This window comes from Loxodonta africana, chromosome 14, assembly GCF_030014295.1.
Source record: "Loxodonta africana isolate mLoxAfr1 chromosome 14, mLoxAfr1.hap2, whole genome shotgun sequence".
Taxonomy (NCBI): domain Eukaryota; kingdom Metazoa; phylum Chordata; class Mammalia; order Proboscidea; family Elephantidae; genus Loxodonta; species Loxodonta africana.
The window spans coordinates 7,386,093-7,530,271 of NC_087355.1; the positions used below are offsets into that span (position 1 = coordinate 7,386,093).

At 40.2% G+C, this 144,179-nt stretch overlaps 2 protein-coding genes and 2 long non-coding RNA genes across 14 annotated transcripts in view; 3 read left to right on the forward strand and 1 right to left on the reverse strand.

The window, feature by feature from the left end:
• LOC135227609 (uncharacterized) overlaps positions 1-18 on the forward strand; it is a 3,402-nt gene extending 3,384 nt beyond the window's left edge. Inside the window, exon 2 of the long non-coding RNA XR_010317762.1 lies at positions 1-18. This exon is cut by the window's left edge and continues 25 nt beyond it. This is a non-coding gene — a long non-coding RNA (uncharacterized LOC135227609).
• An 11,178-nt stretch (positions 19-11,196) lies between these two features.
• On the forward strand, positions 11,197-17,384 carry LOC135227608 (uncharacterized). The gene is made up of 2 exons (XR_010317761.1): positions 11,197-17,242; positions 17,321-17,384. It is a non-coding gene; the product is annotated as an uncharacterized LOC135227608 (long non-coding RNA).
• Positions 17,385-17,960: 576 nt separating this feature from the next.
• SDCBP (syndecan binding protein) lies at positions 17,961-44,730 on the forward strand. Of its 2 annotated transcripts, none has more exons than XM_064267721.1 (9): positions 17,961-18,074; positions 29,677-29,742; positions 32,349-32,427; positions 33,928-34,037; positions 36,487-36,645; positions 39,463-39,638; positions 41,363-41,534; positions 42,273-42,364; positions 43,566-44,730. In XM_064267721.1, the coding sequence occupies exons 2-9, from the start codon at positions 29,692-29,694 to the stop codon at positions 43,618-43,620; spliced, it is 894 nt and encodes a 297-aa protein (XP_064123791.1). In that variant the 5' UTR covers positions 17,961-18,074; positions 29,677-29,691; the 3' UTR covers positions 43,621-44,730. The 2 variants fall into 2 exon arrangements, with proteins under 2 accessions (XP_064123791.1, XP_064123790.1); XM_064267720.1 differs by having other exon boundaries at positions 17,962-18,074; positions 36,484-36,645.
• Positions 44,543-116,982, reverse strand: NSMAF (neutral sphingomyelinase activation associated factor). Of its 10 annotated transcripts, none has more exons than XM_064267712.1 (32): positions 116,754-116,981; positions 114,463-114,626; positions 100,426-100,515; positions 97,226-97,304; positions 97,066-97,133; positions 96,949-96,985; positions 89,782-89,832; positions 87,429-87,500; positions 87,088-87,135; positions 86,935-86,987; positions 72,098-72,227; positions 69,645-69,716; positions 68,040-68,148; positions 67,030-67,056; positions 65,649-65,825; positions 64,324-64,403; positions 62,591-62,681; positions 62,434-62,497; positions 61,461-61,512; positions 61,233-61,353; positions 60,703-60,834; positions 59,849-59,891; positions 59,374-59,537; positions 57,846-57,954; positions 55,903-55,961; positions 52,697-52,764; positions 50,403-50,470; positions 49,852-49,975; positions 48,174-48,257; positions 47,798-47,948; positions 47,276-47,378; positions 44,543-47,166 (listed from the first exon to the last, which is right to left on the reverse strand). In XM_064267712.1, exons 2-32 carry the CDS (start codon positions 114,501-114,503, stop codon positions 46,836-46,838), a joined length of 2,898 nt encoding a protein of 965 aa, XP_064123782.1. In that variant the 5' UTR covers positions 114,504-114,626; positions 116,754-116,981; the 3' UTR covers positions 44,543-46,835. The 10 variants fall into 10 exon arrangements, with proteins under 10 accessions (XP_064123782.1, XP_064123787.1, XP_064123781.1 ...); XM_064267717.1 differs by lacking the exon at positions 114,463-114,626 and having other exon boundaries at positions 44,543-46,058; positions 47,057-47,166; positions 116,754-116,977; XM_064267711.1 differs by lacking the exon at positions 114,463-114,626.
• Between the last annotated feature and the right edge of the window lie 27,197 nt (positions 116,983-144,179).

A 144,179-nucleotide genomic window follows, 5' to 3' on the forward strand; every position in this document is an offset into this window, starting at 1 on the left:
ACTAGGAAAAAAAAAGAGCCAAAATGGACTAAGAAGCACAGTGGGACCAGATGCCAGTTGAGAATTGCTCCCAGACTTATAAGGTTGTATGCACAACCCATCCCATTTGACACTGGGTTGGGGACAGAGAATACAAACAGGAACCACCCATCGAGAGGAGCTGGAGTGAGAAGAAAGAAGAAATTTGACCCTATCTGCTTGTCTCAGTACAGACCACCAAGGTGAGACCCATCTCTTGGAGCGGAGAAATTTGAATTGACGAAGTAAAAGAAAATAGCTGTTGTCCGACTCAACTACAAGATATAGTTAGTAAAACAAGGACAAAGAGAAGCGTCACACATGGGTGGCTTTACCAGCTGCTTGGAGATTACCCTGTGGTTAGGTTTGCTTAATGACTAACTCCAGAGCCTCTCTCTATTGCACTGACTTTTTATGTGGTGTTGGATAACATTGCTTTATTTTAGCTTTAAGGTGATAAAGATGATCTAAATTATAAGCCAGCGGATCCAATGATGCTATCTCAGTCCCTGTTAAGTTTTGATCCAAACATCACATTCTCCTTTTGAGGAACTCTGAAAGTTCTGTAGGTGGTGCAAATGGTTTGCCCTCAACTGCTAAAAGGTTAGCAGTTCTAACCCACCCCCTGGTACCGTGGAAGGAAGTCCTGGTGATCTGCTTCTGTAAAGGCCACAGCCTTGAAAACCCTGTGGAGCAGTTCTACTGTGTACAAGTAGGGTTGCCACGAGTCGGAATCCACTTGACGGCAATCAGCGACAACATTTTTCTTCAGGAGTCCCTGGGTGGTGCAAATGGTTAACCCTCTCACTGCTAACTGAAAGTTAGAGGTTCAAGTCCTCTCAGAGGAGCCTCGGAAGAAAAGCTTGGCAATCTGCTTCCAAAAGGTCACAGCCTTGAAAACCTTATGGAGCCCAGTTCTACTGTGATACACGTGTGGTCGCCGCGAGTCAAAGTTGACTTGATGGCAACTGGTTTTTATTTTCCTTTAACCAGTGAGGAGATGCTTTCCACAGCCTTCACTGCAGTATTGATAACGGCATTAATCGATCACATTAACTTGACATTCATTGTTCTTCGAACCAATGCGAGAACTGCCTGGTATTTCCCCTTGAAGTAGTGGTATGATCTGGCCCCCACTGTCCCTTAGGCTTAGAACAAAGGCAGGTATGTTTCAGAAGCTGCAGTGAACACAGTGCCAGAGCTTCCAAACTGAGCAGGTAAAACCTCTTATAGGACTAACCCAGCGCCCAGTGCTGTCGAGTCGATTCCGACTCATAGCAACCCTATAGGACCACGTAGAGCTGCCCCATAGAGCTTCCAAGGAGCTCCTGGCGGATTCAAACTGCCGACCCTTTGGTTAGCAGCTGTAGCACTTAACCACTACACCACCTTATAGGACTAGTGGTTAAAAATTAAATACATCTGGTTGGAAGGAAAATGGAGAACTGATACTTCTGTGGGTCATTTTGGATGTAAAAACTTCCTGGACAGATTGCACATCTCTATACACAACATGGGACTCTAACATCATCCCCTACAAATGAAGATACATGGTGGTCTCTTATTAATTATCTTGCTTTTATCAATTCTGTTTGCTCCATGGCATGTATATGGCATACCACAACTCATTATGAAACATTGCTTTTCAGTTTTCTAAGGCTGCAAAGCATCTCATTATTCTGGTGGTTGTCTGTACCTGATCTGCACCTTGTACTGCTTGGACACAGGTGGTATGCTGGATATCCTAACCCGTAACAACAGCTAAGTGTTGACAGCACTAGTACACTGCATTGTGAGCTACGCCCAGCTACAGCAGGACCCAGTGATTTCCACAATCACCACACCACCCCTGCTGTCCCCAGCCCTACTGCCCCACTCCCAGCCCTTTCCTCCACCCTCCCTTTATCCTGTAGTCTTCCCTGCCCGGCACCCATTGCCACGGCCAGGTCAGAGTTGATTGTTTTCTACACCTTCTGTTCCAGTGTTCTATGTTTCTCTGGTCCTCAGAATGTTTAAGGATTGTTTGACTTCAATGAAATGTCTCCACATGGAATTCCTATTGTGTTGTGTTGTTGTTGTTGTCGCTGGCTCATGGCGACCCCTCGCACAATGGAACCAAATGTTGCTCAGTCATGCACCATCCCCACAATTGGTTGTGGATTGGACCACTGTGATCCATAAGGTTTTCACTGGCTGATTTTCGGTAGTAGATTGCCAGGCCTTTCTTCCACATTCCTATCATATATAGCACAAATATGGAATTAGAAAAGAAGACCTGCTTTAAGAACTCCTCACTTGGAGCATCAGCAAACACTCTTGTAGTGAATACTTGGCCTTGCTGAGAGGCGTGTTAATCTATCCTCAAATGTTTCCGGTTGTGTTCTGTGTCCTTTTTTACTCTGTCCACACACCAGTCAGCTAGGCATTGTTTTAAAGTCTAACGGGTAGACACCAGTTATCACTGTATCAATACAGCAATCACCCTTATCAATTGCGTCAAAGAGTTTGATCCCTCCTAACTTTTTTTTTTTTTTTTTTATAGTTGGATTGGAAACCCTGGTGGCATAGTGGCTAAGTGCTACAGATGATAACCAAAAGGTCAGCAGTTTAAATCCACCAGGTGCTCCTTGGAAACTGTATGGGAGCAGTTCTACTCTGTCCTATAGGGTCGCTATGTGTCGGAATTGACTTGATGGCAACGGGTTTGGTTTGGTTTGGTTTATAGTTGGATTTGCTCCTGTACCCCTCAGCCTCTTCCCACAGATCCCTCCCAAACATACTACTTGGTTATTTTAATAATTGGAGTTCTTGGCTGGTTCTCCACCTACCGGCCACCCTATAAGTCATGCCACTTATCCGCAGAAGGGAGAGCCTTTCATTTTAAGTACTGTACGTGGACCTCCAGCAAGGATGAGCAGCTCCGGGCATCAAGAGTAATGGAATTAGGAAAAACATGCTGGGAAAGAAAAATTAAATCAAAGGTCTCAACTTTAAATGATTGCAGGATCTTAAATTATATTTACGACATATCCTTTCAGTTATATGTTCAGTATTACTCAGCCACTAATTCAGTAAGAAGTTGATTCTAAACCTTAGAATAGTTAATAGTTAATTTAGAGCCCTTATTTCTATTTCCTCTTTTACCCAAGAGTTATTTAAAAGAGTGATTATAAGTTTTCAAATGCAGGGGGTCTGTTTTGTTTTGATTTTTTATCCTTTTGTCATGAATGTCTATATTTATTGCATTATGGTCAGAGAATGTGTCTTTTGTGAATTCTGCTCTTTCGACTGGTTTTGAGACTTTTGAATGTGGTTTAATATAGCATCGGTTTTGGGGAGTGTTCTATGTGGCTTTCAAAAGGAAGTATATTTTTCTGTTTGTTAGGTATAGGGTTCTATATCTTTTTATTGTATCAAAATGATTAATTGTGTTTGTTTAAATTTTCCATTTTCTCACTATTCTCAGCTTGATATTTGATTTCTGAGTTGTAATAAACTTCTCCACTGTGGCTGGGGATTTATCAGTTTCTCCTTGGCCTTCCCTGAATCTCTGCTCCTGTGTTTTTAAACTGTGTGGACAGGTGCGTGCAGGCTCATGACTGCGGACTGTTTCCTGGTGGGGTGGAAGCCCTGCCAGCAGCTGTGGCCACTACCTAAGTGCTTCTGAGTGTCTTCTGGGGAGGAGCCTGTGTAACTGGCACCTATCTCAGTGTGGTAATAGCAGCAGAGGGGAACTGCCTGCCATTAAGCAGGATGTGGCTTTGATGAGCTGTATCCGAAGTAGAGGAGGTAAACAGTTTCTTGTTTTCATAGTGACTGTCTTAGTCATCTAGTGCTCCTGTAACAGAAATACCACAAGTGGATGGCTTCAACAAAGACAAATTTATTCTCTCACAGTTTACAAGGCTAGAAGTTCAAGTTCACGGTGCCAGCTCCAGAGGAAGGCTTTCACTCTCTGTTGGCTCTGGGGGAAGACCCTTGTCATCAATCTTCCCCTCTCCTAGCAGCTTCTCAGCACAGGGACCTCAGGTTCCAAGGATGTGCTCCCTTCCTGGCTCTTGTTTCCTGGTGGTATAAGGTCCCCCTGTCTCTCTGATTGCTCTTTTATGTCTCAAAAGAGATGGACTTAAAACACAATCTAATCTTACAGATTGAGTCCTGCCTCATTAATATAACTGCTGCTAATCCCACCTCATTAACATCTTAGAGGTAGGATTTACAATGCCTAGGAAAATCACATCAGATGTCAAAATGGTAGACAGTCACACAGTACTGGGAATCATGGCCTAGCCAAATTGATACACATTTTGAGGGGATGCAATTCAATCCATAACAGTGACCATATTTGCTAGGGTGGTGTGGTCAACAGAATAATGCCTTCTCAAAGATGTCTGTGTACTAACCCCAAAACCTGTGAAAATCCTTCCTTACATGGCAAAAAGGCACTTGGCAGATTTAATTAAGGATTTTGAGATGGGAAGATTATCCTGGATTATCTGGCTGGCCCCAATGTAATCACAAGGGTACTTCCAAGAGGGAGACAAAAGGGTCAAAGTCAAAAAGGAGATGTGATGATGGAACTAGAGGATGGAGTGACGAACCTTGAAGATGGATGAAGGGGGCCATGAGCCAAGGAATGCAGGTGAACTCTGGAAGCTGGAAAAGGCAAGGAAATAGATTCTCCCCAGAGCCTCCAGAAGGAATGCAGCCCTGCCTACACCTTGATTTTAGCCTGTAAAACTCATTTCAGACTTCTGGCCCCGAGGACTATAAGCCAATAAATTCATATTGTCTTTAAGTCACTAAATTCATGGTAATTTGTTGCAACAACAATAGGAAACTAATACAGGTGAAATCTTTCTCTGGCAATAGTGGTTCTTTCAGGGTGGTATCCATTCTTCATGTTTTCTTCAATGAAGAGCACTTCCAGCCATCCCTTCAGCCAAAGCTCTCAGGTAAGCCTCAGTTTCCTCACTCCCTGACCCAGAGTCAAGAGGGTACGCAGGAGTTGAGGTAAGCCACCTCCAGGGGGTGAATCGGGGAGGTTTGCACTTCAGTGGAACATGCTGTTGGCTCTTGAAGGGCAACAGGACTGCAACTGAGAGTGGTGAAGGAGGAAATACTCCTCGTGAATTTGGGGTAAAAGAAGCAAGTCATAGAGATGAAGAGATGCCTGCCCTGGTGAGACTGTCCCTGAGCGTTGGGTCCACGGCATGGTAACACTGGCTACGCCCTCTTCTCTGGCTGCCACCCCAGGATAGACTAGATACCCTTTGCTGTAACTCCACCAGGGAAGGCAACCTCCCAGGATTATATCTTTATAATCCTAAAACCCAATTTTCACATCTAGAAGGAGTCTGCTCATTCAGCCTTCCTAAGGCACAAGCTGCCTTCTGGAGGTGGGTCACGTTCAGTCCCAGGATGCAACCTCGTAACACCCAGATGCACTATCCCTTTACTTCCTCTGTCTCTGACTCAATGTCAGAACTGGCTTCCCTTCTAGCTTTTCAGTAACTCTATTTCAGTGGCTCCATTTCCCATGCCTAGTACTGAAATTTTGTCTGGGTCATCTTGATTGATTCTGGAAGACCTCCCCAACTTCAAATCTTAGAGAACAAAGATTAAGGCATAGATTCTTTTCCTCCAAGAAGTCTTTGAGTTCTTCAAAACAAATGCGTTCTTGGTCCTTTCCTCATAAGAAAAATCAGCTTCAAGGTGATATTTTTGCCCCTGAATATACTGTGACACAACTGGTAATCTCTCTCAATTAAGGGAAAATTAAACAAGTTTAATTTTTGGTGGTGCACTTTGGGTAAGTCACCCTGCCAAGACACTTGGGCTTGAATCCTTGCTCTTGACTTACTGTAAATTCATATAATTAGCACATCATGTTGAAATGTATCTTTAGTAGGGGAAACCAAGTTGTATTTTTCTTTGATTTTCCCATCACATAACATAGTTTCTGGAGCCCTGGTGGCACAGTGGTTAAGACCTTGGCTACTCAAAAAAAGTCTGGCAGTTTGAATCCAGCAGCAGCTCCTTGGAAACCCTCTGTGGCAGTTCTACTCTGTCCTATAGGGTCGCTATGAGTCGGAATCAACATGACAGCAACATATTTGGTTAGTTGATTTTGGTTTAACATAGTTTCTGGTATATTACAAATGCTCGATAAATATTAAATATTATTTGAAATAACACCATGGCTGAGAATGTATGTTGCCTCACAATATCTACTCTCACCTTCTTCCTCAATAACCAATAAAAGAAAAACCACACCCATTGCCATTGAGTTGATTCCAACTCATAGTGACCCTACAGGACAGAGTAGGACTGCCCCATGGAGTTTCCAAGGAGCGCCTGCTGGGTTTGAACTGCCGACCTCTTGGCTAGCAGCTGTAGCTCTTAACCACTACACCACCGGCGTTTCTTCCTCAGTAACAGACCCTGGGAAATGTGGTTGGCTAAAAGATTTTATTTTTTAGACCCTCTTTCAGCTAGATATGGCCAAGGAGCTATAATTCTAAATGTGCAGTGAATCCCCTGGAAGATTTCATAAAAGGAAGGGGCTTGTGCCTTTTGGGCCATCTTCTCTTCTTTCCTGCTACCTGGAATGCGGGTGTGATGGCTGGTGCCTGCAGGAATTTTGAATCATTAGACAATCTTACTTCTGGATTTCTTTTATGTGAGAAAAATCAGTGTCTATCTTGTTTAAGTTACTTTATTTTGGGTTTCTGTATGTAGCTGAACATGATTCTAACTAAATAAACATGTTTTCCCCTGGCTTATATAGGATCGCTGAGTTGGAATTGAATCCACAGCAGTGGGTTTGGTTTTGTAGAGAAAAGAAACACGGAGACAGGATTGAGGAAAGAAGCAAAAAATGCAGACCAGAAATGGTTTTAGGATTCTAGAGGTGCTGTATTTCCCAGAGTCTTTCGGAGAAGAAAATATTCAGGCTGTGCCTGCTACACGTGGTGTGAATTAGCTGACATATAGTTGGTAGACGGGGGAGTGATACCAGGGTAATGATCCAGAAGTTGCTTTGGTTTGTTCGCCATTTTTTGCCGTATGTGATTTCCCAGAAATCAGGGACACGCTTTCTCCACAATTCAATACAGGAACACTGTAAGAAAAAAGCTGAAAATCTCACAGAGCAGGCTTCCTTTAGAGCAAGAAGGGGCTGCCTGAGTGGTTTCAAGAACTGCTATGCAGTCCACACTATTAGGCTATCTGGTGAAGCTGTGACCGCAGATAAAGCAGCTGCAAAAATATTTCCCTCTGTGTTTAAAAAAGCAGTAAAGGCCCCCGAATCAGATTTTTAATCTTGTAAAACTTGTCTCTTAGAAGCAAATGCCCCACATCTCGAAGGAGAAAGTGCAAGCCCCTGATTTCAAAGGCTGCAAAGCATAGCACACTAGTGGATTTATGAGCCAGCATTTTTTTGTTGTTGTTTTTAATTTAGTATTGATTGTTTTTGTTAGTTTTCCTGTTACAAAGTTGGATAGGTATGGTCTGGCCCTAACTCTTTTTATCTCACATGCCCTATTATTTTTGATGCATGATTTTACAGAATGCAAGATTTTACATGAATGCATGTATCATTTTATAGGAATAAAATGACTGTACAAAGCATTACAAATAGATTCAGAGCAAATTATAGCTGATAAAACACTTCTCTTTCACATCTTCACACCAGTTTTCCAGTTAAGAGACATGTGGCTTTCCAACCTACCATATTTTTAATTTATCACCTAGAATAAAAATGCAAAGGCGTAAACATTTTATGTTTAAACACCTCACCTTTTGCACACCCTTTCTCAGGAAGCTGCTAAGGATGTACTAGCCAGAGTGAATGAGCAAATGAGGGGTGTAGGACAGGGGCTTCACCCAGCAGCATGGTGGAGGAGCCATCGAGGGTGATGGCCCCTGGAACTTCCAGGAAAACAGCTGAGCATTAGACTACAGAGCAAAGTGCTTAGACTGAGCTCTGGGGGGGGCGGGGGGGGGAGGAGATTTCTGGGGAGATGGAACTGAGGCAGTATCTGATATGTTTGCACATATGGGAAAGTAACATCAAATGTGTTTTACAGATCTTTTAGAGACACCAGGAAGAATTCGCTATGATACATGGAGAGCCAGTTTTAACTTGGCTTGAGAAACTCAGACATATGACAATCCTTGCACCCCCATTATGTAGAGTGCATCATCCATGATACATACAGTTGCTTCTGGAATCCTCTTACTTTCCAAGAGTCCCAGTAACAACCCTGTGCTTTTAATAGGAGACCTTCTTGTGCTAAGCACATGGAATATTCTTCTGCTTTGGGGCAACGGCATACCTCAGAGGGTTGCACAGCCTCCCAAAACCCTGGTGAGAAAGCTCCACTTCTACTCTCTGTGGCTATCTTGCAGGTGTAAAACACAGTAACAGCGTTACGATTCTGATAGACCTTAGCACTCCTTCTGAGTGAGAATCCTTACCTTATTCACACTTATTTCACCCAATTCCCTATCACCAGCCCAGGTTGTGCTCCTGAAAGACTCTTCTGCTGATTTACATGCCTCTCGAGCAGCCATTTATGGTGAGGTGGCCTCCCTTGTAGAGGGTGTTCCTTCGTAGAGTCCATCGCTGGAGAAAGGTTAATCTTCAGACTCAGAAGTAGAACCTGTGGAGTAAGAAAGGGAAATTCTGCTTCCTTCTGGCCTCATTTTAGTGCCCTTAATTTGTGGCTTGAGTAAACCTCATTGTGAAATCTTTTTGCAGGCATTTTCAGTAACAATAAGGAATCCACATTTACATAAAAATTTAACAGTGTGGAGTGCTCTGGATGCAAATACCACCACCGAAGTGGCGCTCTGCTGAAGGGGTACCATTTCCAGCTGAAGGTCACATAGGAGCAGGCAAGGAACATCGACTCAACTGACCCCTTGGCCTGGCGGCTGAGGTTTTCTTTTGCATTGATTATATTAGATATATCTTGGAAAACCTGGTGGCGTAGTGGTTGAGTGCTATGGCTGCTAACCAAAGGGTCGGCAGTTTGAATCCGCCAGGCGCTGCTTGGAAACTCTATGGGGCAGTTCTACTCTGTCCTATAGGGTCGCTATGAGTTGGAATCGACTCGACGGCACTGGGCTTGGTTTTTTTTTTTTTTGGTATTAGATATATCTTAAGTTCTGAAGTGTTAAAACAAGAAAAATGTGGGTCTTAGAAACAAGGAATCAAATTTCTATTCCTCAAGCATTGTGCTGCCAGGCATCAAAGACCTTTAAAATGTATGATCCAGCCCTCAAGAACTTTCCAATAAAATAAATAATGATTAATACTCAAGAAACAATAGGGAAGAAATTTTTTTAAAAGACTCCTTCTGATGATATCTAAAGTTGTGTGGTAAGTACTGCAACAAGAGCAAGAATGAGGGTGTGAAATGTGGCACATCTAACTTCAAGGGGAGAGATGACAATCAAGACCAGCATTGGCCCAAACCTATGAGCTAGAAGTCCCACATTCCTCCACTCTACAAACTTTTTTCTTTTTTAACCAATTCTGACACCAGCCATCCCTGACACGGCACTCTCTACTTCTCTGCTGGGTTCAATAATTCACTGCAGTGGTCACACAGAGCTCACAGACCATACTCACAATTACAGGATTTATTAAGGAAATAACAGGTCACAATTCTGGATCGGGATCAGCTTGAAAGTAACAGAACAACTCAGTTACAGTTCTCTGATCAGGACAGCTTCTTCTCAGCCACACCCACAGGTAGGCTTCTGCCTCTGAGCCCTGTTTGGGCTTACTGCTGCCGGGCCCTGTTCAGGCCTGTCCACTGCCCTGCTCAGGCAAGTGTTACAGCTCTTTAGCTCTGCTGATAAGCGCCCAGAGGCACCCCACTCCACCAGGAAGCCTCCTGCCTGAAGGCACTCGGCTCTCTCACTCTGTGGGTGGGTCAGCGAGCCTACTGCACCTGGCTGCTGACCTTGTGCCATTGCTGATCCCATGCCTCTGCTGTCTCCTGCTGCTGCCATCGCTCATGATTTCTCATTGTCTCCAGTGTTTCAGCTCTCACTGCCTCCTGGGTCTAGGAGGTTCTCAGCACAGGGACCCGTGGTCCAAAGGACATGTTCTGCTCTTGTTTCTTCTTGATAGTAGTGAGGTCACCCTTCAACCTCTAAGATTGGCTCTTTTAAGCCTAGCGGGATGGCAAAACTGACCAATCCCCTTGGTAGGTCATAGGCACCTTATTTGCATAGTCACTGTCCAAGCCCTGGCAAAAGTTTTACACATCTTATTTGCATAGTTCCAGCCAATCATTTTGTGGGAGTTAAGAGACCATAGCAAGAAAGGCCATATAAAAAGGGAAACTCATTGCCCTTCAGAATGAAACAAAAGATCAAATTAACACTATGCCCCAATTACCCACACACAAGAATCTGAGCGATAGAAACTGTAATAATTTGCCATATAAATACAGTTCAGAACCGGTGTGTTCTCTGGACCGTGTACGTACAACTCGTTTGTTTGATTCAGAATATCTGGAACAACTTTGGCCATGGGCAACTTGTAACAGAGCATATGACATCCTGCTTAAAGGTGTGTGTATTCACATCCCATATTAAATCCCACAGTTAAAAGCAAAAAGCAATTTTTAATATACTGAGAAAGTACTGTCCTGTGTGGCCAAAAAGTTCATCCAATGCATGATGGAATGTGGAGTACACATGCATTTAGCGACTTGAATAATTTTACTGCCTTAACAGCACAGATACTCTTAATAGTCCAGACATTATTAAAAATCAAACTGAGTATAAGTGGCCACAAAACGTTGAAGTTAATGTTCCTATAAACATTGTTTTGGACATTGATGTTTTACCAATACGGTAATCCGCAGTGGATTCCTTGGTGTTATCAACTACTTTTTGTATTTTCTGTTATATAAAAAAAATCCTGAATCAAGTGGGCTAATATATCTTTAAATTTCTTCCCACCTAAGTATTAGTCATGATGGCCAGTCTAAGAAGGTAGAAAGTAGAACCTTGAGACAAAGCAAATGACCCAATTGATAAATGAAAATATATATATATATATATACTTTTTTTTTTTTAGTCAAGTCCTTTTACCTTCAAAATTTTTGGTTGCTCCAGAATATGTGATTTTTCTTATTCAGGGAAGAATTTTTAAATATGCTAAAATTTGCTTTAATTTTTGGAAAAGGAAAATCAACACATACCTTTGAAAAGGAAACCAAGTGTTCCATAACTGAATTTAACTTATATTTTTAAGTTATATTTAACTTGATATGTCAACCAACGATAATTTGTATTACCTAGGGCTCATAACGGAGCCCTGGTACAGCAGTGGTTATGTGCTCAGCTGCTACCAAAAGGTTGGCAGTTCAAATCCATCAGCCCCTTCTTGGAACCCTATGGGGCAGTTCTGCTCTGTTCTATGGAGTCGCCATGAGTCGGAATCAACACAAACAGCAATGGGTTCGGTTTGGGTTAGGGCTCATAACAGTGATTGAATCTTTAGTACAGATGATCACTTCACTATGGTAAAATAATCTATGATGGAAGAACTTCAAAAATATCTTTGTAAGGTGGAAACAACTGAAACATCTATCAACAGATGAATGGATGAATAAAATGCGGTAACCTACATACAAATGGAATATTATTCTACCATAAAGAGAAACGAAGTCATGATCCATGCAGCAACGTGGAAGAACCTTGAAAACATTACGCTGAATGAAATTAGTCAATCACAAAAGGACAGATATTGTATGATTTCATTAATATGAAGTATCTAGAATAGGCAAAAATACAGAGATTAGAGTTTAATAGTAACTACTATTTTTGCCTATCCTAGATATTCCATAGTAATGAAGGGTGGAGAGAAGGGAATGAATCACTGTTTAGGTAACATAGAGATTTTGTTTACCGGGATGGTTAATTTGGCGATGGATATTGGTGCTGGTTGCACATGATTGATGTAATTGGTTTTATTGAATTATGCCCATGAAAGTTAAATTGTTACCTATATTTTTATGACAACAAAAATTTTAAAAAAGAAAAAAAAATAGCTTTGTAAAATAGTAAGTACCTGGGAAAATGAGTAGAACTGCCCCATAGGGCTTCCAAAGAGCAGCTGGTAGATTTGAACTGCTGACCTTTTGGTTAGCAGCCAAGCTCTTAACCACTGCACCACCAGGGCTCCATAATTTAGTGCCAGAAAAAAAGACCAATATTATTTGCACGAGAATGTTCTGTTATAAAATAAGCAACTATACTAAACCTAAGGAACCCTGATGACAGCGTGGTTAAAGCGCTTGGCTGCTAACTGAAAAGTCGGTGGTTTGAATTCACTAGCTATTCTTCAGGAGAAGGATGTGGCAGTCTGCTTCCATAAGGATTACAGCCTTGGAAATCCTATGGGGTAGTTCTACTTGTTCCCTTAGGGTCATTATCGGTTGAAATCGACTTGATGGCAACAGATTTGGTTTAGTTTTTTATACTAAACCTTAGAAGAGGGTATTAAGAAATGCTTATTCACCTTTCACTAGTGTCCCCCGCCCCAGAACAAACAAACAAACAAAAAAACCAGCTGCTGTCAAGTCAATGCCAACTCATAGTGACCCTATAGGATAGAGTAGAACTGCCACCATAATTTCCAAGGAGCAGCCGGTGGATTTGAACTGCCGACCTTTGGGTTAGTAGCCATAGCTCTTAACCACTGTGCCACCAGGGCTCACTAGTGACTTATTTCTGTGTTCTTCATAACTAAGGAGCAACCCTTGTGCATTTAGAAGGTGACTGACAAAAATACGACTTTCTTTTCAGGAACTTACTTTCTGTTAAGTGAAATTCACCAAAATGTGCATAAACAAATTTGTTCCATGAAAGTCAGCTGAGGAGTGTTTTGAATTGTGGTTTTACTGCTAAACAAAACATTGTTCGTAATCTTGCTGATATAACATAAAACCCTGAGGGGGAAATGTGTTCTGAAATACAGACATCACAAGGATTGTAGGGTAGGCTGGATTGTCACGTGGCTGAGGTTACAAAAGAAAGAAAAAGTTACAAAATTCAATACAGCAAATGATTTGCAAATAACCAACTCCTCTTGGTGCGTTATGATGAAATAAAGTCTTTAGAAACAACAATGCTGACTGTGATAGTATTATAATGTTAATATTTTGGGTACCTTAAAAAGATGACATTCTCAACTCTGAAAATTGAATAAAAATTTACAGTAATTACTCTCATCTTTACTCGTACCCATAAGTCATATTTTAAACCTGGAAGGATCTAAGAGGGTTTCTTGTGAAGGTGGCAGAAATGGTGAAGCACTGGCTACTAACCAAAAGACCTGAAATTTGAATCCACGGAGATGCACCTCAGAAGAAAGGCTTGGCGATCTACTTCAAAAAATCGGCCATTGAAAACCCTGTGGAGGGAGCACAGTTCTACTGTGACACACATGGGTCGTCATGCACTGGAGTCAACTCCACCACTGGAGGGCAACTGTTTTGATTTTGTTTTTGTTTTGTTGTTTTCCTTTGTACTTCGAGGGTAACGTGGAACATTAGACTTTTACGTGCAGTAAGTTCTTTGGTTAGTTGTATCCTGCTGTGGTAATTGTTAACCAGTAAACCAGTTGCCATCCAGTTAATTCCAACTCATGGCAACCCCATGTATGTCAGAGTAGAACTGTGCTCCACAGATTTTTCAATGGCTGATTTTTCAGCAGTAGATCGCCAGGCCTGTCTTCCAAGGTGCCTCTGGGTAGATTCAAACCTTCAACCTTTCAGTTAGCAGCTGAGTGTGCTACCCATTTGCACCACCCAGGGGATCCATGGGAATTGTTAGATAGGTTATATTCTTATTTGTGGATATAGTTTTGTACCAGACCACTGAAAGTCCTGAGGAAAGTAACATGTTCTGAGAAATAACTACATTAGTGTTAGTAGCTAACCTATGATCATAGGGCTTAAACTGGTATTATGTTTATCTTATTACATCTATGCAAATATTATTCAAAGGTGAACCATAGAGTTCTATGATTACAATCTCCCTTGTTTTTTCCCCAGTGCTGTGTACTCTAAGTTCTTATCATTAATTCATCCCCCACTCTACCAGTGCGTGAATTCCTCACTTTGCTCTTCTTGGAGCGGCTCCTCCTAGAACATCCGTCATCCAGTTCCAGTTCCAGTCAGTATGGTTGCTTGTTAAGCTTCTTGTGTGGTGGTCATCGTGGGATCGCCTTTTAACATCATCCTCTCTCTCCTTTTGCCTCCTCTTGCACTGAAGTCCCTGTGTTGTGAGAACCTGCCCTCCTCCCCATTTTCCTTTTTCTTGTATTCTTATTTTGGTGGAGCAAATGCTCCATTAAGTTCCTGAGCAATAGCTCATGAGAGGTTGTTTTTGTTTCCTAGTGCTGCAACAGAAATACCACAAGTAGGTGGCTTTAAAGAACAGAAATTAATTTTCTTACAGTTCTGGGGGCTAGAAGTCTTGGCTGTGTGGATGCCTTCCTTGTAGGGGGGACCAGGCAATCCTTGGTCCCTTGACTTGTAGACAATTCTCATATGGTTTCTGTCTCCACCAAGACACCCTCCCGCACGTGCATATCTCTTTGCTCTTTTTATAAGTCATAAGTGATAAGATTCAGGACCCATCCAGTTTGGGTATGACCTAATTAACATAAAAAAGAAAACCATATTTCCAAACAGGATTATACCCACAGGTACATGGGTTAGGATTCCAGCACATATTTTAGAGGGGATACAATTTAATCCATAACACATTTAGGGGGACACAATTTAATCCGAAATAGAGGTAAATTTTTAATCCTTCATATATATGAAAATGCCTTCATTCTATCCTTACACTTTGATGATATACTTTGGATCAGTATAGACTTTTAGGTTAGAAATCATTTTTCCCTTTACTTTTGAAGGCATTGCTCATTGTCTTCTAGCTTCAGGTATTTCTGTTGAGAAATTGCATGCCATTCGGAACTCCGGTCCTGAGTATATGACTTTTTTTTTTTTTGAACCTTATTAACTATAAGGACCTATTCTTTATCTCTAATGTTCTAAAATTTCACAGTGATGTACTTTTGTGTGAGTCTTTTTAAAAATTAATTGTTTTAGGAACTCAGTGCATGCTGTCAGTCAGGAGGCACCTGTCCTCCAGTCCTGGTGACAGTCTTGCATTACTTGTTTATTTTTTCTTTAGTTTCTCTTCTGCATTTTGGATGTTGCACCTCCTGGACTGATCCTTGATCTTGATATTTCTCTTCTATTTCCCGTCTCCTTGATTTTGGTTTATAAAAGATTTCACTGACTTTATCTTCCAAACTTTCTATGAATTTTTTATACTTTCCTGTAAAATATAGACATTTAAACATAAGGTTTTGAATGTTCCTTGAAAATATCATCGTGTTCCTCTTTCATGCATGTACTATTTTGTTTATCTCTGAAAATACTGATAGATTTTTTTATATTGTTTTTTTTATCTGTTTCATCCCATTTCCTTTTTTTTTCTATTTGTTTTGATTTCTATATTTCATGCTAGAAGCTTCCTTTAAGTTTCTACTCTTCTTAGCTCCTATATCTGCTCATTTCAGTGTGCCTCACCTCAGCAAACGTGCCAGCACATTTAATCCACATTCCATCAACCACCAAGTCTTACTGTGTCTTTGTCCTAGTATTTCTTGAGGTTTTCTGCTTTTCTCCATTTGCACCGTAATGGTTGTATCTACATCACTGCAGTAGTCTCCTACAGGACCTTCCCACGTCCAGGGCTTGTCCTCACATCCGGTCCATCCTCTAAGCAGCCCAGAGTGATCTTTTTCATTAGCTCCTGTAAGGTCCTGCCTACTTGTCCAGCTTCATCTGATGCCATTCCTTCTCTTACCCTGTGTTGCCACAAGGGCCTTTCAGCTCCCGGAAGGAATCAAGTTTCATTTCAACTTCCCTTTGCAAGTGCTATTCCCTTTACCTCGAACACTTTCCTCCATTTGTCACTTGGCTAATTTTTATTCGTCAGCTTAAAAGCCACATCTTCAAGGGAGCTTTCCTTGAACTCCTAGACTAATGTTGGTTTCCTTGCAATATCTTTCATAGTCCCCTGAACTTCTTCAAACACCCACCACGACTCTATTTTGTAATTATTTTTTAATGTCTGTTTTATCAGCTGGAAACCCTGATGGCATAGTGGTTAAGTATGATGGCTGCTAGCCAGAAGGTCGGCAGTTCTCATCCCCCAGGCGCTCCTTGGAATCTCTATGGGGCAGTTCTACTCTGTCCTATAGGGTTGATATGAGTTGGAATCGACTTGATGGCAATGGGTTTGGGGTTTATTTTATCAGCTATACCATAGCTCCCTGAGGACTAAATTTTCCACCTTGTCATTTATTATTATCCTGATTTTTATCAGTTTTAATACAGTGGCATGAAATAATTTAACTAGAAGAACTGCTTGTCAAGAATTCATATTGGAGTAGAGTACATCTACGGTAACTATGATTAGATGCTCGCAGATAACCTGTGCCTCAGTTGTCTCCTCCTTAAAAGAGGTATGTTCCTGTCTACCTCATAGATTGATGTTAAGGACCCTAGGGGAGGGGGAAACAACAAACCCATTGCTGAGAGCCGGTTCTAACTCAAAGTTAATGCTATACGGTTTCCAAGGTTATAAATCTCTAGGGAAGCAGACTGCCGTATCTTTGGTGCTTTCAAACCGCTGATCTTTCTGTTAGCAGTGGACTGCTTTAACCCTGCGCTGAAATGTTACCACGTGGAAACCCCAGGCTCTGTTTGGCATGAGTTGAATTTGCCGATAAATGAGAGATCGAGGTGGGAGAGCAAGAAGGCAAACTTTATTTCCTTGCGCCAGGAAAAGGAGTCAGTCGGAGCTGCTGCCACTAAGACTCTTCTCTGAAGCCGAGGGGAGAAGTTACTTTTAAGGGGTTTAAAAGTAGGGAGTTCATACAAATTAAGTCGGCAACATTCTTAATCACACTACGCAGGCGCAATTGGGTTTACATACAACTTCTAAGCAAAGAAGGATTTTAACGCAAAGTCGTGGGGGCGGAAGGCAAGCGAATGAAACAAGGATTTTAATGCAACACTGGGGGAAGAAGCCAAGCAAAGAAAAAGCTTATCCTGATGCATAACTGTTTGGGGTTTTGTCTTAACCGGGACTCCACGTTAAGGACCAAGTAAGACCATATACATGAAGTTCTTATAACGGTGCCTGGCGTATAATAAGCATTGTTTTCATTCTGTTTTCGTGTTAGGATACAGTTATGACTTTTGCGCGGTACCACACATGCCCGCATCAGCCAGCGGACGTTAGCTCAGGTGAGCCAAGAGTAACAAATGCCACAGCGAGCAGCGCAGCAGTGGGGACGCGGGAGTGAGAGGACCGCTTCCGAGCCTGCGGGCGGAGCGACGCGGCGGGGAGAGAGGGCTGGGCGGCGGCGAGGAGGGCGTGGGCTGGCCGGGAAATGGGGGACGCGTGGGGCCGCCAAGCCTCTTTCTATTGGAGGCGACGGGAACCAAGGGAGCGGAGAGAAGCGCAGTAGCGAGGGGGCGGCATCTGTCCCTTGACGCAAGGGCCTTGGGCATCAACAGCAAACGGGGGGAAAGAGGAGGGGCGCAGAACCGCCGGCGGCCGGCGGACCTTGTGGGGATCAGCAGGCCGCCGCGAGGCCCCGCCCCCGGCCTCCCACCGCCCCTGCATCGCCCCGCCCCCGGTCTCCCACCGCCCCTGCATCGCCCCCCCCGGCCTCCCACCGCCCCTGCATCGCCCCGCCCCCGCGACGCCCGGCCCCCGGCCTCCCACCGCCCCTGCATCGCCCGGCCGTCGGCCCGTTACCAAGGGGACCGGTCACCTGACGGCGGCGCCGCGCCTGCGCGGGCGGAAGGCGGGGGCGGGCCGTGACGGGCTTGTGGGCGGCTCCTCGGGTGTTCGCGGTGCGGCTCGTCTGGGGTCCTGGAAGTCTGTTCCTGGAGCCGAGGAAGCGGCAGGCGGCGGATCCCTGGGCCTAGGTGAGCGGCTCTGGGGGCGGGGCGAGTCCGTCGCGCGGTCCGGGCGCGGGGACGAGGCGCGGCGGCGCCGGGCACCTAGCGGAGAGCGTCCGGGGCCCCGGTTCCGGGAGGTGAAACCCTTAGCCCACCCCTTAGCGCCCTTCCGCGCCCCGGGCCCGGGCGAAGTTGGCGGGCGCGGCGCCTTCGGGGTCGGCCAGGTCCTCCTCGACCCTTTTTGTTCCTCCCGGTGAGGTCTCCAGGGACCAGTGAAGAGCGAGCCGCTGCTCGTGACCCGTCGCGGGCTTCGGTTCCTGGCTCGAACATAATCTGCCCTTGGCGGAGTCGGCAAGCCCGGGGTTTGGAGGAGGAAGGAGGTGTTTGTTTAGTGGGCGAAGCCTGGCTGTCGGGAAGGGATGGGGGAGAGGCTGTGCGCTGATTTCTGGAGAAGTTGGACGAAAGGAAGCCGCAGCCGGTAGGGTGTGTTCACAAGGAAATAGCCCTTGAGATCTGGTGACTCACAGCTTTCCTTTCAGGATTTCACTGTAATAATAAAAAAGTGAAACGTACGGATTTGGAAAGTTTTCTTGTTCACCAAAGTGGAATTACTGAATCATGGGGTCTTACAATGTGCCGATTTTTGAGGGAAATTTTTAGGTCTGTGTAGTCTGTATATATTACCTGCGCGCAAATTTACTGTTATTTTCTCCGTTATAAAAGTAATTACTTAGAAAGTACCCTTAGCTTGTCACACTCTTTAACATCCACTGCTTCCAAGGAGACAGTTGATTGGAAAGGAAAATTACATCGAAAAACAGCTGCAGTCTTTGTAAGTTAGATTTACCTCAGATCTATGTAAGTGATTGGTTAAAACTTAAATTTGTCCAATCTTTTCATTTTTCTATTTGAGATTAAGAACAAACAGCCCAAAATGTGAGTGCCTCATTTTCTCTGTTTCCAAATTAGTTCTGTAAGCTTTTGTGCTTTGAAGGGTAGGTAAATATTAGAGGTCAAGTGGTTTGTGCCACAGAATAAAAATAAGAAAGCAAACAACTTTTAAAAGCTTCAGGAAGTAATTATTCAATTGTGATCCCAGCTTAACTTTGGCAGCATTAATTTTTTGTTCTATTTTGGGCGTTATGAGAGAGGATATAAAAATCATTGACCAAAAGCGGCTGAATTTAGCAAGAGTTGGCACTTAAATGTACTGTTCAGTAAAATAGTTCCTCAAAATGAGCGAGACTCAACTTTTTTTTCCCCCAAAATTAGGCACATTTTGGGGGGGAGTAAATGCCCAGAGTTTCTAAAAAGAGGCTACGCCATACAACTTTAAAATGTTTTTTACATCTCTTCGTTGCCGTGGAGTCGATTCTGACTCGTAGTGACCGCATAGGACAGGGTAGAGCTGCCACACAGGGTTTCCAGGGAGCCACTGGTGGACTCGAATTGCTGACCTTTTGGTTAGCAGCTGAACTCTTAACCACTGCAACCAGCAGGGCTCCTTCAGTTGCCTTCACAATGACTCTGACTCATGGCGGCCTCGTGAGTGTTAGAGTAGAGCTGTGCTCCATAGGATTTTCAATGGCTGATTTTACTGAAATCGATCGCCAGGGCTTTCTTTTAAGGTGCCTCTAGGTGGACTTCACCGGACAGCCTTTTGGTTAGAAGCTGTGTATGTTAATCTTTTGCACTACCCAGGGACTCCCTAGTTATATTAAGCCAAAAAAACCAAACCCATTGCTGTCCAGTTGATTCTGACTTATAGCGACCCTATGGGACAGAGTAGAACTGCCCCCATAGAGTTCCCAAGGAGCGCCTGGTGGATTTGAGCTGCTGACCTTTTGATTAGCATCTGTAGCACTTAACCACTACGCCACCAGGGTACTAGCATTTATTAATTTATTTATAAGTGTTGCCAACTTTTTTTGTGTGTAGGTTTATTTACTTTTTTGAGAAAGAAATGCAGTCACTTGGTTCAAAATTTAACTAAAAAAGGTATGAAGTCTTCGTCCATCTGTGTCCCCTTGCCAACCATTTTCCCGTCTTGTAGGCAACCAACTTTTAAAAGTTTCTTAGGTATCCATCCAGGTATAGTTCATACCTCTGTAAGAAAGCGTGTTTAAGTATACTTTCCCCTTCCTTTCAGTACCAATGTTAGCATACTATATACATTGCTCTACACTGTGCTTCTCTTTTTCTAGTGTCTTCATGCTCAAGTGTGTTGTAGACTGAAAACCTGAATGGATATTGCTGGGTGGAGCATATCGGCATTTATAGTTTTGATGGATACTGACAGAGGCTGTACTAGTTTACACTTCCACTAGTAATGTTTGAGAGTGTTTCTCCCTTACTGTCAGTGTATTGTCAAACTCTGAATTTTTGCCAGTCCAAACCATATGGGTAAGAAGAAATTATTGTACTCAGAGTAGACTTCAGTGTGGCCGTAATTTCTCAGCAGTTAATCATCAGAATCTCCCTGGATATTTATTAAAAAGACAAGTTCCTACGTCCTTCCATGAAGTTTTTCATTTACTAAATCTGTGTCAGCCTGGGAGACTGTTTTTAACTAGTGCCCCAGGTAATTCTGATGATTAGCCAAGTTTGAGAAACATTGCCCTGGCAGGCTGTAAAGGACTTTATCAGAGTGTGTTCCTTGACACCTCTTAGTTACCTAGTTCTGCTATGACAGAAATGCCACAAGTAGATGGCTTTAACAAACAATTTTTTTTTCTCACGGTTTAGAAGGCTGGAAGTCTGAATTCAGGGTGCCAGCTCTAGGGGAAGGCTTTCTCTCTCTTGTCAGCTCTGGAGAAGGGTCTTTGTCTCTTCAGCTTCTTTTCTTTCGAGATCTTTGTGTGGCTTGGCATTTCTCTTCCCCCATCTCCTCTATTAGCTTTTTTAATTTGTTTTATATCTCAAAAGAGATGGATTCAAGGTACACCCCACACTAATTCTACCTCATTAACGTAACAAAGACAACCATTCCTGAATGGGATTATAACCACAGGCAGGATTTACTAATTCAATCTATAACATTCTACCCTTTGCGCCCCCCCCAAATTTATGTCCTTTCCACATGCAAAAGACATTCACCCCATTACATCATCCCAAAAGTCTTAAATCAACTCCCAGACCCAAAATCTCATCTTTTGAATCATCTAAGTCAAATATGGGTGAGACTTTAGGTATATTCCATCCTGGGGCAGAATCCTTCATCTGTGAACTTGTGAAATCTAGATTACAGGTATCTGTTTCCGAAGTACAATGGTAGAATAGGCACAAGGTAGACATTTCCATTACCAATGGGAGAAATCGGAAGGAAAGAAGGGATAACAGCCACCAAACAAGTGTAGAACCCTGCAGAAGGCATTGTATTAGCTCTCAAGGCTTGAAAATAATCCTCTGTTCTGTGAGACCATCTAGGCAATGGCCCTCCAGACAGGGCCACGCTTTCTGGATTCTGGGTGGAGGCCCCTTGGCCCTGGGCTCTAGCTCCACCTTCCTGGTCCACTGGGATGACAACTCTGCTCCCTAAGCTTTGGGTAGCTCCATTCTCACGGTCCATTTGTATGGCAACAAGGTACACCCTACACTAGTCTTGCCTCATGCACTTAACAGAGACAACTCATTCCCAAATGGGGTTATAAGCACAGGCATAGAGGTTAACCTCCCCCCCAAAAAAGTTGCCATCGAGTTGATTCCAATTGATAGTTGATTCCTAAAAACCCTATAGGACGGAGTAAAACTACCCCACAGAATTTCCAAGGAGCACCTGGTGAATTCAAACTGCCAGCCTTTTGGTTAGCAGCCATAGTACTTAACCACTGCGCCACCAGGGTTTCTGGCATAGAAGTTAAAAAAGGTAGGCATAATTCAGTCTATAAGAACACCTTGATAATGAACCATCTGGGATTCTTATCTACCCTTTGTATACTGAGAAACATCATTATTACCATTTACTCTGTGGGTCTGATGGACACTTTTTAAAAGAATATTTTTAAGTAATTTTAAAAGTAATTTTCAGTAATGAAAATAAAGGGATAATGAAGAACAGCTTTATTAGAAACTTAATAAGAATTTGAACATAGTAAACACATGTTTTCCAAATTATTCCGCTTTTGAAGGTCTGCATATCTGAAATGGGCAACCTCCTTTGAATACAACTAAGTGCTTATCAACGGTCATGCGTGAACTTAGAACATATCCGTCTTATAAAAAACTGGTTCCAAATTTCAAATACTGGGTGCTAGCCTATTGTCACAAATCTTCTTGCATTTGCATCATCAAAATGCAGTACTGATTGCAGATTTCAGATATGTCTCTAACAAATTTTATCATCAAAAACCAGAACCAGTTGTTGAGTTGGTTTCGACTCATAGCGACTCCATGTGTTTCAGAATATAACTGCGCTCCATAGGGTTTTCAGTATCTGATTTTTCAGAAGTAGATTGCCAAGCCAACCTCCAGTCTTTCAGTTAGTGGTCCAGCACATGAACTGTTTGCATCATCCAGGGACTCCGATTCTGTCATTACTCCACACCCATTGCCATCGAATCTGACTCATAGCAACCCTATAGGACAGAGTAGAACTGCTGCATAGGGTTTCCAAAGCTGTAATCTTTCCTGAAGCCAACTACCACATCTTTGTCCCTTGGAGCAGCTGGTGGGTTTGACCCATCAACCTTTTGGTTAGCAGCCCAGCACTTAACCTCTGTGCCGCCAGGGCCCCTGATTCCTGGATTTCATTGTCAAATGGCAGTACCTTTGAAAGCCTTAATGGCCTGTAATTGTGTTAATAAGATGACCATCTCCTTTGCTCCGTCATTGCAAAAAAAAAAAATTTTTATTACACAATTGTAGACGCCTATTAAAATAATCCAATAAGTTGTTTCATTTTTGCATTTTTTCCTTATAACCGCTATTGTGATTTCTTTGTATTTAATAAAAGCTTTTAAAAAGCTCCAAAATGTAGTCTCCAAACTTACGCAACTTCTTGAAAGCAGAACAGTACTTTGGGCAATGCAAACAGAAGGATGACATGACAGTGACAATTATTTCACTATTGCGTCATTAGTCTAGGTGATTCTGTTGTTTATTTTTTGATGTAACTGATGAGTATGATGAAATAATTCCTGTGATAAAATAATAAAATGCTCAAGATATGGAGAAATAAGTTGATTAAGATCTTATAATGTACCTTAGATTCATAAAAGGGTCCTTTGAACCCACGTGACACTTTTAAGATAGAATGAGTTTTATTCTGTTTAGGAAACAAAACAAAACTCTTTGTTCTTTGGAAGATGCCTAAAAAAGAATAAAAGCCACGAAATAAAATTACTCTAAAAAGCAACTGAAAAATTGGGCCCATGGGACCCTGACGGTATACAGAGGGTTAAAGAGCAGATCCCTGGACCCTGTCCCAATTCTTCTGTTTCAGTTTCAGGGGCTAGGACTCAGGAATTGGTGTTATTAGCACGATTTCCACATTATTTGGATATACTTTAAAGTTAAGAACCACTATTTTAGGGCCTTAAGATGGTTTTAGATTTTCTACCATATGGTAGTACTTTAGGCTGCTGTATTTTATTCGTTGCCTGTGCCAATGAAAAAGGTTTTGTGATGTTTCATTTTACAATAATCGAAGTTAACTAGGTTACCTCCGTGTTTAGATGAGGGAATAGTTTGATATGCTGCATTCATATGGAAATGTTTTGTGGAACTAGAATATTCAACCCATTTGCTGTTGAAGTTAGAGAAATATAGCCAGTAGTAGCAGACATTTAAAGTACTAATGTTTCCGAAGACTTTTACCTGATAGAAAACATTTTTTGATGATTTAGTATACCATAGTATTTTGGTCATCTAGTGCTGCAGTGGAAACCCTGGTAGCATAGTGGTTAAGAGCTACAGCTGCTAACCAAAAGGTTCAGATCCACCAGGCACTTCTTGGAAACCGTATCGGGCAGTTCTGCTCTGTCCTATAGGGTCGCTATGAGTTGGAATCGACTCGATGGCAACGGGTTAACGGGTTAAGTGTTACAATAACAGAAATACCACAAGTGGATGGCTTTAACAAAGAGAGGTTTATTTTCTCACAGTGCAATAGGCTAGAAGTCTGAATTTAGGGCACCAGCTCCAGGGGAGGGCTTTCTCTCTCTGTCAGCTCTGGAGGAAGGTCCTTGTCATCAGTTTTCTCTTAGTCTGGGAGCATCTCAGCACAGGAACCTCAGGTCCAAAGGACGCACCCTGCTCCTGGCACTGCTTTCTGGGTGGTATGAGAGCCCCAACTCTGCTTGCTTCCCATTCCTTTTATCCCTTGAGAGATAAAAGGTGGTGCAGGCCACACCCCAGGGAAACTCCCTTTACATTGGATCAGGGATGTGACATGGTAAGGGTGTTACAGTCCCACCCTAATCTTCTTTAACGTAAAATTACAATCACAAAATAGAGGACAACCACAGAATACTGGGAACTATGGCCTAACCAAGTTAATACACACATTTTGGGGGGGGTGGGGACATAAGTCAATCCATGACACATAGTTAAACAGAGATCCTGGAAAGCAAAATAGGTAGTAGAGCTAGAACTAGAACTTGGATCTTTTTGTTCTGGCCACTGTATTTTTGACCAGAGGACTACTCCTCAGTGGTGTACTGTCTGCTGCTTATTGTGAGTGACAAGTTTCTTTTCATGCGCTAATGTATGTTAAGGCTCTGATTGGAGGACGTGATGCTTAAGGAGCACTCCATTAGTTCCCTAATTCTGAGGGCCTCCTGGCTGTCTAGAAATTGGGGGCAGCCTGAGAGTACATCAGAAACCCTGGTGGCGTAGTGGTTAAGAGCTACAGCTGCTAACCAAGTGGTCGGCAGTTTGAATCCGCCAGGCGCTCCTTGGAATCTGTATGGGGAAGTTCTTCTCTGTCCTGTGGGGTCACTATGAGTCAGGGTTGACTTGAGGGCAGTGGGTTTGGTTGGTGTTTGAGAGTACATCGTAAATTTGCCATGTTGCAACTCAGATTTGGTGTGTAGGAAAGTGAGTCAGGGTTCATCCATGTTACAACATGTATCAGAACATCATTTCTTTCTATGGCTGAGTAGTATTCCGTGTATGTATGTACCACATTTTGTTGGTCCATTCATCTGTTGATGGATGTCTAGGTATTTTCTGTCTTTTGGCTATTGTAGGTGTACCGCAGTGAACATTGTTGTATGTGTGTCTGTCTGCATCGTTGCTTTCAACTCTTTTGGGTATATATCTATGAGTGGAAGGTCAACACAATTTGTGCAAACTTGAACAAAATATTTTTCTTAAAATACTTAAATAAAAATAAATTTGGGTGCTTTAGTTATTTTAAAAAAAGTCCTGAAAAGCCTGTTTCTCTTCAAGGGCTGGAGTTTGTGGTATGGGTGGCCTGGAAGAGTTTTCAGACATCTTCAGTTATTATTTTTTTGAAGAAAGGCTTTTGTGAGGGAAAAGGTTAGAAAACCATTGAGTTCCTCCAGTTCATTTTTCATGAAGAATATGGGGCCTTATAGTTGGCTAGCGTCAGAACCAAAAATAGAAGCCAGTACTATACTACCAATCAACCTTCTTTCCAGTACATTTAAGATGATTTTGTTTATAGAAGCCTGATTTATGTGTACAGCTTTTTGTTTTCTGTTTTTCCCCCCAAGAGCCTATTAAGTGAATAAGGTAAATTCAGAGCAAAAAAAGACTTTTTTTTTCCCATTCTAGGGAACTTATGAATGATAGAATCAACAGATAGGATATAAGTATGATATTGATAAAATGGTTGAGAGTTTAAATAAAGTATAAAAAAGGTTTAAGGGGAAAGCTTCTAGGAGAACTGGTACTGTTGGAACACTGAGAAGACATTCCACTTTGTTTTCCTGGATTATTAAAATTAAGCCATATTTGATTGTGATCTCAGAATTTATATTTTATTCATAAATTTGATCCTGTTTTTCTTTTATTCAACATTACACTTGAGTTTCTAGCCAGGGCTATTAGGCAAGAAAAAGAAAGAAAAGTCATTTCCAAATTAATATATCTTGTATGTAGAAAATTCTGAAGACTTCACCAGAAAACTCTTAGAGCTAATAATTGAGTTCAGAAGGTTGAAAGATACAAGATCAATATACAAAATGAGTTTTGTTTCCTTAAACTAGCAGTGAACAATTTAAGAATGAAATTAAGAAAGTACTTCTATTTGTAATAGTATCAAAAGAATACCAGATTTAGGAATAAAAAAAGTGGTTTATACACAAAATACTACAAAACATCATTGAAGGAAATTAAAGAAGACCTATATAAATGGAAAGAAATCTATTCATGGAAAACTTAATATGGTTAAGATGACAGTATCTCCAAATTGATCTGCAGATTCAGTGGCATCCCTATCAAATCTCAGCTGTTTCTTTTGCAGAAATTGACAAGCTGATCCTAAAATTTGTATGGAAATTTAAGGGTCTCAGAATATACAAAACAACCTTGAAAAAGAGCAAAGTAGGAGTCACACTTTCTGATTTCAAAACTTACGCAAAGCTACAGTATCAAGACTATGTGATACTGGCGCTAGGACTGGATTGAAAGTCCAGCCATAAACCCTTACATTTATGGTCAGTTGATTTTCGACAAGCGTGCCAAGACAGTTCAACGGGGAAAAAAATAGTCTTTTTGCAAATAGTGCTAGGACAACTGGGTACCCACATGCAAAGAATGAAATTGGACCTCAGTCTCACAACATAAACAGCAATTAATGAAAAATAGATCAAAGACCAAAAATGTAAGAGCTAATGTTTAGAAGAAAACATTGATATAAATTTTTATGATATTTAGATATGACACCTAAAGCACAGATGACCAAATAAAAAATAGATAAAATGGACTTCATCAAGACTGAAAACTTTTGTGCTAAAGGACACTATCAAGTGAGAAAACAATGTATAGAAAAACAGAAAATAATTGTGAGTTGTATATCTGAGAAGGATCCATATCCAGAATATATAAAGAAGTCTCACAACAACATTAAAAACAACCCAATGAAAAGAAGTTTTGAATAGCCATTTATCCAAGAGTATTTATATACATATGGCTCATTAAGGGAATGCAAGTTAAAACCACAATGAGATAACTAGTTCACATGCACTAGGATGCCTATAATAATAATAAAAAAAAAAACAAGTATCGGTGAGAATATGGAGAAATTGGAGCCCTCGTATATTGCTGGTAGAAATGTACAATGTTACAGCTGTTTCAGAAACCACTTTGGCAGTTCCTCGAAAGGCGAATCCTAAGAGTTACGAAAAAACTCTTTGCCATCGAGCTGATTCCAACTCATCGACCCTATAGGACAGAGGAGAACTGCCCCATAGGATTTCCAAGAAGCACCTGGTGGATTTGAACTGCCTACCTTTTGGCTAGTAGCCAAACCAAATGACTCAGCAGTTCCACTCCTAGGTATATACCCGAGGGAATTAACAATGTGTTTACACTCAGCCTGTACACAAATGTTCATTAGCGTTACTAGTGTTGTTCATAATAGCCAAAAAGTGGAAACAACTCAGGATGTCCAACAGATGGATAGATAGATAAAATTGCGTACATGTATTATTCAGCCGTAAAAAGGAAGGAAGTACTGATACATGCTACAAATGGATGAACCTTAAAAACATGATGCTAAGTGAAAGAAGCCAGACCCAAAAGGCCACGTATTGTATGATTCTGTCTATAGGAAATGTCCAGAATAGGCAAATTTACAGAGACAGAAAATAATTTAGTTGTTGTCAGGAACTGGAGGGAGTAGGGAGTGGAGAGTAACTGTTAATAAGTATGGAGTTTCTTTGGGGGGTATTAAAAATGTTTTGGAATTTAGGTAGTGGCAATGATTGCACAGCTTTGCGGATATACTAAGCACTATTCAGTTGTATGGAAACCCTGGTGGTGTAGTGGTTAAGTGTTAAGGCTGCTAACCAAAAGGTTGGCAGTTTGAGTCCGCCAGCCACTCCTTGGAAACCCTATGGGGCAGTTCTCCTCTGTCCTGTAGGGTCTCAATGAGTCGGAATCGACTCAACGGCAGCTGGTTTCGTTTTTTTTAATTCAGTTGTATACTTCAAAAGGGTGAATTTTTATTAACTACAGCAATATTCAAATAACGGAGATTGGCTAGTAAGAAGTAGAGAGAACTTTAAAGAATCCTAGAGTAGCAGATTTAAAAAGCAGCTACTACTTCTAGGGCTGTGATAGAGGGCCCAAGAAAAAGGCTGCCTTCTTCCTTTTGCCGAGATCCACACATTGTTGGAGAAGCACAGCCATTGCTCAGTGGCTGGTGGAGGAGTCACGGAGCTGCCATGCTGATAGAACATACTGGAAGGTATTCCTCTTGGGTGTTGGGGAAATCCATCCCTAGGCAGGTGCCATGCCTCAGAACTCACTGCGGAGCTGTGTGGGGAAGGTCATTCACAGTGAAATGCCGTACAGGTACTCTGCCGGGCATTCTTCTGGGACGTTGCTGGACAGGATGCTGGGGTGAGCTGCTGGGTGATGTTGGCAAGCTGTGCCCTGCAGAAGTGGGGTGCTTGAGAAGCCATTGCATGAAGGAGAGAGATGCTGGAGAAGGGGCATGCCTAGCTGGAAAAGCTTTGCTCTCTGCAGGAGCCTGGCTAGAGTATGACCCCTTCCTCCTCTAGCTGCCTCTGCTGTTAAAGCTTGACATCATACCAGCTGGCAAAAGAGAAATATTTGAAGGACTGTTCTCCATTTTGTAGGCAAGGAGCAATGGATTGGGAGCTGGGAGTCAGTAAGTGGGTAGCTGACTCAACCTGTGTCAAAGCTGATACTAACGTAGGCTCGATTTTTGGGTTTAAGGAGAGTGCTCAGCCTGTATTCATGTCAAAATAGCTAGCAAAATTTTAAAGTAAGTTTTCAGCGTGTGTCCTTGTAATACTTTCAGTGACTTTTCTTTTTTAATTATTACAAAAACCAATTTGTGGTCACTGAAAAACTTTGAATAATACAGGCACTTTTAAGGTGAAAATTTCTCCCTTATCCTTTAACCCTTTACCCAGTCACATCTGAAGAGAAACTGTTAAGTACTTGGCATATATGAATGTTTTTCTGTGTATGTACGTGTGTGTCGGGGGCGAGGGGAGTGTATACATATAGCTCAACCGATAGAAGTTTTCTACATGGATACTACACATGAGTTACTTTTCAGTTTTTGTTGTTAGAAGGAAGTGCGCAGTGTGCAGTGGCCAAGAGCATTATATTTAAGAAGAGCTTCTAGCACTGGCTTGGTTGCTAAGCCCTTATGTAAGCTGGAATAAGTCACATAACCGTTCACGGTGATTTTCTAAATTTGTGAAATGAGGGAAATTTTCTTGAAGGGAAGTTGAAAATCTGTGATTGCTATAGTTCAGTAGTGATAATGGAGGGGTGAGAGGTATTTGGTAATCCTTAAGTATGAGTTAACAACTTGGCATATGATCTAGATGTTCAAATTTTTTTCAAGTATAATGTAATCTAAATGTTTCTTACTGTGTTAACATTTAATATAACATTTTATGTTGCTGGTTATGATATACTTAAATTTCCATGACATTTGAATAATGCAATTTTTTTTTTTTAGAAAAATCCTGCAAAAATGTCTTTGTACCCATCTCTTGAAGACCTGAAAGTAGACAAAGTAATTCAGGTATGTTTAAGTACATCCTTTTTTTTTTTTTTTTAAACACTGTGTTATACATTATACATGAAGTGAAGCAAAAACCTAAATAGCAAATGTATTTATTAAATTTTATATTTAGTAAACCCTTTGTTCAGTTTAATTACAGATTAAAAAAATTTTACTAAAGTTAGTAATTCTCATTTCTCTCTGAACTAAGGGGCATGGATCATTATTTCTTTAAAGCTTGACCTAAGCTCTTCAAAGCTAGCTTGACTTTGTGACCAAAATTACATACAACCCAATGTAAGTTGATAGAATACTTTCTAGCCATTTAAACCATCCTAGTTCAGTGTTTTTTTTTAGTTCAGTGTTAACTGGTACATTTTTCTTTTGGATCTTTAGGTATAATCAGTTTTTAAAATAATTATTTCATCTTTGAATTGAAAAATCTCAGAAATAGCAAATTGCATGTTGCCTTTAGCAGACTAGTACTATATAAAAGCACAATGAAAGCATTAGTGATTTCCTTTTGGACGTAAGGAGCGGGCATTTATTTCACTTACACTCTAAATGACTGTTAGAGGTGACGGTGTTTCTAATTTTCATTTAAGTAGAAAACTCTTACAGTTCTTCATTTAAGTATTAGTTTTGAAGATAGATGCTTCTGCTTTTTAGAAGAAAGTCTGGGTTTGGGATCAATTCTGCTGTTTTGGAATTTTTATTAGTCTTTTTAATTTGTGATAATTTGTTGTGTATAATGAAGCCATCTATTTCCAGTTTACTTTTAGCCTGATCTCTTAAAACTCAGAGTTTCTTCAGCTTATGTTTATTTTAATTTTAAAAGATATACCTAACTCTGTTGTACTTCTTTTATTCCTGTAATAATTTTTCTAACATGATAAATGTGAGGAAGTTCTTTAAAGTTTCTTAAGCTAAAGATCATTTTTCTTGGGGGCTTGACCTCAGTTTACTATAAAAGTGAGATCTACTTCATCATAACTGACGAATCAGCAGAAAAAGTTTATTACAAACTTGTGAGAAATTTTAAACAACCTCAAGAATACAAATGTTTTGGACAAAATGTTGACCTTTTCGGGGGTGAGGAAAAACACAGAGCAGTAATCGTAACCCGTGCTTGGCTGGGTTTATTAACATTGTAGCCGTGATGGGCGATCGTTACCTGAGGAGATCTTAAACGCAAAGTCGGCATCACGGGTCCAGGGTGGATGTTAAAATGGGACCTTTGAAGTCTGCTGTTCAGCCGCCAATGCTTTGGATGCCTCACAGTCTGAAGTGGCCTGTTTAGCCATCTTAAATGTTCTGTTGCTGCCTTCTTCAGTCTTTTGACAGTACTCTTCATTTTATTTCCACAAAGCTCATCCGAACAATCACACTTTGTTTTTAAAAGCTGTTATCTGAAATACTAAGCCTTTCAGAATAACCACTAAGCCGTTATACAGCATCAGTACATTACGGGATAAGGATTAGCAGATGATGAAAGAGACAGACACTGGCAGTAACTGTGCTTTATATATCATTTCAGTGTTCTTATATAAGGAAAATAGTAATGAATGAAAGGATTGGAAAAAATAACTAGTGTAAAAGGGAACAGTATTTTTTTCTTAGGTTATTCAAGAAGTAATTCATCTGGTCACTAGCTCTTTTGATAGGTGGTGAACTCAAAATTCAGCACACTCTTGAGTTTGTGGGTTAGTTAAAATTACAGAGATTTTTATGCCACGTTTTCTTTCAGAGTGGGTGGTAAATTATAAAACACTGAAGAATGACTCTTACTAACAAACAGAGCGGAACGTTTACAGTCCGCTTGAGTTTCGTACTATTCAGAGCTTTGGTAGACTGTATGCATTAAAATTCAGCTTCCATCTCTCCAGGAGTCTTCGGGCCTGCTCATGGCATTGGTTAAGTTATAGGTATAAACTTCATTATTTAATTCACAGATTTCCAGTTAAGTAAAAAGTGATACAGGAGATTGGTCATACATCTTATTAACAAATTTGTCTCTAAATGCCATTTGGCTCTTTCAGAAGATCATATGTACCTGTCGAGGACGAAGTATTTCCATCAGTGGGATACTTAATATGACATAGGATATAAACACAGCTCCCAGGAGCTCCAGGCATATTTGATAGAGTAAATGTATAATTAGTCACTGTGATTTTGGCAAGTTCAACAGTCATAAACTGTATGACTTTATCATCATCCTTGTATATCATTGATAAAAGTGTGCTTTCTGCAGTAATTATTGTATTTAATATCTAAATACTGCTGAAGTACCTATTGTATTTTTACGCATATAATTCATGTATCATACCTTTTTTCCAGCCATGCAGTCCCCTTGCATGTTGTTTTCATAAGCATGCGAAATACCTGACCATATAATATGTAGAATGGTGCTTAATTTTTTTTACAGTTTCAGATATTTAGAATGTGAAATCTATTTTTGATTTGCAGATATTCTCTGAAAAGTGTATTACTATAAGTGAAATTAAACATTTTGAAGAAAACATCAAGTGTTTTTAATTTTCTCTCAAGTACTGAATTTCTTTTTCAAATTACATAATGACTAAGTATTTATAGCATAGTTGTTAGAGTTTTCTTCTTTTCTTTTTCAGGCTCAAGCTGCCTTTTCTGCAAACCCTGCCAACCCAGCAATTTTGTCCGAAGCTTCTGCTCCCATCTCTCAGGATGCAAGTACGTTTATACTTTGGGATCGTTTTCCTTGAATAGAAATATATGTTAAACCCTGTTTTACCGAAACAGGGACTCCAAGATATTTTGACATGCAGCATTTCTCTAGTAGTAATAAGAAAAAAATGTTTATTTCAAAAATAACCTTTTATGTAATTAAGAGAGTGAGCTGTGAATATGAAGTTGTTTTATGGTTTAATGAAAATGGATTTGAGCCTGACTGACAAGTCCCTGACCTGTGACTGATTAACTTAACGAGAAGACCTTACATGTCACCTGTGGTTGTGTCATGCTCTGTTGCTTTTGGAACTTCTCAACCTTCCTCTATCTTTGTGGGGAGAATTTCTTGAAATTTCCAGTAAACCTCTTTTTTAAGAGCTTCCCAAAATTTGGAGTCTCTACATTTCCTTTTCTTTGATCTCTTTTCCTTCAAGGTTTGGAAGGATTTAGGACAGACCACCTGTTAATAAGATTTAAGATACACAGAAGCCTGGCATCTTACGAGTCTCATCCATATCTGTAATATTTCTTTTGGGAAATATGTTTTTCCACATAATTAAAGTAAAACTTTTGGAAATAATACCTAGCTATAAAAAAAAAAAAATTTTTTTTATTACTGAGTTGAAAACCCTGGTGGCGTAGTGGCTACGAGTTACGGCTGCTAACCAAAAGGTCAGCAGTTTGAATGTATCAGGCGCTCCTTGGAAGCTCTATGGGGCAGTTCTACTCTGTCCTATTAGGGTCGCTCTTGAGTCAGAATCGACTCGACAGCACCGTGTTTGGTTTTCTTTATGGCTGACTTGAAAACCCTGGTGGCGTAGTGGTTAAGAGTTACGGCTGCTAACCAAAAGGTCAGCAGTTTGAATCTACCAGGTGCTCTTTGGAAACTCTGTGGGGCAGGTCCACTCTGACCTGTAGGGGTCGCTCTGAGTTGGAATTGACTTGATGACAGTGGGTTTGTTTTTTATTAGTAAGTTAGATTTTGTTAGTCCCAGAATGATCTAACACTAAATAAACTTATAAGCTTTAATTTTTTTTATTGTTCAGTTCAGATAAGTCATTCCATATCAGTGTTTACTATGAACTATAAAGTGGTTGGCTTGCCAGTAGATATTTTCGTTAGTTTTTCTGAATTGGAGAATCAGCAGTATTCTTAAAAAATATATATATATATATATAATCAAGTAGGTTTTATTTGAAGAAAGAGGAATTACTTGGAAGGATTATTTCTGCTCTTGAGTTTTTAGAAATTTGAGATCGTTCCAGTTCTAATATCTTTATTTTCTACAACTTTTTACCTAAAAATTTTCCTGCATTTTCCATTTCTCATTGTCATTACAGGAATGGAAAGGTATCCTTCCAAATTGCTACTTTCAGTTTTTCCCAGATTTTATAAATTAAACAATATTTTCAACACAAATAGAGGTCCATAATAACAATAGTTTTCATTTTGAGTATTCTGCCAGTGCTTTATTCACTCACTCATTTATTCATTTATATTAGGCCTGTATCCTAAACTGTACCCGGAGCTCTCTGAATACATGGGTCTGAGTCTAAATGAAGAAGAAATACGAGCAAATATGGCCATGGTCCCTGGAGCACCAACACAGGGGGTATGTATAGTGTGATTAATTTTGAATTATATCAGGTATATAAGTATTTTTGTTGTGATTAACTTACAGATGTATAACTTTGGCCTTGACTTCTCGGAAATTTTAGACATTTTTTCCGGATATCACTTCTGAATCGTCAACTACCTTCTGTGCTGTTACCACTTTCCCAGTTATCTGGAGTTAAGGCTTTAGATGCCTGGGACTAATCTATTCACCTTTGTCGTCTGCATTTAATCAGTCTCTAAACCTTAATGATTCTGTCTGTGCCATGTGTCTTGTACTGATTTTATCCACTCCAGTCCTGTTACGACCCTAATTCAAGGTTTCTGTACTTCTATCCTAGATTATTTAGTCATCCCTTGTGCTTCCTGTAGGAACTTCTTACATCAGACAGTACTAAGCTGCGGCTAGATGAGTCTTCCTGAAGTATAGGCCACAGCCTTCTTTGCTCAGAAGCTTTTAATATTCTGTGTGGAAGTTCAGTGCTCTTATAATAGACCCCAGGTTCTAGGCTTAAATTTAACTTACCTGGTAACTTTTTATTAAGATCTCATTGTTATGAGCCCATAGTGCTTTATAGTGCTTACTACAATTATCATTAATACTTGTGTAATCATTTCATATGTGTCCGCTGTTAGACTTCATGAAGACAAGGTACATACAGTGCATGACATTCATTTATTTATCTACTAAATATTTATCGAGAACTATTTTAAAAAAAAAAATCTTATAACAGGGTTCAGCCAGGTAAAAAAAGAAGTCTATGTAGGTATTTCAACAGATAAAATTTAACTAAGAAATTAGATAAAGAGGTTGGAGAATTTAAAAAAGCAAAAGTGGAATGCTGAGGTAACACAGCTGTAATTGCAGGAAGTAGCTACCTCTCCTAGGATTGGGGTAGCACGGGAGAGAGGTGGGAGTTATCAGAACCCAGAAGGCTGGGGAAAGCTGGGGCTGATAGTCTTGGAGGAGGAGACATTGCTGGCTGGTCCTGGTACTTCTGAGGGGTTGCAACGAGGCTGTTTCTGGGAGTGTCAGAAGCAGCCAACTGAAAAAAATAAGTGATGTGGAGAAGCAGGAAAATGACCCAGGACCAGGAGAAAATCAGAGATCCAGAAATGGCAGAGATCATGAAATAAGCAGACATGGGATTTAAAGTAACTACTGTGTTTGTACTATAAATATGCTCAAGGATTTAAATGAAACCATGAATGAGGAGAGAAACAGAAAATACAAAAAAGAACTAGGTAGTAGAATGTCTAGAGAAGAAAAATACAATAATGTGAAATGAAAAAACTCACTAATGGGAAATTGGTAATAACCTCCAGCAACAAATAAAATGAATTCAGTTCAGTTAAAATATAAATAAGAAAAGCAGGGCATTGAATAGCTCTGGAGATTTAGATGCTTCAAAATGAAGGTTTGGGTCACCTCACTAGGTGTTTAAAACAAATCTGGAGTTCTTTCAGAGGGCAAAGGAAGTGTGGAATGTGGTGGAAAAAAGAAGTCATAAATATTAATTACGCGAGTCCCTGAGATAGCTGTTCTGTGGCAGTTAATCCACAGATGTTTGTTAAAGAGGAAGAGAAATAATATTTGACTGTCTTACGTGTGCAGGACCCATATAACATACACTTCTCCTTTAATCCTACAGTAACACTGTGAGGTAAGAATGTTGAGCCTTTTATAGAGACCCTGAAAGTCTCTGGCCAAAGATCATGCCATATAAAAGAATCCTCTGTCCCCAGGCACCTTTTTAGCACAGAGCTGAATTCACTCCTGAAGTTCACCCTTCAGCCAAAGATTAGACAGGTCTACAAAACAAATAGCAACATGTGTGAGGAACATGCTTCTTAGTTCAGTCATGTATATGAGACTAAAAGGGAAATGCATGCCTGCCCAAAAACAATGACAAGAAGGCAGGAAGGGGCAGGAAAAATGGACAGATGGAAGCGGGGCATTGGGGTGTGGAAGAGGAGAGCGTTGACGCATAATGGGGATTGCAGCCAGTGTCACAGAACAATTTGTGTTTAAATTGTTGAGAAGCTAATTTGCTCTGTAAAGTTTCTCCTAAAACACAGTAAAAAGATAAAAATAGTAATAGCCCTCTAGCAAATGTTGTGTGAGTTTCAAAATTATCGTATGGTCTTCAGAGTTTAAGGATAATTCATTTGAATTGAAAACAAGTATATACATGAAACAAATGCCAGTAAGTTCATTCAGAAGGCAACAGAAAGGAAGACATAAACTGTTGGTGATGATAAATATGGGACTAATAAATTACGAATTGGTACATACAACCAGGTTCATTTTTATAGAAACCAAACTATCTGCAGGAAATTATTTGCTGATTACTTTTTGGAAAGCCACAACTATTTTTAAATTAAGTTAGGCTTTCTTGATGGAGAGTCTCTCTAAATATTGATACATGGCATATTTTTGTTAGCAGTTGGTAGCAAGGCCTTCCAGTGTGAACTATATGGTGGCTCCTGTAACTGGTAATGATATTGGAATTCGAAGAGCAGAAATTAAGCAGGGGATTCGTGAAGTTATTTTGTGTAAGGATCAAGATGGAAAAATTGGCCTCAGGCTTAAATCAATAGATAACGTAAGTATTTTTTTTTTAATCTACTTAAATTTGTTTAAATAGCTTGTAGAATATTATGTAATTAATGTTGAAATAATTTGGAAATTTGTTTGAAATACTTTATTAAAAAATGTTGGATCTATATAACTGATAATATTTCAAATCTGCTCATTTATCAATTTTGAGGTGCCATATTTTAAGGAGGCAGAGTTGGAACTTCCAACACCATTACCTTGAATGAATTTTTTTTTTTTTTTTTTTTGAGTACTCCTTCTTGAATTAAGTTAACTGGTCTGCATAAACTGTTACATTATGACATTGTTTCTTTAATGGAATTCTGACCTTGACATAGGGCAGCATATGGGAAAGTTAAGAAAAAACTGACCCATAAATGATGGGTGTTTTTAAACCAAATGATACTTGTTTGATTTGTGAGGTTTGTTACTCCTGTCCTTCAAATTTGAATTTAATATTTTACTTTACCTTGCGATTCCTTTCCCTCTCACCCTTACCATATGTCTTAGTCATCTAGTGCTGCTGTAAGGGAAATATTACAAGTGGATGGCTTCAACAAACAGAAGTTTATTCTCCCATAGTCCAGTTGGCCAGAAGCCCCAAAATTCAGGGCATCAGCTCCAGGGGAAGAAGGCCCCCTCTCTCTGTAGGCTCTGGGGGAAGGTCCCTGTCATCAGTCTTCCCCTGGTTTAGGAGCTTGTCCGTTTAGGAGCCCCAGGTCTAAAGGACACACTGTGCTTCTGGCACTGCTCTCTCTTGGTGATAATGAGGTCCACCCATCTCTCTGCTCATTTCTCTTTATATCTCAAAAGAGATTGGCTCAAGAAACACAATCTTGTACATTTAGTCCTGCCTCATTAACATAACTTGTGCTAATCCCATCTCATCAGCATCATAGAGATAGGATTTACAACGCAGAGGAAAAAATCACATCAGATAACAAAATGGAGAACAATCACACAGTACTGGAATCATGGCCTCGCCAAATTGATGTACATATTTTTGGGGGACACAATTCAGTCCACAACACCACCGTGATGAAATGAAAGAAAGGTAACTCTAGGAGCAGTAATCATTACTTAGGATTGTTAAGAGAGTCTTGAATCTTTAGCCCTATTTATGGGTTTAGCCGTTACCTTAGCGGATTCCTTTTTAGTCTTAAGTCACGGCAGCTCAGTGTGTTCAACTGTTTCCCTGCTCTGACACACAGAGAAAATGAAAATGAGTGCGACCACTGGGGCAAATGGATCAGGCTGATCGGGCAGGAAGACTTGACCTCTGCGTCTTTGTGTAACTTACTCAGGACCCATCAGGGTTTGACTGAGAAGCTCTGACTTAGCGGTACTCTCCCTCTCTCTCTTCAGTGAATGAGTATCCTGCTTCCTGTCTGCCAGGGCTGCTGCTGCCTGTGTCTTGAAGGATAAATGTGGTCCGTCTTGAGCCATTGTAGTTACATTTCCAGTGGGTTAGTCTGCTTCAGAAACATGGCAGAAATCCTGTCTGCCCCAGCTTCAGATTTTAGAGTCTAGCCCTTGTAGATGCTTTTATATTTTGCCAGCTTCATTCTTTTTTTGTACTTGTCAATTTATATTTTTTGCTTAACATTTGAGATTGGGAGTTTAAATAATTAAAAAATTTGTGCGGATTTAGTTCTTAATCATACTTGGGTTTTCTGTGTTTCCTGGCAGATTATTTATGAGAGCCGGAGTGGTGGTATACATCCCATCTTTTAGGCTGTTAAACCCTGATTTTAATTTATTTTCTAAATGCTAAGTGGTTATCAGAGACCAATGAAATACAGAGAAATTATGACCCTGATCTTACTTGATTACACATATTTTGGCACATGGGTGAAGGGATCCTTCAGCTTTAAGGATAGATTATGGCCCTAAGCTTTCACTGTTAAGCTATAAAAGAAATTGCTAAATTTCTAGCACTTAACTTGCTTTCCCCCTGAATAATGGCCATTTGTTAATACCTGTTTGGCATTCTATCGGACTGTCTTAGTTATTTAGTGCTGCCATAACAAAAATACCACAAGTGGATGGCTTTAACAGACAAGTTTATTCTCTCACAGTTTAGGAGGCTGTAAGTCCGAATTCAGGGTACCAGCTCCAGGGAAGGGCTTTCTCTCTCTGTTGGTTCTAGGGGAAAGTCCTTGTCATCAATCTTCCTCTGGTCTAGGGGCTTTTCAGCACAGGGACCCTGGGTCCAAAGGACATGCTTCACTACTGGCACTTCTTTCTTGGTGGTGTGAGGTCCCATTCTTGTCTGATCAATTCTCTGTTTTGTATCTCAGAAGAGATATAGCCTCTTTAGATTGAGTCCTGCCTCATTAACATCATGAGGTTAAAACTTACAACACACAGGATAGTTACAAGAGATGACAAAATGGTGGACGAGCACACAATACTGGGAATCATGGCCTAGCCAAGTTGACATACATTTTGGGGGGGACACAATTCAGTCTATAACACTGACTCATAGAAGCTTGTTTACAGTAGTTGTCTTGCTTTGTTTTCATTCATCTTTTTATTCCAGGATGAAAGGGTGGCTGAGGCTTGGTCAGGTGTATCATGGTTTGAGGTAGAAATTACCAATAAGACCTCATTTTTTTGCCTTGTTTCCTAGGATCATTTCCCTCATACCAATTTCAACTTCTTTTTAGGGGGTAACTTGACACATTGTACTCATGTACTTTTTTTTTTTTTTTTTTAACTCAGTGTAGATTTCTGACTTAAACAGCTGGTTCCTAATTTTCCAGCATTTTGGAACTGTATCATAACAGTAGTAAATGACTAAAGTTATTTTCTTACTATCTAGGGAGTATTCGTTCAGCTGGTCCAGGCTAATTCTCCATCGTCTTTGGTTGGTCTGAGATTTGGGGATCAGGTACTGCAGATTAATGGTGAAAACTGTGCTGGCTGGAGCTCAGACAAAGCACACAAAGTGCTCAAACAGGCGTTTGGAGAGAAGATTACCATGACTATCCGTGACAGGTAAGCCGATATTAAATAAACCAGCCAAAACCAAACCCACTGCCGTTGAGTCAGTTCCGACCCCTAGCGACCCTACAGGACAGAGTAGAACTGCACCATAGAGTTTCCAAGGAGCACCTGGCAGATTCGAACTGCCAGCCTCTTGGTTGGCAGCTGTAGCGCTTAACCACTAGGCCACCAGGGTTTCCTCTGATACTAAATCGTTCCAATAAAAATGTAAGACTAGTTTTCCAAAATTACCAAACATTCCTGATGAGCCTGATGCTCTTGCCAGTTGTACAGTGCAGATTTTTCTCACAGTTTGATTTTTTTAAAAAACAACACTCTGCTATCACATACACACCTTATTTCAGAGTTTACAGGAATGTGTCCTCTAAGCAGATATTTTTCTGTCTCTAGAAAATGTCAGTTGGTGAAGGAACTAAGGAGCACGGTGTCTGCCCTCACCTTCCAGTGTACTGCTTACCCGTGGTGGGTTCACACAGGGGTGTGAGGGTCAGGGTCAGTGCAGAGCTGGCCTTTCAGGTGGTTATGAAGCTCTAGTTGTCAGGGTAGGCGAGTAGACCGTTTTATTTACCAGTTAGTGTTTATAACATTTAAACATTTAGCACATGATGTATGGGCCCCCATGAGCATGAAGGGTGACTCTCTGTCACATTGTTGTAATTAACTTCTGGGTGTCTGTTTTTTCTAAATTATACTTCTTTGTTATTCATCTTTGACAGTTTGCAGTGTTATCAAAATTTCTAATATGCAGTGAATGTTTTGTAGATGAATGTCATTTTTACTTTATATCTAAGCCAAACTTCAAAGAGTAATTCAGAACAGCAGGAAGGCAGAGCTGTTCTGAACTCTATAATGTAAACACAGGTTTATCATGAAACCCATGTTGTAACATGGTGGCAGCATTGTAGAGAAGTGAGCAAAATGTCCCCTGCCTGTCAGGTGTAGACGTCTGCTTTTTAGAGTAGAGGCTCCACTGTTCTGTCAGAATAGCTGTGTGCACTTTTCTTTCCAAAAGGGGCTTGAGGAACTTAAGTCATATTGCTTATGCAGTTATTGTTTAAAATACAGCCAAAAAAAAAAAATTACAATAAAATATATCAAAATCGAGGTATGAGACCATATTGATGCAGGTTTTAAATGAATAGTTAAGCTCCAAGAGATATTAAAGTTAGAAAGAATTCGTTGTGACATCGTCATTTTAGTTTGGAGCCTCATTCTCATGTTAAAATCCAGTGAATTCTGAGGAAAACATAGATGGCAAACTGCATGGAGAACTGTGTTCAGTCAAGCCTTTGATACCCCAAGACGGAAATCCTGGTTAGTAAGCCAGTTAAACCGTAATGAAGAGATTTTTTTTAAAACGATCCTTTACACAGATATTCTTTGAATATACAAGATCAGCGTTACAGTAAGTTGCTCTTATTTGAAACAGTTTATTATAACCAAGTATCTAGTATGGGGAAACCTTGGTGGCATAGTGATTAAGTGCTACAGCTGCTAACCAAAAGGTCACCAGTTCGAATCTACCAGGCGCTCCTTGGAAATTCTATGGGCAGTTCTGCTCTTTACTACAGGGTCGCTCTGAGTTGGAATCGACTCAGCGGCAACAAGTTTGGTTTGGTTTTTGGTATCTGGTATGTCAGAATTTTTGGTATATGAAGTCTATTAAAGTGTTTATCTTGGAATTAAGTTTTCAACAAACCCCACTGTGTTTACAGGCCCTTTGAACGGACTATTACCATGCATAAGGATAGTACTGGACATGTTGGTTTTGTCTTTAAAAACGGAAAAATAACATCCATAGTGAAAGACAGTTCTGCAGCCAGAAACGGTCTTCTCACCGAACATAACATCTGTGAAATTAATGGACAGAATGTTATTGGATTGAAGGTAAAGAACAGAGTGTGTGCCTTATTCTGCCGGTTTTATTTAGCAAATGCCTTTTTCTTTTGACTGTTTCAGCGGTGCTGTTTACATACTGATCTCCAAAGGAAAGAAACCTACTGGGGAGCTGGGAGGCGGGGCTCTGGCTCTGCCCCTCGCTAGCTGTGCTCTGGGCCAGTCACTGGCGTTCTGTTGGCTGTTATCTGGCATTATTGTTCGTACAAGGGGCTGGCCGAGATTTCTGAAGTCCCACCACTGGGGCACTGAAGATTTTGATGACATTCTGAATGACTGGTTGCCTTTTTTCAATCTAGGAATGCAGGAAATAAGTCATAGTTTCAGTTTACAATATCAGTAATTTGTTTTTATAGTTCCCCGCCCAAGTTCCTAAACAGGTCTGTCTTCAGGTCTAAAGTTTTAAATTAAGATCTGCTTATTTCACAAACTTTGGTTTCGAATACAGTTAACCGAAGGATATGGTAGTACTTTACGTGGGGAAAATTATTTAATCTTAAGTAATGAAAAGATTCTTTTTGGCTAATACATTCAACTCAGTTTACTTAGCAATTTAGTTTCTGGGTGTACAATCAACTGATTTAATCAACAGAATTAAACTTGGTAAAATAGAAAAATAGATAGCAAAACGTAAAAGACATACAATATATATTTCTTTTGCACGAATAGCAGTTTTCTATTTGGATTAAGTAAAGTCTCAGTAGAATTAATTTTCATTGTTTTCAATAGGACTCTCAAATTGCAGACATACTGTCAACATCTGGGACTGTGGTTACTATTACGATCATGCCAGCTTTCATCTTTGAGCATGTTATTAAACGGTAAGAAGACAGCTGAACTTGTTTATGGCTCTGGGGCTTTAGCACTGTGCTGTCATCTGATTTCCAAACCTTCAACTCTTTAACCTAAGGAACAACCCTGGTGTACTTAGAAATTCATGAAATGAATTATTTAAATCAGAGAAACGGGTAAGGATGACCACGCATAACTTCCCAAGTATAGAGTAAAATTCATCATACAGTGCCTCAATTTTGACACTTCCTGGTGGCACAGTGGTTAAAAGCTTGGCTACAGACAAAATGGTCGGCAGTTCAAATCCACCAGTTGCTCCTTGAAAACCCTATGGGGCAGCTCTGCATGGTCCTGTCAGGTCACTACAAGTCGGAATTGACTTGATGGCAATGGGTTTGGTTTTTTTGGTTTAATAGAAAAAAAGTGTACAAGCAGAAAGTAGAGGCGGTCATGCTTTCAGCTTTCAGTCAAATTGATGCAGATGCTCGTACTTCATGATAGAGAATTCTTGTCTAGAGGAAGTTAGGAGGAGCGATTTCTATTTCTTCAGCATCTGAGGAGGCAGTAAATGTGTGGGGTGTGCGGGGTGTGGTGCTAGTATCTGTTCTCAGGAACCGAGGATCAGAGAGCCAAGTGAGGAAAACAGAAAAGGGCTGGCTGCAAGGCAAATCCTGGCTTCTGTCATACCTGTTCCTGCCAAGCCAGCTTGGGGTCCCGCTGTCAGAATAGCTCTCTTGCATGGGAAGTAAGATAACTCTTGCAATGAAATTTCAAGTAGGTGTTTTGGCTTCTGGGTAACATAAAGCTAGCTACTCTTAAAACTACTGCTGGGACCAGTCGTTCCAGAGCTCTCTTTTTATAACAGGGCCCTTCCCAACTCCTCACAGCCTTGTGTAATGATTTCCTTCCTTTCCTCCCTCCCCCTCACTCTTTTACAACCATCACCACCTTTAAATATTAAAGGGCATATTTGTATCCTGTCCAACTACTCTAGCCAAGGTGCAAGAACAGAAGTATGTCTCTGGTATAGTCTTTCACACCAGGTGTCTGCAAACAACTAGCTTAACCAAGACTTAGATCTGAGCTCATTAAAAAGACACCCCGCCCCCCAAATCTCCCTTGCTGTTAATAGGTACTAAATTTGAATCGAAGTTTTCTTGGACTAACACAACATTTTTGGGGAAAAACAAAACAAAACCTTAGTATGTAATAAAAATGACTCTCTTGTAGGATGGCACCAAGCATTATGAAAAGCCTGATGGATCACACCATTCCTGAGGTTTAAAAGTCAGGTCATAACGGAAACCTAGCCGCACGTCTGCAGTCAGCTTCTCCGGCAACTCTGTATTACGCACATGAAGCTTCCAGGAGCCACCAAGCACATGCTGCATGAGGAGCTACCTTTCTCCCTCACGTATGGCTGGGAACCTTACCCTCTTGACCTGTATCTGTTCACACTTCAAGATAGTTGTAGCCTTATCATGGTTTTACAGATGTGAAACTTTCAAAAGATGTACTGACTTTCATAGACTAGTTTAATTACTGGAAGCTTGATGCTTCTACAAGCCATCATGATTAAGATGACTGATACAGGCTTAGCTTTGTGTTAGAACCAGTCACATTTATTCAAGATACGGAGTAGTGCTGTTCATATTACTTTATTTCTATGGTATATATGCATTGTTAATGTGTTGCTATATTACATGTAGAATGATGGCCTCTGGTAGTTTTTTTAGTCGTGTGAGTGTGTGTTAAACACCAGTTAACACTGGTTTCATTCCATGTAAGCATTACAGTGTATGTAGACTGCAGAGGACGGTGATGATTATCATTAGGTTTTAACTACCTTCACTCAATATGCTTGAACTATCGCCTTAACCATAAGCATCTAGAATAAAAGCCAAAATATAATTATTGCTGCCTTTCTAAAATCCAAAATGTTGTTCCATATTGAGCTGAAATGTACACTAACCCAGAACAGTTTAATGGTTCTTAAGAGCTCTTGCATAGCTTAGTTGTATTTGAGATTTTCTAGTAAAATTGCATAATGGAAACTTTTCTAAAAGTTAATGGTATCACTTTCTGAGAAATGATATATATTTAATGTAAAATCTTATACTAAACAGGATAAACTTTGGACCCCTTTTGTTGCATTCGTAGATTAAATGAGATAATACCCGATTTTGGCATCACACCTAATTTTGACATTATTATTATTTTTTTTTTTATAATCGAGCTACTTTGGAATCATCTTAGAACGTCTCTGGTAATTTGTTCCATTTCCTGACTTCGCCCTGCCAACAAAATGGCGCTAACACTTTATCCTGATACTTTGTTTTATGCCTATTCTATTCTAATTAAATATGTATAAATAAAGTAAAATTTCAGACTGTTACTTCATCATTGAAAAGCTCTCATTGGTTTTCACCAAACTTGTGCATGACTTTGGAAATAGGGAAGTGAAATTCACCTTGGTCCTGTAGGGAGTCATCTCCCAAAGCAGCTAGCTAGCACTGAGGTGCACTGTGGAAAGCCCTCGGTGTCGTGTTGGCAGTACCAGATGTGAGCTGCAGACTGAAGGGCACAAGAACTAAAGGGCCAACAAAGCTGGTCACACCAGGGCTGTGCAGACCGTGCACCAGGGGGTACTGAGGCCACACTAGAGACCACGTCATGTTTAATGGCATTTAGAACTAGAAAACTACTGCCCTGGCGTGACTCGAGTTCTTTCCCTTATGCCATACTACCTACCCGATACTTAGGAACATACAGTGTTTTTAAAGTGTATGGAAAAATTAAATCCCATAACTGCTGTGGTTCAGATGTTGACTTTAAGAGGATATCAGAACTCTTGCTTTATAGCTGAGCTTGTCTAATTTAAAAAGGCAAAACACAGCATTTCCCAGTTTAATTATCTACTCTGCTATCTAGATTTGGGTGTGAAGATAGTTCTAAAAGTCTGAGAACTACATTAGTGTCACTAAGTAGGATTTTCTAGAACAGATCAATACTGTGAATCTTAGAAGCTACTAGTCTTTGTAGTAAGTCATTCAGGTAAGAAAATGAAAACTGCTTTTATTACATAAAAATAATTTTAATATCGTAGAAAAGATGAACATTTAATAGCTATAATGAAATACAAACCACTCCTATACACAGTAAACTTAGAATCTGGGTACAGCAGGTTATAGAAAGTAGCCATTCCTTGAAAACACACCCAAAACCCATGGGTAGCAATTATGGTAGATCAGGAAGACAAACAGAGTGGCTCGACTGGCAAACGGAGCTGCACACGCTCCTGGGAAAGTCTAAACCGTCCAGTGCTTTGTGATGGTTTCCCCAGTTTAGCCTCTCTGAGCTGTTGTCACTCAGAGCATCCTGCTGGGGCGACCGTCTGCCTTACAACCCATGTCATGTTTTCTCCCAAATACTGCTGTATCTTTATCCGCCTCAGAAGATGGCAACTAATGACTTCAGTGAAGTCATGATTTTAGAAAGTTTAAAACCACAAATTTTCCATGCGGTAAAACTTCTGATGACCGTCATTGCATGTTCACCGGTTCATTTAAAAGTTTGGTTTAAAAAGACATTAAATGGAATTCAGCTTATCCAGGAGAGGAAAAGGCACTTAATACTGCAGTTTCCAGAACATAAGCTGTCTGTCGTCCCCTCCCGTGATGATGCTGCTGCACTGCTCGTTCATCCATATACAGGTCACAGCACCTGAGAGAAAAACACATCGCTTCAGCAGTAAGGTGACCAGAGAGCCAGCCCCCAAAGACGTAGCTTCCAATTCATTTACCCAAAAAGTGAAGTCCCACCTCGTCTGGTTCTCGTCCTATAATAAAATCTTTGTATAAAAAAATAATAGCTATAAAGAACTTGTGAGGAAGGAATAAGAAACCATTTAAGTATACATCTAAAGCCGAAACAGCTGGGAATTATGGGTCCAGAACAGAATGCAAACACATCCCCTGACAACACGCGTGTGATATGGCGAAGTCAGGAGGCAGAAGGGCAACCGGCCACAGCATGCGGGTTCACCTTACTTTTCCACTGGAAGGGGTCAAATGTTATTGACGAAAAAAGGCACAGATACGTAATTTTTTAAGGTATAACGTAAAGAAATAATATAACCATCCAAAGCAGAGTGATACAGGAAAGGGAATAAAAGTGGGAAGTCAACAGGTACCGGAGAATACTAGGAGAATTAAAACGAAATCTTCCAAATGATGGAGAGCAAAGCATGTAATGTCAGCAAACACGATACAGTGACTCTTAAGAGACACCACTCAGTGTGAAAAGCAAGGGCAGAACAATTGTTATACTTTATATATTCTACACACCCCCCCTCCGCAGTAAGAGGACACACACATAGGACGGACGCATGAACTAAACATCCTGGAAGGTAGAAGGCAAGTCGGGGGACGACTGACTAATTTACTAATTTTGATTTGTTTTTGTTTTAACTATATCCATGTATTATATATATTTTTTTTTTTAAATACTGTTACAACTTTTACTATGGTTTTTAATCCTCCATCTGGAAGTTAATGTAAAGACTTCCTTTTGGGAGTCAAATGTCTGTCTACATAAGTCCTGCTTCACTGCAGTGCTGATCACCTTGGCTGCCCCAACGCTGACACCGAGGAGAGAACATGGGCCTGTGATGATGTTACCTGACGGAAGAGGGAGGTTGAGACAAATGCCTAATTGCTTACCTGTGTGGCCCTGAATCCTCTCACTGAGTTTTGCTCCAAGGAGGTCCCAAACAAGCAGTTCACCAGACTGACTTCCGGATAAAACTGAATTTCCATCCCAGATAAAGCACCTGCAAGACCGATTCAGAAATAATCCTTTCACCATGAAGAAAGAGGGGCACAGCATCGGCCACACGAGCATATCTATAAACGTCTGCAGGGGGACTCAAGGCAATGTACCTCTGCGGCTCTTCTGAAGGCAGGGACGAGATGAGCATCCCAGTCTGCACGTCTATGACGTTAAGGCGACCGTCTTCTCCTGTGCTGAGGACATGACGGCTGTCTAACATGGAAAACATGCACAATACAGGCAAGAGCTTTGGGAAGCTGTTTTCAGTTATTCTGAGATTTTATTTCTAAACCCAGTGGCTTAATCTCCACTTGCACTGTCCTTGAGCTCCTTGTACTAAACCAGTGACTTGACATGCTTCTGTTTCCAAGACACGGGGATGGCACTTTGGTATGCATTCAGCTACATCTTATAAATTTCTCTAGTGAGTTAGGAATGATATCCACTAATGCTTTTCTGCTAGGTACAAATGCCACAAGTACAATGTGTTTTGGGAACGAAGCACCTTCAGCTACAGGCAAAATGTCTTTAATCAGCAAACAGTGGTTTTCTTTTTAAATTTGTATTGTTTACTTCAAAACAACATTTCCAATTCACCCGGTATCATTTGCATTAAAATGGCTACTACATACCTGGGCTAAAAGCAGCATCACACACAGTCCCTGAATGGCACGGTATCTGGTGCAACATGGTGGCAGCAGTGAGGTCCCAAATACTCACTGTGCCTTCTTTGGTGCCTGAAACCAACAGTGTGCTCGCAGCATTTAAACTGATTGTATCTACCTAAGGAAGAAAGCACACTGATGAGTGCTCTATTCAGAAATACAGTCATTAGCTATGTTGCTGTTACGTGCTGGCGAGTCAAATCCAAGGAGCCAACTCAAAGAACTGAGATTTAGTTTATATCTCCTTCAATAATCAAAACAAAGCGAAAGATGAAGGAATATATACACACAAGCAAAACCAAGCAACCCCCATCCGCCCCACCCGGCCTTTGCCCCTACTTACACCGACATCATGCTCCAGTTCAGCAAGCAGATGAAAGCGCTGTCTTCTGGTGCTGGGTGTCTCTGCAGGAATGGCAGACCATACCTAGGATGGACATATTGCAGGTCTGTCTGCTTTCTAAAACCTTTTCATGAATTTTTATAACAGTGGTCTCATACAGTATTTGTCCATTTGTGGTTGACTTATGTCATTCAGCGTAATGCCCTCTAGCTTCAACCATGTTGTGAGATGTTTAGCAGATTAACATAAAAGCATTGGCCAACTTCCATCTAACATAGTTGTTCATCAAATTAAACTGAATAATGCTCCCAGCACCTTCTCCACAATGCTTGGGCTTGTATTTCCACCAGCCTTGTGCTCACCTAGAGTTGACTGCTCATACCCAAATCTGTTTGAATCGGTTGCACTTCCTATTATAAATTCCGTGATTTACATATTGTGTGAATTAAGGACATACAGAAACCCTGGTGGCATAGTGGTTGAGTTCAACTGCTAACCAAAAGGTCGGCAGTTTGAATCCACCAGGCACTCCTCGGAAACCCTATAGGGCAGTTCTACTCTGTCCTATAGGGTTGCTATGAGTCAGTATAGACTCCACGGCAATGGGTTTGGGTTTTTTTTTTTTTTTTTTTTTTGGTTTTAAGGAAATGTGGGTACAAAAGTGTGGTACCAAAAAAAAAAAAAAAACATTGCTGTCGAGTTGATCCCAACTCATAGTGACCCTATAGGGCAGAGTAGAACTGCCCCATAAAGTTTCCAAGGACTGCCCGGTGGATTTGAACTGCCAACCCTTTGGTTAGCAGCCTTAGCACCACCAAGGTTTCCAAAAGTGTGGTAGTCTCTATTAATGCTTTAAGAAGACTCAAAAAGGCAAGTCACACAAAAAAAAATTAGGTAAAGGCCAAAAAAACTCTGCGAGAATTTTGGCCAAGGGGAAGATTCTGAAATACTCCTACTAAAGAATTCTAAGGATTTAAGGTTCTTGCTTTCTTTTATATAAATGAAAACTGAAAACCAAAGATGATGAATATGGTGTGGTTTATGCAAGAAGTTATGCAAAATTCCAAACAAAAGACTGACCAAGGTACTATATCAAAAGAAAGGTGAATGAATATACATGCATGTTAAAATTAAATACCTGGTAAGTATTTTTAACAGTTCCTCACTTTAAGGTGTAATTTTCTGATGAACTGACCAACTACTAGTCCCAATCACAACAGATAAAGACGGGGTTTTACTGTACATTTCTTTACAACTCAGCTATCACATGAATACTAGATAATTCAACTCCCAGCTGAACACACGGCACAAAATTCATGGTAACTTCCTATTGTATCAAGAAGTGCATAAATTAACAAAGACACAAACAATAACATTTAATATCCTTACACAGCACTCGGAGCCCTGGTGGCACAGTGGTTAAGAGTTCAGCTGCTAACCGAAAGGTTGGCAGTTTGAATCCACCAGCCACTCCTTGGAAACCCTATGGGGCAGTTCTACAGGGTCACTATGAGTCAGGATCAACTCAACAGCAATGGGTTTGGTTTTTTTTGCGGAGGGGGGGTTATATATCACTGACACTGTGAAAAATAGTGAAATGATTGAACACATTAACAGGTTGGGGCATGGTTTACAGTATTTCTATTATCTAAACATTCGAAGTTAAAAATTTACCAACCTTCACTGTAGAGTCCCATGATGCAGAATACAGCCTGTTGTCATGCCAACAGATCTTACTCACAGCATCATCATGTCCCATTAATGTATCCTGGTGTCTTCCAAATGCTATGGAATAAAAATAGCTACAATAAAAGACAGTGAGAACTATTAGAACAGGAGTCAAGCCTAACTGTAAGACATGATCAAGAAACATGACACTGTTTAGTTCTGGAGTTATTAAGACCCACTAGACTTAGAAAGTACTTATTCTCATGTGATTAAACCAAAGTATTCGAATTTGAATTTAAAACTAGAACTTTTCAGATTTTGGCTTATCTGTGCTTTCACTTCAATTTAAAACTTAGAGAAAATTAGAGTCCAATTGAAGAAATTATTAGGTTCAAATAATCCAATGCCAATCTAATGGTAACAATGCCCATATTAATGTTTGTTTCCTTTAGAAAACAACCCAGTATCCAGCCAGTGGAAGACTGTCCTTGAATGCCAGGTACCCACAAAGGTAGCTCCAATGCCTGTGGACTGACGAAGGAGCATCTCACAGATACGTACACGTTATTATCCCACGAAGAACTTATGACAGTGGCATCTCCTGGTAACAGCAAACAAGATGACAGAGCCTGAAACACAAATAAGTCAACATTAATAACTTACAATAATTAATAAATCCCTAATATGGTAAAACGATCTCATAAGCTTCTAAAAAAATCAATGCTCAAATTCTCTTTATATTGGCTTTCCTCATATTTATCTGGGTTTTCTCAGCTGGCTAAATTCCAGGTGCCAGTCCGTCCTGACGACCACTGCAGTGAGCAGGGCCAGGGCTCATGTGGACAGCTTGCTTCAGTGCCCCCGCGACTGACCCTGGCTGCCTGTTCTCAACAGACCTGCCGTTGAACCTGAGCACCATGAAACAAAATGAAGCTGAGACACTGAGCAGTTTATTTCCACATTAGAGACTGTGACGGGGGCAACTGAAGACACAGAATCATAACTGATGCTGGCTGCTTGTCCTGAGATGGATAGCTGTCAAGACTTCCTTAGTGTTTCTCATTAGAGCTGCTTTTAAATCCATGTGACATTAGACGCAAAGAACAGGAATCTAGGAATCAGGATCCTCAGGTTTTTTTCCAGAGACCATTGTGGACTTATTCCTCTAATGCCCGTTGGTGAATGGCCCCATTTTCCCATGGCAATACTGTAAAAGCTGTGTTGGAATTGGATACTGTGGTGTGAGGATGGGGTGAAAATGGGATTTGGATTTTTTCTAATCAGTTTTAGAGATTGTTTTACTAAAGACATCTGGCATTTGTGAAACTGATTCTCTTACATGGGGGTCCCAAAGATTGCAAAGAATGTCAAAGTACGTCAAGTTTATTACCCATCTAGCCCAATGACTCTCAGGGGCTCTGGACGGTCCTAACTACCCTGGGTGGATGGGTTCTATCAAAACTGCCATGGGCTCTGGACGGCCCTAACTACCCTGGGTGTGTGAGTTCTACCAACACTGCCATGGGCTCTGGACGGTCCTAACTACCCTGGGTGGATGAGTTCTACCAACACTGCCGTGGGCTCTGGATGGCCCTAACTACCCTGGGTGGATGAGTTCTACCAACACTGCCATGGGCTCTGGACGGTCCTAACTACCCTGGGTGGATGAGTTCTACCAACACTGCCATGGCTCTGGATTGCCCTAACTACCCTGGATGGATGGGTTCTATCAACACTGCCATGGGCTCTGGACGGTCCTAACTACCCTCGGTGGATGGGTTCTATCAAAACTGCCATGGGCTCTGGACGGCCCTAACTACCCTGGGTGGATGAGTTCTACCAACACTGCCATGGGCTCTGGACAGCCCTAACTACCCTGGGTAGATGGGTTCTATCAACACTGCCATGGGCTCTGGACGGTCCTAACTACCCTCGGTGGATGGGTTCTGTCAAAACTGCCATGGGCTCTGGACGGCCCTAACTACCCTGGGTGTGTGAGTTCTACCAACACTGCCATGGGCTCTGGACGGCCTTAACTACCCTGGGTGGATGGGTTCTATCAAAACTGCCATGGGCTCTGGACAGCCCTAACTACCCTGGGTGGATGGGTTCTATCAACACTGCCATGGGCTCTGGACGGTCCTAACTACCCTGGGTGGATGAATTCTATCAACACCATGGAGTAAATCTTTGGCGGCGGGGGGTGGGGGAATAATTCTTAGGAATGAAAATATCCTCTCTGGATTACAAAATTACATGAGTAAGGAAAGCTTCCAAAATTCTTTAAGTCATTTCAAAATCTTTTGGATGATTTACATTACCAATGTCTTTTTTCAGAAGAGTTGGTTTGCTAGTATCAGGTAACCTGACCCTATAGGGCAGGGCAGAGCTGCCCCATAGGGTTTCCCAGGTTGTACTCTTTACAGGAGCAGATCACCAGGTCTTTTCTGCACCAGAGCCACTGGTGGATTTGAACCACCAACCTTCTGGGTAACAGCTGAGACTTTAACCATTGGCCACCAGGACCAACTCAGAAATGTATGCATTATTTAGTAGAACATAAACATCTGGTCTGACAGTTCAAAAAAGGAAAGATTTATCAAGGAGAATTTTACTGGGCAGCTCTTCAAATTGTTTAGGCTAAAAATGAAATCACAATAGATGAGAAAGGGGCAATCTGAAAAAATAATTAAACTGAATTCAGAAGTCATCTAAGTAAGGTAGTCTGTAGATACCACACAGAAATAAACTCAAAATAATTGTTGGGAGAAATATCATTACATGTATATGTACGTATAAAACAAACTATTACATGAATATCTATAATAACATTGGTAAGATTAAAACGAACTCACCATATTCGAAAATGATATACTTCGTTGTAGCATTTTAGATTCTTTAGAAAACATCTTCAAGGTGGAATCTAATTTAATAATGGGAAAGCAAACATAAGATTTCCTAAGCATCACATATGACAAGAGAACAGCTCTCCTTCCTGTTCCTGTGGCCAACGGACAGCACAGTCCCAGGAGAACTTGAGAACAAGCTGGCTCACTGATCTCAGGCCTCAGCCAACATCAGCCCAGTGTCAACATGGTGTCATGCTGACATTTTAGCATGAGTGAAGGCAGAGTTAAGCCTAATAACTCATATAAACTAAAAGTTAAAGAATGAAATAGCAATTTTAATATTAACTATAATAACAAAAGCAAAAAAAAAAAAAAGATTTTGGCAATTTAAATTTTCCTTCTAATGAATAGCATGATTATGGTATAATACTGTTGTACTGAATTAGCATTTACAGAAAAGAACTGCTAGCTTTCTAAATAATAATAAAATACAGATTAAAAGGTCTAAATTCTTAATTTCTTTGGCTGTCAGAAGCTTTAAGTGTACCAGAACCTCTTAAAAACCATGATTCACAAATTACAATACTCTAATATGCTTCAAATGCCTCATATCTGAAGTTTGTAACATTTCCCAAACTGTAAACATATAACACAATAAATTTAAGAATGAGCTTTTCAAATAATTTTTTTTGTTTACTACAACTTACTATTTCAATCTCATTTTAGCAAAACCAACACACGGTAGCCTTAGAATCTATAAACATGAGCCTAAATAAAGACATTCTCTGGCATTACCCTGAAAACAAAAGACAACCAAGCACTCTATGCCCTCAACTTTTCTCTGAGGAGTATTAATGCTGATATTCTCCCCAACCTTGCTTTTGATTCTTAAGAATGCCCTTTCCATTAGGCAATTCTGACTATTTGGTTCAATGTCTGATTTTCTCATTAATTTGGGGCATCCTGATCATAGTGCAGAAGGCCGTGAGACAGACACAAGTGTGTCAAGATACTCTTCTCAAGACCAAATGTTCCCTCCCTGTTGTCGTCAGCTCCAATTCATGGCAACCTTACGTATAATAGAACGACCACCGTCCAGTCCCGTGCCATCTTCGTGATCACTGGTATATGTCTGAATCCACTGTTGAGGTTATTGTGTCAGTCCACCTCATTGAGGGTTCCCCCTGTTTCTGCATAAGGAGCCCTGGTGGCACAGTGGTTAAGCACTCAGCTGCTAGCTGAATGGTCAACAGTTCAAACTCACTAGCCGTACCATGTGAGAAAGATGTGGCCGTCTGCTTCAGTCAAGATTACAGTCTTGGGAACCCCATGGGGCAGTTCTACTCTGTCCTATAGGATTGCTATAAGTTGGAATTGATTCAATGGCAACAGATTTAGTTTTCATTTTGTTATTTCTATGGGGGACCCTTTTCAACCATGATGTCCTTTTCTAACAGTTCATCTTTCCAAAGTAAGCAAGCCCAAGTCTTACCATCCCTGCTTCTAAGGAGAATTCTGACTATTTCTTCTAATACTGATTTGTTCATTCTTTTGGTAGGCCACAGTATGTTCAATATTCTTTGCCAAGAACACAATTCAAATTCATCAGTTTGTCTTGTTTTCCTTTTTCACTGCCCAGCTTTTGTATGCATATGAGGTGATTGAAAAGATCATGGCTTGAGTCAGGTAATAATGTCCAACAATATTGTAAAAGCAAATCTAATAGGTAGCGGGTCCCCGTGAAGGCCTACATACCTACACATATACTGAACATTTGAGGAAGAAATGTAACTTTGGGGTGACAATAGCAATAGACCTAAGGCAGTGGTATAAATTACTAAAATTTAAAAGTGAGAAGAAACAAGCTTTTGACTTTAAAAAAAAAAAAATCTCTCCCCTTTATTTGGCAGATCCACAAAGAAGCAATGTAATGCTTAGTAAGCCTCTGGGTTTTGAAACCTTGATGCTCATAAAACTCATGATTTACAAGGCCATACAAGTACAATGAGCTGAGGACTGAACAAACCACATCAGACAAATCCATTTTAGAACACAAGTTTTGCTTAAAATTGAAACGTTTCGTCCTGTGTTATAATATTGGCAAACTCAGAAGGTAGAAATCCTGGCAAGGCAAGGGACTGCTTACTTCTATTAGAAGCATAATATGGGTAACCCCAGCTGGCCCACTGGTGTACACACTGCATGTTAAGTTCTTTTTGTTTAACTATACAATCGTTTTTCTACGCTTTGTGGAAAACTCTGTTTTATGAAATCTGAGGTAGTATTTGCAGGAAAAAGATACGAAGTGTTATAGAGAATAAGCCACGATAATGGCAACTTTGAGTAGTAACTGATTTAGCAGGGAGTGACTAGTTGGATAGCACCATTTCTTACCTTAATGAATGAAAACAGCATTTCCTACAATAAAGACTAAAGAACTAGCAACCTCATTAAAAAACAGGCAGCTACTAGCTTTATCAAAACTAGTTTTCTTATGACCTGAGCAGGACAGCTAAGGTAACATCCTTTTCATCTTTACACCCTGAAGCGTCTACCAGAGCCCTGAGCATAAGGAGGGCAAGGCACGTTTAACAATCACGTATTGCACAGACCGCCAGGGAAAGCGATGGTATAGACGGTAAGGCATGCTTTTTGCTTAGTCCTTTTTTAAGACCAAGACAGTTAAAAACTCTAATGTGTCATTAAAATATAGTTACAAGTCACACCAACTAAGCATTTCAGGGATTTTTCACAATTTGTAAAATGTACAGCCATATTAACAAAGCATGGATTAGATTCTGAGCTAAATCCGACAGTACACATATCTCAAGAAATACACACCGAGGGACGAAACTGGAAAACTTAAGAGCAAACCGGCATTTGCACTTGCTGCCAGGCGCCGGGTCCCTGCCCGCCACAGGAGCCGCTCACTGCTGACCTTGCCCGTGATGTGGCCCTCCCACGTGAGGCGAGGCCAACAGGCTGCTTCCGCACTGTAACTAATGTTTTAGGAAACCTCATCAGCAACAGCAAGGCATTTCATTTTCGCTGTCAGCAAACTACAACAAAATTTATGTAAGATTCCTACGTTAACTGCTCTAAATGTGTGTTCTGTGGAGGCAGCTCATACGAGCAGACTCTTTAACCGGGAGTTAACAAACCTGGCTCCTTTATGATTCTGGATAAACAGCTTTTCAGAAAGGAAAACATACCTTGGGACGTGGTAAAGACTGATGAGCCATTGCAAGAGACCGCTATTCCAGTTACTGCCCTGTTTAAAAGCAAAGAGTTTTATAAATGACTATTGACCACGTACTACGACACAACCATGAACTATGCCACATGTACTAAAGTCATTGACTAATTTTACCAAGTTTCTTTAATGTGTCCTTCACGGCTTGTCTGTTGGCTCTGTCCCAGCATACACCTGCCATTACCAAATCATCTCTTGGGAACTTCTCATTTCGATCTGGCAAACTTCTGTGTCTAGAAGACACTCCCACTCCTGGCTCACCTAGCTTCCACATTCAACGTGTAACCTATTTCTGACGGCTGGAAAAGTAGCAGTCATTCTCCTTCAATTCCACCTTATTGAGCCAGGACCAAAATCACTGAAACTCTTCTTTACAGTAACCTCACTGCTTCATTACTGAATCTACGTTCCCTAGAGTTAGGGACTGAATTGTTCCGCCCCAAAATATGTGCTGGAATACTAAACCCTATACCTGTGGATGTAACTCCATTTGAGGATAGAGTTTTGTTATGCTAATAAAACATCAGGATAGGGCGTGTCTTAATCCCATCACCTTTCAAATGTATTTAAAAAAAAAAAGGCAGATTAGGGACAGGAGAAAGGAAGCACAGATGGGGAAAACAGATGCCACCACAGGTGAAGATCTGTGAGATTGTCAGGAACCAAGAACAGAAGCTTGAGAAGAGACAAGGATCTTCCCCCAGAGCAGACAGAAAGCCTTCCCCTAGAGCCAGTGCCCTGAATTTGGACTTTTAGCCTCCTAAACTGTGAGAAAATAAATTTCTGTTTGTTAAAGCCACCCACTTGTGCATTTCTGCTACGGCAGCACTAGATAACTGAGACATCTAGCATATGTTCAAAATCACGCAGTGTCTGCTTCTAGCGTGTCCTCTTTAAAGGTTTGTTTTTTCACCGCCTTGGACTGGAAGATTGCTTTCTACTTGCTATTTAGAGGAGCTGAGAAAAGAACAGCCATCGTTATAATGAATCAGGAGGTACTACCTATTTTCAGGAAACCCTGGTGGTATAATGGTTAAGTGCTACGGTTGCTAACCAAAGGGTCAGCAGTTCAAATCTGCCAGGCGATCCTTGGAAACTCTATGGGGCAATTCTACTCTGTCCTATAGGGTCGCTATGAGTCGGAATTGACTAGATGGCATTGGGTATTCTGGGTACCTATTTTCAGGAGGCTGTACTCTGATTTGGAACTACTGACCTAAATGAGACACGCACGTCCAGGCCCACCACGGCCAATGGTGCACATATTGTGAACACATCAGCCGTGCTCTCTGTGGCCATGGAGCAGAACAGGTCAAGGTTCTGCACCTGGGCTTTCTCATTTATGACAGGATGGCTCCGGCTAGCTCGAGTGCTTCTCACAAGGAACACACACATATTCCCTCTGGGTCCAACAGCAAGCCAATGTCTTTGAAGTATTGGTACTATTTTTAAAATTAATGTGCACTTTCTTAAAATTAATGTTTTCTACCCATGTTTGCTCTCTTTTTTATTTAATGATGCATTTCCCCTCTAAATTTGAGTAAATTCAACCCTGCAGGAAGATGTAGCACGTTCCTCCTATAGGTTCCCTATCAAAGACCTCAAGGGTCCATGAGAGGCACAAAACTGTGCAAGGTCTGCAGACCGCGCCTCGTGCTCTAAGAGGGACAGGCTTTAGGAAGGACAGCATGGTGGGTAAAGCAAGCCACCTTTGCCAAACCTGCACCTGCCACATCCCCCTCGGGTGGCAAATCACGCAGACATTCTAGGGAGGTTTAACAACCATGAGGACATTGAAAGAGAGCTTTCCCCCTGACTCGGCTGAAAAAACTTTAACTCCCAGCTGACACCCCAACTCTTCAAGGACAATCGGCGACAAGGCGAGGCCGGCAATGCTCTTACTCTCTGTGGATCTTATACTGCTCGTGTAACTGCAGCTTGGTGATGTTCGTCCAGGCAAGGGTTTTGCTTTCTTCGGTCAGGTCTTCAAAGGACTCTTCACCTGCAGACACTACATGAAGTCGTTGCTGAGTGAGTCAGCTATCTTCCTGACAGACAGCAAGCATCTGATGCACAATGTTTTCTATTGAAGTCAAACAACCAAGAAAACAAAGTGCCCGCCAAAACTCTGCTTTGGAATATACCTGTCAGAGAGCTCCAAGTTAGTTAGAGAAAAACACTAAGGTGTATAGTCTAAATAAAATAAAGGACGTGAGGAGAAAGGTAAGAATGTACTTTTCAGTACTGTCTTTTTATACTTTTACCAGTGTCTGCAAAGTTTTTACCTGGCCCATAACTTATGAACTTGAGGCAATACAAGGCTGAGCCTTGTCAGCAATCCTTGCAGAAACCTGGCTGTTCCCTAGGAACACGTGGTTTTGTTTTGGTGTTGAGGGGAAGGAGCTGTGATGAAATCAATGACCCCAAGCGCCGTCTAGACCTTCCTCTCGGGGCTCCAGCTCCAGGCTGGCTTCCATACTCTGCTTGCGTGAAGGCCTGGGAGGACAGCTGTCCTTTAGCACACTCACATGACACTGTTTATGGGGATGGTGACCAGGCACAGCACGGGTTTCAACTGCATCACAAGGTAACCCTATGGTCTTCATCACTTAGCCTTTTGGGGTATCATCTCCTAAAGAAGGACTCTGAGCCACTCTTGAGTCACATGACTCCAGTCCGCCATTCGTCCAGGCCTGAGTGAGGGTGCTCTGTTGTGTGTGCATCAGACAGACAGCAGGTGGAGCTGGAGACAGTGAGAAACAAGATGACTTTGCCCTCAAGGTTCTATACAGTGTCAGACGCCTTCTGGGAGCCTGAAGCTTGCGCCTGTCTTTTCTGGACTGTGAAACATGGACAACTGGATGAAGGGGAGTGTTTCTTCCTTTCCAAATACTTGGTGTGAGAACAGGGTCAAGTACGTTTGAGAACCTGGCACACAATAGCTATTCTGTGAATGTTTTTCAAATGATTAAATAAAGAAAACAGAACAGTCAGAGCTGAAGATTTGCTGATGGGTAAGGAAGAGGAGACTTGGGGACAGTGGGATCCCTCCCGGGAGGTCCCCTGGGGAGGGTTGTGGCCGTAAGCAGCTATGGCCGGGACTTTCCAACATGACATAGGGACTCGCTGAGAATCATACACCAGCATGGAAACCACAGAAAAGAAGGGAACCATATCGAGAAAATACCGTCAAATCTGACTTACTTCAATTACCAGAAAGTAAAAGCAATTCGATTTACTTTAAAGTCAGTAATTAAAATGACAGCAACAAAAATGGGTAACTGTTTTCGCCAGAGCTACAGTAAGACAGTAAACTCCATCATCCTAAGCGGCCCGCCAGCTCATGGTTTGGCCCATCTTCAGAGTCATCCTCACCAAAGAAGATAAGCAGAAGGCACCCGCCCACATCCACCTTCTTTACAACACTTACCTGGGGAATCGGCCATGGATGCGTTGTGACTGGATGTTTGAGACAAACTTTTCAACTTTGTGGTGATCCTTTGAGGATGCGGGGTCACAAACAGCTGCTTTGGCGTCTGCCCGAATTCCAAGATTTGGGTCAGCATGGCTACTTTCTCGTCAGGATCCTCGATGCTTCAGGACAGAGCACAAACCGCGTGGTGAGCCCACAGGGGACAGTGCCTGGGGTACATGTTTCCCAAACACCACAATCAGTGAGGGAGATGAACCTCAGATAAAAACAGCAACTATATGCCATGACTGTCTAAACCACATCACAAATCTTTAAATAACTTTCTGAGGTTCAGTAACTTACATAATGATGAAAGTAAGATAATTCACTGTAAAATTTCCATACCTTAATACTCTCAAATCTCTGCAGTAATCATTTAGAAAAAGAGGTATTTTGTAACTTAAGTAGAAACTCCTTATAGGCATGTAAGTACCTGTTCAAGTCTACGCCTCCTTCATAGGTTAGGGGATGAAACACTGAAGAGAGAGACATAAAACACTACTGAAGAGAGACATAAAAGCTATTCTTTCATTATAACATACTCTGCTCAGAAATTAAACAACTCAACAACTTTAAACTTCTTCTCAAAGACATTGATGTTTGCTTTGTACAACAGACTCCTATCCAGCTCCAGTGAGTAATGATTTGAATTATTACCTTTTACTGAACAAAATTCTGTCAGCTTTGACGACTGGTTATCTTGATATATTTCTCAGTCAGCATTCTTCTCTCCTTAGAAGAAGCGTGACTAATATGATTAGTTTTACCCTGCACAGCCCTGTGAGCAATCAGGTCTAGATTCCAGCTCATTTCTTTTTAGCAACACTGAGAAACTTGGACGCAGGTAAGAACTGAGCCTGAGGGGAAGCCTCCTACGAGCCTGAGGCTTGAGCCTGTCTTTTCGGACAACTGGATGAAGGTGCTTTCTTCCTGTTCAATTAAAGAGAAACCCTGCAGCCCTTCATTGGAATTGAGGTCACTGTTGTATCATATTTTGATTGAGTTTTAATTGAAATTATTGACCAGGATGAAGAACACACCTGAAATCAGAAGACTTTAGAAAAAGACATACAAGCTCTTGGAATCATGGTGAGGTAGGCGTTCTTTAGCTAAGAGCATTTCTTCCTCTGTTACTCATTGTCTAATCCACTGTCACTGAGCTGTAGGCACTGTTTTCTCGTATAAAATGCTGCTGCTGAAGAAATAAGCTGGATAGCTCGAGCCTACCACTTTTGTTCCTTTGCTTTTGTTTCCACCAAACGGTAAATGTCAGTGAATGTTGCATACCATTATGGGCGCCAACAGCACCACTCCCTTTTTGCTTGTAGCCAAATATGAGATCAATCCACTCGTGAAGATGCTCTGACACGTAACTGCTTTCCAATGCATCTTTGCTCTTCTGGAGAAAGTCCTCAGGACCTATCAGACCAAACTGAGTCACAACACCACGAAGTCTCCATTTCATTTTCTCCTATTTCTTTTGTCTATCCATATTTACGTAAAGCTTCCAGAATAGGGTAGGGTAGGGTAGACTTTCTAAATAAGTATTTTTTTCCATCATATAAAATATAAGTCTTTTGGGGGAAAAAGTGGCAAGAATCATTTTCACAACATTTAGATCTCTCAAATGTTTATTAGTGTTTTTACATCACAGACTCATGGAATACTTCTGATTTTATTAGGACTGGTATCAGCTCATTTAGAAAAAGAATACTGTTTTTTTTTTTTTTTAAAAAAAAAATCTAATTAATAAAAGGATAATACTGACTCCGCACTACTCAGTAAAGAACTTATATACTCAATATTCCAATACTCACTCGATGCCCATGGGGGAAGTTCTACATCATCAACCATTTTCCCTCCTTGTCTCTTTCCCAAATCCAACTTCAGGCTATTGACTAAAAAGCTGACATCATCACCGTAGAATTCAGGAATCAACTGAAAGTTTCAGGAGAAAAAAAAGAAGAGCAGAAAACTTTTTTTTTTTTTTTAATGCACATAGAAACCATACGTCTGGTCAACCATTAGCTTTATTAGTTGCGTACCTCTTTAAAATCTGTGGCACCATCCAAACAGTTTTTCCAAGTTTCTGCAATACTAAATATGAAAAAAAAAAAAAAAAAAACAACTAATCTTAAAATCCAGGCTGTGGAAACAGGAGCAGCTTCCTATGCACCTAGGTCATCAGCTCCTTTAATTCTCAACAGCCATTGGAGGACCCCCTTTAACCATGAGAAAACCAGGGCCCGGAGAGTATTAATCAACTTCTCTGGGGCTCACAGAGGTAGAGACGATGGAGTCAGGACATGGACCCGGGGGGCCAATTCCACAGTCCACTAACCCCCCACAGGCACACTGCCTCGTGGAGTGCCAACCAGTGGTGTGCCCTTAAACACTGAAAAACCGCAATAGGTATTTTAATAGCTCATTTCAAAGAGGAATTATAAATATGTGCATAGATTTGAGAAAAAGACTAAAAAAAAAAATCCAAAAGATTATCTGTGATTATTATCTCAACGTGGTGGGATATTAAGTATTATTTCCTTCTGTATGTTTTCTGATTTTTCTTTTTTGGTAAAGAAATATTACTTTTAGAATAAAAAAAGTAAAATATTTAAATATTCACAGGTAGTTAATTCAATTCATAGCAGATTATTTAGAACAATAAAATGTTGGTAACAGTAGAGACAGTTAAGATAAATTATGGTATGTGTTGAAATGTGATATAAATCATTTTTTAAAAAAATCACTGTTTTGAATACTATGGGGAAGCCACTCAGGATGTAATATTAGGCTACACAAGTCAAAATTATGTGTCACAAAAAACATGTTCCCAAATTTATAGACATACACACACCGCCCTAAAAAAAGCCTGAAAGGAAACGAGATATATCAATTAGTGATTTTGAAAAAAAATTCATTATATTTTTCTTTATATCTAGTTTTTTGACGAACACATATCATACATATATAACCAAAAAAAGCTTTTAAATAATAAGGGAAGTATATATAACAAACCTGTTGAACATCCTATCTGCATGATCAAATCTTCCATTCTGTAAACACAGCATGTACTCTGGTGCTAGAGAAAAAATTACCAGTTAAGTCATATCATAGATTCACTCAAGAATCCAGGGAAATAAAATGTAACTGGGGTGATGATCAAGAATCTTACCAATCCTAACAAGATAAAACAAGACATAACCGGGAGAAGAGTAGTGACTTCCATACATGAATTTTGGCTCTGGCATTTCCTGGTAGCGTGTCTACAATATAGGAAAAAGAAAAACAAAAAAGCATTGCTCTATGCTGGCTCAAGCAGTTAAAGTCTAAAAGAAATCACGGCGTAGATATATTATACTCCTTAATTCTTCTCTAGGAGCCCTGGTGGCTCCGTGGTTATAAGAGCTTGGCTGCTAACCAAAAGACGGGCAGTTTGAATCTAATAGCTGTACCCTGGAAACCCTATGCGGCAGTTCTCCTCTGTCCTATATGGTCGCTACGAGTCAGAATGGATTCAATGGCAATGGGTTTGGTTTTTTGTTTGTTTGTCTGTTTAATTTCTCTCAAATAGGAAAAGGAGAAGATAAAAAGAGGAAAATGATCTGTGAATAAACACAAGTATCTTGGTTTTCTCGGCTTAGTGATAACAATGTGGGAGCTGATTGAACAGAACTGACTTTATGCATCTCTTGTGGAATTTATCACAGAGTACCTTCATGAAAACAAGTCAGTGAACTTGTAAATTAGGCTACCCCGCTACTTCCTGAGCTATAGACAAAAAACACAAATGATGAGCAGCTACATTCGTGGGTGAAGGGAGATCTGTTGGTAAGAATGAACACAAGTCTAGTCCCCAAAATGTGAAGATTAATCAAATCGCCATTTTCCCAGTTCTCAATTATCTCTGACATCAGCCACCCACACGGTACTCTGTCTCCAGCCACCTGGCGCTGGGTCAGGGCTCACAAGTTAAAAGGACACTGTACTTCAGACTGCCAAATAGGGCAGCAACAGCCACAAACTCCAAAGTTCATGCAATGCCCTTGCTTCTAACCTGAAGGCCACAATTTCAGGGTTTTCCCATTACCCCTTCAGGATGCAAGCTGCAAGCTCAGAGGCCTCCCCCGTTCTCCCTTACTTTCACCTGCTGGCTCCCACTACTACCTTGGGTTTGATAGTTCTCTGGAGAGACTTACAGAACTCACAGAAAGTACTGTACTTAAAAAAAATCCCACTGCCATCAAGCCAATTCTGACTCATAGCGACCCTACAGGATTTCCAAGGAGTGAGCAGCGGCTGGAGGATTTGAACTGCTGACCTTTTGGTTAACAGCCAAATGCTTAGCCACTGTGCCAGCAGGGACCTAAGGGCTACAAATCAGGATCATAAGAAGAGACACATGGGCAAGGTCTGGGAGGGTTCTCAACGCAGAGCTTCCATATCCCAAAGCGGGTACGTCATCCTCCTTTTGCCAACCAGGAAGCTCTTGGAGCCTCTGTGTTCAGTACCTTCATTGGCTTCACTACACAGTCGTGATTGAGGCCTCACTGCATATACATGATAGGTTAGATCATGAGGTTAGCTGACATCAGGCTACCATGTGGACTTTTGGCCTGGCTAGCTAGCATCGACTCACTGGCACAAATCTTCAGTTGTGATCTGGAGGTTCTGGATAACAAAGGCACCTCAATTATTCAGGAAATTCTAAAAGGTATCTCTCAGGAACCAAGGATAAAGTCCTAATTGTTTTATCGAAAGGCGATTCATTACTGCACAGGGGTAAGGGAGAAAACTATTATGTAGGCCCTCCACTCACTCCCATGCATCTCTCCCTATCTTAGAAAAACACAGAGCACAGCTCATGAAGCTGCCTGGAATCCAAGGCACCCAAAGTGCACCACATACCAGCAGCCTCTCCAGCCGTTCCTTATTTAGGGCCCCAACTGGCTTACTAAGATCCCGGAAGGTTCCTGGATTTGACAAGTCTATAAAAGAAAAGGAATACATAATTCCAGCTTGTACTTAATATCATTATTCTCCCAAATTGATTCATACGCACACTTTTATTTATTTCTACAAATTAAATAGTTTTTTAAAAAATTGAGATAGGTCTCTAAGAATTACTAGTACTTCCATTGGTTACTGATGTGGCTATAAAGAAAAGGTTAGAACTTTTTGTGTTTTAAGTTAGCAATACCAACTCAATAGTAATATCTCTAATTTGATAACACCTTGTATATTGACTTTAAAAAAAAATCTGTTAATACAAACTATATTCCAAGTGAAATAACAAAAAATTAGCACATTTTAAAAGCCATTATTCTACCAAGGTTTATTTTCTAAGTTTGAATTATACTGAATATTATTATTCTAGAATCTGGGGACCAGAATATTATCATAGAAATAAATTCTCACAGTCCTAGAAAGTCTGTTATCTCTTTCAAGAACAAGGGCTTGATTTAGTGAACTATCAATAGAAATCTGTTATTAATAGTCTATAACTTTAAAATATTACAAGATAAAATTATAACATTTTTGTTAAAATGCTTCTCTCTCAGTAATGTGATTATAGATGATTATTTCTGACTATTTCAGTATTTTTCAAATGTTCTGTAATAGTTAATACTTTTGGTAACCATATCTTCTAATGTAATTTTTAAAATAATATGATAAACTGAGTCCCATTTTTCAAAGGGAGAAACTTAAATGTTTCAAAACATGATACTTACAAGTAATAATGAAAATGCTGGATTAAAATCATGTACATACTTTCCTATGTGTGCCCTTAACGTATGAAAGTACTTTTTTTTAGATTAAAACAAAAAAATTAAGAGATGGTGGAGAAAACGTGTAACATACAATACTTATATAACACCTGGAGCCCTGGTGGCGCAGTGGTTAAGAGCTATGGCTGCTAACCAAAAAAGTCAGCAGTTCGAACCCACCAGCTGCTCCTTGGAAACCCTATGAGGCAGTTCTGCTCTGTCCTATAGGGTCGCTGTGAGTTGGAATTGACTCAATGGCAACAGGTTTGGTTTTTGGTTGGTTTATATAACACATTCAGTATCTTGGAATGGAGATGGGCAATCTTTAGTAATAAAACCCAAACAGGTTCTAATTTATTCACTTAACACATCCTGACTCTAAAACATAATTTATTCTCTCCTTTAAAGCCAACAGAGGTGACCACTCCAAACCCAGCTTTGTCAGAATTCGTGCACGGCCTTTACCTAGTGCAGAGCTGTGATAGTCCCTTATTACCCACGGAAACACGGGGTACTGGGAGAGGTCACTGCAGCTCCGGTCAGCCAGGCTGTTGAGGTGCAGCAGGTACCGGTAGTTAGAGATGAGGCCCCGCTGCCACTGCAGCATGTAGCTCTCGGCAGTGTGCTCGGCCACGTGGCGCTCTGAGGGAAAAAGGGCCACGGAGCCAGCCACTTCACTGTGCAAGTAGTTGGCTCATTTGGAATTAACACATAAAATCTAGATGCTTCAGATGTAAACCGTTCAATGCATTTCTGAAAAACACATTTTAAGCAAAGGAAAAGTAGGCTGCTGACTTGTTCTCACCCATATAATTGTTCCATTAAATGTGAACATCTCCAAGATCCAAGGGGGAAAATGCTTAAATATCATTGTTACCCAATCCCCCAAACATGACATAACCTAAACAAATATGAAAGCATGAGGCAATTGTATATGTATTTACTTGGTAATACATATTTACTACATTACATATAGTCTACAATACAGCTAATGAAAAATACTTCCAAATGTGCTTGAGTTTTACTGCCTTTAAAAAGCTATGGGCCATCTGTGAAAGCTTATTTCCTCAACTTTTTTTATGAAATCAAAACAAAACAGTCATTTAGTCTTCTTTCAAATCTGGAAGAGTTATACTATTTTTGTTAATGACTACATATTATTTACGCATGTCAGAAATAATGAAAAGAAAAGAAACTGCTATATGAGAAAAAGGTATTTGGCAGAAGGGACAACTTTCTCAAGCTGAAAGAGCCAGAAATGTCTCAGTAAAAGTGAAAGCATCTGTAACACGGCATCAACTATAACTTCCTCTCAGAGGGAGGATAAAATCAAGGCAACTGGCCCACATGTAGATCTTTCACTTTGTTTAGAAAATTCTATTTTCAACTTTTTTATTGGGTGCATCAAGCAACTTCTCTAATTTGTCGATATAAAATTTCTTATTTACTTTTACCAAATTTCTTCTTTAATCGGTGACTAGGCTTTAAAAAGGATCCCTGGTGGCGCAGTGGTTAAAGCACCTGACTGCTAACCGAACGGTCGGTGGTTTGACACCACCAGTGGCTCCACGGGAGGCAGATGTGGCGTTGCTTCCACAGAGGCTGACAGCCTTGGACGCCCTCATGGGGTCGCTAGGAGTCGGAATCAAGTAAATGGCAGGGGGTTTGCTTTTTTGGAGGCTTTAAAAATCAAAATACTTATTGTACTCATGTTCTACTCTTAAAATACCACAGACACAACATAAACAATCTTAAGAAGAAACTCGAAGAAAACTGACAGCTTTATATCACACAGACTATAATTTAGACCATGGCAAGTTTTCATACTTGAAATTTTAGGACTCACCATGAAAGCTGAGTTTTTTGTTGTGATCTTGTTACAGTTAGAAAAATTAAAAAAAAAAAAAAATTAAATCAGGAGGCAAGAGATAAGAATAAACTTGTACCAAAGCTATATTAATGTTTTAAGTTAACCTAAAGAGCTTAACTAAGAAGGAAAAAAAAAAAGTTAACTCTAAACCCACTGTAAAATAAAATATATTCCTTACAGAAAGAAAACTATTCCTTCCTCAGAGAAAATTCATTTCTAAGGGAGGATGTGCTTCATTCTAGCACATAAACGGTGTCACAGCACACTAGAAAAGCAAACAGAATAGAGATTGCATTAAAATCCCTACAACCGTTTTTAAAAATCACTCTACTCCAGTCATCTGGCACCTCTGTAAAAAAGAATAATTTCATTTGGCCAGGCAATTTAATATTATGTTTACACCAGAAAAGAAAAATACAGGTGTTTTCTCTAAAAAAGGTGGGGAAATTTACATTCACCACGGAAGACTGATGAAATATCAGTCAGTAAAAGGGATTCCAGTCCCAGGTACTATACTGAGCATTAGGTTCACGTGTCCCTTTTGCTTCATTTCTTGCATTTGTGATTATGATCACAATCAACTGTCACAAATACATGACTGGATGGCTCATGGTCTCACAATAAAAACTGAGCCTCGGTTTTCATAAACTACCATTAGACATAACTGGACATAAAAATAATTGTATGAACTCCTCATAATCCATTTAATATGGAGGTTGTTGCGATAGAAAAAACATTTAAATATATTTATCAAGAGTTCCTAGAACACACAGTTGTAATGAACTGTTGCCAAAATTTATTTATATTTCCCTTAGTTTTCTAAAAATCTTATTTTGGCAACTATAGTTACTGATGAGAAGAAGTAAGCAGAACCACAGAGAGGCGATTCTGGAGATGACATTTTTCGTCTTTTAGCTTCTATCCCAGTTACTTAGGGGTCAAATGACCTTTACAAGAAGAGATACAATGAAGGGTGGGCACCAAACCTAGATACGCAGCAATACAATGGTAGAGGTCGTCTCTATCTCGAGGTTCGCAGAACTTTAAGTAGATGTCGGAACACAGATCGTCTTCTGTGCAAAATACTTCCAAGCCCTGTAAATTCAGAAAGAAGAGAATAAATCAAATAGCATTGTGTGCAACTTGCCATCCCACATACAAGCGACGTAACTGCAAAAGCCTTTCAATTAAACATTCATATTTCTGATCTGCGGATCTTGTCTTCGTGTTTTCCATCTGGATTTGATTCATCGACATGCACATTTTGAATGTCCTGAGAATAAGACATGTATCTCAGCCAAACTTTGTAAAGTCCTTTTAGGTGTTGAATATTTTTTATAATTGTTTTTGAGAGCTTATTATTTTGAAATTCAAAATTAGTGGATGCATGTCTTCACATCTCTTCTTCAAACACAAATGTTTAGGTTTCTTTCTGGATTAGATGACAATTAGGCAGACCTACAAAACTGATAGTAACTGATTCAGTTAATAAGTCCTGACGATTTTTAAGAAAACCATAAGCTAACTGTGAATACTGTGCATTTAAGGCTGAGATGAGACAGAAGTAGACTAAGAAAGAATGAAATCAAGGAGTTGCCCTGGGTTCAAATACAGGTTTTCACTATTTACTTGGGAAGGTTAACTCTTTGAGTCTCAACTTCTTTATCTGTAAAATACGATGTTATCTATCTCTTAGAACCTGTGATGATAAATAAACTGCCTGGTACATAGACAGCATTTAATCAGTGTTAATTTCCTCTCTTTTTCTGAGCATGTCTCAGTATCAAAAAAAAGATTTTTAATAGTTTTCTATTTCCTTGACCCTCTATTAGCACTGGAAATGAAAAGTCACCTTTTAAGTAAAACTGGTGGCAAAACAGTTACAGTGCACAAATTTAAAACATAAAAACAAGATGCTTAAAATTCCACAAAGCTTTTGTGAATAACACCAAGTTCCTGGCTGATCTTCAAGGGAGAAAAATTAATTTATATTGATGCCAAATTAAAACACTATGGAATCCTACCTTATGTGGAGTTTGATTTCTCAAGTAACCATGCAGGACCAACACAAATATGGTCATCTGCTTATTTAGGGGACTGGTGGAAGAGCTGCCCATATGATTTAAATGGTTTTTTAATCCATTTTTCTCCCTCACCAAGCCCAAAGGTTGAATTACCTAAATTAACTGTGAATTTACTACAATCCACTGTAATTATCTTCCAAATTTTACTTTGAGACCTGGCTGCTGTGAATGGGGTGGCGGCAAGTAGTACTAGATTGGTTCTACGTGTTTTATTCGAGCACCAGTCCCTGAACTCTGTGAATAGAGGATGAGAAACTCAAGGGCACTCTAGCCCTCTTGCTCCTGGAGCCAAAACATTTTCATAGTACTCACTTACAGGACAGAGTTAGCGCTTCATAAATGTCTACCTCATACAAAAAGAAGAACAGCAAGAATCAGAGTCCATTTGCTTATGGCATAGCATGTGCGTACTTTTCAGATGTGCCCTGGGTGCTTCCATCCAATAACCTGTGGCTGAGGTTATGACAGTTATCCAGCTAGAAGAACTAACATTCCAATTGGACTCACCAAAGGCATGAGGCCGTGCCTCCTTTTATAAATGCGGCGGATATCCTGGAGTGTTATCTGGACCACAGGTTTCTTCAAAAACAGAAAGACAATCTCTAGCATCAACATGCTGACACAATTAGCAGCTGTTCTTTAGTATCAGAAATGAAAAAAATGACCAACTCCTGCCTTCCCGACGTGTTACAAGTAAACACTCAGGAAGGGAGAGCCAGGGACAAGGCACGCCTGGCTTCACATTCTGGTCCTCCATGCTTCAGGGGATTTATGATCTTCACAAATCCACCAACCTTCCAAAAAAATGACCACACAATCACCTGTCTTTCAGGTCACTGCAAGGCCATTGGGTGAAAAGGAAGATTAAATGCTTGGTAGAGATAACCTCTCAGGATTTTTCCTATCTTTAATAAACTAATGATTTGCTTAATACCAGTACAAATTTTTTTTTTAATCCTGTCTTATGTCCTTAGAAATTACAGTGTATTAAGGTTCATAAATAACTATAAGTAACATCAAGCAGAGTCTCTAAACTTTTTCTTCATTTATGAGGAGGAAAAATTTCTTGCTTCTCTACAGTCTTAAAACACTCACTACTAAGAGGAATGGGGTTTAGAAAGGCACTGAGACTGGCCAAAAGCAACACTTCCGCCTTTGCCCTCCTGAGTGGAAGTCAGGAAGTGCCAGCAGAGGCCAGGTTGTCTGGCCATTGAAAGTACCCTAAAGACCCCAAGTCTGATCTCGAGGACTGCTGGACAAGGATCCTGGCCCAGAGATCTGGAAATGGGATAAATGCTCACACTATGGACCCTGAAGCATGGTGCATACTCGGGCATTTCCCACAAGTTTTTTGACCCAAGCTATATAATAGTAGTGGCCAAGCCAACTCATCACATCACTGGAGAACACCCAGCCAGCAAGATGTGTGATGTACACTGGAGGATTTGGAGAGTCTGCCCCACCACCTAGTAGATACAATCATAATAGTGTTGTTTCTCACTGAGAAAGTGTGAGATCCTTTAGCAACATACAATGACCAGCCTAGAGAAATTCTGGGGTGTCACTTCCTACGGCTACCCTCTGGGTTCTTTTAGCTTCCCCTATACTATCAGAATGCTTAGGGGTTCTGTTCTTCTCATGAGCCACTCTAAATAGTAGCCAGAGCTAGACAAGCTACAAACCTTTACAAGTTTTAGGGTAGAAACCTGAGTTAATCTTACTTTCTGGACTAATAAGTCTGAAACAAAAAATGAACAAACAGAAAACAGCTGCTGTTGAGTAGACTCTGATTCATGGTGACCCCCTATGTCAGAGTAAAACTGTACTCCACAGGGTTTTCAAGACTGTAAACTTTCAGAAGCAGATCACCAGGCCTTTCTTCAGAGCTGTCTCTGGGTGGGTTCAAAACGCCAACGTCAGTAGCCAAGGCTTAACTGTTTATGCCACACTGTGAAAGAGAAGACTGCTTCCACAATCACAGTAGGAGCTCTATTGCTAGGCCAGATTCTAGCATCTCTGCATGCCCCTCTGTACTACACAGTGCTTCCTTGGGAAAGGTTCAGATCTGCTGATTTTGTCTGCAATGAAGGAGAATGGAGAAATACTAACATACATGTATATACAAACACATACACATACACACACACGCCCCCTCCATCTCCTTCTTCATCTTAGTACATTTCACTGGTCTCTTCTAGAAGTACTTCTCAGTACAAAGGTAAAAACCTCTATTAACTTTCCTAGAATCAAGATGGCAGGGCTTTTTTTTATAACACCGAGAACAAGTGCCTTACAATGACAGGAAATGGGTCAGAGGTGCTCAAACCCAGGTGGGCGTGCACAGGATGACACAGGGGCCTGTAAGACAGCCACTGGGGCAGGTGATTTTGAGGACTCTGTGAATGTGAAGTCAAGCTCAGGGGAAAGAGGATAAAAGTGAGCACTCCAAAAAATGTAGAACAAAACTCAAATTTCTTAAAAAAGGCCAGCCTTACTGGACCCGTACAGACTAGATGAGCTCCTGAGACTACTGCTCTGAGATACTCTTTAAACTTGGAACTCAAACCACTCCCAGAGGTCACCTTTCAGCCAAGTGACAGGATGGCCCATAAAATAAATAATATCACCCATGAGTACTGTGCTTCTCAAAATAATCGTCTAGATGAAATCAAATGGCTAACATTTACCCTAGACCAAGGATGAGATGGCTAGAGGGGACAGAGAAGCTAGATTAATGGAAAGAGAACAACCAAAATGGAAATAATGAGAATGCTGACATGTTGTGAAGAATGTAACCAATATCACTGAACAGTATGTATACAAATTGTTAAATGAGAACCTAATTTTCTACATAAACCTGCACCAAAAACACAATAAAACATTAAAACAACAGCAGCAACAAAAGTGAGCAGTCCAGTGCTGAAGCAGCTCTTCAGCAGGACCCCGTGGGCAGTCCTTACCGGGTGCCCATTGAGAGGCTGGAAATACAGGTTTGTGTCTGTGATGCACACGTGCCCAGGGTTGGTCACCAGGGGCGTCACCATCTCTGCTTTACATTCCATGTGCAGCTTTTCAGAAACACTTTGGAATCTGAGGATATATTTTTCAATACAAGAAAAATTAGAAATCAATCTAAGTCCATTCTATTTCTGCTTTAGTAATTACAAAAATTTACAGTGGAAATAACCGAATCATCAACATTTTAAGCCAATTACTTAGTTAAATCACTGGGTTAAAAACAAACCTCTCCTACAGATAGTAACAGGATAAAGCATACAGGGGCAGATGCCCACTTCCAGGTAAGATGTGGAACTTAAGTGACATACTCCCACATAACCTATGGGCCAAAGAATAAACCACTGGAGAAGTTACAAAATATTTTAAAATAAATGATAATGATAACGTAACAAAGTTTGTGGGATACAAAGTTTGTGGAACACTTCATTTGCTTATAAGCAAATTTGTCAGTTCAATGTTTATATTACAAAAAGGTCAAAAGTCAGTGATGTACAACAGAGAACCCCTGAAGGAGCAGGAGATGAGTGGGATGCAGACCCCAAATTCTCATAAAAAGACCATACTTAATGGTCTGACTGAGACTAGAGGAATCCCGGCAGTCATGGTCCCCAAACCTTCTGTTGGCACAGGACAGGAACCATTCCCAAAGACAACTCATCAGACATGGAAGGGACTGGACAGTGGGTAGGAGAGAGATGCTGATGAAGAGTGAGCTCTTTGTATCAGGTGGACACTTGAGACTGTGTTGGCATCTCCTGTCTGGAGGGGGGATGGGAGGATAGAGAGGGTTGGAAGCTGGCAAAATTGTCACGAAAGGAAAGACTGGGAGGGCTGACTCATTAGGGGGAGAGCAAGTGGAAGTATGGAGTAAGGTGTATATAAACTTATATGTGACAGACTGACTTGATTTATAAATGTTCACTTGAAAAAGCTCAATAAAAATTAAAAAAAAAAAAAAGGCAGATTACACACACACATACACACACGGGGTGAGGGGGGATGGGGAAATAGAAGATAGAGGCTATGAGAGGATCATCTACAAGGCAAAGAACAAGGAACACTTGGAACTACCTACCAGAAAGGAATCAACACAGCCCAGGCCCTGATTTGGAGGGTGAAAAACAAATTTCTGTTCTATATCCTAAGCAATAATCTGAGAAGCTGGATTATATGAAGAGGAATGTGGCATCAGGATTGGTGGAAGACTCATTAACAACCTGCAATATACAGATGACACAACCTTGCTTGCTGAAAGACAACTTGAAGCACTTGCTGATGAAAATCAAAGACCATGGCCTTCGGTATGGATTATACCTCAATATAAAGAAAACAAAAATCCTCACAACTGGACCAATAGGCAACATCATGATAAAGAGAGAAAAGATCAACGTTGTCAAGGACTTCATTTTACTTGGAGCCATAATCAACACCCGTGGAAGCAATAGTCAGGAAATCAAAAGATGTATCGCATTGGGTAAATCTGCTGCAAGAGATTTCTTTAAAGTGTTAAAAAGCAAAAGTGACACCTTTAGGACTACAGTGCACCTGACCAGAGCCATGATATTTCCAATCACCTCATATGCATGTGAAAGCTGGATGATTAATAAGGAAGACTGAAGAAAAAGTGATGCCTTTGAACTGCGATGTTGACGAAGAATACTGAATATGCCATGGACTGCCAAAAGAATGAACAAATCTGTCTCGGAAGAAATACAGCCAGAGTGCTCCCTGGAAGCGAGGATGGCAAGACTTCATCTCACATACTTTGGACACGTCATCAGGAGGGACCAGTTACCAGAGAAGGACACCATGCTTGGTAAAGGAGTGGGTCAGCGAAAAAGAGGAAGACCCTCAAGGAGATGGATTGACACAGTGGCTTTAACAATGGGCTCAGGCATAACAACTGTGAGGATGGCACAGGACTGAGCAGTATTTCATTCTGTTGTGGAGTGGGTCGGAATCAACTTGATGGCACCCAACAACAACAAAAACTAGCCACTCGAGGAATCTGCGTTACAGAAGCAGTAGTCTAGGAGGCTAGAAGTCTGAATTCAGGGCTCCAGTTCCAGGGGAATGCAGTCTGTCTGTATCAGCTCTGGAGTTAAAAAAAAAAGGTTATCCGCTAGCAAGCAGCCATCTAAGACGCATAAATTGGTCTCAACCCACCTGGAGCAAAGGAGAATGAAGAACACCAAAGACACAAGGTAATTATGAGTCCAAGAGACAGAAAGGGCCACATAAATCAAAGACAACACCAGCCTGAGACCAGAAGAACTAGATCGTGCCCGGCTACAGCTGACGACTGCCCTGACAGGGAACACAACAGAGAACCCCTGATGGAGCAGATGATCAAGCTGAAGACTCAAATTTAGAAGCCTACATCACCAGGCAAAAGGCTACCTACAAAATATCTCATGGGACTGTAATATGAGCCAGAATTAAAATTTTATTTTATTATGTCATAAAAAAAAAAAAAGTCAGTGATGTAAGCTCTCTTCTTAAGGCTAGAAAAAGAACAAATTAAACCCAAAGTAAGCAGAAGGAATAAATTATAAAAGTGGAAATAAATTCCACAGAAAATGGGAAAAACCCACCAAGTTGGTTATTTGTAAAGGTTGGTGAACACCAACAATGCTTATAAAAAAGAAAATAAGGTACATCAATATAAGGAATGAAAGAGATCCTACAGACATTAAAAGGACATTAACAATGGCCAACAAGCACATAAAAGGAAGCTCAACATCATTATTCATTAGGGAATTGCAAACCAAAGCCACAATAGGGTATCATTTCACATCCACTAGAGTAGTTACAAAACACAAACAAAAAACAGGAAATAACAAGTATTGACAAAAATGTGAAGGAACTGGAACTCTCACACTGCTGGTGGGCATGTAAAATGGTGCAGCCACTGAGGAAACGGTTCAGTGATTCTTCAAAAAGTAAAACATAGAATTAACATATGACCCAGCAATTCTACTCCTAGGTATATACCAAAAAAAATTAAAAAACAGGTATTCAAACAAATACATGTACATGAATGTTCATGGCAGCACTATGCACAATATGCAAAAGGTGGAAACACCCCGAGTGTCGGCAGATGAATGAAGAAACAAAATGTGGTATATACACCCAATGGAATATTATTCAACTATAAAAAAGAAATAAAGTACTGCTACACACTACAATGTGTCTAAACTTCAAACACATTATGCTAAATAAGCCAGACAAAAAGGTCACATATGACTCTATTATATGAAGTATTTAGAATAGATGAATTCATAAAGACAGAAAGCAGATTAGTGGTTTCCAGGGAGAGAGGGGAGGGGACATGAAGAGTGAATGCTTAATGGTGTGTTCTTTGGGGATGATGAATATGTTTTGGAACTAGATAGAGGGCATGGGTGCACAACATTGTAAATGTACTAAATACCATTAGATCATACAGGTTAAAATGATTAATTTTATGTTACATGAATTTTACCTCAATAAACATTTTTTTAGAAAAACAAAACAGACATGAGCAACTTCATACAAATAAATGTGACAGATGAACAAATTTCTTGAAAAACACAACTTATCAAAACTGACACAAGAAGAAACAGACAACCTAAATAGCATGATGTCTAGTAAATGAATTGAACCTCAAAGACCACTGCAGGCCCATATGGCTTCACCAATAAACTCTATTTAAAAATTAAGGAAAAAATACCAACTCTTTCAGAAACAGAGAATAAGGAAACACCTCTAAACTTATGAGATCAGCATAACCATACCAAAAACTGACAAAAACATTACAAAAGAATTATAAAGCAATATTCCTCATGACCACAGATGCAAAAATTCTTAACAAAATTCTAAAAAATCCAGCAATATACCCACTCCTCACTTATTGACTGTCTCATTATTTGACATTTCCCATTTATGACAACAGTAAAAGATTTACCATCTGACTATTTTGCACATTAATGACAAATGTCTGGCAGAAATGAAACTGAGGGGCTCCCTTGTGGCCCTGCATGTCCTGCTGTGTACCCCTCTGGTAACTATGGATATAAAAAACTTACTTTTCATGGCCTCCCTGACTCACCTTTCCCTCGTTCCCTCTAATTTGCCATCCTATACTCAGGTTTCCCATTGGCCAAGGCACCAAGCAGTCACCAGCTAAAATTGCTGTCTGTCTCTGACAGCTCAAGTTTGCCAATTCCCTGCTTCCCAGCTGCTGGGAGATGGAATTTTGCCTCGTAACGGATAGCTCTCATTTGCCATTAGCCACAGTGCCTGGAGCCTCCTCCTGAGAGCGGCTGGCCTGGGAGATTCAAGCTCTATCTTCGCAGCCAGCAGTCATGGCTATTTCTGTGGCTGCTGCCTTGGCCTGAGTCCTGGTCAAGGGTCTGAAGGAGTGGGGGGTCACAGGTGGCTCAGAGGGAAGAGGGCATTCCGTGGGAGGGCTGGACACTGCCTGGTGTCAGCTGATTCTGTAGAGCTGAAGGGAGAGTCCTTTCTTGGAGTGAACTTTGGAAAAGTGAGTGCCCATGGCAGGGGCTCCTGTCAGGTGGAGGCCTTTGGAAGTGTAGTGAGGGGTGGTGGGACCAAGGTCTGTCAAGTGGGTGCCCACGGGGACAGGGCTCAGGGTACTAATGGGAGTGTTTACAGTCCCACCCAAGTACAAACCTCTCACTCAGAGTCTCCGTGGCAGAATCGCCAGCTAAGGGGTCAGTGCCAGTGTGTGTGCCCACCCACCCTGGGCCAGAAGGACCACTGTGAAATTGGTGCGGAGGGGGCAATTAGGCAGAAGGCAGTGGGTGAGGGAATAAAAAGAAGGTGGGGTCCTTGGGAATGCACCAGAGGAGGGGACAAGGGCTCCAGACAGCCTTTTTAAAATTGCAGTGGTTGTCATCAGGATATACCTCTTGGATGGCACTTGAAAATTTATTTACTTGGCTGGGGTGCAAGGCAGAGTAATGCTGGCTATGATGATTAAGGTTATATGTCAACTTGTCTGGGCCATGATTCTCAGCAGTTTGGTGGTCATGTAATGATGTACTCATCTTCCATTTTTGCATAATACCAATTTCTGCATAATGATCTGGTCTTTGGAACCTAACCATGATGATAAGTGAGGTGTGGGTGTACATAAAAAGGATAATACATCATGATTAAGGTGGACTTATTTCATAAAACTATTTCATAAGGTTGGATTAATATTGAAAAAAAGTCAGAGTAATTGTAATGCTAATTAAGAAGGAAACATAATCATCTTAATAGATGCAAAAAAAAGTATATGACAAAATTCTACACCCATTATTGAAAATACTCTCAGCAAAGTAGGAACAGAAAGGAACTTCCTCATTCTGACAAAGGGCATCTACAATAAACCTATAGCTAGCATCATACTTTAATGATGAAACATTAAACTGTTTTCTCATAAGATCAAGAACAAATCAATGATGTCCAATCCCAACACATCTACTAATTAAACAGTACAATGAAGCAAGAAGTTGACATAAAAGCCATAAAGTTTACAAACAAAAAAGTGAAACTGTCATTATTCACAGTTTACATAATTAGGCACAGAGAATACTCTATGGAATCTGGGGGAAAAAACCACTAGAATTTAGACAGGATACAAGGCAAGGTCAATATACGAAAATGAACTGTGTTTCTACATACTAGTTAAGACAGGATTCTGGGAAGACAGAGGCGTAAAAAGACCACTGTTTCAACCCTCCCCCACAAGAAATACAATAAAGAAATGGTACTCAGCTTTGAGAGGCTCTGAATAGAGGAGCAGAAGAAAGCAACAGAGAATTGCAGACAGGCAAGAATCAGTGAATCGCATATAGTAGGAAAACTGCTTTTCCCACTGTCTCTGTCCCTCCGCTTCCCCCAGTCACATGAGCCTCCAGCTGCTGTGAACTGGGATAGTAGCCCCAGAAAAAGTTATTTTCCCTAACCACCACAGCCCCTGCCTGTACAAAGAGACAGGACCCCAAGCTTCTGCTCTAAAATCAAAAAGGCAGACCTCCCCAGTGGTCCGGTGCCAGCACCTCTCCCACTCAAGACACTGTCAGTTGCAAGACTACTTTAAATTCCTACAGAAGGACCGTGCTGTGAAGTCTGCTCTCATAGTCAATACTCTACCTGCCTCCCTTCACACCCCATAGCTCAGGCCTCTGAAACCAACAGGACAGACTTTTTGGGGAGTCAATTCAGGTCTGTTTGCTTTATCTTTCGGTCAGGGCTGATGACTGCAGATTGAAGCTACTGTGTGCTAGGAAGCAGGCATCGTTAGTGGAGGCTACACCGGTAGCCAACATACCACAGTGGGGGGGCTGTGATAGCAACAAGGCAGACTTTCCCGGGAAAGTCAGCACTCTACCTGCCTCCCTACGTACCTAATAGCTTTGGCCTCTGAAACCAACAGGACAAGCCTCCCTGGAAGTCAACTAGGGTTAGTATGCCTCCACTCCTGGATGGTGCTGATGACTGCCAACTGAGGCTGTCATGGGTTAGGAAACAGAAGTCTGGAGTGGAGGTGACACTCAGAGCCAACAATCTACCAAGGGGACTGTGACAGCAACAAAGGAAACCTCCATGGGATGTGACCAGGGCATCACATCTCCCTCCCACCTGGTAATTGTTGGTTGCCAGGCTGCGGCAAACTGCTACAGAAGGCCTGCACAGTGGAGCCTGCTCCCATAGTCAGCACTACACCTGTCTCCCTGTGCACCCCATACCTCAGGCCTCTGAAACCAACAGGACGCACCTCCCTGGGCATCAGGTTGGGTCTGTCTACTCCTTCTTACAGTTGGTGCTGAGGACTGCTCACTGAGGCTGCTGTGTGCTTGTATGGAGGCTACACCCACAGTCAACATACGCCAGGGCAGGCTCTGATAGGACCCAGGCAGGCCTTCCTGGGAGTTCGTTCAGAGTATGACTACCTTCCCCCAACTGGTAGATGTCAGCTACTGAACTGATACAAACTGTCACAGAATGTTCCCTACAGTAGAGTGAGGAGATGGGTCAGCTAAGTGGACACTTCTCCCCCAACTACCACAGGGCCACTGGGGCTCTGAAACAAACAAACAAAAAAAAAGATCTCTCAGAGGTCCTTCTGGGGAGTCCCAGCCCCTCCTCCTCCTGAAACAGAGGAAAAGTCTGCCTGTGCATCGCCTGAATGTCAGCTCAGATACAAGCGGCCCCCACAGAGCAGGGAAGGAAGCCTCAGGCAAAGCCAGAGGGCAACAGCTAGCCCCACTGGTGGCTTGCTCAGTCTGAGTTTTCTGACTAAAAACTTGGTTGCTGAAACAGAGTAGGGAAGAGAGTAATAACCAGAGAAAGAGGACTGTGCTCCCCTGTGGACAGATTGATTACTACACGATATCTCACCTGGGTGGCAGCGCTGGCTGGTAGACAGACTGACCACAGCATGTTCTCTGGTCTGTTTGAAATTTGAAATTGAGATCTGGAACTTTCAAATCCTAATTAAACCAGGGAGGGAGAAAGAACTATCACAGAGTGAGAGAGGAAATGGTAAGCAAAATCCAAAGGCTCTGCCCGCCTAAGAGTTTCTTGTAGAAAGTAGCGTGGGCAAAAAACACCAAATACTTGGGAAAACTGAGAAAGTTAACACTCTTGAAAATTCTAATGCCCCAACAAAAAAATCAGGAGGCACACAAAAAATGGAGAAACAATAGCCGAGCCAAATCAACATGACAAAGTGAGTGAAAAGGCACCTAGTGATGATGAAATAATGAAAAAAATGGAACATAATACAACAACATTAAACATAATTAAACAACTAAGGGAAAACATAGAAAAAGAACTAAAACAAATAAGGAAAACAACGCAAGAACAAAACGAGGATCTAAAAAAAGAGTTGCAACTGAAAGGGATAGTAAATGAAATGCACACAAAAATGCATTATGTATACAAAAATTCATACACACATACATAAAACATACACACACATACATACAAACAGAGAGAGAGAGCGCCTGTGAGCAAAAACATGAGCATGCAAGAATTAAAGCAAATTTGGAGAAAAATTTAAATTAACACTTGATGAATCACAGTGTATATGTGCTCATTATATTATTCTTTCAACTTGTATAGATTTGAAAACTTGCACAATAAAAGGTGGGGAAAAATCAACATAGTTATCATTATATTCTTTCAGTAAAAAAGCATTTCCCCAAAAACATGATGAAGCCTCACCTTAGCAAAATTTACCTTCTTTCTTTTGGAGGAAGTATGTAACACAGGTATATCTCATTTTATACTGCAAAAACCTCCCCGCCCCCCACCCCGCAGTTTCTTGAGCCTCACATTTTGGAGACTGACTAAATTAAAACTTTAAAATTCTTTAAATTCATGCAATGCTTAAGCCCAGAACTAAAGCACTATTTAGAAAAATGATGCATTCAAAGTAGGTCAAAAGAAGGTCATTCTTCCTATTATTATTCCATTTCCTTTCTAAAATGGAAGCTATTCTTCTCCCAGCAATCCACTTATATATATAACTGCCAATATAAAAATCGAAAGAAAAGTAATGCTATGTAGTGAAAAAAAACAAACACAAACACAGAAAACATAACTGGTCAGGTGGCTTTCCTAGTAAATTCTTTAACACCTTAAAATGCAGGGCAAGGGTTAAGGTTATTCTGCTTCCCACACAGTCACTCACAAAGGTAGCAAAAAACAGAAAATTATTATCTCATTTAGAAACATAAGCTTCTAGCAAAAACCTAGCACATACTAATTAATAAATGAATGAATCTATTCAACCAATATTTTCTACTTTTTCCTAAAGATGAATGATTACAAATGCTCAAATGCAAAAATCTGAAATAAAAAATTCTAGTGAATAGAAATGGCAATTACCAATCAATAAGATTATGTACATTATATAAAGAATGGACATATAAAGTTAATGGAATTGACCACAGAGTTTAAGCAGGGCTGTTGAAAACAAAATTAACACACGAAAAGCTATTGCATTTCTATAAACCAACAATACACAAAAAATGAAATTTTAATAGGATAGCATTTAAAATGCCATCAAAACTATGACGTACTTGGAACAAATATAAAACAGGAAGCCACCATAACCCTGATGCCAAAACCAGGTAAAGACACTACAAAAAAAGAAAATCACAGATCAATATCCCTCATGAACATACATGCCAAAATCCTCAACAAAATTCAACAACATACCAAAAAAATAATTCACCATGACCAAGTGTGATTCATACCAGGTATGCAGGGATGGTTCAACATTAGAAAAACAATCAATGTAAACCATCACATAAATAAAACAAAAGACAAGAACCACATGATTTTATCAATTGATGCAGAAAAGGCATTTGACAAAGTCCAACACCTATTCCCAATAAAAATTCTCAGCAAAATAGAAGAAGAAGGGAAATTCCTCAACACAATAAAGGACATTTATACAAAGCCAACAGCCAGAGCAATTAGGCTAGAAAAAGAAATGAAGGGCATCTGGATTGGTAGGGAAGTAAAAGTATCCCTATTTGCAGATGATATGATCTTATACACAGCAAACCCTAAAGAATCCACAAGAAAAATACTGGGAACTAATAGAAGAGTTCAGCAAAGTGTCAGAATATAAGATAAACATACAAAAATCAGTTGGATTCCGCTACACCAACTTCAAAGAGGAAATCACCAAATCAATACCATTTACAATAGCCTCCAAGAAAATAAATACTTACGAATAAATCTAACCAGAGACGTAAAAGATCTATACAAAGGAAACTACAAGACACTACTGCAAGAAACCGAGAGACCTACATAAATGGAAAAATAAACCTTGCTCACAGACAGGAAGACTCAACACTGTGAAAATGTTTATTCTACCCAAAGCAATTTATACATACAATGCAATCCTGACCCAAATTCCAACAACATTTTTTAACGAGATGGAAAAACTAACCACCAACTTCATATGGATAGGGAAGAGTCCCCAGATAAGGAAAGCATTGCTAAAGAACAACAACAAAGTGGGAAGCCTCACATCACCTGATTTTAGAACCTATTATACAGCCACGGTAGTCAAAACTGCCTGGTACTGGTGCAACAACAGACACAAAGACGAACGGAAAAGAACTGAGAACCCAGATATAAATCCATCTACCTATGAGCAGCTGATATTTGACAAAGGCCCAAAGTCCACTGAATGGGGAAAAGACAGTCTCTTTAACAAATGGTGCTGGCATAACTGGATATTCATCTGCAAAAAAATGAAACAAGACTCATACCTCACACGATGCACAAAAACTAACTCAAATGCATCAAAGACCTAAATATAAAATCTAAAACAATAAAGATCATGGAAGAAAAACTAGGGACAATGCTAGGAGCCCTAATATCTAGCATAAACAGAATATAAAACATAACTAACAATGTACAAACACCAGAAGAGAAACTAGATAACTGGGAGCTCCTAAAAATCAAACATTTATGTTCATCCAAAGATTTCACCAAAAGAGTGAAAAAGACAAACTACAGACTGGGAAAAAATTTTGCCTAGGCCATGTCTGATCAGGGTCTAATCTCTAAAATCTACAAGATAATGCAAAACTTCAGCAACAAAAAGATAATAACCCAATTAAAAATGGGCAATGGATACGAACAGGCACTTCACCAAAGAAGGCATTCAGGTGGCTAACAGATACATGAGGAAATGCTCACGATCATTAGTCACTAGAGAAATGCAAATCAAAACTACAATGAGAGACCATCTCAACCCCAGAAGCCTAGCATTAATTCAAAAAACAAAATAATAAATGTTGGAGAGGTTGTGGAGAGACTGAACACTTACACACTGCTGGTGGGAATGTAAAATGGTACAACCACTTTAGAAATCAAACTGGAGCATCCTTAAAAAGCTAGAAATAGAAGTACCATGTGATCCAGTAATCCCACTCCTTGGAATATACCCTAGGGAAATAAGAAACCTCACACAAATAGATATATGCACACCTATATTCACCTGCAGCACTGTTTCCAATAGCAAAAAGATGGAAACAACCTGGGTGCCCATTAACATACAAATGGATAAACAAATTATGGCATATTCACACAATGGAATACGCTACTATAAAGAACAACGATGAATCCGCGAAACGTATCATGGATGAATCTGGAAGGTGAGTCACAAAAGAACAAAACTGTATGAGACCACTATTAGAAGAACTCAAGAAAAGGTTTAAACACTGAAGAAAACATTCTTTGATGGTTACAAGGGCGGGGAAGGAGGGAGAAAGGAAGTCACTAACTAGATAGTAGACAAGAATTATCTTAGGTGAAGAGAAGGACAACACACAATACAGGGAAAGTCGGCACAACTGGACTAAACCAAAAGCTAAGAAGTTTCCTGAATACAACCAGACACTTCGAGGGACAGAGTAGCAGGGGTAGGTTTCTGGGGACCATGGTTTCAGGGGACATCAATTGGCATAACAAAGTTTGTTAGGAAAGTATTCTGCATCCCACTTTGGTGATTGGTGTCTGCGGTCTTAAAAACTAGCAAGTGGCCCTCTAAGATGTATCAATTGGTCCTAACCCACCTGAAGTAAAGAAGAATGAAGAACACCAAAGGCACAAAGAAAACATTAGCCAAGGAGACAAAAGGGCCACATAAACCAGAGACTCTATCAGCCTGAGACCAGAAGAATTAGATGGTGCCCAGCTACCACCAATGACTGCCCTGACAGGGAACACAACAAACAGTGCCTGATGGAGCAGGAGAAAAGTGGGGTGCAGAACACAAATTCTGGTAAAAAGACCAGACTTAATGGTCTAAGACTGGAGGAACCCTAGAAGACATGGCCCCTGGACTCTCTTTTAACCCAGAACTAAAACCATTCCCGAAGCCAACTCTTCAGACAAAGAATAGACTGGAGTATAAGACATAAAATGATATTCACGAAGAGTGTGCTTCTTAGTTCAGGTAGATACACAAGACTAAACGGGCAGCTCTTGTCTGGTGGTGAGACGAGAAGGCAGAAAGGGACAGAAGCTGGTTGAATGGACACGGGAAATCCACGGTGGAAAAGAGGAATGTGCGGTCACATTACAGGGATCGCAACAAGAATCACATAACGATGTGTGTATAAATTTTTGCATAAGAAAATAACTTGAGCTGTAAACTTTCACCAAAAGCATAATTGAAAAAAGAGTTACCATAAAGCTACAGTAATTAATACTGTAGGACTGGTACAGATATACACAAATACCCAATGGAGTAGAACAGAATGCCAACATGCTGATTTTCCATATAGGTGGACACCTGATACAGCTGACCAGTGGGGAAAACAATAAGCTTTAAAATTTGGGGGACAATTTCGGGGGGAAAAAAGAAAATGGGCCCCTTTATCTCACATCGGAAGCCCTGATAGCATAGTGGTTAAGTGCTACAGATGCTACCCAAGAGGTTGGCAGTTCGAATCCGCCGGGCACTCCTTGGAAACTCTATGGGGCAGTTCTACTCTGTCCTATAGGGTCACTGTGAGTCAGAATCGACTCGACAGCAATGGGTTTGTATTGGTTTGGTTTCTCACATCATTCACAGAAATTCAATTCCAAAAAGGCCTAAATGTGAAAGGCAAAACAAGTAAGATTTGAGAAGCTCCATGAACTGGGGTTATACATCTCTTAAAACACAAAAAGCATTCAGAAGAAAAAGACTGATAAATCAGATTGCTTTAAAATTCAGAATGTTCGTTTTGTAAACAATACATCGTTAGGCACTGCCAAGTTGGTTCCAACTCATAGCAACCCCATGTACAACAGAATGCAGCACCGCCCAGTCCTGTACCACCCTCACAATCACTGCTATGTTTGAGGCCACTGTTGCAGCCACCGTCTATGCATTTTGTTGAGAGTCTTCCTCTTTTTCCCTGACCCTCTACTTTATGAAGCATGATGTCCTTCTCCAGGAACTGGTCCCTCCTGATAACATGTCCAAAGTATGTAAGATAAAATCTCACCATCCTCCCTTCTAAGGAGCATTCTGACTGTACTTCTTCCAAGATGGATTTGTTTGTCCAAGGTATATTCAATAATCTTCACCAATAGCAAAGAAGAACTGATGCATTTGAATTATAGTGTTGGTGACGAAATGATACCATAAGAAGCTGAAATGACAGCCCACGAAGAAGAAAAAAATTTCACCCACTTGTTGACTAATGCCTAATGTCCAGACTATATAAAGTAGCTGAATCAATAAGAAAAATAAACAATCCATAGAAACTGGAGCTAGAGTACAGGTCACACAAGAAATATGAATTTCAGTAAATATAGGAAAAGACCCCATTAACTATCAGTGAAATATAAATCAAGCCGCAATGAGATACCACAACATGACGACCATACTGGCAAAAATTAAACCCCGACAATACTGAGTCGTGGGAACTCTCATACGCTGCTGACGGAAGTCTGAAGTGGTGCACGCACGTAGAAAAAGGATATGGCATTCCTTAGTCATGCTGAAACTGCAGATACCTCTACCCCAGGAATTCTTCCCTTAAGGTACACATCCTACAGAAATTCTCATACCTGTGCACCTGGAGACATGTGTGAAAATATTCACTACAAGTACCGTTCACAGCAGCAGAAACTGGAAACAACTTAGATGTCCATCAACAAATGGTGGTGTATTTATATTGCTGAATGCAATGAAGGGGAAAAAGCAAGTCACGAATATACGTACAGAATGACTACATTCCAAAGTTTAAAATTAGGCAAAAAGAAAACAATCTATTGTTCAGGGATGCACATACTTTATACTTAATGGTAAAAATACAGTTGTTCTTCTAGGAGAGAGAAAACAGGGATATAAATGGGAGATCTACTCAATATAAGGCAAGAAGAAATTAAGAGAATGGGACAATATAAACAATTTTTTGTAGAAAATATATACTTAGAAGGCCCTCCCCCAAAATAAAGAAAACCAATAAAAAAAAAAAAACTGTTAGAACAGTAAGAGCTTAGTCTACCGGTCCCTATGGAACGCCACAGGAAGATGTCTATGGTAGCTAAGAAGTTAAGGAAAGACTTTCTAGAAGAACTGAACTCTACATTGAGATCAAAAGATTAAATAAGCCTTAACAGGTACAAAAGAAGAAGGAATTACTTTAAGCAGAAGGAACGTGTACAAAGGCTCAGAGGTAAGAGACCACACAGAGCAACTGGGAACCCCATGGAACGCAATCCGCTAAAGCACAGAATTCAAGAGCTAAATCAGAGACCATACACAGTAAACCAGGGCTAAACACAGAGGCTGTGTGCCCAGATAAGATGTCTGACTTTACCTTGAAGGCGATGGGGAGTCCTGAAGAGCTTTAAACTCAAGTGAGATGACTGAATCTGTTCTTTAGGAAGATCACACTGCATACAGTGGGGAAAATGACTGGTGAAGGCAATGGACTGGGATCAGGCTGACAGGCTGAGCGGCTGGCATGGAGTTCTGGGTGAGGTGATGGTGGTGTGAACGGGCAGAGCGGACAGAGAAGAGAGATCTGAGGGAACAGCAGCAACAGGCCTTTCTGACTGAGGGATGACAGCAAGGAGAGGAGCTGAGGAAGCCTTAAAATATCTACTGCACTGAGGGTGTGCAGTTCCCTAAGACAAGCAGGGTTTGGGTGAGGTGGGCAGTGACAACATCTGTTTTGGAAACACCAAACAAGGCACACAGACGTCCACCACTGCTTTTAAAATCAGAAAAAGAAAACTATTAAAATAAACTTACCTATTTTTGTCAAACGATGTCCTAGCCAAACGTGACTGCAGAATAGCAGTTATCTATTAAAACAGAACAATTTAAAAAGCATGGATCTAAGTATTTATGAATAAAATAGCGATAGAAGGTAATTCACAAAGACAGATCTTTAGAGACTCTTACCATGGCGGTCTGATCCCCCAGTTTGTCAAGGCAGGATGCTCTGTGGAGCTAAAACATCATAAATAACATACATATTTACTTTTTTCTTAGAAGATATGAAGATAGTTCTTTAGAATCAATGAATACCAGCAATCATTCTGTTATCAGTAACAGCTGAGACTGCTTTTAATATGTCTATAGCTTCTTCTCAACATATAGTTTCCATTTCAATTTATTCAAGTAAAATCTGCTTTATATTTAGGAGAGATTACTATTTGGGTAAGGTGTATAAATACAAAATTTGACAGAAAGTCTATTTTGACTAATGGGCCCAGTGAACGGTGGAGCTACCACTGGCTTACCTGAAGCAAGTTCTCCAGAACATCTTCCACTTTTCCTGAAACATCCAATTCAAAGACATATTCCATTTCGCCCTAACAAAAACAAAAAAAAGGTCATAACAAGGGTGGAGAAGAAGCATGCCAAAAACCATGTGACTGTAAGAACATTGGTAAACCATCTGATGAGTTCCAAACACGTCTGCCTTGTCTGTACTCCACAGTGGGAGAAATACAAGGTCCCGGGCAGCAGAGTTCATCTGACCAAGCGCATGTGGCCCAGCCTAGAGTCCAGGGCACTGAGGCGGACAGGATAAACACCCGCTGAAGTAGTCAATGAAAAGTCCGCAGAAGGATGGGGGTAGTAGTTAAACGGCAGCAGTGTCTAATTGTGGACAAGTACAATTGTGAAGAATTTTACTCTTCTTTTTTACTTATTTAAATTCATATGTGCAGAATGAGAAAGTATACAAATTGGAAAGTCTGATTTTCTTCCAATAAATGCCTTCATATTTGTAACTAGAAGTCAGGTCTAAATGAATTAAATTAACAGTAATTGATACAAAGAGAGTCCTTCTGCATAATATTGTCAAGGAGCCCTGGTGGTGGAAATGGTTAAGCGCTCAGCTGCTAATCAAAAGGTTGGCAGCTGAAACCCACCCAGCAGCTCTGAGGGAGAAAGACCTGGCGATCTGCTCCTGTAAAGATTACAGCCAGGAAAACCCTGTGGAGCAGCTCTGCTCTGTCACACGAGGTCACTAGGGGCCAGAATCGACTCCGCCAGGAAAACCCTGTGGAGCAGCTCTGCTCTGTCACACGAGGTCACTAGGGGCCAGAATCGACTCCACGGCACCAGCAACAACACAACATGTTTCTGGGAACGAGATTCTCTCATCTCTCGGTACACACAGTTCTTTTTGCTGTATTATTCATGTAACTGCCTGTACCAGAGGGAGCCATTATCCTTTGAGGACAGCAAGAGACCTACTATAGCTAAAGTGTCGCTTCTTTCTCTGATTGCAAAACTTTCCAATCTTTATTATAAACTGCAGCTTATTTTTCACACTTTTTTTTTTTATCTGAAAATCCTTCAATGTTCTGATTCACATCAGAACAAAAGAGCTTTTCTTTGCTCAGGCAACCTCACCCTTGTTCCTTTTACGTAAGCGTCCTGCACTTCAGGGGGGGATACTGAGAGCCTTCGGGCAGGAGCACCCAAGACAGTGGCTCTCAACTCCGGGAGGAGTTCTGGGGTTTTTGTCAATGTGTGGAGGTGCCTCAAGAACAGGGGAAAGGCCCTACGGGCACTAAGTTGGTGCAGGGAAGCTGTAATATAAGGAGCAGTCCCACCAACTGAATTGTCCTGCCCAAAATGCCCAGAGCACCACCTGGAGGTAATTAAATCTCAGTATTTACAGCTTCTGGCTAACCAGCACACGCAGCTGTTTCTAGTATACACAACCCAGAGGCCACTGCTATGCGATTTGTGTGTTCCACCTGCTAGCTGGGAAACTGAGACTGGGCTGTACCTGGGACTGAGATGCAGCCTGTGGGACTGTGTTTGCCTAGAGGGTGGCCCCTGAACTGACAACAGGTGTCATTATAAGGGGCACTAGCCTGTCCCTAAGTCCTTTAAAAACTCCCTTTGGTCAGTTGTTCTTGTACTGTGCATTAAGCTGAAGAACAAAGAATTAAATATAGCACTGCATGGGTACATGAAATGCCTCCGCTGACCGGACAAGTCCTGTATTCAAGTCTACTTGTGGCTTCTAGAGCTCTGGTGGTACGGCGGTTAAGCTTTAAGCTGCTAACCGAAAGGCTGGCAGTTTGAGTTCACTATACGCTCCCTGGAAATACTATTGGGCAGCTCCCCTCTGTCCTGTAGGGTCGCTATGAGTCAGAATCCCCTTGATGGCAAAGGGTTTGTTTTGGTTTTGGTTTTTGTGGCATCTACACAATTTGGAGTATTTAGAAATTATTGCTGAGTTCCCAAATAAGGGCATTTTATAACCCATAAATGTTTCTTGAAACATTTTAGAACATAAATTTTCAGTAACGTATTAGCAAATAAATTCTTAGCAATATCCAGTAAATAATCCTGTAAATGATGCATATTTCAATTATAATTTTATCATCAAATCACTTAAACTTTATTTCTCTATTAGGATATTATTTTTTTTTCAAGCCAAAAAATTAATTGCATTCTTTTGGGCCAAAGTCTGTGGCTCCCTTGGGAAATTTTGTTATAATTGCTATATAACAAGCTTTTAAATATCCCTTATTGTTACATTTGATTTAAAATGCTAACAGAGTCACAAAATCTTATTGCTCAAAATCACTCTATAATTGCTGGGAGAAAACGAAAAGCTTTACTTACCCTTTCTATTTTATATGGTGCAACAATGTTATGTTCTTTAATGAAATATACCTGAGAAACACAAAACGGTACTTATAAAATAAGTAATCAAAAAATTCTTCACTGTAAAGAACAACTATAAGTTAGGATATAAAGAGTTAAAAATCACTATTACATAATATCTATTTCCCAAAAAACTTGGACTAATGCTGTTGCTGTGTGTTGGCAAGTTGATTCCGACCCACAGCGACCCAACAGGATAGAGCAAAACTTCCCCATAGGGTATCCAAGGCTGTAATCTTCACGGGAGCAGATAACCAGCTCTTTTCTCCCACGGAGCAGCTGGGAGGTTCAAACCATCAACGTTTCCGGTTAGCAGCCTAGTTCTGAACCATTGTGCCACCAGCGTTCCTTTGGATTAATAGCTTTATTGGTTTAGTTTAAAGGATTAATTGGCTTTCAAGACCCGGTGTTTGCCCACTCATGATAAAAACTCTCAGCAAATACAGGAATAGAAGAGAAATTATTCAACATGATAAGGATGTTGGCTGTTGGCTTTGTATAAATGCCCAACATAATAAAGGTCATTTATACAAAGTCAACAGCCAACTTCACCCTAAATGGAGAGAGTCTGAAATCATTCCCCTTGGGAATGGAAACCAGACAAGGATGCCCTACCTATAGACTGGGAAAAGGTTTTGGCTACGACAAATCCAATCAGCATCTGTTCTCTAAAATCTACATGATACTGCAAAAACTCAACAACAAAAAGACAAATAACCCAATTAAAAAATGGGCAAAGGATATGAACAGGCACTTCACTAAAGAAGACATTCAGGTAGCTAACAGATACATGAGGAAATGCTCACAATCATTAGCCATTAGAGAAATGCAAAACAAAACTACAATGAGATTTCATCTCACTCCAACAAGGCTGGCAGTAATCCAAAAAACACAAAATTATAAATGCTGGAGAGGTTGTGGAAAGACTGGAACACTTATATACTGCTGGTGGGAACATAAAATGGTACAACCACTTTGGAAATAGATACGGCACTTCCTTAAAAAACTAGAAATAGAACTACCATACGACCCAGCAATCCCACACCTTGGCATACATCCTAGAGAAATAAGAGCCTTTACACGAACAGATACATGCACATCCATGTTCACTGCAGCACTGTTTACAACAGCAAAAAGATGGAAGCAACGAAGGTCCCCATCAACAGACGAATGGATAAAGATCTGGTGCTTACTAAAATAACAAATATTAAATTAAAAAGAGAACCATCAAGGCAACAAAATATCAATCACTACCTGCTGAATAAAATATCTAAGACAAGTTTTGAATGTCAACACCTGTCCTGAGTAATGAGTGGACAACTGAGGAAAGCTAGTCTAAGTTCTGGTTTTCTAAGAAATGAGGTTAAAACTCAATCACAGTGGTATGAAATACATTTGTTCATAGAAACTTCTCTTTCCTGCAGATGGCTGGGCACACACTGTTTTTCAGGGCACTGTGCCACTGCCCTGACGCTGTACACTGAATAATTAGGCCCATCAACACCAGCCAGCAGCCCCACCAACCTCCTTGCACCTGTGCCCACAGACCTGCCTGGCTCCTGCTACAGGGAGGGTCTGCCACTCCATACGGGCAGAGAATGTGATCCCTACCCCGTCAGCTACTCAAACACGTATCTCCTATAACAACGCCGTGCCCTCTCCCATTTTAAACAAACCACAGGTAAGAATCCTTCCTCGGTCTCACATCTTCCTTTGCCATTTCTGTTCCTTTTTGTGGTAAAACTCTTTGCAAGCACTGACTCTACTTTTTCTCCACCACACACAGGTTTTCACCCAGGCCAGGATACTGAGGCCACTCCTGTGAGGGTCACAAAAGACACATGCCATCTCCACCACCAAGGCTGAGCCAGTTCTCGGGACTTCCTGAAACAACTCACACTGGCTCCAGACACCTGCTCCTGGTTCTCCCCGACCTCCTTGCTGCTCCTTCTCAGGCGTCCTTTGCAGCCTGCTCTCTTGCCAACCTTTCCTGTTAGAGGTCCAGGGCCTTCACTCTCAGATGGCTCTGTGCACCTCATCCCTAGGAAATCTCACCTGCCCCAGGGCTTAACACAGTATCTGCAAACTGCTGCCTGCCTAGTTTACCTTTCTAGCCTCGACCTCCCCTGACACCCAGATCCAAATACCCCTTGACATCTCCTCTAGGGGTGTGTCAGGCTTCTCACCCTCACATTCTAACCCAAGCCTGCTCCTCCCCAGGCTTCTCCCAAGGCAAAGGGCACGATCCATCCTGCAGGAGTCATCCTTGACTGTCTACTCTCCTCCTTACCCTGCAGAGATTCCATCAACACAGCCTCTCAGGCCTCTGTTCAGAATCTAACCAGACACCAACTGCCTCTCCCTTCCACAGCCACCATCCTGGTTCAAGACGCCTGGGCTTCTGAAGACACCCCACTGGTCTCCTGGCCTCCGATCTTACCCGATGGGACATTCTCTACTCAGCATCTGGAGGGATTTACAAATACAAGCATTGTTGTTGCTAGGTGCCGTTGAGTTGGTTCCAACTCATAGCGCCCCATGCACAATAGAACGAAACACTGCCCAGTCCCGCACCATACTTACAAACATCATTATGCTTGAGCTCATTGTTGCAGCCACTGTGTCAATCCACCTCGTTGAGGGTCTTCCTCTTTTCCACTGACCCTGTACTTTGCCAAGCATGATGTCCTTCTCCAGGGACTGATCCCTCCTGGCAACACGTCCAAAGGATGTGAGACGCAGACTCGCCATTCTTGCTTCTAAGGATCATTCTGGCTGTACTTCTTCTAAGACAGATTTGTTCATTCTTTTGGCAGTCCATGGTATATTCAATATTCTTCGCCAACACCACAATTCAAAGGCATTGATTCTTCTTCGGTCTTCCTTATTCACTGTCCAGCTTTCACATGCATATGATGCTATTGAAAATACCATAGCTTGGGTCAAGTGCACCTTAGTCTTTAAGGTGATGTCTTTGCTTTTCAACACTTTAAAGAGATCCTTTGCAGCAGATTTACCCAATGCAATGCATCTCCTGATTTCTTGACTGCTGCTTCCATGGCTGTTGATTGTGGATCCAAGTAAAATGAAATCCTTGACAACTTCAATCTTTTCTCTGTTTATCATGATGTTGCTTATTGGGCCAGTTGTGAGGATTTTTGTTTTCTTTATGTTGAGGTGTAACCCATACTGAAGGCTGTGGTCTCTGATCTTTAAGTGCTTCAAGACCTCTTCACTTTCAGCAAGCAAGGCTGTGTCATCTGCATAACGCAGGTTGTTAAAAGCAGTCTTCCTCCAATCCTGATGCCCCTTTCTTCTTCATATAGTCCAGATTCTTGGATTATTTGCTCAGCATATAGATTGAATAGGTATGGTGAAAGGATACAACCCTGATACACACCTTTCCTGACTTTAAACCAATTAGTAGTGCCTCGTTCTGTCTGAACAACCACCTCTTGATCTATGTAAAGATTCCTCACAAGCACAATTAAGTGTCTGGAATTCCCATTCTTCACAATGTTATCTATAATTTGTTATGATCCACACAGTCAAATGCCTTTGCAAAGTCAATAAAACACATGTAAACATCCTTCTGGTAGTCTCTGCTTTTAGCCAGGATCCATCTGACACTGCAGTGATATCCCTGGTTCCATGTCCTCTTCTGAAACCAGCCTAAATTTCTGGCAGTTCCCTGTCGATATACTGCTGCAGCCACTTTTGAATGATCTTCAGCAAAATTTTGCTTGCGTGTGATATTAATGATATTGTTAATATCATTAACAATACAAATACAGGTAGTCCCCAACTTATAATGGGGTTCTGCTCTGACCTGTCGGATGTCAGTTCTGACATAAATTGAATACTTTTTTTTTTTTAGTTTTCATCATGATTGCCTTTTATTATCACTATCTTTATGAATTCTATCTTTGAACATCTGTGAGTGAACATTTGAGAATAACATCAGCAAATTACACACTACAACACTGTATGCTGCAGTGCAATGGACTGCTTTTGTGTGGCCTTTCTTGCCATGGTCTTTAACTCTCACCCTAGCAATTGTATAAAAAAGGTAATTGTGGCCCACCAGGGGATTAGCCAATTTTGCCTTAAAATTAGAGAACCAATTCCGGAGCAGAAGAGGCTCTCACCACCACCAAGGAAGAATAGCCAAGAGAAGAGTGCATCCTTTGGACCTGGGATCCCTGCACTGAGAAGCCCCTGGAATCAGGAGACTATAGAGAGAGAAGGAGAGAAGGGGGACATAACGAGAGAGAGAAGGGCTGTAACACTGAAGACGGAGAGAAGCGGTGGCAGAGAAACGGCAGGAGACCTACAGGAGATACAGCAGTGGGCTTCACAGCCCACAGAGAAAGCTAAGTGGCCTTTGGGCGAGCCTTACTGGCAGAGTGGGGTGCCTTGGGGCATTTGTCAGTAGAGCTAAAAGACCTTTGTAACACTTGCCCAGGCAGGGACCAGAGAGAGGCATGCCTGGGGGCAAGGCTGAGAAGAGGCTGTCCTGATCAAGAACTACATCCTGAGTATTTCTGAACCTGAATTGTAACCTATTACTTCCCTAATAAACCCTGTAACTATGAGTATTGTTTGTGAATTCTCTGTGGCCAGTGCAATGACCTATTGAACCCAGCAGACAAGTAAAGAGTGTTGTGGGAGGGATGGTTGGTACTAGAACTGGTAAAGATGGCAGAGAAAGGAGGTATGTCTGACCTCCGCCGCATAGGAATCAGCCTTGGGCTGTTGATCTTGATTCTCCTTCCCCCTTGTGATGTTAGAGGAGGTCAGATGCTGCACCCAGGCCATGGTTACATACATAGTACATATTACTAATGATAAGATGGAAAAAAAAAAAAAAAGACCATCAGAAGTGTGGTACTTCTAACTCGAGTACGTTGTAAGTTGGAGACTAACTCTATGTATAAACCAGAGCCTGGTCCTTCTCTGCTTTCAGCTCTCCACCGGCTTCTCTCTCTTGTGCTTCATTCTCCCGCCTTTCTGTGGCCTCGGGCCCTGATGACCAGGCCGTGCACTGCTCCAATCACATTCCCAGCGCTCTCTGACTCCCACACTCCCACCACACTTACCTCACTGCTCTTCCCATAGCTGAGGTCACTGCAGGGCCTCTGCCCTTGCCATCTCCTCTACTTAGAACACATTCATTACAATTACACAGTTCACTCCCGCAAGCCTTTCAAGTCTCTTTCCTGTCGCTTCCTCAGTGAAGCCACCCTGACCACTCTATGAAAGCAGCACAGGTATTCCTTAGCACTTCTATCCTTCTGTCCTGTTTTAGCGTTCTTCATAGCATCACTGTAGATGTTTTTTTGCCATCTGTCTGCCCTGCTGAAAGGTGAAGTCCATGGGGAGAGGGGCTTTGGATATTCTCCTTTGTATCTCCAGATCCTTGAATACTTAAACACATATACACACCCCTCCTTATTCTAGCAGCAACAGAAAATGTGGAAGCAAAACTCTGTGAAAACCAGTGCACTATATTTCTGAGACTTTTTGACCTAATAAGCAAAAAGAAAAAAAACCCCACAAAAGTTTCCTGGTTGACCCAGGAAGCTTAAAATAATTCTTGAAAGAATGCATCTAGGCACTATTGGCATTAAGCTGACTTTGAGTCGGCTCTTCTACAAACTATTACAAGTAAGTGGAGAGATTTTTTAAAAATCTATTAAAGTTAATCAACATTTTAAAATGTTAACTAAAATGTATAGTTTTATGATACAAGCCATACTTCTTACTGAAAAAATACCTCTTGCTTTCAAGATACGGCCTATCTAGAATAAGACCATCATGAAGAATCATAACACAGAAATAATGGGAGCAGAGGTGTGGACCGGAATAATTAATAATGGTATTCCCTCTCCAAAGCACTAAGATAGCTGTAACTGTTTTCGTATGTGCCAGTTGAAATAAGATAAACCAAAGACAGCTTGTGAGATGTTTTCTTCCTTCAAGTTAGCAAAATCATCAACAGCAGAAAATCACCTAATCTGTGCTCCTGCAGTTTTCACAAAATAATTTTCTTCATTTTACATTAATAAGTGCTCCATGAACAGAAGGGTCCAGTGGCCAAAAAAATGTGCCCGGAACACTGTCTCCTACTAACCATTTGCCTCCTGGAGAACCAATGCATGTTAGTATGGTCAAGGCTTTGAGTCCGCCCTGCAGTAAAGCCATCTGTTTAACTCTGCTCCTCAAAGCTTCTCCTAAACTCACTTGATCACGGAACAAGTGTTCTCCGAACATGTCAACACCTCGGGAACCAGGGCTCTGCAGACAGTGGAAGCAACCTGGAGCCCTCCCAGCCCTTCGTTTACAAAGAACATGAAATCCAGAGTCAGAAGGAAGTGGTCCACAAACTCTACTTCTTTCTTTTTTACAATTTAAAAAAAAGAAATCTATAGACTAACAGGAGACAAACCATGTTTTAACTGATCTCTTTATCAACAGTGGAAACCCTGGTGGTGTAGTGGTTAAATGCTACGGCTGCTAACCAAAAGGTCAGCAGTTCAAATCCACCAGGTGCTCTGTGGAAACTCTATGAGGCAGTTCTACTCTATCCTATAGGGTCGCTATGAGTCAGAATTGACTTGACAGTAACAGGTTTTATCACCAATACTGCGTCTGTGAATGAAGATGAATAAAGTTGAGGTTAACAAAAGGTTCTGCCCCCAAGAGTCATAATCAGTAGAGACCACCCTGGTTGTCCTAGTAAGGCAGGGGTCAGTTTGGGGGGGTGCGCCCCGGGTTTCCAGCCTCCTAAATGTTCAGGGGCCACAGGAGGAAGTGCAGCCCCTTTGTCTCAAAGCGGCTGCCTTGTCCAGGAAAGGTGCCCTCAAACACTTCCATGGTACCCTCAAGATGCAAATGCCAGCCTGCGTGTGTCACACACTTAATAAATAGTCTTTGACTAATCAGCAGCCATTTGCCCATTAGGGATCACATCTTTTAAATGATACGTATTTCTCAATGATTAAATTTAAAAAGCTTTTAAAAATATATTCAACAGTCTTTATTTGAGATTTCCACAAATAATTTCGCCACGCAAAATACATGTATCTTTATTCAGGAAAAACATTTTTACTATATGCTTCTTACCTGACTGCAAATGAGTGAAATTCCCCCAGATTTTGCCCTAAAATGCAGATAAAAGTCATTAAATATATACAATTTTTTGGATGAAGTAGAAGTAAACATTTAGTGGCAATGACATACTTTGCAAAGTGTCTACTGGCTCCATTTTCTCCATGTTTTCCTATTTTTATACAATCTCTCAAAGGAATCTGGATAAAATTGACAGAAACAAAAAAATCAGCAAAGGCAAAATAAATACCAAAAATTGGAATGTTTTTGTTCACATTTAAAATGTGCTTACCTTAATAATGGGCTGGGATATTGCATCTGGTTCAAAAATCACTGACTTGGAGCATATTTTTAAGGAGCCTCTGATTTTCCTAGGGAGCAAAGTATAAAAGATTAATGAACCTAGATAAAGTTGTAAAAGAATCATCACATGTTCTGACTAGAAAGTAGGCCGCTAATGTGTCAACTAATAAAATATCAACAGTGCAGCTAAAGAAAGGATATCAAAGATTGGAAACACAGCAAGCAATGTTTCCCGTATCTCCAGCTCCCTGGAGATCAGAGAAATCTGCACATACTGTAATTACGGTTTCATCTGTGATGCACTGTGCCAATCTAGCTCCTACTAAACCTGACTCTGGAAACCCTGGTGGCGCAGTGGTTACGACGGCTGCTAACCAGAAGGTCTATAGTTTGAATCCACCGGCGCTCCTTGGAAACTCTGTGGGGCAGTTCTACCCGGTCCTATAGGGTTGCTAGGAGTCAGAATCGACTCGACAGCAGTGGGTAAACCTGACTCTGACTGTCACATCTATGTCCCCTGCACATATTAAGTGCTCAATAAGTGTTGTTTGCTGCCAGTTCAGTTGGCCTGTGACTCATGGTGACCCCATTCAAAAATACATGAATTCATATAAGCATTTCCACTTCAAATGTAAGATTGCAAGGCTTAAGTTCTTTAATAATATATTTATATCTCTTTTATACAGAAAATTTTTGGCTTTGGTATTAACATAATTACTCCTTTGCTTTACCCACCTATATAAATTTATCTGCATATTGTCTATAAAATCCTTTCAAAATAATAATACCAATATCATTACAAAGTGTTATGACTGAAAACAGTTCATGACTTCTTTGCCATTTTTTTTTCCACTTAGGATATATCCCACCAGGGACAATTAAATTATTGTGTTTTGAAGTCAATTAAAATTATTCTCCTAGGTGGTTAATTCACCAACTTTACATAAAGCTCATTTGTTTTGATTTTTAAGAACTGCTGTTCCTTTTATAAATTTAATTCTATTTTAAAATATACAAAATATTTACTAGATCAGGTGGACATTCCATGGTTTATTCAATCAGTCCTCTAGGCAACTGTTTCTAGTCTTTTACTATTGAAAACAGTGCTGCAATGAGTAACCCTGTACCTGCCATTTTTTTATACTGGCCAGTGTATCTTTGAGACAGCTTCCTAGAAGTGGAATTGCTAGATTAATAGGTTAAGGCACATGCAATCTAGTTAGATATTACCAAATTCACCTCCATGGGGTTGTACCATTTTGCCCTAATAATAACTTTAAAACAATAAAAACATTTTTTTTTTTTTTTGGTGTATTATATTTGTATTTTGATAATAAACAAATGCAAGGCATTATTATGGCACAGGACAGTGGAGTGTTGCAAGGAAAAAAAAAGTATCAAACAGGGAAAAGGATATGAGTAAAACTGCAGAGGTAAGAAAGCAGATGCTGTGGTCAGGGAAACCCCAGTTGCCGTCAAGTCAATTCTGTCTCATGACAATCCCACGTGTTGCAGAGTCAAACTGTGCTCATTAGGGTTTTCAAGGTTGTGACCTTCTGGAAGTAGATCACCAGGCTTTTCATCCACGGCACTTCTGGGTGGATTCCAACCACGAGGCTTTCTGTTAGCAACCAAGCACTTAACAGGGATGGTGCAAACTGTTTGCACCCTACTGTTAACCTAAGGAAACCCTAGCGGTGTAGTAGTTAAGAGCTACGTCTGCTAACCAAAAGGTCAGCAGTTCAAATCCACCAGGCGTTCCCTGGAAACTCTACAAGGCAGTTCTACTCTGTCCTATAGGGTTGCTAGTCGCTATGAGACGGAATCAACTTGACAGCAATGGTTTTGGTTTTTGGGTTAACCTAAAGGTTTACCATGGAAGAAAAAGCCTGGTGATCTGCTTCCATTAAGATCACAGCCAAGAAAACCCTATGGAGCAGTTCTACTACCCAATGCATGGGGGGTTGTTACACGAGTCAGAATCAATTCGATGGCAGCCAACAACATGGTTCCCAACCCACCTGTTACCATCGAGTCAATTCCTACTCCTACTAACCCTACAGGACAGAGTAGAAATGCCTCACAGGGTTTCCAAGGCTGAAATCTTTATGGAAGCAGACTGCCACATCTTTCTCCCACAGAGTGGCTAGTGGGTTTGAACTGCCAACCTTTTGGTTAGCAGCCAAGCACTTTAACCACTGTGCCCCCAGGGCGCCACAACCTGGTCAGGTAATAGTAAATGTCTAATTCAACTGAATGCTAAGGAAACAGATATGTCCTAAGCTACCAAAAGCCAAGTGATTCTTTACTTTGGCTTGCACTTAAATGCCACACATTTTTCTATCCTTTCAGGATAAAACCTGAAGAAAACTAAAACTTCATGTATTTATCTAATGTCAAAGGATCTTTTAATTCTAAGTTGTAGCCTATAGCCGTTAAGTAACTTCCCAAAAGGAAATCATTAGCATATACATTTTTTCTGGAACAACTTTCATCTTAGTTAATTCCTACTTGGCATTTTAAACAAACAAAAAACTACATTCCACATTTTGTATACAGCTTTCAAAATAAGACCAAAAGAAACAATCTGTTTTTATAGTAGTAAATACCTGCCCTGAAACTACAGAAAAAACAGATGTTGCTTCTAGTTCAAACCACATTATTCATCCTGAAAGTGTATATTTTTATACCACTCTTGTGATTCAGGAGCCCTGGTGGCACGGTGGTTAAGTGCTACAGCTGCTAACCAAAAGGTCAGCAGTTCAAATCCCCCAGCTGCTCCTTGGAAACCCTATGGGGCAGTTCTACTCTGTCCTATAGGGTTGCTAGGAGTCGGAATCAACTCACTGGCAGCAAGTTTTTCTTGTGCTTCATGATCATCACTTTACAACACCAAAACCAAGTAATTACGGGGAGAGAGTATTCTGCACAAGCACAAGACGGGTGCAAGAAAAAAAGTGATGAAAATCGTAGCTTTCTAGCCAGCTGATTTAAGGTACCCACAACCTTAGGGGAATTAGAATACAATGCTTCTGAGCTTTGAAAATTGTCTGAAGTTATGGCAGCAATTTGTAGATTCCCCTCCTCATTGCTTTTCCAATAAGAAATGAGGAAGAAAAAACCTATATGATCATGCATTTAATTTAAAAAATATCAGATATCAGTAAAATATCCAAAAATCTTCCTTACCTTTCACTCGGGCTGCCTTTGTGCTGAATATGATTAGCTGTGTGCTGTTCAAAATAGTACTCCTCCAAAGTAAGCAGCAGCAAGGAAAATCTAAATTGGAGGGAAAATAACCAAACTTTCTTTTATGTTTATTTTTTAGAAAGTATAAGAAAAATCTGTTTAAAACATCTGACCATTCATTAGAACAGTTCCGTTCATTAATTCAGCTCATCCTTATTAAGCATATGTTATATACCAGGCATCCCTGGGTGAAACGCCAACGGTTAAGCACTCGATTACTTACTGAAAGATTGGTAGTTCAAACCCACTCAGAGGTGCCTTGGAAGAAAGGCCAGGTGATCTACATCTAAAAGGTCACAGCCTTGAAAACTCTGCTCTGCAACACACAGGGTCGCTATGAGTGAGAATCGACTCAACGGCAACCGGCTTAGTTTTGATATGCCAGGCGCTCTACTACCAGGTGAAGAAAGGAGCCTCCCCCACCCTCATCCATGGCTTCGCTTTCCTCTGTTCCAGCTAGACACAGCTGATCGCAGTTCAAAGAGGTTAAATGAGTACAAAGCATAAAGAAATCTCACGTCATCCTACTCCGTCATTCACATAACGTTTATTACAGTATATTGTTCTCGTTGTTCTATTTTATTATTACTGTCGTTAATCTCTTACTGTCCCCAATTTATAAATTAAACTTTATCACAGGTATGTAGATACAGGACAAATCATAGTATCCACAGGGTTCAGTACTATCCGCGGTTTTAGGCACCACGGAGGTCCTGGAACGCATCCCCCCTGGATAAGGGGAACCACTGTAAAGAAGACAGACTTCCTTTGTATGTCTAATATCTACCATACCAAAAGGTAAAATAGCCCAAGAGGTTGGTTTATACCTCTGCAGAAACTGCAAATTTCATTAAATTAAGCTTATTCTGACCTGAACAAAGCTTGGAGCTGTCCCCGCTATAGAATTTCATCAACTCCTTCCCCCACCCCCAACTGATACACAAGGCTCCGTACCTCCACTCTCCACCCCCTCCACCATGTTTCACAGTTACCTGTGTTTATCTTGTCACTGTTACAAGACCCTATGCCTCTTGAAGGTGGTCTCCAGATATTCCCTACAATAACCAACCTAATGTTTTGTACAAAATGGGCATTTAAAAATAAGTAAGCTGAACTGAATGGAATTGAAATATACTTCTTTTTCGCATTTTAAGTGTTTTAAATTTTTAAAAAACAAGAGGAGGTAACAACAAAAAGTATTAATTTAGTTGTATGGTCACAGAAACAAAATATGGTCACAGAAACAAAATATATGGCAAAGAAATATCACTGGCATCTAGCGTCACGTGGAAAGTCTTCATGACAAGTGTAGGACGTGAGCTGGGTCTTGAAGGTCTGGTGTGTTGGAGGAAATACTGAGATTAAACCTGGCAGACTGAACTCATTTGCTTATTTCTATTCCTTCCTGAAACAAAAGTAAGCAATAAACCGCATAAAATCAAAGCAAACTGCAAACATAAACCAAAAACCAAACCCATTGCCGTCGAGTTGATTCCAACTCACAGTGACCCTACAGGACAAAGTAGAACTGCCCCACAGGGTTTCCAAGGAGCGCCTAGTGGATCTGAACTGCCAACTTTTTGGTTAGCAGCCGTAGCACTTAACCACTATGCCACTGGGGTTTCCAGAAACATAAAAGCAGATAAGAAATATCAACACATTTGTGAAAGAAGGAAAGCAGATGGCAAGAATCAGCAGTCATCAGGAGTCAGAGTAGCAGATGCCTGCAGAGAAGACTGCTATTCCAGAGAAAACCAGCTCAAGTCACAGGATTACATGAAGATTCTCAAATTTTAGGCATCCGGTACCAGGGAGAGCAGAGATGAGGCCAAAGGAATGGTTAAAAGTAAGAGTGAGGGACAGTGGCCCACAGCTTCCTTCCCTGATGGTTATCCCTACCCCACTCAGGCAGATGGTTTTTCTATAGAAAAACCCAGCAAGAGGCTGCCAACTAGACACCAGGCAGAGTGGAGAGCAGGGGGTAGGTTGTGGTCTGAAAATAAGACAATTAAGCAATGGACTAGACACATGAACACTAGCAGGAGACATACACCACTCCAGGAAGGAATCTGGTGGATTATTTTCGGAAAACCTAAACAGCCCTAGAAAAAGGGCCTACATTTGAAAAGAGCCAGGTCTCTGAAACTTCATTCCACCGTGAAGCCCAACAGAAAAGGCCCTTCTCCGGTTGAGTGCTCCACACTTAAATAAGAAAAGACAGCCAAAGGTCAGCCTCTAACATGAACCATCAAGGCCAAAACAAACAGAAGGAGGCAACGTGAAGGACTAGAGACAATGCAGGAGACAGAAGAAAAGGTCAAAAAACTATAATTTCCTTACAAGGAAGAAACTGTATTGATGAAATGAGAAAAAAAATTGTTCACTAAAAAAATGATCTGAACAACAACAAAAAAAAACCTCTTAGAAATTAAAAATAATTAAAATCCTTGAACAAGAATTAATCATAGGCTAAACTGCCAAAGTTCAATTTGAAATGCTCACTGTTAATATTTATCCTGAATTCCAATACAATCAGAAGAGTTAGGGTTGCTAAGAACAGTCCTTTGATGCATCAGGTAATTTCTGAAAAAAAATATCTAGGAAAGCATAAATCAGGGAGATACTCACAAATGATCTTGGCCCTAACTTATAGCTTGTATCTTAATGACCTGAAACCATCTGCTCGGGCTGAGGCTACGCAATCCTTCTTCCTCCCTCCTCTTATTGATAGTGAAAAATAAGTGTTTTTCGGTAAGGCAATGACATGATTTATCACTATGAACCACAAGGAGCCTTCATAGACAACTAGCTCTTCCATATAATTATTAAAACACAATCACATCAACTAGTTTAGAACTAAAGTCACCATTTTGGTAAATGGTTTATAGCCTCCGTGTTGTTGTTAATTGTCGTGGAGTTGATTCTGAGTTATGGTGACCCCGTGTGTGCAGAGTAGAACTGCTCCATAAGGTTTTCAAGGCTGTGACTTTTTGGAAGCAGATTTCCAGGCCTGTCTTCTGAGGCACCTCTGGGCAAGTTCATTTGAACCGCCAACCTTTCAATTACAAGTCAAATGCTTAACCATTTGTACCACCCAGTCTCCTATGGCCTCCTTAACTCACCAATATATACATTTTATAAGAAATACAAAGTGAAGGGATGTAACCAAATTATACTATTCAAAGTTAAAGGACTATGGAACTTTTCTGAGTTTTTCTTTTAAGTCTTTAGTCACCCTTGCTTTAAAATTTTTCTATGTAAAAGTGATTACAGCTGTTTCATGGTATATAGAACAATGGTTTTCAGTACATTCTGTGGAGTGAAAGGTTTCCTTCTTTAAAAAAACAATTTTCCCCACTGCCATCAATTCTAATAGTTAAGAGCTCAGCTGCTAACCAAAAGGTCGGCAGTTTGAATTCACCAGCTACTCCTTGCAAACCCTAAGGGGCAGTTCTACTCTGTCCTATAGCGTCACTATGACGGAATTGACTAGATGACAATGAGTATTCATATTAAATAACACCATAAATTATTTCTTTAGGAGAATTTTGGCCCTGCTTCTGAATTTTTGTTTAATCCACCTTTACAGAAGAAAAGGACCGCACTCTCTTTAAAAAAATTTCCTCTTTCAGCAACCCAACTTCCCTACAAAGATGCTGTTCTGTCTCTTGTCACCTAAATTATAAAGCACACTGGTCAACAACAACCTAAAATAGCTCCACTCCCGGCAGTCCTTAGGCAGGAACCTAGCATTCATAGCTACTCAACAATTACTCAGAGCTCTGTTGATGATTAGCCCTTATGGTGCATCTGGATGGCTCGGCTAGTCAATCATTTCCCAAGATTCTCTAGGCTTCACTGTACTGACAATCGATCAACGGGAGAAAGTGCCCGGGAGCCTTAGAGATGTGAGCAAGGGCAGAGGAAAGAGTGTGAGTGCTGTGTCTGGCCATCCCTACCCTGAATACCCCAACACCATCCTTGGGTTAAGCTAGACTGCACTGCTGGTGAACAGGTTTAACGAAATTGGGCATCATATACATTTTTGTAAACTTCCTAAAATGGTTTTGAAATAAGGAAGAGATTAAGAAAAATGCTGAACAGACAAGGGCCAAGAACACAGTCTGGTAACCCATCATTAGTAACATTCTCCTAATAACACATTAGATAGAAAATTTTTAATAAAGTTAACATTAACTTCCCCGTCTCGATTTTGTTATTAAAACATCACAACTGCAAATCTTATTCTCTGTCAAAGTTCAGATGAACTAAATCTACTGCAGTTTCCTGACCTACCAGTTAGAACTCTGTTCAGAGCGATCAGATTAGCGTGACTACTTTACGGTGTGAATTCATGCTAGACACTGGTGACAGCGACTTCCTCTTCCAGCTGTTTATAAATAATCTGTCTGATCTAGAAATAGCTTTAAGCCTATTTATACACATAAATTCTTTCAACACCTTCAAAGTTCCTAGACCACTTAAAATGCAAACTTTCCCAGGATTTTTTGCCAGGAGACAACAGTACATGGGTGTCCCTTGCATCTTCACTCATCATATAAATGTTCAGAGTCATTTACAGATGGCAAAACAAGAGCCGCTTTCTCTCTCATCAATCAACGTTATCCCATTCGGCTGGACCCTAAGCAGCTGCCTAGCACTTCCTCGTTTCAATCACAACTTTAGAAGACTTTTTTTTTTTTAATCTACAAACCGAAAAAAAAAAAAAAACAACTCATCACTGTCCAGTTGATTCCAGCTCACACTGACCCTATAGGACAGAGTAGAACTGCCCCATACGGTTTCCAGGGAGCAGCTGGTGGATTCGAGCTACCGATCTTTTGGTTTTAATATATAGTGTTTTCTAAAACCTCCACTCACGTATGGCTTTAACCTTCGTGGTGCTAATTGTGCAGGTCTGTACTACCCTTTAATCTGTCCCTGGTTATTGCCCTTCCTGCTTTATATTTTACAAATCATAAGCTCCAAGGAATACAATCTGTGCAGTCTCTCTATATTGTTAACTTGCTTGCCTCATTTTCTATAAATCTTCACCAAAGACCATTTGGGTTGAATGTTCAGAATTCTACTTTGGATACTTTCACAAAATTCTGTTTTTGCCACTTTCACAAAGTTCGTGGGTCAACAAGCCATTCCAGAGTCAATGGTTCAGCCAACAATCCTTATCTTTTTCTTCTCCTTGAAACTTTCAAAACCTAGGTTCTATGTATAATAGGATTCTTCTTAACTTATGTGGGCTTCAATAATATAAAATTTGATATAATTGACTGCTTAACTAAAGACATCTACCATTGCTCCCTTATTAATTAATCTCTGCTTAAAAAAAAAAAAATTTTTTTTTTTTTAAGGTTCAGTATTATGTAAAGCTCTCCTGTCTTCTGCCTTCAAATAAATTAAAATTCAACAAGGAAGTCAAGAAACTGTGATTATACCTCAGTAAGCATTTCAGCAGGTATTGGCTATGGTCTTCTATTATTTTTCTGTAATGCCACTTCCCATTTTGTGATTGCATCAGACACACATCAGCCATTTTTTTTTCCACACAGCTAGGTGACTTATAACAAATGAGTGCAATTATGCTATCTCTGTTCCTCTTCCCAATATGTTCTCTGAGTTTTTTTCCCTCTGGTTCATGGGTTCCACTGCGTATCTTCCTGACATTCTGAACCCACTGCCTCACCTCCTAACAGGTCTTTCCCTTTGAATAGATCTGCAGCTTTTCAACACTAGATTCCAATCCTGAGTCCCACTCTACCACACTTCAGTGATGCCTAAAACTCACATGAATCCTCTTTTGTAATAACATTCAGCTCATTTTCTTACCCATGTTCTGCACATTTGTATAGAGATATGTGAGTCAGTATTATTTCTAGGCTCTGTCCCAACTGTTCCTCATGTAAATTACTGGAGGCCCCTGTATCCCTGAAGTAGCATTTCATCTCCTGCCTGCTGTCCTCCAGCATAACCAATTTCACTATTTCACTGGGCCTTTGCCACCCTCCTCTTCTGTAATAAGTTTAAAGCTCTCTTTATTACCTCATCCAGCCCCTAGGAGATTACATTCTCCCGACTATGTAAGATGCAGTTAATTCCGGGCTAAGATGACTCAGGGATCCAAATCCCTCTCACAATGACAATCTATAAAGCCGGTCATTTCTATTTGCAAGTTCCAGCAATCTAAGAGAAGAAATGGTAAATAAATATATATATATATATATCCTATGCTCTCGGTCTTTCAATTTCCTCACCAAGGGTCACAGTCCTGGAAAGGACACTTTCATGAGCCTTCTCTATTAATTGAGAAGATGGTAGTACACTTTGAAGGAGCAAAAACAATCAAGATGAATGCTTAATGCTGTTATCTAGAGCAGGGCTTCTAAAACTTTAATGGACACACAATCATCTGAAGATCTTGCTAAAAGGTGGATCTGACTCTCAAGTCTGGGATGGCACCTGAGATTCTACATTCCTACAGCGTCAAAAACCCTATGGAGCAGTTTTACTCTTCACACATGGGATCATCATGAGTAAGAATCGACGTGATAGCAACTAATAACAACAACCATCTCCCAGGCAATGCCCATGCTGCTGGTCCTGGGACCACACTTTGAGTAAAAAGGCTCTGATATCTACATAAAACAGACTTCAATCATTCCTGAATCATTCTAAGCTTCAAGGATTCCATGAAAATAAACACTGGCCAATAGCCCACATGCCTAATATTTAAAACAGAAGCAGTATATTATGGTGGTAAAAAGGCTGGGCTTGGTTCAGGGCACATTTGTTCTAGCTTTAGTTCAACCAGGACTTGGTTGTTTGACCTCCGTCAGAACACATTACTTACTCAGGGCTCACGTATCTCAACTATAAAATTTGGGCCAAGTGGATACAGATTAGATTACCTCAAAGGTTCCTTCTTAATCAGTGCATCTACAGCTTTATTAAATAAACCCAGGCTTAATGAAATCAGCAGGAATTCCATTTCAGGCACTATGGAAGATCAGATGTCAGAGAAACAACCTCAGTGCTGATTCTCTGAAAGTGCTGGATAGCTTACTCAAAAATCTTTTCAAATGCTTGGCTGAAAAATTAGAAAAGCAAGAGAGATTCTAGAGGTCAGAAACAAACACAAAGCATAAATCCAGAGTCATTAGCAAGCCTTGGAGCGACCTTTTTCCCTGTGGCTTTGCCCAATCCTTTGTTGAGGACAAATTATTGAGGCCCATGTGGTGGGGACAGTCATAGAGGATACAGAAAAAGGCCAGAACTCCTAAAGACCACCCCCTCACCTCTGAGGAGGAACTGGGAAATAAAAACCACCTGTCCCCATCTCCCACAGTGAGAGATGGGAGGGCCTTGGCTCTAGACCGGGAACAAAGTAAGTCTCTCCGGAAAATCTGAAGCCACAAACCCTGAGGCCAGAATTCACATTAGTCAGAATCGACTTGACGGCAACGGATTTGGTTTGATTTTTTTATTTAGCCCAATTAAACCCACAACAAATTAATGCAGTCCCTCTCGCCACTCTAGGTAGAAACAAACGTAAACACTTTCTGGAAAAATATACCTTATATCCAGGTCTCAAAGAATTCCAAGGATAAACTTCCAGGGAACAAGAAGTCAAACCAGAGAATAATCAAAAAGCATAAAACACACAAGGAAATAAAATTACTAGGAACGAGGGTCAGTAACAGCAACAAACTGCTCAATCAAACCTGTAAAGACTCCAGGTATTTTATATGCTCTATCTGATTTCAATAGTATGTTTAAAGAAATAAAAAGGCGTCAAAAGCATGACAAAGGAAGAGACTTTAATCCAAAATAACTAGGTAGTTACGAAAATGAACCGATTAAAGCTAGAAATTAAAAATACAATAATCGAAATTAAAAATTAATAATGGTTTAAACTGCGAATTAGGCAACTGGAGAGAAAATTCCTAAATTGTAAAATGGATTTAAATAACTCATAATGCAGCATAGAAAATTTAAGATATTAACTATTAGATTTTTAGACTAACCAAAACAGTTTACTACCCTCAGGCCCTCATCAAAGAAACTTCTAAAGAATAGTTTTTCAGGAAGAAGAAAATAATCCCCAAAATGAGACATGACATGCAAGAAGGAATGCTGAGCAAAGAAAGTGGTAAATATGTATATAAAACTATACAAGCATTAGCTGTACAATTATAATATCTAATTTGTGGGCTGAAAATATAGTTCAAAAATCTTGGACAATAACAGACTACAATTTTGAATGGAACAACAACAGCAGTTAAACATTTTAAGACCCTTATATTGTCAGGGAGGAGGACAAAGAGAATTGTTAACTTCAAATATAAATGTTAAAATTCCAAGGGTAAGCACTAAGAAGGCAGAACAGAAGTGTCATACTATTAAGGACAGAATAATGGAACGGGGTAAGAGATGGCTTGGGTTGATACAAAAGAAGGAAAAACAAGACAAAATGAAAGCACAAAAGGAGAAGACAGAAATAAATTCAAATGTGTACTCATAAATAATAAATGTAAATGGACTAATCTATTAAGACAAAAATCATCAGACTGAATTATTAAAAAGTCCAACTAGGTGGCCTAGTGGTTAAGTGCTACAGCTGCTAAGCAAAGGGCCGGCAGTTTGAATCCGCCAACCGCTCCTTGGAAACTCTATGGGGCAGTTCTACTCTGTCCCACAGAGTCGCTGAGTCGGAATCAACTCGATGGCACTGGGTTCAATACTACTTGCAAGAAACACACTTAAAACTTAAAGACATAGAAAATTTTAAACTAAAAGAATGGAATGGAAAATGCTATATTGAGAGAGCCAGGGGTCACCCAGAGGAACCTAGGTCCATAATCTTGAAACATTCCTGAGCTCAAACCGTTTCCTGAACAATTGAGGAAAACAACCCCATGAAAGGCTGTCAGATTACCTAAGATATACTTCCTCAAAGTTGTCTTTCTGAAGCAGAGGGATAGAACCAGTCGGAGAGGAATGCACGGAACATCCACCGGCGACCGCTATACGACCTTCCACCAGAGGCAGTAAGGAGCTGCAGCAGCAATTGGGAATCAAACTCGTGGCAAAAGGCGACTGCGCAGGCGCGACACCCCATAATAAGTGCTGCCAACCTTCCCAGATGCCTTTGCCACGGACTCCATCTTACCTGCAGAGTGCACGTGCAGATAAGGAACTAAAAGAACCACGTGGGACTCCTTATACCAAAAAAAGGAATTCTTTGAAACCCTCGTTGCTGATTCGCTATTACCCCCACTTCCTTTTCAGCAATAAAAGCTCGAGACAAAAAGACTCATGCGGGCGGGAGTAGCCTGCTAGAGTGCTATAGGCTTGGCTGCTGCCCCACTGTGCAGTGCTTTCATTTTCTAATAAAGGTTTTCCTTTTAAAAGTCAGCAGCCAAGTCACCCCAAGTAATTCTTTTCTCATGGGCAAGACAAGGACTCACTTTCTGGGGGTCCATGGGTCCCAGACTGTAACAATATCATGCAAATAACCAAAAGAAAACTAATAAAGCTCTAATAATATCAGACAAACTCTGTGGGGCAGTTCTACTCTGTCCTATACGGTCGTATGAGTCGGAATCGACTTAACGGCACTGCGGTTGTTTTTAATGTCAGACAAAATAGACAAAAAATTAGAAGACGAGGTCGTTACGTATTGATAGATTCAATTCGGCAAGAAGATAACAATTTCAAACTTGTATACACAAAACATACAGCAAAAATTAATATAGGGCAAAGTTCACAAATCCACCATCATGAAGCACCTCTCAGTAATAGTCAATCAGAAAAAAAAATCACAAGGTGTGTGTGTGTGTGTGTGTGTGTGTGTGTGTGTGTGTGTGTGTAGTGAGACAGCCCCCACAGGACTGTATCCTTTATTGGCTTCCTCCCCTACAGTGTTGTATTACACAATTATTTCCTTTGCTGTTCCCCCCCCCCTTTAACTTTGCATTTGAATCCTACTTTTGCTTGGAGGTTATCCTTTGCACCTACATAATCTGTATGAACTCCCTACTTGTAAACCCCTTTAAAAGTAACCTGCCTGCCTGCCCTTGATGAGCAAGCAGTCCTGGCAGCAGCAGCTCCCGCCAACTCCATTTCCTTGTACAACAAAATAAAGGCGCCTTTTTGCTCTTCTACCTCAGCCTCTCATTTATTGGCCAATAGGAGTCACGCTGAGTAAGAACCTGGGGTTTCCTCTTGGTAACAAAATAATATTGTACGGATGTCAATACACATTTACATTTAACCTCACACAAAACATTTGTGAAAACCAACCACGTACTAAGCCATGAAACATAATTTCAAAGAATCAGTATATGGGCCACGTTCACTAAACACAATTTAAAAATTAATAACAAAAAGATAATTTTAAAAATGAGTTGGAAAGTTTTAGACAGTTTTAAACATCTGGTTCTAAATACCAAAATGGTTTTTAAGAAGACACTAAGAAATTAATTTCTTAGTCTCTTCTATTTTATATCACTTTTTTTTTTTTTTTTTTTAAATAAAAATCACATAGCAAACACTCAAAATCCATTCACGGGTAGATACTTGTGCCCTCTCAAAGGTAACCATCTTGGAAGAAGTTAATTTGAGATAGCGATAAAGGGATAGTCTGGTGGTGCAATTTAGATAAGGCCAATGTAAATTCTAAATTAACCAAAATATTTGCAACATCTATTTCCTCTTATGTCAGGAAGAAAAACCTTACGCTGTAAATCACAGTTAGCCAGATTATCCATTTCTCGCAACCCATCAGCATTCCTGATTGATCGAGTAGTGACTGTGCAGTCTGTCTCCACTCTACACCGGGCATATCCCGCAAAGAGATAACAAAAAAATGGGATGATCATCCTTAGAAATGAAAGACTAAACGTACTATAACAAATCACTCTGCCCTCTTAATCAGTATTTTTAGTATAATAAATACAGAACCAGGGGAATAAAAAAACATGTTGAGTAAAAGAATTTTCATGTCAGCACATTCAAGAGAACTACTACACACACACACACACACACACACACACACACACACACAGGATGTTGGAAGCAAAGCTGAAGTTTTAGAAATGCTTACAAAGCTAATAAGGTAATATGTAGGTGTCCAATACAGAATTCAAGATCAGCAATGTTTTATCCTGGATAACAGCTTATAAGCCACGATTAAATAATTTGTTCAGTGGCATCATAGAGCTAAAACTGTCACTCTCCCCAGGAAGGAACATGCCACAATCACCTAAATTTCTGTATTACCCAAGGTAAAAATTGCTGTAGTACCACCACATCACTCCAAGAGTGTGAAGAGCAAAAAATATTTAACAATTAGCCTTTTCCTAAGTCTTAAAATAGAAATATCTTAAATAGCAGCAGTTTTGTATAATATCCTCATCCATTAACCCACTGTACACATCTGCCACTTCCAAAAATGCCAAGGAAGCTACGTGGTTGGTCTTTTTTTTTTTTTTCCATTTATCTTCATCAACACCTGCATAGGCTACTTTTAAAAAACCAGTAAAATCAAGATGCCATCTAAATCTTAACCAGGCAAAACTTACTTAGCGGGATCAGCCTTCATCTAACTTCACGAGGAGGGATGAGAATCACCACCAGCCCAAAGCTGAGCCCTTGAGGTGGAGCTCAGACATATCTCCACTCTCCCAATTTTTCACCGTTTCTGATACCAGCAAGCCTGCTGCCCAAAGGTGCTTAGTGAGAGCTCCATGGGTGGGTGTCTTGGTTATCCAGTGCTGCTGTAACAGAAATACCACAAATGGATGGCTTTAACAAAAAGAAATTTATTTCCTCACATTAAAGCAGACTAAAAGTCCAAATTCAGGGCGTCCACTCCAGGGGAAGGCTTTCTCTCTATCAGCTCTGGAGGAAGGTCCTTGTCCTCAATCTTCGCCTGGTTGAGGAGCTTCTCAGGCACAAGGACTCCACGTCCAAAGGAGGCAGTCTATTCCTGGTGCTGCTTTCTTGGTGGTATAAGGTCCCCCTCTCTGCTAGCTTCCCTTTCCATTTTATCTTTTGAGAGATAAAAGGTGGTGCAGGCCATACCCCAGGGAAACTCCCTTTACATTGGATCAGGGATGTGACCTGGGTAAGGGTGGTGTTACAATTCCACTCTAATCCTCTTTAACATAAAACTACAATCACAAAACGGAAGACAACTACAGAATACTAGGAATCATGGCCTAACCAAGTTGACACATATTTTTGGGGGACACTATTCAATCCATGACAGTGGGCAAGCCCACTGCAGCCAAGTCCTGCTGGTCTACTGGTTCGCACCACTCATGCGGTTGCCTCCTCTGTGCAGTCTTGTATCGTCTTCAGTCTTAAACAACTCTCTCTCCTGTATCTTGGAGGTTCTCAGCACAGGAACCCTGGGTCCAAAGGACATGCTTACTCCAGGCTCCTCTTCTTGATGGTAGTGAGGTCCCCCTCAACTTCGGTGGGATTGGGCTTTTTGTAAGCCTGTTCCTCCCACCAAGACAATGAACTGACCAATCCCCTAGGTAGGCCATAGTCACCTAATTTGCATAGCAATCAACCAATCCCCATAACAGTTTTATTTACCTTATTTACATAGTGAACTGTCCAATTGCTCTACAAGACTGTGGCCTAGCAAATCATCTTGGAAAACTACAAACTCAGGGCAAGAAAGGCTGACATATAAAGAGAAACCTGTTGCACTGCATCAGGATATCAGTGTACTTAATCTGCATGGCCAAAAAGAGCATTCCCTTTGTTTTTTAATCTTGAAAATTATCAAAGCGTTTCTTTATAATCCTGATAAATAAACGGCACCACTGCATAGCTATTCAAGCCAGAAACCTGGGAATGGGATTGACATGTTTAGCAAATAAGAAAACAGGACTCCCGGCTAAATCTGAATTTCAGATAAATAATTTCTTAGTATAAGTATGTCCCAAATATTTATACTAAAAATTTGTTGTTTATTTGAAATTCAAATTTAACTGGGCATTTTTTCTGACAACTCTACCTGGGAGTCACCCCTGCTTCTTTCTCTGTCACTTCTTACATGCAATCTATCACACCAAGACCTACCAATTCTACGTCCCAAAAATATCTGGAATCCATCCATGTCTCTCCATTTCCTCTGCCACCACCTTGGTCTAAGCCACCACTGTAAGAATCTCCCAACCAAGCTCTCTGCTTCCATTTTCGTAGAAATATTATTTTAAACCCAGTGGCATCAAGTTAACACTAAGAAAAATAAAAGCTAACTTCAAGTTTCTCCTTTTCTGGAGCCATTACGCAGTTATCTGTACCTGTTGCCATAGCATCGATTCCGACTCATGGTGACCCTACAGGACAGAGTAGAATTGTTCCACAGTGTTTCCAAGGAGGGGCTGGTGGATTCGAACTGCCGACCTTTTGGTTAGCAGCTGAGCTCTTAACCACTGTGCCATGAGGGCTTGGTTATCCACAGAAATCTAAAATTCCTAAGCCAGCATCAAAGGAGCCAACAAACTCATAACTTTGAAAAGGTGAGGCCTTTCATGGATAACCTCTAAAATAGTCCCTTTTCAAGTTTCCCAAGGAAAGTAACAGTTCTACTGGGTATTCCTGAGACCATGACCTTATTGACAATTTTGGTACTCTCTGTTTATCATCACAAAGGGTTGAGCCAGGTAAGAATCTGTGCAGGAATGATAAATTAGGGAACAACAAAGTTGTCTTAGAATATTCTGGGCTTTTGGAATGAATTGTAGGTTTACAAAGATTGCTTGATTCTAGCCACATCGGATTGTGAGACAGATTTCTGTTACTCCAATCCATATTCTATGGCACAAGCCCTACTTAGAGTATGCCTGCCAGCCCAAAATTGCAAAGCCAGGAGGCAGAGCTTCTAAGAAACTGGGCAGTCAGCAAGTAGGAGTCAAATAAATATAAAACATGTGACACCACCTTTTTTGGATCGTTGATGCGCAGTAACCGCTGATACTCATGACTGATGAATCAATAAAAGAGGGGCTGGTACCAGTTTTTGCAGGTTGAATCACCTCCCTTCACCAAGAAGGCCACCCATCCTCATCTCGTGACTTCATACATGCAGAGCTGTATACACATCACTGTCATCAAGACAACAGGCAGATGTAAAGAAAACAGGTTTTCCTGTATATCAGAGTCCATAGAAGCATTACAACTGACTCTTGTATCACAAAAATGATGGCATTTCAGGTAGTTCAAAGTTCTCACAATGCATATCCAAACGTTCATCACTTTAACACAAAATACCAACATGTCTTCATGTTTTTGGAACTAAACAAAGAAATTCTATTCAAGCTCTTCCCACATGAAACAGGCCTCAAAAATGCAGTCAGAAGACCTGCAAGTGTGAGTTACTTTAGTCAGGGCCCAGTTATTAATAAACAAGCCTGGCTGCTGCTAAAACCTAATCACACTACCAAAAACTTTCTTAGAACACATATCCAAGATGTGGTTTCTGTATATCTCATCTCCTCCACAGTATGAGGAATGAAATTTCAGACTGTGGCTACCCGGCCACACTACTGATTAGAGAAGCATATGAAGGTTTGGATAAAACAAGGTAGGTGCTGCAAAATCACACGAGCCTTAGTTTGCACTGGTATTTACACATATAACCAGCTTTGTGGGTATCCACTGATCAGAAAACCACGTGACAAGCTAGAAACACTCAGAGAAAACTGTGGCTTTTACAACCAAAATAGTATTTGCAAAATTATTTACTCCGAGTTCTTTTGGCCTGTGACCCCAATACTCCCCAGGATGTTTTCTTCCTTTTTCAAAATGGGCAACTGAGAGCTTAATATAACTAAGGCCAGACAAACCTATAAGTTGTTCTTCCCCTGCCTACCTCCTTCACATACCTCTGTTAATGACTTTGTTTTGACCAAACGTTAATGACTTTGTTCTTTGTTTTAAACTGATGCAAATAACCTTTTGTTCCGTCCGGACTACCTGTGGCATACAACCCCCACAGGAAAGTTGGAGCCCAGGTATCAGATGTGTTTACCTTTAGCCTAATAAAGAAATGTCTGGCAGGGGACTACAAGGACACTTGTAACCCTTGTAAGATTCTATGTAAGCTCTAATGTAAAATTGCTATTTGGGATTCCATAGAGACGGCCTGCGTTCTGCTGGGTCCCCAGTGATGTATGCATCTCCTTAATAAACTTTCTCACTCTTTCTGACTTGAAGTATGTTTCATTGGCTCGACTCCTCCAAGGCACAGACCCTAATCAGGTAACAAGCCCTGTGACCCGAGGCATCAGCAAGCTGTTTGGGTGACAGGAATGGATTGACTGACTTCAGAGCCAAGTGAGGTTTCTTAGGGGAGACTTCCCTTGGAGACTAACTCTGCCTGTGAGGATCAGAAACTCTAAAGCCACACTGCAGTGAGACGCCGAGGAGATCATTTTAGCTTCCGCTCCCGAGGCCAAACGTCGCTTACCCGGATGCCAGCGAAAAAGACTGCTCTGTACCCGGCAATTTCGAAGGCACAGCCTTCACCGCACTAATCAGGGCCGTCGCTCTGACTAGTGGCACGCGTTTAGGGAAGGCCCTAGCTTTTCTCATAAAAAAGCCTTTCTCGCGGCGCTCCCTCAAGCCCACGAGGGGAGAGGGAGCTATTTGCCCATGTGCTTTATGTTTGAAAAAGTCGGCAAGAAAAGGAAGGGCGACGTGAGGCAGGAAAGTCTACTCGCCCCGGGGCAGGCAGCTGTGGTCGCCAACCTACTTGCTCCGTCGGGACTGCGTGGAACCAGCCTGCAGCGCCCGACCACAGTGCTCGGCCCCGACACCGCCGCTCACCTGGGCTGGGGGCGTCCGTCGAGCCCGCTACGGCCCGCCCCTGGCGAAGGCCAGGGCTCGCGGGCGGGTGAGCGGCATCCCCGCGCTCCAGGCCGGCCGGCCGCCCCCGGGAAGGATCCGTACCCTGCTCGGCGCGGCCTCTCTTCCGGGTGGGCCGGGCTCCTCTGCAGCTCGGCTTCCCCGCGGGGTGGGACCCAGGCTCCTGCCCCGGCAGTCTCCAGAGCCCGACCAGGCCCGCGGCCTCTGACCCCGGGCTCCGGCTCCCGGCCCCGGCAGGCTCCTTGCCCCGGAGATCTCCGGCCGCCGACCCTGCTCCCAGCCCACGGCGTCCGACCTAGGACCCCAGCCCGGCCGGGGCCCCGTCCTCCGTCCCCTCGGCTTTCCGCCGCCGGCTGCGCGCTCACCTCTCTTTGGAGTAGGGCTGCAGCTGCTGCTCCTGACGCTTCTTCCGGATAAACGCCATGGAGGGACGGCGCGAGCTTGCGGACGCAGGGCGCAAGGGTTCAGGCGCCGCCGCCGCCGGCCGAAGGCGCGGGCCCGGGGAACCGGGGAAAACCCGGGGAGAGGTCTGCGAGGTCCCCGCGCGGAGGCGGCGGCCGAGAGCGAGGGGAGGGCGACAGGCCTGGCTCCCGTGTGGCGCCCTGGCGGCCGAGAGTCCAACGCTGCGCCCGCGGCCCGGCGTCCCGGCCGCGCTCAGAGCTGCATCGCGGCGTCGGGACTCGGCGGCGGCGCCGTGACTCAGGCCGTAGGAGGGGCAGCCGGGCGCGGTGGCCCGAGGCGTCCCCAGAGGCTGCGGAGGACCCAGAGGCCAGGCCAGGGGCTGTAGGACGCGGCTCGCTTACAAGCTCAACGTTTTACCAGCTGCACTTCACCAGCCGCTACTGCATTGCCCCATTTTTAATGTTTCATGTATGACAGTGGATACTTACCCATAAACTAAACCGCTTTTTTGCTACAGGGACTTGAAATAACTTTTTGGGTTCTTGAAATAATTGGCCTTTCTTTTTAAGGATTTAAAGCATCACTGCGGTACAGAAAACAAGTTTGTTTTGGATAAAACCACAGAAGTTTATCCTAAGCAAAGGTTACAGTTCGAACCAGGAATAACACAGCTCATTGAGGTGAAACAGTGGTTTCCAAAGAGGGGTGTTTGAATCAGGGATGAGTACACTGCTACATCAGGCATCAGCCACAGGTTCTTCTTGATTGGTGCATCTCTGATTAGGTAAGTGAAAGGTGGGATATTGCAAGGCGCGGGAAGGGTACCTTATTTGTTCAGAGGTCATAGCTACAAAACAGTTGGTTACTGTCTTACTTATCTAGTGATGCTCTAACAGAAATTCCACAAGCGGATGGCTTTAACAAACAAATTTATCCTCTCACAGACTAGGAGGCCATTTTTGTTAGGCACCATCCAGCCTATAGGACAGAGTAAAACTGTGCCATAGGGTTTTTAAGGAGAGGCTGGTGGATTCAAACTGCCAGCCTTTTGGTTAGCAGCCAAGCTCTTAACCACCGTGCCACCAGGGCTCCTCTAGGAGGCTAGAAGTCTGAATTCAGGGTGCCAGCTCCAGGGGAAGGCTTTTTCTCACTCTGTCATGACCCATGGCAATGGTGACTGGGCAGCACTGAGTATTTTCCTTTTACACTACATGGTGGAGTTCTCCTCTTCAAGGCAGGTCTCATATTTCCCACAAAGGAGTAACTCATTTTCTGGAAGGCTTTCGTTAGCTTCACCGTGCTATAGAAGGAGACACTCCAGTGAGCTTCAAAAGGAGGAAGGAAAGAGGTGAGAGTGTCAACTACAGTGGACCAGAGTCACAAGAGGCTGACTTATTATGCAGTCCCTCAAGCAGTGTTTCATCAAGGTTATCACTCTCCTGGCTGGTTTCAATAAGAAAACAATGAACACTTTCTCACATTCAAGTACATGAAGTCAAAGTAGTTTTACATGTTTTCATAGTATACTTTATGATACAAGAATGTGAGAGTTCCCAATACATTGTGTGAATGAGAAACCAATATACAGTTTCTGCCATTCAAGTAGATGAACTCGTTTTACCTGTTAAGAAAAAAACACTTTCGGTTACAATTGCTGAATGTTTCCAGTAATTCTGTGGATGAGAAAACAATATACAGTGTCATTCAATTACATGAAGTCGAAAGAGTTTTACATGTTTTCAAAGTACATGTTATGTTAAACATGGGAAAGTTGGCAACACATTCTGTGAATGAGAAAACAATGTAGTGTTTCTCCCATTCGAGTACTTCAAGTCAAAAGAGGTTTACATGTTTTCAAAGTACACTTTGTTTTACAAGGACACAAAGTTCACAATACATGGTGTGAATGAGAAACCAATATACAGTTTCTCTCATTCAACTACATTAAGTCAAAAGAGTTTTACCTGTTATCCAAACACACTTTGGGTTACATCATGGAATGTTCCCTATAATTCTGTGAATCAGAAAACAATATACAGTTTCTCTCATTCAAATACATGAAGTCAAAAGAGTTTTCCATGTTTTCAAAGCACACATTGTGTTGCAAGGACCAGAGTGTTCCCAACCCACTCTGTGAATAAGAAAACAATACACAGCTTCTCACATTCAGGTACGTAAAAGAAGAGTTTTACAGGTTTTCAAAATATACTTTGTGTTACAAAGACAGGAAAATTTCTAATAAAAAAAATACATTCTGTAAATCAGAAAACAAGTTACTGTTTCTCCCATTCAAGTATATGAAGTAAAGAGATTTTACATGTTTTCATAATACAATTTGTGTTATGAGAATGCTAAAGTTCCCAGGACTCTGTGTGTAAATAATATACAGTATCTTTCATTTAAGTGGAATGAAGTCAGACGAGTTATACGTGTTATGAAAAAGAGAGAGAGAGGTGGGGCCAAGACTGCAGAATAGACATGCTTCTGGCGAATGCTCTTACAAAAAAGACAAAAAAAATCAAGTGAAATGATTATGACAAGCTAGAAGCCCTGAACATCAAAGGCAAAGTTAGAAAACGGACTGAGCGGCAGGGGGAGAGAGAGACAGTACAGAAGCAGAGAGGAATTACCGGACCTGAATCACTGGGATCCCTCAGGCACCACTCCCAGCAGTGGCTGTGGCAGGCTGGTGGTAGCGTTCAGCCACAGTTTCCTCAGGGAAAGGAGCAAGCTGTACAGCCTGCTTACACCTCTGGAACCAGAGAAGAATGGCGCTCTCAGCAAAAGCTAAGTACTTGCATATATTTTACCGTGCCCTCTGTCCCCAAGCCAGCTTCAGTGGTTGTTGATTTCCCTGGGCCTGAGATAGGCCCATTTGAGTGCCCCGAGCCATGCTCCTGGACTTGGAGAAGGAATAAATTCACGACAGGGGAAAAAGATAATTTACCAGTTCCACTAACCTGAAGAGCTCAGGACAAAAGCGGCATAAATGGTCGATGGACTTTGGCTTTCCCCGCCTCCGTGGACCTGTGTGGGCCTATTTCAGGAGAATAGGCCTTTGCTGGCAGAGTGCATCTGTTTAAGCCATGCAATGGACAGGTGGGTGTTTGATATTTCACAGCGCTTTGCCTATTAAACAGGATCCTCACCTATCCACTTCAGGGGCCTAAGGACTGGTCGCTCCACTCAGGTCACACAGCCACCCACAACAAGGGCCCAGGGATACCTGGTACCTCCCAGTCCTTACAACCAAAAGCATTGGGTGCCCATGGTCTGTCTGCAGAACCCACCAACCTGTGTGCTCTAGGGAACAGGAATGCGCTTTCCTCAGAGACACTGAGGGGATGGTTCTCAGCCCCCTGCCTTGCTCAGAGTGTGACCCCTGGTGCAACAAGATACTGGCACCTGTACCAAACACCCTTGCCCCTCTAAAACTGTAGGACAGATCCTCTACCACACACTTGAAAATCAGCTACCTGGACACCTGAGCTGAATCCATACAAGAAAAGTGAATGTACTGATAAACTCATATACCTGATAAAGGCTCTAGCCATCTGGTGACAGGATGTCAGAGCTCTAAAGGCAAAAATAATCAAGCTACCTCACTCAAGGAGCCCATTTGGGGATATCAAAACAAAACAAAGCAAGAAACTAGGATACAGTAAGCAAACATACTAAACTAATACAATAACATATAGATGGCTCGGAGACAACACTCAATATCAAGCCACATAAAGAAACAGACCATGATTACTTCAACAAGCTGTCAAAACACAGAATCAACAGATCTTCTGGATGAAGGTGCTTTCCTGGAATTATTAGATGCAGAATTCAAAAGATTTATATACAGAACTTTTCAAGACATCAGGAAGGAGATCAGACAATATGCAGAAAAAGCCAAGAAGCACAGAGATAAAACAGTTGAATAAATTAAAAAGGTTATTCAAGAACATAAGAAAAAATTTAATAAGCTGCAAGAATCCATAGAGAGACAGCAATCAGAAATTCAGAAGATTAACAATAAAATTCCAGAATTAGACAACTCAATAGAAAGAGGAGCAGGATTGAGCAACTGGAACCCGAAATTGGTGACCTTGAAGATAAAGTACTTGGCACCAATATATTTGAAGAAAAATTAGATAAAAGAATTTTTTTTTAATGACACTTATACACTGCTGGTGGGAATGTAAAAGGGTAAAACCATTTTGGAAATTGATTTGGTGCTTCCTTAAAAAGCTAGAAATAGAGCTACCATAAAAAAAAAAACCCATACAATGCAGCAATCCCACTCCTCGGAATATATCCTAGAGAAATAAGAGCCTTTACATGAACAGATACATGCACACCCACGTTTATTGCAGCACTCTTTGCAATAGCAAAAAGTTGGGAGCCACCAAGGTGCCCATCAAAGGGTGAATGGATAAAAAAATTATTGTATATTCACACAATGGAATACTACGCATTGATAAAGAACAGTGAAGAATCTGTGAAACATTTCATAATATGGAGGAACCTGGAAGGCATTATGCTGAGTGAAACTAGTCAGTTGCAAAAGGACAAATATTGTATAAGACCACTATTATAAAAACTTGAGAAATAGTTTAAACTGAGAAGAAAACATTCTTTTGTGGTTACAAGAGCGAGGAGAGAGGGAGGGTGGGGGACGGGTATTCACTAATTAGATAGTAGATAAGAACTATGTTAGGTGAAAGACAACACACAATACAGGGGAGGTCAGCACAACTGGACTAAACCAAAAGCAAAGAAGTTTCCTGAATAAACTGAATGCTTCGAAGGCCAGTGTAACAGGGGCAGTGGTTTCGGGATCATGGTTTCAGGGGACATCTAAGTCAATTGGCATAGTAAAATCTATTAAGAAAACATTCCTCATTCCACTTTGAACAGTGGCGTCTGGGGTCTTAAATGCTAGCAAGCAGCCATCTAAGATCCATCAACTGGTCTCAGCCCACCTGGATCAAAGGAGAATGAAGAACACCAAGGACACAAGGCAATTGCAAGCCCAAGAGACAGAAAGGGCCACATGAACCAGCGACTACATCATCCTGAGACCAGAAGATCTAAATTATGCCCAGCTACAACCAATGACTGCCCTGACAGGGAACACAACAGAGAACCCCTGAGAGAGCAGGAGAACAGTGGGATGCAGACCCCCAAATTATCATAAAAAGACCAGACAATGGTTTGACTAAGAGTAGAAGGACCCCAGTGGTCATGGCCCCCAGACCCTCTGTTGGCCCAGGACAGAAACGATTCCCGAAGCCAACTCTTCAGACATTGATTGGACTGGACAATGGGTTGGAGAGGGATGCTCGTGAGGAATGAGCTTCTTGGACAACCTGGACAGTTGAGACTATGTTGGCATCTCCTGCCTGGAGGGGAGATGTGAGGGTAGAGGGGGTTAGAAGCTGGCGAAATGGACACAAAAAGAGAGAGTGGAGGGAGAGAGAGGGCTGTCTAATTAGGGGGAGAGTAATTGGAAGCATGTAGCAAGGTGTATATAAGTTTTTGCGTGAGAGACTGACTTCATTTGTAAAATTTCACTTAAAGCACAATAAAAATTATTAAAAAAAGAATTTAAAAAAGTGAAGAAACCTTAAGATTCATGTGGGACTCTATCAAGAGAAATAACCTATGAGTGACTGGAGTACCAGAACAGGAAGGGATAACAGAAAATAGAGAGAAAATTGTTGAAGATTTGTTGGCAGAAAACATCCCTGATACCATGAAAGATGAGAAGATATCAACACAAGATGCTCATCAAACTCCACGTAAGGTAGATTTTAAAAGAAAGTCACCAAGACATACCATAATCAAACTTGCCAAAACCAAAGATAAAGAGAGAATTTTAAGAACAGCTAGGGATAAACGAAAAGTCACCTACAAAGGATAGTCAATAAGAATAAGCTCAGACTACTTGGCAGAAACCATGAAGGCAATGGGATGACTTACATAAAGCATTGAAGGAAAAAAATTGCCAGCCAAGAATCATATATCCATCAAAACTGTATCTCAAGTACGAAGGTGAAATTAGGACATTTCCAGAAAAACAGAAGTTTAGGTAACTTGTAAAAACCAAAGCAAAACTACAAGAAAAACTAAAGGGAGTTCTTTGGCTAGAAAATCAATAATATCAGGTATCAACCCAACACTAGAATACTGGAGAGAGCAATCAGATGTTAACCGAAACAGGGAAATCAAAAAATAAATGGAGATTAAAAAAACGCTCAAAACAGGGAAACAGTGACGTCATTATGTAAAAGAAGACAACATTAAAGTAATGAAGAGGGACTAAGAAATGTAGTCATGTGGAGAGGAAGACAAGGCAATATAAAGAAATAAAGGTTAGGTTTAAACTTAGAAAAATAGGGGTAAATATTGAGGTAACCACAAAGGAGACTTACAATCCTACTCATCAAAATAAAATACGAGAAAAAATATATAGACTTAGAAGAAACAAAACCAACAACAATGAAGAAGAGGAAAAGACAATACATAAAAATAAACTACTCAGAACAAAAAATTAAGTGGGAAAAAGAAACTGTCAACAACACACAAAAAAAGACATCAAAATGGCAGCACTAAACTCATACCTATCCATAATTATGCTGAATGTAAATAGACTAAATGTACCAATAAAGAGACAGACAGTGACAGAATGGATTAAAAAAACATGATCCTTCTATATGCTGCCTACAAGAGGCACACTTTAGACTTAGAGATACAGACAAACTAAAACTCAAAGGATGGAAAAAAATATATCAAGCAAAAAACAATCAAAAAAGCGCAGGAGTGGCATATTAATTTCTGACAAAATAGACTTTAAAGTTAAATCCACCACAAAGGATCAGGGAGGACACTGTATAATGATTAAATATTTATGCACCCAATATCAGTGCTGCGACATACATAAAACAAACTCAATCAGCACTGAAAAGTGAGATAGACACCTCCACAATTGTAGTAGGAGACTTCAACACACCACTTTCAGTGAAGGACAGGACATTCAGAAAGAAGCTCAGTAAAGACACGGAAGATCTAAATGCCACAATTAACCAACTTGACTTTATAGACATATACAGAACACTGCACTCGGCAGCATTCAAGTATACTTTCTTTTCTAGTGCACGTGGAATACTGTCTAGAATAGACCACTTATTAAGTCATAAAGCAAGCCTTAGCAGAATCCAAAAGATCGAAATATTACAAAGCATCTTCTCTGACTATAAGGCCATAAAAGTAGAAATCAATAACAGAAAAAGCAGGGAAAAAAACCAAACCCTTGGAAACTGAACAATACCCTGCTCAAAAAAGATGCAGTTATAGAAGACATTAAGGAAGGAATAAAGAAATTCATAGAATCCAATGAGAATGAAAGCAGTTCCTATCAGAACCTTTGGGACACAGTGAAATCAGTGCTCAGAGGTCAATTTATATCAATAAATGCACACATCCAAAAAGAAGAAAGGGCCAAAATCCCAATTATCCCTACAACTTGAACAAATAAAAAGAGAGCAACAAAAGAAACCTTCAGGCACCAGGAGAAAGGAAATAATGAAAATTAGAACAGAACTGAATGAAATAGAAAACAGAAAAACAACTGAAACGGTTAACAAGACCAAAAGCTAGTTTGTTGAAAAAATCAATAAAATTGATAAATCATTGACCAAACTGACAAAAGAAAAACAAGAGAGGAAGCAAATAACCTGAATAAGAAATGAAATGGGCTATAATACAACAGACCCAACCGAAATTACAAGAATCATATCAGATTACTATGAAAAATTGTACTCTAACAAATTTGAAAACCTAGAAGAAATGGATGAATACTAGACACTCTACCAATGTAAACTAACACAAAGTGAGGTAGAAACTAAATAGACCCATAACAAAAGAAAAGACTGAAAAGGTAATCAAAAACTGCCAACAAAAAAATGCCCTGGTCCGAACGGCTTCACTGGAGAGCTCTAGCAAACTTTCAGAGAAGAATTAACACCAATAGTACTAAAGGCATTTCAGAACATAGAAAAGGAAGGAATACTCCCAAACTCATTCTATGAAGCCAGCATATCCCTGATACCAAAACCAGATAAAGACACCACAACAGAAGAAAATTACACACATACATCCCTCTTGAACTTAGATGCAGAAATCCTCAACAAATATTTTAGCCGATAGAATTCAAGAACATATCAAAAAATAATTCAGCATGACCAAGTGGGATTTATACTAGGTATACAGGGATGGTTCAACATTAGAAAAACAATTAATGTAATCCATCATAAAAATAAGACAAAAGACAATAACCACATGATTTTATCAACCAATGTAGAAAAGGCATTTGGCAAAGTTCAACACCCAGTCATGATAAAAGCTCTCAGCAAAATAGGAATAGAAGGAAATTACGTCAACATAATAAAGGGCGCTTATAGAAAGCCAACAGCCAAATGGAGAGAGTCCATAAAGTATTCCCCTTGAGACTGGGAACCACACAAGGACACTCTTTATCACCACTCTTGCTGAACACTGTGCCAGAGGTCCTAGAGTTATTAGGCTAGATAAAGAAATAAAGGGCATCGAGACTGGTAATGAAGAAGTAAAAGTATCTCTATTTGCAGATGACATGGTCTTATACACAGAAAACCCTAAAGAATCCTCAAGAAATCTACTGAAACTAATACAGGAGTTCAGCAGAGTATAAGGATACAAGATAAACGTACAAAAATCAGTTGGATTCCTCTACGCCGACAAAAGAACATCGAAGGGGAAATCACCAAATCAATACCATTTACAGTAGCCCCCAAGAAGATAAAATACTTAGGAATAAACCTTACCAGAGATGTAAAAGGCCTATAAAAAAAATTACAAGACGCTACAGCAAAAACTAAAAAAGACCTGCATGAGTGGAAAAACATACCTTGCTCATGGATAGGAAGACTTAATATTGTAAAAATGTCTATTCTACCAAAAGCGATCTATAGATACAATGCAATTCCGATCCAAATTCCAACAACTTTTGTTAATGAGATGGAAAAACAAGTCACCAACTTCACATGGAAGGGAAAGACACCCCAGATAAGTAAAGCATTACTGAAAAAGAAGAACAACGTGGGAGGCCTCACTCTACCTGATTTTAGAACCTATTATACCACCACAGCAGTCAAAACAGCCTGGTACTGGTACAACAACAGATACGTAGACCAAAGGATCAGAATTGAGAATCCAAACATAAATCCTTCAACACATGAGTAGCTGATATTTGACAAAGGCCCAAAGTCAGTTAAATGGGGAAAAGACAGCCTGTTTAACAAATGATGCTGGCATAACTGGATATCCATCTGCAAAAAATGAAACCAGACCCATACCTCACACCTTGCACAACAATGAACTCAAAATGGTCAAAGACCTTAATATAAAATCTAAAACAATGAAGATCATGGAAGAAAAAATAGAGACAATGCTAGGAGCCCTAATCCATGGCATAAACAGTATACAAAACATTACTAACAACGCAGAAGAGAAACCAAATAACGAACACCTATGCTCATCCAAAGACTTCACCAAAAGAGTAAAAAGATGACCTACAACCTGGGAAAGAGTGTTTAGCTATGACGTTTCCAATCAGTGTCCAATCTCTAAAATCTACATGATACTCAAAAAAAGTACAGAAAGACAAATAACCCAATTAAAAAAAAATGGGCAAAGGATATGAACAGACACTTCATTGAAGAAGGCATTTGGGTTGCTAACAGATACATGAGGAAATGGGCATGATCATTAGCCATTAGAGAAATGCAAATCAAAACTACAATGAGATTCCATCTCACTTCAACAAGGCTGGCATTCACCCAAAAAACACAAAATAATAAATGTTGGAGAGGCTGTGTAGAGAATGGAACTCTTATACACTGGTGGGAATGTAAAATGGTACAACCGCTTTGGAAATCGATTTGGTGCTTCCTCAAAAAACTAGAAATAGAACTACCATAGGATCCTGCAATCCCATTCTTTGAAATATATCCTAGAGAAACAAGAGCCTTTACACAAACGGATATATGCACACCCATGTTCATTGCAGCACTGTTTACAATAGCACAAAGATGGAAGCAACCAAGGCGCCCATCGACAGATGAATGGGCAAATAAATTATGGTATATTCACACTATGGAATACTACTCATTGATGAAGTACAATGATGAATCCATGAAACATTTCATAACATGGAGGAATCTGGAAAGCATTATGCTGAGTGAAATTAGTCAGCTGCAAAGGACAAATATTGTATAAGACCATTATTATAATAACTGGAGAAACAGGTTAAACAGAGAAGAGAATATTCTTTGATGGTTAGAAGAGGGGGGAGGGAGGGAGGGAAGGAGATGTGTTTTCACTAATTAGATAATAGATAAGAAGTGCTTTAGGTGAAGGGAAAGACAACAAACAATACAGGAGAGGTCAGCACAACTGAATAAACTTAATGGTTTGAAGGCCAGCATAACAGGGGCGGGGGTTTGGGGACCATGGTTTCAGGGGACATCTAAGTCAATTGGCATAATACAATCTATTAAGAAAACATTCTGCATCCCACTTTGGAGAGTGGCGTCTGGTGTCTTAAATGCTAGCGAGCAGCCATCTAAGATGAGTCAATTGGTCTCTACCCACTTGGACCAAAGGAGAATAAAGAACACCAAAAACACAAGGTAATTATAAGCCCAACAGACAGAAGGGTCACATAAACCAGAGACTACATCACCCTGAGACCAGAAGAACTAGATGGTGCCTGGCTACAACTGATGACTGCCCTGACAGGGAACACAACAGAGAACCCCTGAGGGAGCAGGAGAACAGTGGGATGCAGACCCCAAATTCTCATAAAAAGACCAGACTTAATGGTCTGACTGAGGCTAGAATGACCCTGGTGGTCATGGTCCCCAGACCTTCTGTTAGCCCAGGACAGGAACCATTCCCAAAGCCAACTCTTCAGACAGGGATTGGACTGGACAATGGGATAGAAAAAGATGCTGGGGAAGAATGAGCTTCTTGGATCAAGTAGACACTTGAGACTATGTTGGCATCTCCTATCTAGAGGGGAGATGAGAGGGCAGAGGGGGTCAGAAGTTTATGGAATGGACACGAAAAGAGAGAGTGGAGGGAACAAGTGGGCTGTCTCATTAGTGGGAGAGCAATTAGGAGTATATAGCAAGGAGTATATAAATTTTTGTATGAGAGACTGACTTGATTTGCAAACTTTCACTTGAAGCACAATAAAAATTAAAAGAAAAAAAGAGTTTTACCTGTTACCAAAAAACACTTCATGTTACAATCATGAAATGTTTCCAATACATTCTGTGAATGAGAAAACATTGTAGTTTCTCCAGTTCAAACACATGAAGTCAATAGTGTTTTACATGTTTTCAAAGAACACTGTTTTAAAATGACAAGAAAGTTCTGTCCATATTCTGTGAATATGAAACCAATATAAAGTTTCCCTCGTTCAAGTAGATGAATTCAAAAGAATCTTCCCTGTTATTGTAATCACTTTGTGTTACAAGCCCATGAATGTTCCCAATACATACTGTGCATGAGAAAACAATGTATGTTTTCACTCATTCAACTACGTGAAGACAAAAGAGTTTTACATGTTTCGGAAGTACATATTGTGATACAAATTGGGAAAGTTGCCAATACTTTTTGTGAAGGAGAAAATGATGTAGAGTTTATTCTATTCAGGTACATGAAGTCAACAGAGTTTTACATGTTTCCAAGATACACTTTGTGTTATAATGAGAAAGTTCCCAATACATGTGTGAATGAGAAACCAATATAGAGTTTCTCCCATTTGACTTGATGAATTCAAAAGAATTTTACCTTTTATCAAAAACACTTTGTGTTACAAGCTCAGGAATGTTCCTTATATATTCTGTGGATAAGAAAACAACCTACCGTTTCTCCCATTGAAGTACATGAAGTCAAAAGTGTTTTACATTTTTTCAAATAACATTATGTGTTACAATGACAGGAAAGTTCCCAATACGTTCTGTGAATGAGAAAGAGATACAAAGTTTCTCTCATTTAAGTAGGTGAAGTCAAGATTGTTTTACCTGTTATTTAAAAAACAAAAAAACCTGTTATTAAAAAAAAAAAACACTGTGTGTGTAACAAGCACAGTTATGTTTCCAATACATTCTGTGAATGAGGAAACAATGTACAGTTCTCCCATTCAAGTACATAAAGTCAAAAGAGTTTTACATGTTTTCAAAATGCACATTGTGTTACAGACATGGAAAAGCTGACAATACATTCTGTGAATGAGAAAGCAATGTAGTGTTTCTTCCATTCAAGTACATGAAACCAAAAGAGGGTTACACGTTTTAAAGGATGCTTTCTTTTACAAGGACACAAAGTTTCCAATACATTATGTGAATGAGAAACCAGCGTACAATTTTTCTAAAGCAAGCAGGTGAACTCAAGAGAGTTTTCCCTGTTATCAAAAAATATTGTGCTACAATCACAGAATATTCCCAACACATTCTATGAATAAGAAAACCATGTATGGTTTCTCTCATTCAAATACATGAAGTCAAAAGAGTTTTCCATATTTTCAAAGTACACTTTGGGTTGCAAGGACAGGAGTGTTCCTAATACATTCTGTGAATGAGAAAACAATACACAGCTTCTCCCATTCAAGTACATAATGTGAGAAGAATTTTATATGTTCTTAGAGTACACTTTATGTTGCAAAGATGGGAAAGTTCCCAATACCTTCTGTGAATGAGAAAACAATGTAGAATTTCTCCCATTCAAGTACATGAGGTAAAGGGGTTTTACATTTTTAATTACACAATTTGTTTTACAAGGACACAAACATTCCCAGTACCGTGTGAATGAGAAACCAACACTGTTTATTTTATTTAAGTAGATCAAATCAGAAGGGTTTTACCTGTTTTCAAGAAACATTTCCTGTTAGGAGCATGGATTGGTCCCAATAAATTCTGTGAATGAGAAGAAAAGGTAGATTTTCTCCCATTCAAGTACATAAAGTCAAAACAGTTTTACATGTTTTCAAAGTAAAATTGTGTTACGAAGTGTTATGAATTGACTGTGTCCCCCCAAAGTGTGTGTCAACTTGGTTAGGCTGTGATTCCCAGGATTGTGTGGCTGTCCACTGTTTTATGATCAGATGTAATTTTCCTATATGTTGTAAATCCTAACCTCTATGACGTTGATGAGGCAGGATTAGAAGCAGTTATGTTAATGAGACAGGACTCAGTTTACAAGATTAGGTTGTATGTTGACTCAATCTCTTTTGAGATGTAAAAGGAAGAAGTGAGCAGAGAGAAAAAGAATCTCTTTACCACCAAGAAGGAAGCAGCAGGAGCAGAGTGCATCCTTTGGACTCAACGGTCCCTGGGCTGAGAACCTGATAAACCAAGGAAAGTTTGATGACAAGAACCTTTCCCCAGAACCAACAAAGAGAAAGCCTTCCCTCGGAGCTTGGTCCCTGAATTAAAACTTATAGCCTCTTAGACTGTGAAAGAAGGAATTTCTTTTTGTAAAAACTATCCACTTGTGATGTTTCTGTTATAGCAGCACTAGACAACTAAGAGATAAAGATACAAAGTTCCCAATACATTGTGTGAATGATGAACAAATGTAGTTTCTCATTCAAGTACATAAATTAAAACTGTTTTACATGTTTTCAAAGTACATATTGTGTTACAAACACTGGAAAGTTGCCAGTGCATTCTGTGAATTAGGAAACAATGAAGAGTTTCTCCAATCAAGCACTTGAAGACAGAAGAGGTTTACACGTTTTCAAAATATTTGTGTTATACAGACAATAGTGTTCCAATACATTCTGTGAATCAGAAACAATGAAGTTTCTCTCATTCAAAATACATGAAGTCAAAAAAGTTTTACACGTTTTCAAACTATGCATTATATTACAAAGACATGAAAGCATCCAATACATTGTGTGAATGAGAAACCAATATATAGTTTCTCTCATTGAAGTAGATGAAGCCAAAAGAGTTTCACCTGTTATCAAGAAACACTTTGGGTTACTAGTATGGGCATGTTCTGCATACATTCTGTGAATGAGAAAACAACCTACAGTTTCTCCCATTCATGTATATAATATCAAAATAATTTTTACATGTATTCAAAGTACACATTGTGAAAGAAACATCGGAAAGTTGCCAATATGTTCTGTGAATGAGAAAACAATCTACAGTTTCTCTCATGCAAGTACATGGAGTCAAAACAGTTTTCAATGTACACTTAGCATTACAAAGACGCAAAAGTTCCCAATATATTCTGTGAATGAAAAAACAATGCACACTTTATTACATTTGATACATAAAGTAAAAAGAGTTCTACATTTTCAAAGTACGCTTTGTATTACAAGGATGCGAAAGTCCCTAATACATTTTGTGAGTGAGAAAACGTTGCAGAGTTTCTTCCACTCAAGTACATGAAGTCAAAAGAGTTTTACATGTTTTCAAGGTACACTTTGTGTTACAAAGATGGGCAAGGCCCCATTACATTCTTTGGGAAAACAAAAGTTTTAAAACAAGAGTTTAGAGTTCTTCTCATTAAAGCACATGAAGTCAAAAGTGTTTCACATGGCACACTTTGTGTTATAAAGGCAAGAAAGACCCTAATACATTGCGTGAATGAGAAACCAATATATAGTTTCTCTCCTTCAAGTAGATGAAGTCGAAAGAGTTTTATTTCTTGTTAGAAAACACTTTGTATTACAAGCATGGGAATGTTTCCAAAACAGTTTGTGAAAGAGGAAACAATGTACAGTTTCTCCCATTCAAGTACATGAAGTGAACTGTGTTTTACATGTTTTCATAGTACACTTTGTGTTATGATGGGAAAGTTCCTAACACACTGTATGAATGAGAAATGAATACACACTTTTTCTCATTCAAGAAGATGAAGACAAAAGGGTTTTACCTGTTATCAAAAAACACCTTGAGATAACTGTGCAGGAATACTCCCATACTTCTGTGAAAGAGAAAAAAATGTACAGTATTTCTTCTTCAAGTACATGAAGGCAACAGTGTTTCACATGTTTTCAAACTACACATTGTGTTACAAAGATGCTAAAGTTCCCAAAAAATTGTGGAAAGAGAAACCTATGTACTGTTTCTCTCATTCAAGTACATGAAGCCAAAATTGTTTTACATGTTTTCAAATACTCTTTGTATTACAAGGAAGTGAAAGTGCCCAATATATTTTCTGAAAGAGAAACCAATATATAGTTTCTATCATTCAAGTAGATGAAGTCAAATGAATTTACATGTTATAAAAAATGACTTTGTGCTATAAGCATGGGAATATTCCCAACACATTCTGTGATTTAGAAACCAATGTACAGTTTATCACATTCAAGTACCTAAAGTCAAAAGAGTTTTACATGTTTTCAAAGTACATTTTGTGTTACAAGGACATAATATTCCCAATACACTGTGTGAATGAGAAACCAATATACAATTTTTATCATTTATCTTAGTTATCTAGTGCTGCTATAACAGAAATACCACAAATGGATGGCTTTAACAAAGAGAAGTTTATTTTCTCACAGCAAAGTAGGCTAAAAGTCCAAATTCAGGGTGTCAGCTGCAGGGGAAGTCTTTCTCTCTCTGTGGGCCTTTCATCAATCTTCCCCCAGACTAGGAGCTTCTCTGTGCAGGGACCCTGGGTCCAAAGGATGAGTTCTGCTCCCAGCACTGTTGTCTTGGTGGTGTGAGGTCCCCCTGTCTCTCTGTTTGCTTCTCTTCAATATCTCAAGGAATTGCCTCAGGACACAATCCAATCTTGTAGGTTTAGTCCTGCATCACTAACACAACTGCTGCCCACCCTCCCTCATTAACATCATAGAGGCAGGACTTACAACATATAGGAAAATCACACAAAACAGGAATAATGGCCCAGCCCAAAGGATACACACATTTTGGGGGGGACAAAATTCAATCCACAACATCATTCAAGTAGGTGAAGTCAAAAGATTTTTACCTGTTATCTAGTTTATAAAGAAAATGTTCTATATTTTACTTTGGTGAGTAGCCTCTGGGGTCTTTAAAGCCTGTAAGCAGCCATCTAAGATACTCTACTCATCTCACCCCTTCTGGAGCAAGGGAGAATGAAGAAAACTAAAGATACAAGGAAAAGATTAGTCCAAAGGACTAATGGACCACATCTACCACAATCTCTACCAGACTGAGTCCAGTGCAACTAGGTGGTGCCTGGCTACCACCACTGATTGCTCTGACAGGGATTACAATAGAGGATCCCAGACAGAGCTAGAGAGAAAAGTAGAACAAAATTACAACTCACAAAAAAACCCCAGACTTACTGGCCTGGCAGACACTGGAGAAACCCCGAAACTATGGCCTTCAGACACACTTTTAGCTCAGTAACGAAGTCACTCCTGAGGTTCACTCCTTAGGCAAAGACTAGACAGGCCCATAAAGCAAAATGAGACTAAAGGGACACACCAGTCCAGGGCAAGGACTAGAACGTAGGAGGGGACAGGAAAGCTGGTAATAGGGAATCTGCGGTCGAGTGGAGAAAGTGTTGACAGGTTGTGGGGTTGTTAACCAGTGTTATAAAATAATATGTGTACTGTTTAATGAGAAACTAGTTTCTTCTGTAAACCTTCATCTAAAGTATGATTTCAAAAAAAAGATTTTTACTTGTTATCAAAAAAACACTTTGTGTTACAAGCATAGGAATGTTCCTAATACATTCTGTGAATGAGAAACAATGTACAGTTTCTCTCATTCAAGTACATGAAGTCTAAAGAATCTTACAAGTTTTCAAAATGCACTTTATCTTACAAGAATGAGAATGTTCCCAATACATCCTATGAACGAGAAAACAGTGCACAGTTTTGTCCATTGAAGCACATAAAGTCAAAAGAGTTTTACAGGCTTTCAATGTACACTTTGTGTTACATAGATAGGAAAGGTCTCAATACATTGTGTGAATGAGAAAACATTATACAGTTTCTCTCATTCAAGCAGATGAAGTCAAATAAGTTTTACCTGATTTCAAAAACCACTTTGTGTTGCAAGTACAGTTGTTTCCAATACATTCTTTGAATGAGAAAACAATGTACAATTTCTCCCATTCAAGTCCATAATATCAAAAGAGTTTTACATGTTTTCATAGCACACACTGTGTTACAAAGATGTCAAAGTTCCCATTACATTCTGTGGATGAGAAAACAACGTACAGTGTCTCCCCTTTAAGCACATGAGAGCAAAAGAATTTTACATTTTCAAAGCACGCTTTGTGTTACAAGGATGGGAAAGTTCTTAATACATTCTATGAATGAGAAATCAATGTACAATTTCTTCCTTTTAAGTACATAAAATCAATTTTTTTTTAAGCATTCAAACATGTTGTGTTTCAAGGGTGGGAAAGCTCCCAAAATTTTCTGTAACGAAAATTCAGAATACATTGGGTGAATGAGAAATCAATATACAGTTTCTCTCACCCAAGTAGATGAATGAAATGAATTTTACGTGCTATCTAAATATAATTTGTGTTACAAGGACCAGAAAGTTCACACACATTCTGTGAAAGTGAAAACAGTCTACAGTTGTCCCCTTGATGTCCATAAAGTCAAAAGAGTTTTACATGTTTTCAAAGTACAGTTTGTAGTACAAGGATGCAGAAGTTACAGACGCACTGTGTGAAAGAGAAACCATTACCCACGGTCTCATTTGAATAAATGATGTCAAAAATTTTTACCTGTTTTTCAAAACACCATGTGTTGCAAGAATGCGAAAGTTTCCTATACTTTCTGTGAAAGATAAATAATATTGTAGTACATGTTTACATGTTTTCAAAGTTCATTTTTTGTTAGAAAGACAGGAATATTCCCAATACATGCTGTAAATGAGGAAACAGTGTACAACTTCTCCCATTAAAGTACATGAATTCAAAAGCATTTTTCATTTTTTCAAAGTATTCTTTGTGTCACAATGCTGGGAAAGTTCCCAATACATGCTGTGAGAGTGTAAACAATGTAGATTTTCTCCCGTTCAAGTACACAAAGTCAGCAAAGTCTTATATGTAGTCAAAGTACACTCTATGTTACCTTGATGGGAAAATTCCCAGTACATTGTGTTAATGAGAAACCAATATACAGTTTCTGCCATTCGAGTAGATGATGTCAAAAGAATTTTACCCATTTTCAAAAAACACTTATTGTTACAAGCAGAGGAATGTTTCTTACACATTCAGTGAATGAGGAAACAATGTACAGCTTCTCCCATTCAAGTACCTGAAGTCAAAAGAGTTTTGGATGTTCTCAGAATATTCGTTGTATTACAAGTTTGTGAAAGCTCCCAGTACATTCTGTGAATGAGAAACAAATATACAGTTTCTCTCATTCAAGTAGAAGAAGTCAAAAGAGTTTTGCCTGTTATCAAAAAACCGTTTGTGTTACAAGCACGGGAATGTTCCCAATAACTTCGTGAATGAGAAAACAATGTAGAGTGTCTCTCATTCAGGTACGTGAAATTAAAAAGCTTTTACATGTTTTCAGAACACACTATGTGTTATGATGATGTGAAAGTTCACAGTATATTTTGTGAAAGAGAAACCAGTGTACAGTTTCTGCCATTCAAGTAGATGAAGTCATCAAGAGTCTTACCTGTTGTCATAAACCCTTCATGTTACCCAGACAGCCCATTTCTCAGTACACTCGGTGAATGAGGAAACAGCGTACTGTCACCCATTTAAGTACATAAAATCAAAGGGTTTTACATTTTCAAAGTACACTTTGTTTTACAAGGGTGCGAATGTTCACAATACACTCTGTGGATGAGAAAACGATGTGTAGTTTCTCCCATTCAAGTACAGAAAGTTAAAAGAATTTTACATGTTTTCAAAGTACAGCTTGTATCAGAAGGATGCCAAAGTTCTGAATACATTGTGTGAATGAGAAACCAATATATTGTTTCTCTCATTCATTTAGATGAATTAAAAATATTTTTACCTGTTATCAAAAAATATTCTGTGTTACAAGGACCGGAAGGTTCCCAATATATTCTGTGAATGAGAAAACAGTGTAGAGTTTCTCCCATTCATGTACATGAAGTCAACAGTGTTCTACAACTTTTCTTAGAAAACTGTGTGCCACGGTGACAGGAAAGTTCCCAACACATTGTGTGAATGAGAAACCAATACATGGTTTCTCTCTCATTCAAGTAGATGATGTCAAAGGAGTTTTACCTGTTACCAAAAAACACTTTGTGTTACAAGCATGGAAATACTCCCAATACATTCTGTGAATGTATTGAGGACTTTTTTTTTCTTAAATAGGCATCACGTTAGATCTAGAGGCCAAAATACCAGTGGTTAATTTTATGTAACATTTAACAGCGCCAATTATGATGATAATGACCATCAAAATCACAATTACAGTGAACAAAATTGATCTAATCCAGACTCCCATTCCTGTAGAAGACAAGTAAACACCTTAGTAAGAGAAAACCTTGATCCTGTATCAGAAACAAGTAACTAGGTGGCTCTCTGGAGAGGGTTGGTTTTATTTATTTGTTGACACTAATTTTCTGTCAAGGACTTATTACAGATGGGTGATCATCCTGATCTTAGCCAATTCTACATTTGAACACAAAAAGTATTTCTACATTAGTCTGGAGAGATCCAGGGTATTTTAGAATAATCGTTAATTGTAATTTGGGTTAGAGTGAAACATGGAACTTGGGTTTGAACTGGCAGCCCAGGAAGATGCTGTAAAGGGAAGGTTAAAATTAATGGTAGCAGGGGGAACAAAACTATAGTTCAGTATGGGAGTAGCTAATGTATCTGAGTTCTCACGTGTAGTTTTAGGTAAAGGATGACAGATTCAATGCTCTGTAAAGTTTATGGATAGTGTTACTACTTGAGCTAGTTTGACAAAGGCATTTTCATACTAGGCTTTAATGGGAATGGTAAGCCATAGTAGAATGATGCCTAAAGTAAACTCAGAGTAAAGAAAAAGGATCCAGAAATAATAAATTAGGGCAAAAAGACAGTAAATTGCTGCTAAAACAAAATAAACTCTTTCAGTTATTATCGTAAGACACATGGACTTTAAACCGTACAGTATTAAGAATAGTATACCCAATAGGATAAATACAAAAAGGTAGAGTACTGACTCAATTTCTAAATAGGTTCTGTAAGATTTCTATGACTGATTAAGAAAAAATAACTATAATAGTTAAGAGGTGACACTATAAATGGGCAAACAAGCCAAAGCTATCAAAATACCGGTGGCCGATTATGGCCCAAGTTATGGACTAGAATTTAAAAAGGTAGCTTGTCCTTATCTATCTAGTTAACAAAAAGAGTAGTTTCTTGAACTATAATTCTTAATTAAAATACAATAATAGTAAGAGATGGTATTAATAACCTCATGGAATTCATATATGAGTAGCATTAAAGGCAAGGGGTTTAGCCTTACAGGAAAAGAACAATATATCAAAACAAGGAATGACTCAAAAAATAAAATAAAAAACAACTATGGGCCAAAAATTAAAAAGAAAAGGAGTAAAATGCATAAAAACAAAACCCCTAGAGTTTTCAACTTGGAACTCTTTCATCATCCTAATAGTAAAAAATTAACAGGGATTTCAATTTTTGAACAGGTTATAAGGAATATAGCTACTCTCTGAAAGTGTTGTTTATAAAAGGAAGTCTGAGTTAACAAGGGAAAAACCAAAATGTCAAAATAGGGGATTAGATGCTAAAACTGAAATTGGATAATGGTGAAAAGAAAGATTTGATAACAAAAAGGAGATTCTAAGAATTTTAACAGCTCATGTCTGAAATGCTCTGAAATGTCTAATTCACCTAAAAATCCTAAGCTATAGATATAACTGTCATCATGGAATGTAAGACAAATGACGTAGCTGGACTGTTTGATCAACAATAAGCAAATGTACTAGGCAGCATTAATTTCTATCATTTACATGGGAAAATCATTATATCAAAACATGTATTAACGAAGTTTATAGAGTAAAGCAATTACCAACAATATAGCGAATACAATAAATAGAGGAGCAAATTAATACAAGTAAACTTCATTTATGAGTTCAATTTGAAACACAGTTCAGTAAATTTGTGGGTTCGGTTACTTAAGCGATCTTGATTCACGAGCTTCGGAAAGCTGTCCACTCATGTTATCATTTGTTTCTCATTGATCAGTCCATGTAGGAGTGGCAGTTTCTTCTTCAGTTGGGAGAGATGGATCAAAGTTTTAACTCCCTGTAATTTGCTGCCACAAGGATTAGTAAAGTCTTTTTTAATGATACTCCAGGGAATCTTAAAGTTGATGTTCTTTTTAATATGTATAGTCTCCCAGAAAAAAGTCAGACAGATTTGGGGTTTTATTTGTTAAAGACTTCTTTTAACTGTTGAAAATATTTCTTAGAGTATTGGATTAAATATTGAAGATTTTTAGCTATAATGATTAACTTCATTTCCAAGGAGTTTCTGATATAACTTTTAATAGTTTTGAGACAGTATATATAGTCAGAAGATATTAAGAACATATTAAGTAAGATTAGTAAGTTTTTAAACATTTGAATAGCTAAGGAGTTCCCATTTTTTACCCATAAAGTAATTAAAAAAAACTTTATGGGTAAACAATGGGAACTCCTTAGCTAAAATCACTGGCTTTGATGATGGTGGATTCAAAGGAAACAAAATTGCAACCAAGTTAGCAATTGAAATAATAAAATTACTACATAATGCTATGTGTTTGTTGTCTAGTGTCAGGCATATATTACTAACATATAAATTTAACTTCAATAAAATTTAGCACTTTCCTTGATTTGACAACACATTTTACAGAATTCGTAAGATCTTAAATCCTTTGGCCTTTTCTATTCTTTTATTGTACTTTGGATAAATGTTAACAGAACAAACTAGCTTCTCATTAAACAGTTAGTACCCATATTGTTTTATGACATTGGTTAACAACCCCATGACATGTCAACACTCTCTTTTCTTGACCCTGGGTTCCCTATTACCAGGTTTCCTGTCCTCTCCTACCTTCTAGTCCTTGCCCCTGGGCTGGTGTGCCCTTTTAGTCTCATTTTGCTTTATGGGCCTTTCTAATCTTTGGCTCAAGTGTGAACCTCGGAAGTGACTTCATTACTTACCTAAAAGGATGTGCAGGGGCCATACTTGCAGAGTTTCTCCAGTGTCTGTCAGGCCAGTTAAGTCTGGTCTTTTTTTGTGAGTTAGAATTTGTTTTACATTTTTCTCCAGCTCTGTCTGGGACCCTCTATTGTGATCCCTGTCAGAGTAGTCAGTGGTGGTAGCTGGGCACCATCTAGTTGTACGGGACTCAGGCTGGTGGAGGCCGTGGTAAAAAACCAAAACCAAACCCACTGCCGTCGAGTCAATTCTGACTCATAGCGTAGTTGTGGTCTATTAGTCCTTTGGACTAATCTTTCCCTTTTGTCTTTAGTTTTCTTCATATTCCCTTGGTCCTGAAGGGGTGAGACCAGTGGAGTATCTTTAATGGCCTTTGGCCTTTTCTTAAGATTTCAAAGTTGTCAGAAGTTTATCACAGATTACTGAGAAACAATACTTAAGTTATTTAAAGATTTTAGAGACAAAAAATTTTAGTTTTTTTCAAAACTATGAGGCAGATTGCATGAAGAATAAAATTAAATTTTAACTTAGTAAATAAGGAAAATTTTGTTATCTTAATCGTGCGAAATCCATTCATTTTATATGCTATTTGACAATGAAAGTTCTTAAAAATGTTATGAATTAACTCATTATGAGAGAGCCCCCACAGTGCTGTATTCTTTATCTGGCTTCCTCTGCTACAGTGCTGTACTGAAAAATGGTTTCCTTTGCTGTCCCTGTCCACACCCCTCCCCCAGCTTTGCATTTGAATCCTGATTTTGCTTGGAGGTTATACATAAACCCCATTGCGCCTGCATAATGTGATTAAGAATGTTGCTGACATAACTTGTATGAACTCCCTACTTGTAAACACCTTCAAAAGCAACCTGCCTGCCCATGCTTAGCAAGCAGACTTGGAAGCAGTAAGCTCCGACTGACTCCGTTTCCTTGTACAATGAAATAAAGGCGCTTCTCCACCTCAGTCTCTTCTTTATTTTCCAATATGAGTCATGCCCAGTAAAAACCTAAGGTTTCCACTTGGTAACACTTCTGGTGAGCCAGCCAGGAACCATCTGCTTGGTTTCTGAGGTAGATTGGAAAACAGACTGACCCCAATGTCTGGCACCACCAGAAAATTTCTCCTGGAGGCCTTGGAGCAGCTCTGAAAGTTGATCCCCAGGGACCCAAATGATGGCTCTGTAAGAGACACAAAATGCACTGGCATCGTTTGGTAAGAGCCTTGACGAGGCCTTAGAAGAGTCCCAAGAAGTGGGAGAAATTGACTGTTGAAGGCTTTAGGAATCTCAGGTTATACAGTAAGTAACAGGATAATTCTTAAGTAAGGCCTTTTTTTTTTTTTTTTTTTTTAAGGCCTTAGAAGAGTTCCAAGTAGTGGGAGGAATTGACAACTGAGGGGATAAAAGGCTCAGTACCTGTTAAGTTGGTGCACTGGATTAGATTGTGTGAGGGTGTAAGTGTGTGTATCTAGACAATAGGGAGAGTTCAAGAGATCCCACAATGTGGCCTTAGGATGCATCCTTAAGAACTGGGAACAGAGACTCAGACAGACACGGCTCTGGCAGCATGCTTGTCCCTTTCCTACTTTTGCCTCTTTAAATATATGTCAGATAAAACCTTTCTTTTTGCTTTACTAAACTTTGTGGAGTTTTCACCCTACAAGAGTTAATACTGTAGTTTCTACAGGGATTCCAAAACCATGAATCCAGCTGACCTTGAGGAGACCTGGACTGTGGAGCAGAAGTCAGCGAAAAGAGAAGTCCTACCTTCTGGACCCAAGCATTCATACTCCATGTCCCTTCGATACAGATGGCGTGGATGCTTTGGAAAACAAGCCTTTGCTTATTCTTTTTGTTCTTTTTCTACGTGTTTTCTTACGGAGAATCTTCCTTAGATTTCTGCTTGATTGTTTGTTTAAGAGTAATACCTAGTAACTCTTGGTAAAACTGAAGTTTAGGTCTGGACTAGGATGTTTGAAACATTAAAAACGTAATTCTGTTTCCAAAGAACTCTGAGCCACTATAAGCCACAAAGATTTGGGCCATTAGGGTGGTTGCCAGCACTCATCATGAGCATTTAAGACTCCCATGACAGGATAAGGTGGTCGCAAGACAGACTAGAGCACTAGGCTGCTTGGCACCCACAAGCAAACTCTTGCGCACAATGAAAGCACACATTGGTGTAAGGAAAACACCATCCAAACCCTTCAGCATTCCTCATTAAAGTTCTTTTTGTGACTCAGACAAAACCTGGAAAATAGTGCTGTTTTGCCAAATTTTCAGGGAGAAGTGGCAACTCCTGACCTGTTTTATAAAATTCTTAGGGAGAAGTGGTAGCTCCATATCTGTGTTATAATACAGTTTCTCAATAAAGAATCACAATAATATTCCTCCATCCGACGCTCTGGTAAGCTATTAAGTTTTATCTAAAATCTCTTATTTCCATTGAATTGAGTTGATCTTACTAAAAATTGCTATACACACTTTAAGAAACTAGAATCCCCATATCCTTGTTTTGTGTGGTATTGTTCGGTGAGTTTATGTGGTCTTTCTGTCTTCTTTTGTCCTGAGAGCTTGCTTCTGGTCTAGAACACTGTGTCTCAGTTTTTGTCTTGTATCAGGTTGGAGGCTATGGCTGAGAGTTGTTCTTCGTCAGAAGGCTGTCTTAGAACCTCAGTTCTTTCCTCAGTCAAGAAAAACTGTCGTGTGTCTGTCTTATCATTTAGACTTTTAGTAGCTATGTTGAAAAACTTTATGTTTAAGTCAGTCATAAAAACAAGGCCTTTCTAAGTAACTTAAGCTAGATGTTATATGAAATCTGTTTTATTTAAAGAAAAAGGATATTTCTGTCTTAAAGTAAAATAACAATTCCGGAGTATGAAAAAGAAGGCAAGCCTAAAAAAAATTGCTAAAGGGTTTTGGTATTTACTGGGTAGATGAAGGAAACCCTGGTGGTGCAGTGGTTAAGAGTTACAACTGTTAACCAGTAGGTTGGCAGTTCGATTCCACCAGGTGCTCCTTGGAAACCCTATGAGGCAGTGCTACTCTGTCCAACAGGGTTGCTATGAGTCAGAATTGACTCAATGGCAACAAGTTTGGTTTTTTTTGGGGGGGCAGGTAGATAAAAGGTTGTGATAAAGAGAAAGCAAAACTGCTTTCCAAGAGAATAAAAGGGAAAGAAATTAGTTATCTTTTGCCTTTCAAAATGCCTATATCAATTTAAACATAATGAATTGGGATGACTTCCCCAGGCCCCAGCCTCTCTAGCCATGAATTGATGGATTCATTTACAAAATTGCTAAAGAGCTTTGGTATTTACTGGTAGATATTCTTTCCAAATGCCTAGATCAATTTAAAAAACAAAAACCCAGTGCCATCAAGTCGATTCCGACTCATAGCGACCCTATAGAACTGCCCTATAGAGTTTCCAAGGAGAGCCTGGCAGATTTGAACTACCAACCCTTTGGTTAGCAGCCGTAGCACTTAACCACTACATCACCAGGGTTTCCCAAACGTATGTAAATGAATCAAAATGGCCTAATCTTATCTTCTATTAAAACAAACAAACAAAAAACCAAACCCAGTGCCTTCGAGTAGATTCCAACTCATAGCGACCCTCTAGGACAGAGTAGAACTGCCCCATAGAGTTTCCAAGGAGCGCCTGGCAGATTTGATTTGCTGACCCTTTGGTTAGTAGCCAGCACTTAACCACTATGGCACCAGGGTTTCCTGTCTTCTATTATGAGTCAAAAAATAGAGAGGGTGGGACAATATCAGAGTTCCCCAGCCTCAGTCTCCAAGGTCATGTAGCTCCAGGGAAGCTTTTTGAAAGACCCTTTGCAACTAGGTGGAGATCATTTTAAGACAAAAAGAAGATAAGAAAAATTACTGTCTTACTATAGTAATCAGAGATCGAGTGGGTCCCAATCATAAAAGAACTGGAAACAAGTTCTCTCTTTTGTAGGGGAACTTTAAGAAGTCAAAAAAAAAAAAAAAAGAAGACACACCTGAAATGACCTAGGAAAATGTTTCCAACCCTAGCCAAACACTTAAAGGTTATATCCAAATCAATGAATTGGTCAATTGAACAGAGACTTAGTGATTTCCAAAGCCAGTTGATAAAATTTTTAAGGAGTAAAATTAAATTGGGAAGATATGGAAAATAGTAAATTTGAATGAAAATTTAGAATGTTTAAACAGACTTTCTTTCAACAATAGTTATGTTTTATGGCATACAAGCTTAAAATAATTTCTAAGATCTTTTAGGTAACTAATTGATGTTATATTGAGTTAATAGATATTTGTCATAATTTAGGATTATATGCTTTTGCTTTTTATGTCACAAGAAAAAAGATGTACATATGTGTATATTTGGGTCTGCTAAGAGTGAGTTCATTTTTGTCATTTAAAGGGATGCACTATAAGAGGTTTGCAACAAGGACAATGTTTAAGAGGTTTATTAAAAAAACGAATTTATTTGATATGGTCAAAAGTTTTGTCTGCCTCACTAAATTTCAATGGTTTAATTTATGAGATTTTAGGAGCTTTAACATTAAGTAAAATATAAAGCAAAGAATTGGGTTTCTTGCTGTTAAAATAAAATTTTCTTTGATTTTTGAGTTGAAGGTTTAATTTATTCTTCGTTTAATCTGCCCAGAAGACAAAAGTTCAGTCTCTCATTAGAATAGGATTCCTGAGTTGAAAACCAAGCCACATGGCTTTAGGGAAAAAATAAAAAAGCTAAAGTCTTTACTTTAAGATCTTTGGTTGAATACGTATTGTTTCGTGGTGGCCTGTAATAAACTCCTGACAACACTGAAGCTTCATGGAAAGCCACAAAAAAACTTTTTAAAGGAAAAGTGATAAAAAGTTTTATTTAATAAATTACATGGAATGTGTTGTCAAAATCTAATTTATTTTGCCTGCTAGAAACCTAGCCTGTTATTTTAAATATATTAGTCTCTTAATTGGAAAGTACTTGAAAGTGTTTAAAATGTTTGAGAAAACAACAGGAAACAAAAAGTTTAAAAGAAAAATAAACTTAGGCTTCTCTCAGACAATTTTATGCCAGTAGATGGCACGGTTAATCTAAAAATTAAATTACAGCAAGAAAACATTTAAACTTAGTTTAGTTTAGAAGCTCTTAGATTCTAATCCACTGCACAGAAAACTCTAAATTTCCCT

Excerpts from the sequence above, each read along its gene's own strand:
- SDCBP (XM_064267720.1), top strand. The coding sequence starts at position 29,692 with ATGTCTTTGTACCCATCTCTTGAAGACCTGAAAGTAGACAAAGTAATT. Across the intron at positions 32,428-33,927 it reads TCCCATCTCTCAGGATGCAA|GCCTGTATCCTAAACTGTAC; the intron begins GTACGTTTATAC and ends CATTTATATTAG. Across the intron at positions 42,365-43,565 it reads TTTGAGCATGTTATTAAACG|GATGGCACCAAGCATTATGA; the intron begins GTAAGAAGACAG and ends ACTCTCTTGTAG.
- NSMAF (XM_064267711.1), bottom strand. The coding sequence starts at position 116,812 with ATGGCGTTTATCCGGAAGAAGCGTCAGGAGCAGCAGCTGCAGCCCTAC. Across the intron at positions 69,717-72,097 it reads AGCCTCTCAATGGGCACCCG|AAACCTGTGGTCCAGATAAC; the intron begins GTAAGGACTGCC and ends CTGTTTTTGAAG. Across the intron at positions 67,057-68,039 it reads TTGTATTGCTGCGTATCTAG|ATCACAACAAAAAACTCAGC; the intron begins GTTTGGTGCCCA and ends AACTGTAACAAG.